Below are 136573 nucleotides of genomic sequence, written 5' to 3'. Positions count from 1 at the left end.
TGTATCAGTTGCGTACTTACTTAGTTACAGAGTTAGGCTTGGGCCAACTACGCGGGGGCTGTATCAAGTTGCGTACTTACTTAGTTACAGAGTTAGGCTGGGGGAAACTACGCGGGGGCCTGTATGAAGTTGCGTACTTACTTAGTTACAGAGTTAGGCTGGGCAACTACGCGGGGCCTGTATCAAGTTGCGTACTTACTTAGTTACAGAGTTAGGCTGGGCAACTACGCGGGGGCCTGTATCAAGTTGCGTACTTACTTAGTTACAGAGTTAGGCTGGGCAACTACGCGGGGGCCTGTATCAAGTTGCGTACTTACTTAGTTACAGAGTTAGGCTGGGGAACTACGCGGGGGCCTGTATCAAGTTGCGTACTTACTTAGTTACAGAGTTAGGCTGGGCAAACTACGCGGGGGCTTGTATCAAGTTGCGTACTTACTTAGTTACAGAGTTAGGCTGGGCCAACTACGCGGGGGCCTGTATCAAGTTGCGTACTTACTTAGTTACAGAGTTAGGCTGGGGGAACTACGCGGGGGCCTGTATCAAGTTGCGTACTTACTTAGTTACAGAGTTAGGCTTGGGAACTACGCGGGGGCCTGTATCAAGTTGCGTACTTACTTAGTTACAGAGTTAGGCTTGGGCAACTACGCGGGGGCCTGTATCAAGTTGCGTACTTACTTAGTTACAGAGTTAGGCTGGGGAACTACGCGGGGGCCTGTATCAAGTTGCGTACTTACTTAGTTACAGAGTTAGGCTGGGAACTACGCGGGGGCCTGTATCAAGTTGCGTACTTACTTAGTTACAGAGTTAGGCTGGGGAACTACGCGGGGGCCTGTATAAGTTGCGTACTTACTTAGTTACAGAGTTAGGCTGGGGAACTACGCGGGGGCCTGTATCAAGTTGCGTACTTACTTAGTTACAGAGTTAGGCTGGGCCAACTACGCGGGGGCCTGTATCAAGTTGCGTACTTACTTAGTTACAGAGTTAGGCTGGGGAACTACGCGGGGCCTGTATCAAGTTGCGTACTTACTTAGTTACAGAGTTAGGCTGGGCAACTACGCGGGGGCCTGTATCAAGTTGCGTACTTACTTAGTTACAGAGTTAGGCTGGGGGAACTACGCGGGGGCCTGTATCAAGTTGCGTACTTACTTAGTTACAGAGTTAGGCTTGGGAACTACGCGGGGGCCTGTATCAAGTTGCGTACTTACTTAGTTACAGAGTTAGGCTGGGGAACTACGCGGGGGCCTGTATCAAGTTGCGTACTTACTTAGTTACAGAGTTAGGCTGGGGCAACTACGCGGGGGCCTGTATCAAGTTGCGTACTTACTTAGTTACAGAGTTAGGCTGGGGAACTACGCGGGGGCCTGTATCAAGTTGGTACTTACTTAGTTACAGAGTTAGGCTGGGCAACTACGCGGGGCCTGTATCAAGTTGCGTACTTACTTAGTTACAGAGTTAGGCTGGGCCACTACGCGGGGGCCTGTATCAAGTTGCGTACTTACTTAGTTACAGAGTTAGGCTGGGGGAACTACGCGGGGGCCTGTATCAAGTTGCGTACTTACTTAGTTACAGAGTTAGGCTGGGCCAACTACGCGGGGGCCTGTATCAAGTTGCGTACTTACTTAGTTACAGAGTTAGGCTGGGCAACTACGCGGGGGCCTGTATCAAGTTGCGTACTTACTAGTTACAGAGTTAGGCTGGGGGACTACGCGGGGGCCTGTATCAAGTTGCGTACTTACTTAGTTACAGAGTTAGGCTGGGGAACTACGCGGGGGCCTGTATCAAGTTGCGTACTTACTTAGTTACAGAGTTAGGCTGGGGCAACTACGCGGGGCTTGTATCAAGTTGCGTACTTACTTAGTTACAGAGTTAGGCTGGCCAACTACGCGGGGGCCTGTATCAAGTTGCGTACTTACTTAGTTACAGAGTTAGGCTGGGGCAACTACGCGGGGGCCTGTATCAAGTTGCGTACTTACTTAGTTACAGAGTTAGGCTGGGGAACTACGCGGGGGCCTGTATGAAGTTGCGTACTTACTTAGTTACAGAGTTAGGCTGGGCCAACTACGCGGGGGCCTGTATCAAGTTGCGTACTTACTTAGTTACAGAGTTAGGCTGGGGAACTACGCGGGGGCCTGTATCAAGTTGCGTACTTACTTAGTTACAGAGTTAGGCTGGGCAACTACGCGGGGGCTTGTATCAAGTTGCGTACTACTTAGTTCAGAGAGTTAGGCTTGGGGAACTACGCGGGGGCCTGTATCAAGTTGCGTACTTACTTAGTTACAGAGTTAGGCTGGGCAACTACGCGGGGGCCTGTATCAAGTTGCGTACTTACTTAGTTACAGAGTTAGGCTGGGGAACTACGCGGGGCCTGTATCAAGTTGCGTACTTACTTAGTTACAGAGTTAGGCTGGGCAACTACGCGGGGGCCTGTATCAAGTTGCGTACTTACTTAGTTACAGAGTTAGGCTGGGCAACTACGCGGGGGCCTGTATCAAGTTGCGTACTTACTTAGTTACAGAGTTAGGCTTGGGGAACTACGCGGGGGCCTGTATCAAGTTGCGTACTTACTTAGTTACAGAGTTAGGCTGGGGAACTACGCGGGGGCCTGTATCAAGTTGCGTACTTACTTAGTTACAGAGTTAGGCTGGGCCAACTACGCGGGGGCTTGTATCAAGTTGCGTACTTACTTAGTTACAGAGTTAGGCTGGGGAACTACGCGGGGGCCTGTATCAAGTTGCGTACTTACTTAGTTACAGAGTTAGGCTGGGCAACTACGCGGGGGCTGTATCAAGTTGCGTACTTACTAGTTACAGAGTTAGGCTTGGGGAACTACGCGGGGGCCTGTATGAAGTTGCGTACTTACTTAGTTACAGAGTTAGGCTTGGGGAACTACGCGGGGGCTTGTATCAAGTTGCGTACTTACTTAGTTACAGAGTTAGGCTGGGGCAACTACGCGGGGGCTGTATCAAGTTGCGTACTTACTTAGTTACAGAGTTAGGCTGGGCCAACTACGCGGGGGCCTGTATCAAGTTGCGTACTTACTTAGTTACAGAGTTAGGCTGGGGGAACTACGCGGGGGCCTGTATCAAGTTGCGTACTTACTTAGTTACAGAGTTAGGCTGGGCAACTACGCGGGGCCTGTATCAAGTTGCGTACTTACTAGTTACAGAGTTAGGCTTGGGGAACTACGCGGGGGCCTGTATCAAGTTGCGTACTTACTTAGTTACAGAGTTAGGGGGGGAACTACGCGGGGGCCTGTATCAAGTTGCGTACTTACTTAGTTACAGAGTTAGGCTTGGGGAACTACGCGGGGCCTGTATCAAGTTGCGTACTTACTTAGTTACAGAGTTAGGCTTGGGGAACTACGCGGGGGCCTGTATCAAGTTGCGTACTTACTTAGTTACAGAGTTAGGCTGGGAACTACGCGGGGGCCTGTATCAAGTTGCGTACTTACTTAGTTACAGAGTTAGGCTTGGGGGAACTACGCGGGGGCCTGTATCAAGTTGCGTACTTACTTAGTTACAGAGTTAGGCTGGGCAACTACGCGGGGGCCTGTATCAAGTTGCGTACTTACTTAGTTACAGAGTTAGGCTGGGGGAACTACGCGGGGCCTGTATCAAGTTGCGTACTTACTTAGTTACAGAGTTAGGCTGGGCAACTACGCGGGGGCCTGTATCAAGTTGCGTACTTACTTAGTTACAGAGTTAGGCTGGGGAACTACGCGGGGGCCTGTATCAAGTTGCGTACTTACTTAGTTACAGAGTTAGGCTGGGGACAACTACGCGGGGGCCTGTATCAAGTTGCGTACTTACTTAGTTACAGAGTTAGGCTTGGGGAACTACGCGGGGGCCTGTATCAAGTTGCGTACTTACTTAGTTACAGAGTTAGGCTGGGGAACTACGCGGGGGCCTGTATCAAGTTGCGTACTTACTTAGTTACAGAGTTAGGCTGGGCCAACTACGCGGGGGCTTGTATCAAGTTGCGTACTTACTTAGTTACAGAGTTAGGCTGGGGAACTACGCGGGGGCCTGTATCAAGTTGCGTACTTACTTAGTTACAGAGTTAGGCTGGGCCAACTACGCGGGGGCTGTATCAAGTTGCGTACTTACTTAGTTACAGAGTTAGGCTTGGGGAACTACGCGGGGGCCTGTATCAAGTTGCGTACTTACTTAGTTACAGAGTTAGGCTGGGAACTACGCGGGGGCCTGTATCAAGTTGCGTACTTACTTAGTTACAGAGTTAGGCTGGGAACTACGCGGGGCTGTATCAAGTTGCGTACTTACTTAGTTACAGAGTTAGGCTTGGGGAACTACGCGGGGGCCTGTATCAAGTTGCGTACTTACTTACAGAGTTAGGCTGGGGAAACTACGCGGGGGCCTGTATCAAGTTGCGTACTTACTTAGTTACAGAGTTAGGCTGGGCAACTACGCGGGGGCCTGTATCAAGTTGCGTACTTACTTAGTTACAGAGTTAGGCTTGGGGAACTACGCGGGGCCTGTATCAAGTTGCGTACTTACTTAGTTACAGAGTTAGGCTGGGCAACTACGCGGGGGCCTGTATCAAGTTGCGTACTTACTTAGTTACAGAGTTAGGCTGGGCAACTACGCGGGGGCCTGTATCAAGTTGCGTACTTACTTAGTTACAGAGTTAGGCTTGGGGAACTACGCGGGGGCCTGTATCAAGTTGCGTACTTACTTAGTTACAGAGTTAGGCTGGGCCAACTACGCGGGGGCCTGTATCAAGTTGCGTACTTACTTAGTTACAGAGTTAGGCTGGTGGAACTACGCGGGGGCCTGTATCAAGTTGCGTACTTACTTAGTTACAGAGTTAGGCTGGGCAACTACGCGGGGGCCTGTATCAAGTTGCGTACTTACTTAGTTACAGAGTTAGGCTGGGGAACTACGCGGGGGCCTGTATGAAGTTGCGTACTTACTTAGTTACAGAGTTAGGCTGGGGCAACTACGCGGGGGCTGTATCAAGTTGCGTACTTACTTAGTTACAGAGTTAGGCTGGGGAACTACGCGGGGGCCTGTATGAAGTTGCGTACTTACTTAGTTACAGAGTTAGGCCTGGGCAACTACGCGGGGGCCTGTATCAAGTTGCGTACTTACTAGTTACAGAGTTAGGCTTGGGGAACTACGCGGGGGCCTGTATCAAGTTGCGTACTTACTTAGTTACAGAGTTAGGCTGGGCCAACTACGCGGGGGCCTGTATCAAGTTGCGTACTTACTTAGTTACAGAGTTAGGCTTGGGGAACTACGCGGGGGCCTGTATGAAGTTGCGTACTTACTTAGTTACAGAGTTAGGCTGGGGTAACTACGCGGGGGCTTGTATCAAGTTGCGTACTTACTTAGTTACAGAGTTAGGCTTGGGGAACTACGCGGGGGCCTGTATCAAGTTGCGTACTTACTTAGTTACAGAGTTAGGCTTGGGGAACTACGCGGGGGCCTGTATCAAGTTGCGTACTTACTTAGTTACAGAGTTAGGCTGGGGAACTACGCGGGGGCCTGTATCAAGTTGCGTACTTACTTAGTTACAGAGTTAGGCTGGGCAACTACGCGGGGGCTTGTATCAAGTTGCGTACTTACTTAGTTACAGAGTTAGGCTTGGGGAACTACGCGGGGGCCTGTATGAAGTTGCGTACTTACTTAGTTACAGAGTTAGGCTGGGCAACTACGCGGGGGCCTGTATCAAGTTGCGTACTTACTTAGTTACAGAGTTAGGCTGGGGAACTACGCGGGGGCCTGTATGAAGTTGCGTACTTACTTAGTTACAGAGTTAGGCTTGGGGAACTACGCGGGGGCCTGTATCAAGTTGCGTACTTACTTAGTTACAGAGTTAGGCTGGGCCAACTACGCGGGGCCTGTATCAAGTTGCGTACTTACTTAGTTACAGAGTTAGGCTGGGGGAACTACGCGGGGGCCTGTATCAAGTTGCGTACTTACTTAGTTACAGAGTTAGGCTGGGGAACTACGCGGGGGCTGTATCAAGTTGCGTACTTACTTAGTAACAGAGTTAGGCTGGGGGAACTATGCGGGGGGGCTGTATCAAGTTGCGTACTTACTAAGTTACAGAGTTAGGCTGGGGGAACTACGCGGGGGCCTGTATCAAGTTGCGTACTACTTAGTTACAGAGTTAGGCTGGGGCAACTACGCGGGGGCCTGTATCAAGTTGCGTACTTACTTAGTTACAGAGTTAGGCTTGGGGAACTACGCGGGGCCTGTATCAAGTTGCGTACTTACTTAGTTACAGAGTTAGGCTGGGCAACTACGCGGGGGCCTGTATCAAGTTGCGTACTTACTTAGTTACAGAGTTAGGCTGGGGAACTACGCGGGGGCCTGTATCAAGTTGCGTACTTACTTAGTTACAGAGTTAGGCTTGGGCAACTCGCGGGGGCCTGTATCAAGTTGCGTACTTACTTAGTTACAGAGTTAGGCTGGGGAACTACGCGGGGGCCTGTATCAAGTTGCGTACTTACTTAGTTACAGAGTTAGGCTTGGGGAACTAGCGGGGGGCCTGTATCAAGTTGCGTACTTACTTAGTTACAGAGTTAGGCTTGGGGAACTACGCGGGGGCCTGTATCAAGTTGCGTACTTACTTAGTTACAGAGTTAGGCTGGGCCACTACGCGGGGGCCTGTATCAAGTTGCGTACTTACTTAGTTACAGAGTTAGGCTGGGGAACTACGCGGGGGCCTGTATCAAGTTGCGTACTTACTTAGTTACAGAGTTAGGCTTGGGGAACTACGCGGGGGCCTGTATCAAGTTGCGTACTTACTTAGTTACAGAGTTAGGCTGGGGAACTACGCGGGGGCCTGTATCAAGTTGCGTACTTACTTAGTTACAGAGTTAGGCTGGGGAACTACGCGGGGGCCTGTATCAAGTTGCGTACTTACTTAGTTACAGAGTTAGGCTGGGGGAACTACGCGGGGGCCTGTATCAAGTTGCGTACTTACTTAGTTACAGAGTTAGGCTGGGCCAACTACGCGGGGGCTGTATGAAGTTGCGTACTTACTTAGTTACAGAGTTAGGCTGGGGAACTACGCGGGGGCCTGTATAAGTTGCGTACTTACTTAGTTACAGAGTTAGGCTTGGGGAACTACGCGGGGGCTGTATAAGTTGCGTACTTACTTAGTTACAGAGTTAGGCTGGGCCAACTACGCGGGGGCCTGTATCAAGTTGCGTACTTACTTAGTTACAGAGTTAGGCTGGGGGAACTACGCGGGGGCTGTATGAAGTTGCGTACTTACTTAGTTACAGAGTTAGGCTGGGGAAACTACGCGGGGGCCTGTATCAAGTTGCGTACTTACTTAGTTACAGAGTTAGGCTTGGGGAACTACGCGGGGGCCTGTATCAAGTTGCGTACTTACTTAGTTACAGAGTTAGGCTGGGCCAACTACGCGGGGCTTGTATCAAGTTGCGTACTTACTTAGTTACAGAGTTAGGCTTGGGGAACTACGCGGGGGCCTGTATCAAGTTGCGTACTTACTTAGTTACAGAGTTAGGCTGGGCAACTACGCGGGGGCCTGTATCAAGTTGCGTACTTACTTAGTTACAGAGTTAGGCTGGGGAACTACGCGGGGGCCTGTATCAAGTTGCGTACTTACTTAGTTACAGAGTTAGGCTGGGCAACTACGCGGGGGCCTGTATCAAGTTGCGTACTTACTTAGTTACAGAGTTAGGCTTGGGAAACTACGCGGGGCCTGTATCAAGTTGCGTACTTACTTAGTTACAGAGTTAGGCTGGGGCAACTACGCGGGGGCCTGTATCAAGTTGCGTACTTACTTAGTTACAGAGTTAGGCTGGGGAACTACGCGGGGGCCTGTATCAAGTTGCGTACTTACTAGTTACAGAGTTAGGCTGGGCCAACTACGCGGGGGCCTGTATCAAGTTGCGTACTTACTTAGTTACAGAGTTAGGCTGGGGAACTACGCGGGGGCCTGTATCAAGTTGCGTACTTACTTAGTTACAGAGTTAGGCTGGGCAACTACGCGGGGGCTGTATCAAGTTGCGTACTTACTTAGTTACAGAGTTAGGCTGGGGGAACTACGCGGGGGCCTGTATCAAGTTGCGTACTTACTTAGTTACAGAGTTAGGCTTGGGGAACTACGCGGGGGCCTGTATCAAGTTGCGTACTTACTTAGTTACAGAGTTAGGCTGGGGCAACTACGCGGGGGCCTGTATCAAGTTGCGTACTTACTTAGTTACAGAGTTAGGCTGGGGAACTACGCGGGGGCCTGTATGAAGTTGCGTACTTACTTAGTTACAGAGTTAGGCTGGGGAACTACGCGGGGGCCTGTATCAAGTTGCGTACTTACTTAGTTACAGAGTTAGGCTTGGGGAACTACGCGGGGGCCTGTATCAAGTTGCGTACTTACTTAGTTACAGAGTTAGGCTGGGCAACTACGCGGGGGCCTGTATGAAGTTGCGTACTTACTTAGTTACAGAGTTAGGCTGGGGGAACTACGCGGGGGCCTGTATCAAGTTGCGTACTTACTTAGTTACAGAGTTAGGCTGGGCCAACTACGCGGGGGCCTGTATCAAGTTGCGTACTTACTTAGTTACAGAGTTAGGCTGGGTGAACTGTGCGGGGGCGTGTATCAAGTTGCGTACTTACTTAGTTACAGAGTTAGGCTGGGCCAACTACGCGGGGGCCTGTATCAAGTTGCGTACTTACTTAGTTACAGAGTTAGGCTTGGGGAACTACGCGGGGGCTTGTATCAAGTTGCGTACTTACTTAGTTACAGAGTTAGGCTGGGGCCAACTACGCGGGGGCCTGTATCAAGTTGCGTACTTACTTAGTTACAGAGTTAGGCTGGGCCAACTACGCGGGGGCCTGTATCAAGTTGCGTACTTACTTAGTTACAGAGTTAGGCTGGGGAACTACGCGGGGCCTGTATCAAGTTGCGTACTTACTTAGTACAGAGTTAGGCTTGGGGAACTACGCGGGGGCCTGTATCAAGTTGCGTACTTACTTAGTTACAGAGTTAGGCTGGGCCACTACGCGGGGGCCTGTATCAAGTTGCGTACTTACTTAGTTACAGAGTTAGGCTGGGGGAACTACGCGGGGGCCTGTATCAAGTTGCGTACTTACTTAGTTACAGAGTTAGGCTGGGCCACTACGCGGGGGCCTGTATCAAGTTGCGTACTTACTTAGTTACAGAGTTAGGCTGGGGAACTACGCGGGGGCCTGTATGAAGTTGCGTACTTACTTAGTTACAGAGTTAGGCTTGGGGAACTACGCGGGGGCTGTATCAAGTTGCTACTTACTTAGTTACAGAGTTAGGCTGGGCAACTACGCGGGGGCCTGTATCAAGTTGCGTACTTACTTAGTTACAGAGTTAGGCTGGGGGAACTACGCGGGGGCCTGTATCAAGTTGCGTACTTACTTAGTTACAGAGTTAGGCTGGGCCAACTACGCGGGGGCCTGTATCAAGTTGCGTACTTACTTAGTTACAGAGTTAGGCTGGGGGAACTACGCGGGGGCCTGTATCAAGTTGCGTACTTACTTAGTTACAGAGTTAGGCTTGGGGAACTGCGCGGGGGCCTGTATCAAGTTGCGTACTTACTTAGTTACAGAGTTAGGCTGGGCCAACTACGCGGGGGCCTGTATCAAGTTGCGTACTTACTTAGTTACAGAGTTAGGCTGGGGGAACTACGCGGGGGCCTGTATCAAGTTGCGTACTTACTTAGTTACAGAGTTAGGCTGGGCCAACTACGCTGGGGCCTGTATCAAGTTGCGTACTTACTTAGTTACAGAGTTAGGCTGGGGGAACTACGCGGGGGCCTGTATCAAGTTGCGTACTTACTTAGTTACAGAGTTAGGCTGGGCAAACTACGCGGGGGCCTGTATCAAGTTGCGTACTTACTTAGTTACAGAGTTAGGCTTGGGGAACTACGCGGGGGCCTGTATCAAGTTGCGTACTTACTTAGTTACAGAGTTAGGCTGGGGGAACTACGCGGGGGCTTGTATCAAGTTGCGTACTAACTTAGTTACAGAGTTAGGCTGGGGAACTACGCGGGGGCCTGTATCAAGTTGCGTACTTACTTAGTTACAGAGTTAGGCTGGGCCAACTACGCGGGGGCTTGTATCAAGTTGCGTACTTACTTAGTTACAGAGTTAGGCTGGGGGAACTACGCGGGGGCTGTATCAAGTTGCGTACTTACTTAGTTACAGAGTTAGGCTTGGGGAACTACGCGGGGCCTGTATCAAGTTGCGTACTTACTTAGTTACAGAGTTAGGCTGGGGAACTACGCGGGGGCTGTATCAAGTTGCGTACTTACTTAGTTACAGAGTTAGGCTGGGCAACTACGCGGGGGCTGTATCAAGTTGCGTACTTACTTAGTTACAGAGTTAGGCTGGGGAACTACGCGGGGGCCTGTATCAAGTTGCGTACTTACTTAGTTACAGAGTTAGGCTGGGGAACTACGCGGGGGCCTGTATGAAGTTGCGTACTTACTTAGTTACAGAGTTAGGCTGGGGAACTACGCGGGGGCTGTATCAAGTTGCTACTACTTAGTTACAGAGTTAGGCTTGGGGCAACTACGCGGGGCTGTATGAAGTTGCGTACTTACTTAGTTACAGAGTTAGGCTGGGCAACTACGCGGGGGCTTGTATCAAGTTGCGTACTTACTTAGTTACAGAGTTAGGCTGGGGGAACTACGGGGGCCTGTATGAAGTTGCGTACTTACTTAGTTACAGAGTTAGGCTGGGCCAACTACGCGGGGGCCTGTATCAAGTTGCGTACTTACTTAGTTACAGAGTTAGGCTGGGGGAACTACGCGGGGGCCTGTATCAAGTTGCGTACTTACTTAGTTACAGAGTTAGGCTGGGGCAACTACGCGGGGGCCTGTATCAAGTTGCGTACTTACTTAGTTACAGAGTTAGGCTTGGGGAACTACGCGGGGCCTGTATCAAGTTGCGTACTTACTTAGTTACAGAGTTAGGCTTGGGGAACTACGCGGGGGCCTGTATCAAGTTGCGTACTTACTTAGTTACAGAGTTAGGCTGGGCAACTACGCGGGGGCCTGTATCAAGTTGCGTACTTACTTAGTTACAGAGTTAGGCTGGGGGAACTACGCGGGGGCCTGTATGAAGTTGCGTACTTACTTAGTTACAGAGTTAGGCTTGGGCAACTACGCGGGGGCCTGTATCAAGTTGCGTACTTACTTAGTTACAGAGTTAGGCTGGGGAACTACGCGGGGCCTGTATGAAGTTGCGTACTTACTTAGTTACAGAGTTAGGCTGGGCAACTACGCGGGGGCCTGTATCAAGTTGCGTACTTACTTAGTTACAGAGTTAGGCTGGGCAACTACGCGGGGGCCTGTATCAAGTTGCGTACTTACTTAGTTACAGAGTTAGGCTTGGGGAACTACGCGGGGGCCTGTATCAAGTTGCGTACTTACTTAGTTACAGAGTTAGGCTGGGGGAACTACGCGGGGGCTTGTATCAAGTTGCGTACTTACTTAGTTACAGAGTTAGGCTGGGCCAACTACGCGGGGGCCTGTATCAAGTTGCGTACTTACTTAGTTACAGAGTTAGGCTGGGGAAGAACTACGCGGGGCCTGTATCAAGTTGCGTACTTACTTAGTTACAGAGTTAGGCTGGGCCAACTACGCGGGGGCTGTATCAAGTTGCGTACTTACTTAGTTCAGAGTTAGGCTGGGGAACTACGCGGGGGCTGTATCAAGTTGCGTACTTACTTAGTTACAGAGTTAGGCTTGGGGAACTGCGCGGGGGCTGTATAAGTTGCGTACTTACTTAGTTACAGAGTTAGGCTGGGCCACTACGCGGGGGCCTGTATCAAGTTGCGTACTTACTTAGTTACAGAGTTAGGCTTGGGGAACTACGCGGGGGCCTGTATCAAGTTGCGTACTTACTTAGTTACAGAGTTAGGCTGGGCAACTACGCGGGGGCCTGTATCAAGTTGCGTACTTACTTAGTTACAGAGTTAGGCTTGGGGAACTACGCGGGGGTCTGTATCAAGTTGCGTACTTACTTAGTTACAGAGTTAGGCTGGGCGAACTACGCGGGGGCCTGTATCAAGTTGCGTACTTACTTAGTACAGAGTTAGGCTGGGGCAACTACGCGGGGGCTGTATCAAGTTGCGTACTTACTTAGTTACAGAGTTAGGCTGGGGAAACTACGCGGGGGCCTGTATCAAGTTGCGTACTTACTTAGTTACAGAGTTAGGCTGGGGAACTACGCGGGGGCTGTATCAAGTTGCGTACTTACTTAGTTACAGAGTTAGGCTTGGCCAACTACGCGGGGGCCTGTATCAAGTTGCGTACTTACTTAGTTACAGAGTTAGGCTGGGGGAACTACGCGGGGGCTGTATCAAGTTGCGTACTTACTTAGTTACAGAGTTAGGCTGGGCAACTACGCGGGGGCCTGTATCAAGTTGCGTAACTTACTTAGTTACAGAGTTAGGCTGGGGGAACTACGCGGGGGCCTGTATGAAGTTGCGTACTTACTTAGTTACAGAGTTAGGCTTGGGGAACTACGCGGGGGCCTGTATGAAGTTGCGTACTTACTTAGTTACAGAGTTAGGCTGGGCCAACTACGCGGGGGCCTGTATCAAGTTGCGTACTTACTTAGTTACAGAGTTAGGCTGGGCCAACTACGCGGGGGCCTGTATCAAGTTGCGTACTTACTTAGTTACAGAGTTAGGCTTGGGGAACTACGCGGGGGCCTGTATCAAGTTGCGTACTTACTTAGTTACAGAGTTAGGCTTGGGGAACTACGCGGGGGCCTGTATCAAGTTGCGTACTACTTAGTTACAGAGTTAGGCTGGGGAACTACGCGGGGGCCTGTATCAAGTTGCGTACTTACTTAGTTACAGAGTTAGGCTGGGGGAACTACGCGGGGGCCTGTATCAAGTTGCGTACTTACTTAGTTACAGAGTTAGGCTGGGGGAACTACGCGGGGGCCTGTATCAAGTTGCGTACTTACTTAGTTACAGAGTTAGGCTTGGGGAACTACGCGGGGGCCTGTATCAAGTTGCGTACTACTTAGTTACAGAGTTAGGCTGGGCAACTACGCGGGGGCCTGTATCAAGTTGCGTACTTACTTAGTTACAGAGTTAGGCTGGGGGAACTACGCGGGGGCCTGTATCAAGTTGCGTACTTACTTAGTTACAGAGTTAGGCTGGGCCAACTACGCGGGGGCCTGTATCAAGTTGCGTACTTACTTAGTTACAGAGTTAGGCTGGGGAACTACGCGGGGGCTGTATGAAGTTGCGTACTTACTTAGTTACAGAGTTAGGCTTGGCCAACTACGCGGGGGCCTGTATCAAGTTGCGTACTTACTTAGTTACAGAGTTAGGCTGGGGAACTACGCGGGGGCCTGTATCAAGTTGCGTACTTACTTAGTTACAGAGTTAGGCTGGGCCAACTACGCGGGGGCCTGTATCAAGTTGCGTACTTACTTAGTTACAGAGTTAGGCTGTGGGAACTACGCGGGGGCCTGTATCAAGTTGCGTACTTACTTAGTTACAGAGTTAGGCTGGGCAACTACGCGGGGGCCTGTATGAAGTTGCGTACTTACTTAGTTACAGAGTTAGGCTGGGCAACTACGCGGGGGCCTGTATCAAGTTGCGTACTTACTTAGTTACAGAGTTAGGCTTGGGGAACTACGCGGGGGCCTGTATGAAGTTGCGTACTTACTTAGTTACAGAGTTAGGCTGGGCAACTACGCGGGGGCCTGTATCAAGTTGCGTACTTACTTAGTTACAGAGTTAGGCTGGGGAACTACGCGGGGGCCTGTATGAAGTTGCGTACTTACTTAGTTACAGAGTTAGGCTGGGCAACTAGCGCGGGGCCTGTATCAAGTTGCGTACTTACTTAGTTACAGAGTTAGGCTGGGAACTACGCGGGGGCCTGTATCAAGTTGCGTACTACTTAGTTACAGAGTTAGGCTGGGGGAACTACGCGGGGGCCTGTATCAAGTTGCGTACTTACTTAGTTACAGAGTTAGGCTGGGGAACTACGCGGGGGCTTGTATCAAGTTGCGTACTTACTTAGTTACAGAGTTAGGCTGGGCAACTACGCGGGGGCCTGTATCAAGTTGCGTACTTACTTAGTTACAGAGTTAGGCTGGGGGAACTACGCGGGGGCCTGTATCAAGTTGCGTACTTACTTAGTTACAGAGTTAGGCTGGGCAACTACGCGGGGGCCTGTATCAAGTTGCGTACTTACTTAGTTACAGAGTTAGGCTGGGGGAACTACGCGGGGGCCTGTATCAAGTTGCGTACTTACTTAGTTACAGAGTTAGGCTTGGGGAACTACGCGGGGGCCTGTATAAGTTGCGTACTTACTTAGTTACAGAGTTAGGCTGGGCAACTACGCGGGGGCTTGTATCAAGTTGCGTACTTACTTAGTTACAGAGTTAGGCTGGGGGAACTACGCGGGGGCCTGTATCAAGTTGCGTACTACTTAGTTACAGAGTTAGGCTGGGGAACTACGCGGGGGCCTGTATCAAGTTGCGTACTTACTTAGTTACAGAGTTAGGCTTGGGGAACTACGCGGGGGCCTGTATCAAGTTGCGTACTTACTTAGTTACAGAGTTAGGCTGGGCAACTACGCGGGGGCTGTATCAAGTTGCGTACTTACTTAGTTACAGAGTTAGGCTGGGGAACTACGCGGGGGCCTGTATGAAGTTGCGTACTTACTTAGTTACAGAGTTAGGCTGGGCAACTACGCGGGGGCCTGTATCAAGTTGCGTACTTACTTAGTTACAGAGTTAGGCTGGGGGAACTACGCGGGGGCCTGTATCAAGTTGCGTACTTACTTAGTTACAGAGTTAGGCTGGGGCAACTACGCGGGGGCCTGTATCAAGTTGCGTACTTACTTAGTTACAGAGTTAGGCTGGGGAACTACGCGGGGGCCTGTATCAAGTTGCGTACTTACTTAGTTACAGAGTTAGGCTGGGAACTACGCGGGGGCCTGTATCAAGTTGCGTACTTACTTAGTTACAGAGTTAGGCTGGGGCAACTACGCGGGGGCCTGTATCAAGTTGCGTACTTACTTAGTTACAGAGTTAGGCTGGGGGAACTACGCGGGGGCCTGTATCAAGTTGCGTACTTACTTAGTTACAGAGTTAGGCTGGGGCAACTACGCGGGGCCTGTATCAAGTTGCGTACTTACTTAGTTACAGAGTTAGGCTGGGCCAATTACGCGGGGGCCTGTATCAAGTTGCGTACTTACTTAGTTACAGAGTTAGGCTGGGGAACTACGCGGGGGCCTGTATCAAGTTGCGTACTTACTTAGTTACAGAGTTAGGCTGGGCAACTACGCGGGGGCCTGTATCAAGTTGCGTACTACTTAGTTACAGAGTTAGGCTGGGGAACTACGCGGGGGCCTGTATCAAGTTGCGTACTTACTTAGTTACAGAGTTAGGCTGGGAACTACGCGGGGGCTTGTATCAAGTTGCGTACTTACTTAGTTACAGAGTTAGGCTGGGAACTACGCGGGGCTTGTATCAAGTTGCGTACTTACTTAGTTACAGAGTTAGGCTGGGGAACTACGCGGGGGCCTGTATCAAGTTGCGTACTTACTTAGTTACAGAGTTAGGCTGGGGCAACTACGCGGGGGCCTGTATCAAGTTGCGTACTTACTTAGTTACAGAGTTAGGCTGGGGGAACTACGCGGGGGCCTGTATCAAGTTGCGTACTTACTTAGTTACAGAGTTAGGCTGGGGAACTACGCGGGGGCCTGTATCAAGTTGCGTACTTACTTAGTTACAGAGTTAGGCTGGGGAACTACGCGGGGCCTGTATCAAGTTGCGTACTTACTTAGTTACAGAGTTAGGCTGGGAACTACGCGGGGGCCTGTATCAAGTTGCGTACTTACTTAGTTACAGAGTTAGGCTGGGCAACTGCGGGGGCCTGTATCAAGTTGCGTACTTACTTAGTTACAGAGTTAGGCTGGGGAAACTACGCGGGGGCCTGTATCAAGTTGCGTACTTACTTAGTTACAGAGTTAGGCTGGGGAACTACGCGGGGGCCTGTATCAAGTTGCGTACTTACTTAGTTACAGAGTTAGGCTGGGGGAACTACGCGGGGGCCTGTATCAAGTTGCGTACTTACTTAGTTACAGAGTTAGGCTGGGCAACTACGCGGGGGCTGTATCAAGTTGCGTACTTACTTAGTTACAGAGTTAGGCTTGGGGAACTACGCGGGGGCCTGTATCAAGTTGCGTACTTACTTAGTTACAGAGTTAGGCTGGCGAACTACGCGGGGGCCTGTATCAAGTTGCGTACTTACTTAGTTACAGAGTTAGGCTGGGCAACTACGCGGGGGCCTGTATCAAGTTGCGTACTTACTTAGTTACAGAGTTAGGCTAGGGGAACTACGCGGGGGCCTGTATCAAGTTGCGTACTTACTTAGTTACAGAGTTAGGCTGGGCCAACTACGCGGGGGCCTGTATCAAGTTGCGTACTTACTTAGTTACAGAGTTAGGCTGGGGAACTACGCGGGGGCCTGTATCAAGTTGCGTACTTACTTAGTTACAGAGTTAGGCTGGGCCAACTACGCGGGGGCTGTATCAAGTTGCGTACTTACTTAGTTACAGAGTTAGGCTTGGGCCAACTACGCGGGGGCTGTATCAAGTTGCGTACTTACTTAGTTACAGAGTTAGGCTGGGGAACTACGCGGGGGCCTGTATCAAGTTGCGTACTTACTTAGTTACAGAGTTAGGCTGGGGGAACTACGCGGGGGCTGTATCAAGTTGCGTACTTACTTAGTTACAGAGTTAGGCTGGGCAACTACGCGGGGGCCTGTATCAAGTTGCGTACTTACTTAGTTACAGAGTTAGGCTGGGGAACTACGCGGGGGCCTGTATCAAGTTGCGTACTTACTTAGTTACAGAGTTAGGCTGGGAACTACGCGGGGGCTGTATCAAGTTGCGTACTTACTTAGTTACAGAGTTAGGCTGGGGAACTACGCGGGGGCCTGTATGAAGTTGCGTACTTACTTAGTTACAGAGTTAGGCTGGGGAACTACGCGGGGGCCTGTATCAGTTGCGTACTTACTTAGTTACAGAGTTAGGCTGGGCAACTACGCGGGGGCCTGTATCAAGTTGCGTACTTACTTAGTTACAGAGTTAGGCTGGGGAACTACGCGGGGGCTGTATCAAGTTGCGTACTTACTTAGTTACAGAGTTAGGCTGGGGCAACTACGCGGGGGCCTGTATCAAGTTGCGTACTTACTTAGTTACAGAGTTAGGCTGGGGAACTACGCGGGGGCCTGTATCAAGTTGCGTACTTACTTAGTTACAGAGTTAGGCTTGGGGAACTACGCGGGGGCCTGTATCAAGTTGCGTACTTACTTAGTTACAGAGTTAGGCTTGGGGAACTACGCGGGGGCCTGTATCAAGTTGCGTACTTACTTAGTTACAGAGTTAGGCTGGGGAACTACGCGGGGGCCTGTATCAAGTTGCGTACTTACTTAGTTACAGAGTTAGGCTGGGGCAACTACGCGGGGGCCTGTATCAAGTTGCGTACTTACTTAGTTACAGAGTTAGGCTGGGGGAACTACGCGGGGGCCTGTATGAAGTTGCGTACTTACTTAGTTACAGAGTTAGGCTGGGCCAACTACGCGGGGGCCTGTATCAAGTTGCGTACTTACTTAGTTACAGAGTTAGGCTGGGGGAACTACGCGGGGGCCTGTATCAAGTTGCGTACTTACTTAGTTACAGAGTTAGGCTGGGCCAACTACGCGGGGGCCTGTATCAAGTTGCGTACTTACTTAGTTACAGAGTTAGGCTTGGGGAACTACGCGGGGCCTGTATCAAGTTGCGTACTTACTTAGTTACAGAGTTAGGCTGGGCAACTACGCGGGGGCCTGTATCAAGTTGCGTACTTACTTAGTTACAGAGTTAGGCTGGGGCAACTACGCGGGGGCCTGTATCAAGTTGCGTACTTACTTAGTTACAGAGTTAGGCTGGGGGAACTACGCGGGGGCTGTATCAAGTTGCGTACTTACTTAGTTACAGAGTTAGGCTGGGCAACTACGCGGGGGCCTGTATCAAGTTGCGTACTTACTTAGTTACAGAGTTAGGCTTGGGGAACTACGCGGGGCCTGTATCAAGTTGCGTACTTACTTAGTTACAGAGTTAGGCTGGGCAACTACGCGGGGGCTGTATCAAGTTGCGTACTTACTTAGTTACAGAGTTAGGCTGGGGAACTACGCGGGGGCCTGTATCAAGTTGCGTACTTACTTAGTTACAGAGTTAGGCTTGGGGAACTACGCGGGGGCCTGTATCAAGTTGCGTACTTACTTAGTACAGAGTTAGGCTGGGGAACTACGCGGGGGCTGTATCAAGTTGCGTACTTACTTAGTTACAGAGTTAGGCTGGGCCAACTACGCGGGGGCTGTATCAAGTTGCGTACTTACTTAGTTACAGAGTTAGGCTGGGGAACTACGCGGGGCCTGTATAAGTTGCGTACTTACTTAGTTACAGAGTTAGGCTGGGGCAACTACGCGGGGCTTGTATCAAGTTGCGTACTTACTTAGTTACAGAGTTAGGCTTGGGGAACTACGCGGGGGCCTGTATGAAGTTGCGTACTTACTTAGTTACAGAGTTAGGCTGGGCCAACTACGCGGGGGCTGTATCAAGTTGCGTACTTACTTAGTTACAGAGTTAGGCTGGGGAACTACGCGGGGGCCTGTATCAAGTTGCGTACTTACTTAGTTACAGAGTTAGGCTGGGGAACTACGCGGGGGCCTGTATCAAGTTGCGTACTTACTTAGTTACAGAGTTAGGCTGGGGAAACTACGCGGGGCCTGTATCAAGTTGCGTACTTACTTAGTTACAGAGTTAGGCTTGGGGAACTACGCGGGGGCCTGTATCAAGTTGCGTACTTACTTAGTTACAGAGTTAGGCTGGGCAACTACGCGGGGCCTGTATCAAGTTGCGTACTTACTTAGTTACAGAGTTAGGCTGGGGGAACTACGCGGGGGCCTGTATCAAGTTGCGTACTTACTTAGTTACAGAGTTAGGCTTGGGGAACTACGCGGGGGCCTGTATCAAGTTGCGTACTTACTTAGTTACAGAGTTAGGCTGGGCAACTACGCGGGGCCTGTATCAAGTTGCGTACTTACTTAGTTACAGAGTTAGGCTGGGGAACTACGCGGGGGCCTGTATCAAGTTGCGTACTTACTTAGTTACAGAGTTAGGCTGGGCAACTACGCGGGGGCCTGTATCAAGTTGCGTACTTACTTAGTTACAGAGTTAGGCTGGGGAACTACGCGGGGGCCTGTATCAAGTTGCGTACTTACTTAGTTACAGAGTTAGGCTGGGCCAACTACGCGGGGGCCTGTATCAAGTTGCGTACTTACTTAGTTACAGAGTTAGGCTTGGGGAACTACGCGGGGGCCTGTATCAAGTTGCGTACTTACTTAGTTACAGAGTTAGGCTGGGGAACTACGCGGGGGCCTGTATCAAGTTGCGTACTTACTTAGTTACAGAGTTAGGCTGGGGGAACTACGCGGGGGCCTGTATCAAGTTGCGTACTTACTTAGTTACAGAGTTAGGCTTGGGGAACTTCGCGGGGGCCTGTATCAAGTTGCGTACTTACTTAGTTACAGAGTTAGGCTGGGGGAACTACGCGGGGGCCTGTATCAAGTTGCGTACTTACTTAGTTACAGAGTTAGGCTGGGCCAACTACGCGGGGGCCTGTATCAAGTTGCGTACTTACTTAGTTACAGAGTTAGGCTTGGGCAACTACGCGGGGGCCTGTATCAAGTTGCGTACTTACTTAGTTACAGAGTTAGGCTGGGGAACTACGCGGGGGCCTGTATCAAGTTGCGTACTTACTTAGTTACAGAGTTAGGCTGGGCAACTACGCGGGGGCCTGTATAAGTTGCGTACTTACTTAGTTACAGAGTTAGGCTGGGGAACTACGCGGGGGCCTGTATCAAGTTGCGTACTTACTTAGTTACAGAGTTAGGCTGGGCCAACTACGCGGGGGCTTGTATCAAGTTGCGTACTTACTTAGTTACAGAGTTAGGCTTGGGGAACTACGCGGGGCCTGTATCAAGTTGCGTACTTACTTAGTTACAGAGTTAGGCTGGGCCAACTACGCGGGGCCTGTATCAAGTTGCGTACTTACTTAGTTACAGAGTTAGGCTGGGCAACTACGCGGGGGCCTGTATCAAGTTGCGTACTTACTTAGTTACAGAGTTAGGCTTGGGGAACTACGCGGGGCCTGTATCAAGTTGCGTACTTACTTAGTTACAGAGTTAGGCTGGGGGAACTACGCGGGGGCCTGTATGAAGTTGCGTACTTACTTAGTTACAGAGTTAGGCTGGGGAACTACGCGGGGGCCTGTATCAAGTTGCGTACTTACTTAGTTACAGAGTTAGGCTGGGGAACTACGCGGGGGCCTGTATCAAGTTGCGTACTTACTTAGTTACAGAGTTAGGCTGGGGAACTACGCGGGGCCTGTATCAAGTTGCGTACTTACTTAGTTACAGAGTTAGGCTGGGCAACTACGCGGGGGCCTGTATCAAGTTGCGTACTTACTTAGTTACAGAGTTAGGCTGGGAACTACGCGGGGCCTGTATCAAGTTGCGTACTTACTTAGTTACAGAGTTAGGCTGGGCAACTACGCGGGGCCTGTATGAAGTTGCGTACTTACTTAGTTACAGAGTTAGGCTTGGGGAACTACGCGGGGGCTGTATCAAGTTGCGTACTTACTTAGTTACAGAGTTAGGCTTGGGCAACTACGCGGGGGCCTGTATCAAGTTGCGTACTTACTTAGTTACAGAGTTAGGCTGGGGAACTACGCGGGGGCCTGTATCAAGTTGCGTACTTACTTAGTTACAGAGTTAGGCTTGGGGAACTACGCGGGGGCCTGTATCAAGTTGCGTACTTACTTAGTTACAGAGTTAGGCTGGGGAACTACGCGGGGGCCTGTATCAAGTTGCGTACTTACTTAGTTACAGAGTTAGGCTGGGCCAACTACGCGGGGGCCTGTATCAAGTTGCGTACTTACTTAGTTACAGAGTTAGGCTTGGGGAACTACGCGGGGGCCTGTATCAAGTTGCGTACTTACTTAGTTACAGAGTTAGGCTGGGGAACTCGCGGGGGCCTGTATCAAGTTGCGTACTTACTTAGTTACAGAGTTAGGCTGGGGCAACTACGCGGGGGCCTGTATCAAGTTGCGTACTTACTTAGTTACAGAGTTAGGCTTGGGGAACTACGCGGGGGCCTGTATCAAGTTGCGTACTTACTTAGTTACAGAGTTAGGCTGGGCCAACTACGCGGGGGCCTGTATCAAGTTGCGTACTTACTTAGTTACAGAGTTAGGCTGGGGAACTACGCGGGGGCCTGTATGAAGTTGCGTACTTACTTAGTTACAGAGTTAGGCTGGGGAACTACGCGGGGGCTGTATCAAGTTGCGTACTTACTTAGTTACAGAGTTAGGCTTGGGGAACTACGCGGGGGCCTGTATGAAGTTGCGTACTTACTTAGTTACAGAGTTAGGCTGGGCCAACTACGCGGGGGCCTGTATCAAGTTGCGTACTTACTTAGTTACAGAGTTAGGCTGGGGAACTACGCGGGGGCCTGTATCAAGTTGCGTACTTACTTAGTTACAGAGTTAGGCTGGGGGAACTACGCGGGGGCCTGTATCAAGTTGCGTACTTACTTAGTTACAGAGTTAGGCTGGGGCCAACTACGCGGGGGCCTGTATCAAGTTGCGTACTTACTTAGTTACAGAGTTAGGCTGGGGAACTACGCGGGGGCCTGTATCAAGTTGCGTACTTACTTAGTTACAGAGTTAGGCTGGGCCAACTACGCGGGGGCCTGTATCAAGTTGCGTACTTACTTAGTTACAGAGTTAGGCTGGGGAACTACGCGGGGCCTGTATCAAGTTGCGTACTTACTAGTTACAGAGTTAGGCTGGGCCAACTACGCGGGGGCTGTATCAAGTTGCGTACTTACTTAGTTACAGAGTTAGGCTTGGGAAACTACGCGGGGGCCTGTATCAAGTTGCGTACTTACTTAGTTACAGAGTTAGGCTTGGGGAACTACGCGGGGGCCTGTATCAAGTTGCGTACTTACTTAGTTACAGAGTTAGGCTGGGGAACTACGCGGGGGCCTGTATCAAGTTGCGTACTTACTTAGTTACAGAGTTAGGCTGGGCCAACTACGCGGGGGCCTGTATCAAGTTGCGTACTTACTTAGTTACAGAGTTAGGCTTGGGGAACTACGCGGGGGCCTGTATCAAGTTGCGTACTTACTTAGTTACAGAGTTAGGCTTGGGAACTACGCGGGGGCTTGTATCAAGTTGCGTACTTACTTAGTTACAGAGTTAGGCTGGGGGAACTACGCGGGGGCCTGTATGAAGTTGCGTACTTACTTAGTTACAGAGTTAGGCTGGGCCAACTACGCGGGGGCCTGTATCAAGTTGCGTACTTACTTAGTTACAGAGTTAGGCTGGGGAACTACGCGGGGGCCTGTATCAAGTTGCGTACTTACTTAGTTACAGAGTTAGCTTGGGGAACTACGCGGGGGCCTGTATCAAGTTGCGTACTTACTTAGTTACAGAGTTAGGCTGGGCAACTACGCGGGGGCCTGTATCAAGTTGCGTACTTACTTAGTTACAGAGTTAGGCTGGGGGAACTACGCGGGGGCCTGTATCAAGTTGCGTACTTACTAGTTACAGAGTTAGGCTGGGGCAACTACGCGGGGGCCTGTATCAAGTTGCGTACTTACTTAGTTACAGAGTTAGGCTTGGGGAACTACGCGGGGGCCTGTATCAAGTTGCGTACTTACTTAGTTACAGAGTTAGGCTGGGCAACTACGCGGGGGCCTGTATCAAGTTGCGTACTTACTTAGTTACAGAGTTAGGCTTGGGGAACTACGCGGGGGCCTGTATCAAGTTGCGTACTTACTTAGTTACAGAGTTAGGCTGGGGAACTACGCGGGGCCTGTATCAAGTTGCGTACTTACTTAGTTACAGAGTTAGGCTGGGAACTACGCGGGGGCTGTATCAAGTTGCGTACTTACTTAGTTACAGAGTTAGGCTGGGGAACTACGCGGGGGCCTGTATCAAGTTGCGTACTTACTTAGTTACAGAGTTAGGCTGGGGAACTACGCGGGGGCCTGTATCAAGTTGCGTACTTACTTAGTTACAGAGTTAGGCTGGGCCAACTACGCGGGGGCCTGTATCAAGTTGCGTACTTACTTAGTTACAGAGTTAGGCTGGGCCAACTACGCGGGGGCTTGTATCAAGTTGCGTACTTACTTAGTTACAGAGTTAGGCTTGGGGAACTACGCGGGGGCCTGTATCAAGTTGCGTACTTACTTAGTTACAGAGTTAGGCTTGGGGAACTACGCGGGGGCCTGTATCAAGTTGCGTACTTACTTAGTTACAGAGTTAGGCTGGGCCAACTACGCGGGGGCCTGTATCAAGTTGCGTACTTACTTAGTTACAGAGTTAGGCTAGGGGAACTACGCGGGGGCCTGTATCAAGTTGCGTACTTACTTAGTTACAGAGTTGGCTGGGGAACTACGCGGGGGCCTGTATCAAGTTGCGTACTTACTTAGTTACAGAGTTAGGCTGGGCCAACTACGCGGGGGCCTGTATCAAGTTGCGTACTTACTTAGTTACAGAGTTAGGCTGGGCAACTACGCGGGGGCCTGTATCAAGTTGCGTACTTACTTAGTTACAGAGTTAGGCTGGGCCAACTACGCGGGGGCCTGTATCAAGTTGCGTACTTACTTAGTTACAGAGTTAGGCTGGGCCAACTACGCGGGGGCCTGTATCAAGTTGCGTACTTACTTAGTTACAGAGTTAGGCTGGGGAACTACGCGGGGCCTGTATCAAGTTGCGTACTTACTTAGTTACAGAGTTAGGCTGGGCCAACTACGCGGGGGCCTGTATCAAGTTGCGTACTTACTTAGTTACAGAGTTAGGCTGGGGAACTACGCGGGGGCCTGTATCAAGTTGCGTACTTACTTAGTTACAGAGTTAGGCTGGGGGAACTACGCGGGGGCCTGTATCAAGTTGCGTACTTACTTAGTTACAGAGTTAGGCTGGGGCAACTACGCGGGGGCCTGTATCAAGTTGCGTACTTACTTAGTTACAGAGTTAGGCTGGGGAACTACGCGGGGGCCTGTATCAAGTTGCGTACTTACTTAGTTACAGAGTTAGGCTTGGGGAACTACGCGGGGGCCTGTATCAAGTTGCGTACTTACTTAGTTACAGAGTTAGGCTGGGCCACTACGCGGGGGCCTGTATCAAGTTGCGTACTTACTTAGTTACAGAGTTAGGCTGGGGAACTACGCGGGGGCTGTATCAAGTTGCGTACTTACTTAGTTACAGAGTTAGGCTGGGCGAACTACGCGGGGGCCTGTATCAAGTTGCGTACTTACTTAGTTACAGAGTTAGGCTGGGGAACTACGCGGGGGCCTGTATCAAGTTGCGTACTTACTTAGTTACAGAGTTAGGCTGGGGAACTACTCGGGGGCATGTATCAAGTTGCGTACTTACTTAGTTACAGAGTTAGGCTTGGGGAACTACGCGGGGGCCTGTATCAAGTTGCGTACTTACTTAGTTACAGAGTTAGGCTGTGGGAACTACGCGGGGGCCTGTATGAAGTTGCGTACTTACTTAGTTACAGAGTTAGGCTTGGGGAACTACGGGGGGCCTGTATCAAGTTGTGTACTTACTTAGTTACAGAATTAGGCTGGGAACTACGCGTGGGCCTGTATCAAGTTGCGTACTTACTTAGTTACAGAGTTAGGCTGGGGGAACTACGCGGGGGGCTGTATCAAGTTGCGTACTTACTTAGTTACAGAGTTAGGCTGGGGAACTACGCGGGGGCCTGTATCAAGTTGCGTACTTACTTAGTTACAGAGTTAGGCTGGGCCAACTACGCGGGGGCTGTATCAAGTTGCGTACTTACTTAGTTACAGAGTTAGGCTGGGGGAACTACGCGGGGGCCTGTATCAAGTTGCGTACTTACTTAGTTACAGAGTTAGGCTGGGGAACTACGCGGGGGCCTGTATCAAGTTGCGTACTTACTTAGTTACAGAGTTAGGCTGGGGGAACTACGCGGGGGCCTGTATCAAGTTGCGTACTTACTTAGTTACAGAGTTAGGCTGGGGGAACTACGCGGGGGCCTGTATCAAGTTGCGTACTTACTTAGTTACAGAGTTAGGCTGGGGAACTACGCGGGGGCCTGTATCAAGTTGCGTACTTACTTAGTTACAGAGTTAGGCTGGGGAACTCGCGGGGGCCTGTATCAAGTTGCGTACTTACTTAGTTACAGAGTTAGGCTGGGGCAACTACGCGGGGGCCTGTATCAAGTTGCGTACTTACTTAGTGTAGCTGGCACTGCAGGGGGCCTGTATCAAGTTGCGTACTTACTTAGTTACAGAGTTAGGCTGGGCCAACTACGCGGGGGCCTGTATCAAGTTGCGTACTTACTTAGTTACAGAGTTAGGCTGGGGAACTACGCGGGGGCTGTATCAAGTTGCGTACTTACTTAGTTACAGAGTTAGGCTGGGGACACTACGCGGGGGCTTGTATCAAGTTGCGTACTTACTTAGTTACAGAGTTAGGCTGGGGAACTACGCGGGGGCTGTATAAGTTGCGTACTTACTTAGTTACAGAGTTAGGCTGGGCCACTACGCGGGGGCTGTATCAAGTTGCGTACTTACTTAGTTACAGAGTTAGGCTTGGGAACTACGCGGGGGCCTGTATCAAGTTGCGTACTTACTTAGTTACAGAGTTAGGCTGGGGAACTACGCGGGGGCCTGTATCAAGTTGCGTACTTACTTAGTTACAGAGTTAGGCTGGGGCAACTACGCGGGGGCCTGTATCAAGTTGCGTACTTACTTAGTTACAGAGTTAGCTTGGGGAACTACGCGGGGGCCTGTATGAAGTTGCGTACTTACTTAGTTACAGAGTAGTTGGCTGGGCCAACTACGCGGGGGCCTGTATGAAGTTGCGTACTTACTTAGTTACAGAGTTAGGCTGGGCAACTACGCGGGGGCCTGTATGAAGTTGCGTACTTACTTAGTTACAGAGTTAGGCTGGCGAACTACGCGGGGGCCTGTATGAAGTTGCGTACTTACTTAGTTACAGAGTTAGGCTGGGCCAACTACGCGGGGGCCTTGTATCAAGTTGCGTACTTACTTAGTTACAGAGTTAGGCTGGGCCAACTACGCGGGGGCCTGTATCAAGTTGCGTACTTACTTAGTTACAGAGTTAGGCTGGGGGAACTACGCGGGGGCCTGTATGAAGTTGCGTACTTACTTAGTTACAGAGTTAGGCTTGGGGACTACGCGGGGGCCTTGTATCAAGTTGCGTACTTACTTAGTTACAGAGTTAGGCTGGGGGAACTACGCGGGGGCCTGTATGAAGTTGCGTACTTACTTAGTTACAGAGTTAGGCTGGGCAACTACGCGGGGGCCTGTATCAAGTTGCGTACTTACTTAGTTACAGAGTTAGGCTGGGGAACTATGCGGGGGCCTGTATCAAGTTGCGTACTTACTTAGTTACAGAGTTAGGCTGGGCCAACTACGCGGGGGCTTGTATCAAGTTGCGTACTTACTTATTTACAGAGTTAGGCTGGGCCAACTACGCGGGGGCTGTATCAAGTTGCGTACTTACTTAGTTACAGAGTTAGGCTGGGGCAACTACGCGGGGGCCTGTATCAAGTTGCGTACTTACTTAGTTACAGAGTTAGGCTGGGCCAACTACGCGGGGGCCTGTATCAAGTTGCGTACTTACTTAGTTACAGAGTTAGGCTGGGCCAACTACGCGGGGCCTGTATCAAGTTGCGTACTTACTTAGTTACAGAGTTAGGCTGGGGAACTACGCGGGGGCCTGTATGAAGTTGCGTACTTACTTAGTTACAGAGTTAGGCTTGGGGAACTACGCGGGGGCCTGTATCAAGTTGCGTACTTACTTAGTTACAGAGTTAGGCTGGGCAACTACGCGGGGGCCTGTATCAAGTTGCGTACTTACTTAGTTACAGAGTTAGGCTGGGGCAACTACGCGGGGGCCTGTATCAAGTTGCGTACTTACTTAGTTACAGAGTTAGGCTGGGGGAACTACGCGGGGGCCTGTATGAAGTTGCGTACTTACTTAGTTACAGAGTTAGGCTGGGCCAACTACGCGGGGGCTGGTATCAAGTTGCGTACTTACTTAGTTACAGAGTTAGGCTGGGCAATACGCGGGGGCCTGTATGAAGTTGCGTACTTACTTAGTTACAGAGTTAGGCTGGGCCAACTACGCGGGGGCCTGTATCAAGTTGCGTACTTACTTAGTTACAGAGTTAGGCTGGGGAACTACGCGGGGGCCTGTATGAAGTTGCGTACTTACTTAGTTACAGAGTTAGGCTGGGCCAACTACGCGGGGGCCTGTATCAAGTTGCGTACTTACTTAGTTACAGAGTTAGGCTGGGCCAACTACGCGGGGGCCTGTATGAAGTTGCGTACTTACTTAGTTACAGAGTTAGGCTGGGCCAACTACGCGGGGGCCTGTATGAAGTTGCGTACTTACTTAGTTACAGAGTTAGGCTGGGCCAACTACGCGGGGGCCTGTATCAAGTTGCGTACTTACTTAGTTACAGAGTTAGGTTAGGGACTCGGGGGCCTGTATGCGTGCGTACTTACTTAGTTACAGAGTTAGGCTGGGCCAACTACGCGGGGGCCTGTATCAAGTTGCGTACTTACTTAGTTACAGAGTTAGGCTGGGCCAACTACGCGGGGGCCTGTATCAAGTTGCGTACTTACTTAGTTACAGAGTTAGGCTGGGCCAACTACGCGGGGGCCTGTATGAAGTTGCGTACTTACTTAGTTACAGAGTTAGGCTGGGGGAACTACGCGGGGGCCTGTATGAAGTTGCGTACTTACTTAGTTACAGAGTTAGGCTGGGCCAACTACGCGGGGGCTTGTATCAAGTTGCGTACTTACTTAGTTACAGAGTTAGGCTGGGCCAACTACGCGGGGGCTTGTATCAAGTTGCGTACTTACTTAGTTACAGAGTTAGGCTGGGGGAACTACGCGGGGGCCTGTATGAAGTTGCGTACTTACTTAGTTACAGAGTTAGGCTGGGCTAACTACGCGGGGGCCTGTATCAAGTTGCGTACTTACTTAGTTACAGAGTTAGGCTGGGGGAACTACGCGGGGGCCTGTATCAAGTTGCGTACTTACTTAGTTACAGAGTTAGGCTTGGGGAACTACGCGGGGGCCTGTATGAAGTTGCGTACTTACTTAGTTACAGAGTTAGGCTGGGCCAACTACGCGGGGGCCTGTATCAAGTTGCGTACTTACTTAGTTACAGAGTTAGGCTGGGGGAACTACGCGGGGGCCTGTATGAAGTTGCGTACTTACTTAGTTACAGAGTTAGGCTGGGGCAACTACGCGGGGGCCTGTATCAAGTTGCGTACTTACTTAGTTACAGAGTTAGGCTGGGCCAACTACGCGGGGGCCTGTATCAAGTTGCGTACTTACTTAGTTACAGAGTTAGGCTGGGCAAACTACGCGGGGGCCTGTATCAAGTTGCGTACTTACTTAGTTACAGAGTTAGGCTGGGCTAACTACGCGGGGGCTTGTATCAAGTTGCGTACTTACTTAGTTACAGAGTTAGGCTGGGCCAACTACGCGGGGGCCTGTATGAAGTTGCGTACTTACTTAGTTACAGAGTTAGGCTGGGGAACTACGCGGGGGCCTGTATGAAGTTGCGTACTTACTTAGTTACAGAGTTAGGCTGGGCCAACTACGCGGGGGCTTGTATCAAGTTGCGTACTTACTTAGTTACAGAGTTAGGCTGGGCCAACTACGCGGGGGCCTGTATCAAGTTGCGTACTTACTTAGTTACAGAGTTAGGCTGGGAACTACGCGGGGGCCTGTATCAAGTTGCGTACTTACTTAGTTACAGAGTTAGGCTGGGCCAACTACGCGGGGGCCTGTATCAAGTTGCGTACTTACTTAGTTACAGAGTTAGGCTGGGGGAACTACGCGGGGGCCTGTATCAAGTTGCGTACTTACTTAGTTACAGAGTTAGGCTGGGCTAACTACGGGGGGGCCTGTATCAAGTTGCGTACTTACTTAGTTACAGAGTTAGGCTGGGGCAACTACGCGGGGGCCTGTATCAAGTTGCGTACTTACTTAGTTACAGAGTTAGGCTGGGCAACTACGCGGGGGCCTGTATCAAGTTGCGTACTTACTTAGTTACAGAGTTAGGCTGGGCCAACTACGCGGGGGCCTGTATGAAGTTGCGTACTTACTTAGTTACAGAGTTAGGCTGGGCCAACTACGCGGGGGCCTGTATGAAGTTGCGTACTTACTTAGTTACAGAGTTAGGCTGGGGAACTACGCGGGGGCCTGTATGAAGTTGCGTACTTACTTAGTTACAGAGTTAGGCTGGGCCAACTACGCGGGGGCCTGTATGAAGTTGCGTACTTACTTAGTTACAGAGTTAGGCTGGGCCAACTACGCGGGGCCTGTATCAAGTTGCGTACTTACTTAGTTACAGAGTTAGGCTGGGGAACTACGCGGGGGCCTGTATCAAGTTGCGTACTTACTTAGTTACAGAGTTAGGCTTGGGGAACTACGCGGGGGCCTGTATGAAGTTGCGTACTTACTTAGTTACAGAGTTAGGCTGGGGCAACTACGCGGGGGCCTGTATCAAGTTGCGTACTTACTTAGTTACAGAGTTAGGCTGGGGAAACTATGCGGGGGCCTGTATGAAGTTGCGTACTTACTTAGTTACAGAGTTAGGCTGGGCCAACTACGCGGGGGCCTGTATCAAGTTGCGTACTTACTTAGTTACAGAGTTAGGCTGGGCAACTACGCGGGGGCTTGTATCAAGTTGCGTACTTACTTAGTTACAGAGTTAGGCTGGGCCAACTACGCGGGGGCTTGTATCAAGTTGCGTACTTACTTAGTTACAGAGTTAGGCTTGGCGAACTACGCGGGGGCCTGTATCGAGTTGCGTACTTACTTAGTTACAGAGTTAGGCTGGGGGAACTACGCGGGGGCCTGTATGAAGTTGCGTACTTACTTAGTTACAGAGTTAGGCTGGCCAACTACGCGGGGGCCTGTATCAAGTTGCGTACTTACTTAGTTACAGAGTTAGGCTGGGCCAACTACGCGGGGCTGTATCAAGTTGCGTACTTACTTAGTTACAGAGTTAGGCTGGGGAACTACGCGGGGGCCTGTATCAAGTTGCGTACTTACTTAGTTACAGAGTTAGGCTGGGCAACTACGCGGGGGCCTGTATCAAGTTGCGTACTTACTTAGTTACAGAGTTAGGCTGGGGAACTACGCGGGGGCCTGTATCAAGTTGCGTACTTACTTAGTTACAGAGTTAGGCTGGGCCAACTACGCGGGGGCCTGTATCAAGTTGCGTACTTACTTAGTTACAGAGTTAGGCTGGGCCAACTACGCGGGGGCCTGTATCAAGTTGCGTACTTACTTAGTTACAGAGTTAGGCTAGGGGAACTACGCGGGGGCTTGTATCAAGTTGCGTACTTACTTAGTTACAGAGTTAGGCTGGGCCAACTACGCGGGGGCCTGTATGAAGTTGCGTACTTACTTAGTTACAGAGTTAGGCTAGGTGAACTACGCGGGGGCCTGTATCAAGTTGCGTACTTACTTAGTTACAGAGTTAGGCTGGGTGAACTACCTGGGGCCTGTATGAAGTGCGTACTTACTAGTTACAGAGTTAGGCTGGGCAACTACGCGGGGGGGGCCTGTATCAAGTTGCGTACTTACTTAGTTACAGAGTTAGGCTGGGCCAACTAGCGGGGGCCTGTATCAAGTTGCGTACTTACTTAGTTACAGAGTTAGGCTGGGCCAACTACGCGGGGGCTTGTATCAAGTTGCGTACTTACTTAGTTACAGAGTTAGGCTGGGCCAACTATGCGGGGGCCTGTATCAAGTTGGGTAATTACTTAGTTACAGAGTTAGGCTGGCCAAGTTGCGTACTTACTTAGTTACAGAGTTAGGCTAAGCCAACTACGCGGGGGCCTGTATCAAGTTGCGTACTTACTTAGTTACAGAGTTAGGCTGGGCCAACTACGCGGGGGCCTGTATCAAGTTGCGTACTTACTTAGTTACAGAGTTAGGCTGGGCCAACTACGCGGGGGCTGTATCAAGTTGCGTACTTACTTAGTTACAGAGTTAGGCTGGGGAACTACGGGGGGGGGGGGGGGCCTGTATCAAGTTGCGTACTTACTTAGTTACAGAGTTAGGCTGGGCCAACTACGCGGGGGCTTGTATGAAGTTGCGTACTTATATAGTTACAGAGTTAGGCTTAGCCAACTACGCGGGGGCCTGAATCAAGTTGCGTACTTACTTAGTTACAGAGTTAGGCTGGGGGAACTACGCGGGGGCTTGTATGAAGTTGCGTACTTACTTAGTTACAGAGTTAGGGTGAGCCAACTACGCGGGGGCCTGTATCAAGTTGCGTACTTACTTAGTTACAGAGTTAGGCTGAGCCAACTACGCGGGGGCCTGTATGAAGTTGCGTACTTACTTAGTTACAGAGTTAGGCTGGGGGAACTACGCGGGGGCCTGTATGAAGTTGCGTACTTACTTAGTTACAGAGATAGGCTGGGCCAACTACGCAGGGGCCTGTATCAAGTTGCGTACTTACTTAGTTACAGAGTTAGGCTAGGGGAACTACGTGGGGGCCTGTGTGAAGTTGCGTACTTACTTAGTTACAGAGTTAGGCTGGGCTAACTACGGGGGGCCTGTATCAAGTTGCGTACTTACTTAGTTACAGAGTTAGGCTGGGGGAACTATGCGGGGGCTTGTATGAAGTTGCGTACTTACTTAGTTACAGAGTTAGGCTGGGTGAACTACGCGGGGGCCTGTACGAAGTTGCGTACTTACTTAGTTACAGAGTTAGGCTATGGGAACTACGCGGGGGTCTGTACGAAGTTGCGTACTTACTTAGTTACAGAGTTAGGCTGGGTGAACTGTGCGGGGGCATGTATCAAGTTGCGTACTTACTTAGTTACAGAGTTAGGCTGGGTGAACTACGCAGGGGCGTGTACGAAGTTGCGTACTTACTTAGTTACAAGAGTTAGGCTGGGTGAACTACGCGGGGGCATGTACGAAGTTGCGTACTTACTCAGTTACAGAGTTTTGCTGGGGGAGTACGCGATTGCTTGTATGGTGACCTTATCATCGACCATAAAACCCTTCGACAAGGTTTGGGGCATAGTCATTTTGAACACAAAAGATTACGAACACAAAGGGGAAAGGCAATTACGCAACACTCAGTTTTATAGCCTGATTCTGTCAAAATGTTTACCCAGCAGTTGATGTGTTTGAGGATTAAAACTGTTGCTCAGGACGACTTATCAGGTGTGGCTGGGTTTTTGCGTGATTAAGTGATTAACTACTGAAAGAAAACTTGGAAGCGGGTGATAAATGATTAAGTACTGAAAGAAAACCACAGAGGTGTTAATGCGAAAGACGACCTGAAAAAATACACACGACCTAATATCAATTGAGATTATATAAATTAGTGCTAGGATGTGCGTCGCCGACAGTAAGGGTGTTAGAAAAACGCAAGATGAACACGTGATTTTCATTCAAGCTCCTTAATGTGTAGCGAGTAACATCTCAAAGGTTTGCCTCCAAAGAAGACTCATTTGAAGACCACGATGGCTGCAGCACGTAATCGCTTCCATGTCATGTCTGAAGACGATATTAAGGAAAAAGTGTGTGGAAGAGCGCCGCAAAACACCAGAAGAACCACAAGCTGGAGTCTCCGCGTGAGGAATGAGTGGGCCGAGGCGAGAAATGCTACAGAGGTTTTGGGGAAGCAGCTACAAATTCCCATGGCAGACAATCTGGCAGAGTTTGGCGTTGATGATTTAGATGTGTTCCTGAGCCACTTTGTAATGGAGGTAAGAAAGAAAGAAAGTGAACCGTATGCTCCCGACTGTCTCAACTACCTATGCGCAGGAACCGCAACTGTAACGCCAAGCAGACTTTGGGTAGTGCAAACTACTCGAAGAAGTTCAAGAAACCTCGCGATTCACACTACCGTCATAAGAACTTCCAGTACAAGGACGTGATATTATCATCAGATTCGGATGTAAATTTTGAACTAAACTTTGATTTTTCAGAGTTAGATGATTGATGATATATGGGTTACAAAAGGATTTCTTGACTCATTGACTGTCAGAGACTCAATTGCATGTTAACTGGACGGCTATAAGTCGGTCATCACCGGCTTGAAACACATTAGTATTTTGTTCGCAATTTATCCATAGACCGTACGCTCTACGATTTATTGATAATAAAGAATGAAGATAACTTGATAACCTCCAAAAGTTGTTATTTTTCATGTGTAGGTGTGTGAGTGGTTTATTCATGGTAAATTTTTCCCTGATTTCAAACGTGTCAATGTCATTGTGGTCTGATGGGCAAGTTACGTGGCCCGAAAACAAAACATTTAAAATCGTAAGCAGTGTGACACGAGTGATAAACGCAAGTTTTGATAAGTTGATGTCATGCGGTCTGATGGGAAAAATTAGGTTGCCTGAAAACAAAACATTTTAATCGTAAGCACTGTCTGACAGGAGTGATAAATACTAATCCTGGGTTCCCTGTTAGCTCGACGGCTATAAGTAGGTTATCGCCCGCTTGAAACGTAAAACAGCTCGGCTCCGCCTCGTTGTTTACGTTTCAATCGGGCGATAACCTACACTTATACACAACTTGGCGGTGACGACTCAGAACAAACAGTAAAAAATAGTACACAAACTATTAAACGAAATGTACGAGAACAAACACATCGACCATGATACTTATAAGTATCTTGATCCAAAACATAAATGTCCGTACTCCACAGTGGTGCTCATTGCCTACAATTCACAAACTGCCGCCTGAAAACTCAAAATTTGCAGGCAGACCAATAATCAGTGGCTACTCCAGTCCCATTTACAGAATTACAGAATTCCTGGATTACTTCATAAAACCACAAGTTCAGCAACAACCAACATATATAAAAGATACAACAAATTTCATACCAGAAATAGAAAAGACAAATGTCCCTTAACAAGCATTTCTCTTAACACTCGACGTGGTGTCAATGTACACAAAGACAATTCACAACGAAACAATTCGGCTAGTCAGTGAAACACTAAACTCACAAACCTCGCATGAAACAAAATACAGCTTCAAAAATGATCCACGGAAGAATTAATGGAAATGCTATCATTAATTCTCAAACACAACAGTTTTGAATTTAACAGGCAATTAATATTTCTGCCAAACCCGAGACTGCAGCATGGGATCAAACGCCTCACCGGAAATAGCCAACATGACTTTTCATAATCGTAAATAACCACAACAACATTCATTTCTGGAAAAGATTCAGAGATGATACTTTGCTATCTTTCTCGGAACACAAACCGAACTCACAAACTTCATCCAAAAAATCAACACAATGCACCCAACATTTAAGTTGTCATTCGAAAGCTCAACACAAGAAATAACATTTATTGATGTAGTTGTTTTCAAAGGTGCAAGATACTACAAAGAAAATATCCTCGACATCTAAACACATACAAAACCAACACACACATTCAATTTGTACATAGAGAATCGTGTCACCCGACAGCAACTGTTAATGGCTTTATCAAACTTAAGGCAAAATCCTTAGATACGCTCGCACTTGTAACAACAATGACGACTTTACTAGAAAAGTCGCTTTCTTTACAAACAAACTACTCGATAGAGAATACAAAAACAACGAAATGACGAAAATAACAGCAAAAATAGACCAGATTATCCAAAATACACTAACAAACCGCACACTTACACGTAAAGAAACAACAAACAAACTCATGTTCAGCACAACATACAGCCCACACATCAAAACAAAATATCTTAGGGGAAGTCATTTGAAAGATTGGGCTGAACTGGAGAAGGATTCAACACTAAGGAATGTATTCCCAGAATCACCAATCATTGCTTACAAGATAAACAAAAATCTAAAAGACACACTAGTCAAAACAAAATTTAGTTAGAAGTAAAAAAATAGAACAAACAAACCGGACCACCAAACAGACTCACAACAAGACCCAAACATTGATATACTTGCCTCGCTACTCGAAGAGCAAGAACACTAAAATGCATTAAAATAAATTTTAACAAGCACAAACTGAGGAAAGAATCTACACTGCGACTGATGAGAGACCACACTCGGGTTTCAAAACGCAAGCATCAAAGGGCCACTCTATGAAATAAGCTTTCCCCACACAAACAAAACATTACTGTACACACTAATGCAAATCCCTACATATATCCGAAGCTAAACAAACATTATATGAACACAAACAATCGGATAAGAATGTAGGAACACATATCGAAAACGAATCAAACACAAATTCAAAAAAAACATTTTGGATAGTAAGGGGGCAGCCTCTTTCACATTTTTTTTGAAAACAAATTCGGGCAAAGGCTAGTTGTAATGGCGGCAGAAAGTGAACCAAAGAACGTAGAAACGCAAAAGAATGGTCGTACTAAAGCAAGTATATGGTCTTGAGTATATGTGCGATTCCGATGAAATAGTTAACAGGGGAAAATGGAAAATCGAATAAACGCTGGTAATGGAGTGCATTCACAGGAGAGTTAGCGCCAAATCGGAAATGAATGAAGAGGAAGTTGTAACACTTTATAACACAGTAGCTGAAAGTGACATTGCACGTAACGAGGGTGTAATAATATCGCAGAAATCCGAACCTTCTATCATGGGTAAATGAAGAGAAGTTAGTAATAGAGGGAAATATCCCCACATTTTGATATAAAGGGCGACGATGAAAATCTAGAATGTTTAATGAAAGTCATGCCTGTAGACCTAGCAAACTTTGTAAGTAAATGCTTTTTGTAAGAGAATGTTTAAGTATGTTTACGCTTATTTATTCATAACTTAAAGAACTGTATTACTCCAGTGTCTTGTAAGCCGTTGGGGCTGGGTGTGGCATTATATAAGTCCACACATGACACTTTAATAAATAAAGATAACATTAGATAACATAACAATAGAGAACGAAGTTTGCTCCGCATATTCGCCCGCCAATTAGCAGTTTCCATCGATGGTCAAAGGAAGGACACCTGATAAAAATGAGCCGGCATATTGCTAACACGAACACAGACACACATAGTGCTAACACGAACACACACACACACACACACACACACACATGATACATAACATAACTTACAAACCCTGCCTGTGGCATGTATCTTGACATGCAGGGTGGTAGGGCAACTAGTTAATAGACAACAAGAAACACTTACAAATGCGTAAACAGAAAAGTAGACTATGAATCAGACAAAACCATGGCAGTGAAAAGAAGATGAAATTTATGACAAAAAGAATGAAGTGAGTGTGTTTCGTGGACGCAGATTTTCAATGAAAATATTATCCTAAAATCGGGGTTTCACATCTAACATATATTTGAAGAAATGCGATTTGTTATGACATTGTAACATTATACCTTCGTATGTGTTTAGAAGTCAAGAAATTGTGATGTTAAGGTTTTCAAATGCTACATTGTTCCCCAGCCTAACTCTGTAACTAAGTAAGTACGCAACTTGGTAGAGGGCCCGGCATAGTTCCCCTAGCCTAACTCTCTAACCATGTAACTACGCAACTTGATACGGGCCCCCGTGTAGTTCACCCAGCCCCCGAGTAGTTCACCCAGCCTAAGTTTATAACTAAGTAAGTCCGCAACTTGATACAGGCCCCCGCGTAGCTCACCCAGCCTAACTCTGTAACTAAGTATGCAACTTGATACAGGCCCCACGTAGTTCACCATACCTAACTCTGTAACTAAGTAAGTACGCAACTTCGTACAGGCCCCCGCGTAGTTCCCCTAGCCTAACTCTGTAACTAAGTAAGTACGCAACTTCATACAGGCCCCCACGTAGTTCACCCAGCCTAACTCTGTAACTAAGTAAGTACGCAACTTGATACAGGCCCCAGTGTAGTCACCCAGCCTAACTCTGTAACTAAGTAAGTACGCAACTTGATACAGGCCCCGCGTAGTTTCCCTAGCCTAACTCTGTAACTAAGTAAGTACGCAACTTGATACAGGCCCCCGCGTAGTTCCCCCAGCCTAACTCTGTAACTAAGTAAGTACGCAACTTGATACAGGCCCCCGCGTAGTTCCCCCAGCCTAACTCTGTAAATAAGTAAGTACGCAACTTGATACAGGTCCCCGCGTAGTTCACCCAGCCTAACTCTGTAACTAAGTAAGTACGCAACTTGATACAGGCCCCTGCGTAGTTCACCCAGCCTAACTCTGTAACTATGTAAGTACGCAACTTGGTACAGGCCCCAGAGTACCTCTCCAACCTAACTCTGTAAATATGTAACTACGCAACTTGGTACAGGCCTCCACATAGTTCCATTACTGTAACTCTGTAACTTTATGTAAGTGCCCCGACGTACACATTTGAATGTGTAGGACGCCCTCAACCAGTCGTATCTAACTTCATAAGTTAGTACGCAACTTCGTACGGAGGACAGGTTAATCAGACGTAGGTAAGGTAGTAATATAGGTGTAACAACAATCTCGCTTCTACTGTGTAATAGTGTAACTTTAGTTGATACTTGACACAGATATACTGGAACTCCGCAAGGCCAACTTGTAACTCCGTACACATGCATCTAATTAGCATGTCATTATCGGCTACATGGACTGTCTGCCCGAAAATTGGATTTAAACCAGGTTTAGCAAAGATGTGGTTGCGGTTTTAAATTGCCGTCTCCGGTATAGAAATAAATACACGCATGCACCACGGTGTTTGGGTCAAGTAGGGGTAACTTTATTACTACTAGTACTAGTCAAAAAGTCTATATTCCACAGAGTGCCGTGACCACCTGCAAAAATGCTAGCAAGTGGCGAGATTACAGAGTTGTGGCTGCCGGGGTGGCCACTGGCACTACCACTATGTTTCTAATGTTTCTAATAACTATATTGCTGAAAACGTCACGGTGATCTTCCATTCCGACGTCTTGTGCCCCACTTGCCAAAAACTTTGAAAACGGTTGTTCACTCGAATTTAGGCTATCGCTGGGCAGATCGTCCATGTAGCCGACACGAACACGAAGTGTCTGTTAGCGGCTACCAAAAACTATGAAAAATAGTAAAGAATGAGCTACAAAATCACTATCAGTTTCGCTGGGAACATATTCGATGGCTTGTTACACAACTGTTACCAGATTTCAGGTAACACTGTTTACCACACGATGGATCTTTATTTAATAAAGTAACCATAAAGACAGCTGATTGATATTGTAAATGAGACAGGTGCCTCTACGGCGGTAAAACTAATAGTTTATCCCTATTGTAAATCCGGTCCCCGAGAGTTGAAATGTCCGACTTCTGCATGGTCACCGCGCCGTGCAGTGTTGCGACAATGATATGAATGCAATTTCGTTTGAGGTTCGTTTACATGTATGTTAACGCAAATAAGGTGAAAAATATCAATGTTAGCCAGTATCTTGTTATACGGGACGAGATCGTGCTGCTCTTGTACTGCATGAACTTTGATCGAAGTGCGTTGACTCGTTGGCCGTCTTTGATTTTGAATGTCGAAAATTGCATATGTAACCTCTCCTAAAGCCTTGTGAACTGCGATTTGTTTGCATTTTTCACGATTATACTTTCTAACAAAAATAAGTTCACGTAAAATGTACTGATAGATGCGTAGGGAAGTTTTATTACTCACAAAATTTGAACTGTGTGTACAAGTTTGAACAATTAAATAATGAACGGTTGCCGCTCTCATAAAATTGCCGCTGCATGGACGTGCATCTATGTGTCATAACCTTCCAAGAAACAAACATGATGTAATATACTGATATGAGTAACACTGGATTCCCTTGTAGTTGATTTCCTTGATGTTCTGGTTGTAAGCTTTATTCTCTCCCTTACAAGGCTAGTTTTTGAAAATGTCAGGAAATCAAAGACGATGTAAAAACTGCTCAATTCACTTGCTCATTCCGACACAAACAACAGTGTACTAGTTTATCAACATATCATGTAGTGAGTAGAATTCAAAGAATATCCAAATGTTGAAACATTAAAATGAACACAATATGAGAAGATTCCTTTCACAAAAAGATCAACTTCAAGTGATACTTTTGAAGATTTGAAACCGAGTACGTATACCCTACTTCACACCTCGTCAGTCGTACGTCATCGACAAGTCACCCACCGCGTCGGCAGGCTTGACGTCATGGACGTAGACTTGTCAATCATCACGGAAGTCGCGAACATGTATGATCTGTCGGGTTCAAACGTTTCTGTGAACATGAACAGAAATTCTCAGTATCGACAAAGAAATCGTCATAAAGAAGTTGAAAATCGTGATGCTAACGTAAACATAATTTTGTATCCACTTGTGCCATTCCATGTTCATTGCAGGGTTGCGTCGCTAGCCCTGCCACTCACTCTGCTGTGCATTGTTGGACTCGGGGAAATAGTCGCCGTCGACTAGCAGCAACGTCTAACCATGGGGATACTAACATAATTTTAGTCAGAACTTGACTTTGAGCTTTAAACTACTTGATCACTTCCCGACCTCCTTATACGAGAAAGAAAATCATCTAATTTTTACTATAGTACTTCACATATCTTTTGTGTCGGATCCACTGTCCACAGAATGTATGTATGTCGTGATTGTACCGGAAATAAATTCGATCTTACGTTACTCATAACCAGTCGTCCTGACAACCCTACGGAAAATTGAGATCTACATCTAGTCCACATTAGATCTACAGTAGACTTTATTTTAATTGGGCAGTAGATGAACTGCTTCATCTACTTTTGTGCATACTAATGAGGTCATAGTTCAGAGAGTAGATGAAATGTAGACAAAATGTGGATGAAAAATTAGATGAAATGTAGATCTCAGGTAGATGACATGTAGACAAGATGTAGATCTATTGCCTTGTCTACTTTTGTGCATATTAATCATCAGGTCATAGTTTAGAGAGTAGATAAAATGTAGATGAAAGGCAGACAAGATGTAGATGGAATAAATTACGTATAAGATGTAGCTAAGACAAAGAACAAGAAATTAGTGAGGCATGGAGATCTTGCAAAAGTGTTGAAAATGAAAATGTAAGTATGTTAACATGTCAATCAATTTTTAGACTCTAAAAATTGACCGATGGCCATGGTGTAGCACAGGCTAGGGCTGCAGTTCATGATGAGTATCACAATATTGCATATCACAACAACATCCGTTTGATGTAATTTGGTGGCAACTTCACTGAGCACCATGGTATCGATGGACCTTTGCATAAGATATCTCACGCTGGAAAAATCAATCATTCAATGACCGATCATGAGTGGTATTCAGGTCGAAATAGAGAGTAGAACATTGTGCATGCTTAGGCCTACTCAAATTTTTCAAAATCTTTCTCAACTGTACATACATCATTACATGATTAACAGAATAAACTGCATACAAAGCATTTCAGTACATTCAACGACGCTTTATTAAAAAATTTAGAACTGAAATATTCTACATGTTACACAATCAAAATTCATATGGTCGTGGTATTAAAACAGGCGATCAACAAACCTTGCCTACCTCAAGCTCACGGGCCTACCTTACAAGTTGCATTACAATTACCGCAGTACCAGTACAGCTGTATACTGGCAGTGTAGAGGCACTGCCATCGTCAAGTTATCGATGCCAACCTATGTCTCAACCCGATGTAATTCTCGATCGGAACACTTTCTATGCATATCAGAATTGATGTCACATTGTTTCCAAGGTGTACAGATGACGAAAATGTGCTTGAAAAATAAGATTTGTTGAAGTACGAATATTGAGCAGGCTGGCTTCTCTCCCCGATATGCATTGATATGATGAACCGTTGAAAACATGGCGCCTTCTGATTGCGCATGCGCATAAGGTCAACTCTCACAGTTGACCCGGAAATCGAAGCCAGTTACAAGGTCATTTGCTCTGAAAGAGCAAGAGGTGGAGGCTGAAAGGTGGTGGGGAGATCAGTCCATGCGCGAACTCTTCATGAAAATGCAAGAAAATACGTCGCTCAGGTGAAGAAATTACTTAAAGCAGTACTGGTAATTTTAAGCTGACTCGTGTTATGCATGTGTACTGAAATGCCATTGCCAAAATAACACTGTAACGTAGTCTTATCTGTTACGTGGCAATGATAACAATGTCAATACAATTATTTGTAAGTTGACGAGAGATAGGGCCGTGGCTGCTGATTTCACACGATTCAGAAGTGACTCAATGATACTCAGAAAGTTTTATACGAGGATAGTTTTGATTTTATTTATTACAATTAAAAGCAGCTGGGATATCAAACAGCAGGTTCGTTTGATTGTTTGTTGGATATGAAGCCGAGGAAATAAAGTTGCAGTTAACAAATAGCTCACTTGCATATATATGAAGTTTTGTAATAGTCACATAACTAAAAAAAACCAACTTATGAATTAGATCAGGGTCCGGCCCGTGGTTAGATGCTACTGTATTGACCAATCTGAAGAAAGTATCAATGAAAACATTGATTTTTTTTATTCTTTTTATTGTGATTCACTTTAAAGTCACTTTTCAAAATTAATTACTGGATAATCTTTACATTTTTAACTTTACCACAAAATTGTAGTTTGATCCCGTGATATTTTGCATTTGTGTTTCTCGAGTTAAACAGGAGTGCCTTAGGATGAAATGAAAATTAATTCACTAATTTCTTCTCTCTATTGTTGTACAGTATATATTCAAATGTAAGTAAAATTGTCTTTTACTCATGCCTTCTCGCATGGAGCCTGCAGTTTGCCAATCATAGAATTTGAAGAGATTGGATTGTTGGACATGGTATACAGCAAGAAACAATACATTAGATTAAATGTAGACAAGATGGTGATTTTTGAATTAGAAGTAGATGAGTCTTTGTTTGCCTAAGTGAATTTTGTAGATGAAACTCCCTTAGATTGGATGGTAGATCAGTGTAGATCAAGCGTAGACGAAGTTAGTGTGAAATGTAGACATAGTCATGTCTGGTGTGGACAATATCTGTAGACAAAGCTTCATGTAGACTAACTGCTGTGGCTGTTCATCTACAAAACCCTGATGTAGATCTACATAAAGTCTACTGCAGACGTCGTAGATCTACTCTCATCTACTGTGGACATAGGTTTTCCGTAAGGGAATCCTGACATACGTCGAAGTTTTTAAAAATACATGACGAAAATACTGAAAAGTTTTCTAATATTATGAAAAATAGTGTTGTTGCAAAGTGTTGGCAATGGCATGATGGTGGGAGGCAACCGACAGCTATAAAGTTACAAGTAAATACAAATATATTTCGACACTGATATGTCCTACGATCTGGCTGGCAGCTTTATCAATCTGTGGCAAAGTACCACGGATTTATATCGCGTTAGTTTCGTAAATGTCGCAGCTTCAAAATAAACTTACAACATTCCATAGATAGCGCAGATCGATAGCGCAGAATGGGGGCCCAGATCGATAGCGCAGAATTGGGGTGCAGTTTGACAGCGCAGAATAGGAGCGCAGTTTGATAGCGCAAATTGAAATGCGCTAGCGCAGTTTAGGGGCGCAGACTGCCGATTTCAGACCTCTCACATACATGCTATCAGTGACCCACAGCTACAGAAAGATAGGACTGAAAATATTGTATGCATGTTTGTGTTGTAAGATTTCATGTAGAACTTCAATGAAATATCGTAAATCAATCATTTCGCCTTACAATATGCCAGCAAAATATTTACGGGTTGGAAAGGCTATTTTTGCACCAATTCTTTTCTCAGAGTTAATGTCAAGTTTCAAGTGTTAGAATCAAGATATTTAGTTCAAATTTTCAGGATAACTTTTTTAGTTAATACTTTCTCCAAAGAATATAAAAATTGTATATTTGCAGCCATGATTTTGAAATATGACACCAGTAAATATTACAATTTAATTTTTCATATTTTCTTTACATATTTGAATTTAATAATAATTGGATAGTATTAATATTACCACATATCTTATCTGTAACCTTGTTAATAGGCTGTAAATATTCCATGTCCATATCTCATTTCAAAGGTTGGATTAAATTGGTATATAATTATGTAGGAAAACTGTTATTCTGTCAAAAATGTTGAAAACAAGCCATATTTGCACCCCTCTTTTGAAGTCACAGAGCAGTCTTTTTGGTAAATCTCACTTTTGACACCTCTTTGACACTCAAAGAATCTAAAAATGCATTTACAATATCAGTTACTCTGAATGCAAGCATCGCCTTGTCAAACTTTCCTGAAAAACAGCAAATAATTACTTCCCCTTTTTAAACATTTTATTAAAAGCTAGGGGACCTCTTCCATAGTTAATACACTAAGGACTCCCCAACTTCTTCTTATTTGGTCAGTTTTTCAGAAGTTTCAACAGGCTGTAACTCTGCAATGCCTATGTGCCCAAATGTCTAGTTTTTTTTATTCCACAAAGAATGTTGACTTCTTTTATATTTTAATAGTTTTGTTGAAGTTTATAACTGACGCTCTAGCCTTTCCAACCACCTTAAAACCCCTGGACAGACAGCTTTCATATTTCGTACACAGACGTACAGAGATGACAATAGTTAGATATGTGGAAATTGTCCTGAAATATAAAAAATTGTATTTTTAAGACAATATTGTCATTTTTGGTCAAGAAAACTTTATCTCAACATTACTTGTTTGATAGCTTTGTAATTTGGTATAAAGTCCCTTGTTTGATAGCTTTGTAATTTGGTATAAAGTCCCGAAAGATGTTATTAGATAAATTTTCTGCTCAAAGTGTTGGGAAACCCTAAAATTTGTATATTTTAGGTACTTTTCTCAGTTTGTGACCTTAAATGACCTATACTAACCCAGGATATGTTGTGAGACAATTTTGAAGGCTGTGAACATAATTTTGTCATATTTGATACCAATTTGTAGGAAAATTTGATCCAGAAAACAAAGCTGAGGTGATTTTTTCATTTTGGACCAATTTTTGCAACTTTTCTATGTAAGACATACAAAAACTGATGAGAAATTTGGATCCAGGATAATTCCAGATGTTGTAATCACCACCCACAGTGGAAGGCATTTCACTATCTGTAACTAACTTAAGTGCTGTTTACATTAGAATGATAACACTCATGGCATTAATTAAAAATCTCCAAGGTTGTAAATGTACTTCCTGTCATTTGGTCTTATGTAATACCAAGGGGTGGAACATTTGATTCGCAGGAGGGGGTAGGGTTTAGAAGATCAATGATGTAGCATTACTTTTTTACCAGATCCCTTGTGCATTTTTTGCCCACTCCCACCTTTTCTTTTTATCAAGCCTTCTCTGTTTTTTGTTGTTGACATTTGCTTATGTATTTAGGATCTGCTTCTCCCATTGCTATAGAAGTTGATATGCATGTTCCTAAAGATGACCTCCAGTACCTAAGTTGGAGACCTTATTTGCTTTTGTCATTCTTGTTTTTCCTGATTTAAATATTTCTCGAATGGACTAATTCAAACCGAATGTGAGCACATAGTGTCCTTGACGGTATTTTTTCATGTCCTGAACTACAACTCAGACATGTATCAAGCGAATTTATTCAAAAGTATTTTTATCATAGACCTAATGAAAAGGACTCTATCCTCTCTGAGGACTTGAAATCAAAGTACCCATTAACAATTGGGAACTGTGTCATCAACGATGACTTGTTTAAAATAAACCAATAAAACTTATGAAAACAAAAGTTTAGCGGATTTACAAGCAGAATGCAAGCATGTGAATCAATCATGCAGGCTGCAAATGTAATTCTCATCGATCTTGCAAATCTTGCGAGTTTGTGATGTCATTCGAGATCATAAGCCCATGTGCAAATTCCTCAATGGCAGCCATGTTTGCATGACATCAACACAAGCCTAACGTTTGCTAAGCTACTTGGCTGAGTAAACATGCCAAGGAGCGTGAGGGTCATAACCTAGGACAGTGGAGTATACTGAAGTTTTTCTAGGAGGTTAGAATTTCGCTTGGAGAATTCCCTCCCAAAGCTAAAACAACCTATTATAAGGGCTTGGCCCGGACGGACGTGTATTAGGCTGAGAACATGTAAGTGTTTATGTATTTCAACATAGGTGAATATGTCTGTCGCTATTTTTTTGTTTTCAAAAAATGTAATCTTCATTGAAATCATTGAACTGGAATGAAAGTCTTTGAATACTGTCTCAGATTTCTTTTTCTTTGAGTTTTTTATACGAAAAAATCTGCCAAAAAATCAGAAAAAATACTCCCCAGGTGCCACCAAATAACACCATTTTAATTGCTATTTTTCGAAGCTCCAACGGCTTTGAAATTAGTGTGCAAGTACCTTAGGAGGACCTTATACAGATATATGTATATTGTGAAGATATCTTGAATTTTATATTTTTGCTGATTTTTATTTTTAGCTCACATTTGGTATACCAATGTGAGGTTATCGTATAAGCTGAAGTTGGTGGCGTCTGTATGTGTGTATGTACCTGGTATGTATGTACCGGAATGTATGTATGTATGTATGTATGTATGTACATATGTATGTATGTATGTATGTATGTATGTATGTATGTGTGTTTATATTTATATATGTGTGTGCATTTTTTATATCTGTCCAACTCAATAACTTGACCTACTTCCGTCGACCTACCTCTATTTGCATTTGCTGAAATTTCAGATGTGGCTCCATTAGTATGCTTCAGCCCAACAAATATCCAGCTACTAATTATTGCTGGGTGATCCAGTGTTCTTGCTTAGTTTTTTGGTCCCACACTAACCCATATAACACACCACATTCATACACCAAACCACAATCCATAATGGTTGACCTAGGTATGGATGTGTGCATAGTTTGCTGATTGTCTGTTTGTTGATTTTCGAAAGACAGACAACATGATTTTCACATTATTAATTCCGTAAAGTCATATAACCATTTCCAATTTTTAGACATTTTCTTGGGTTTTTACCAAGTGAACTACATGCAACATTTCTTATGAAATTGCTAATTTCATTAGAATTTTCGAAAAGTGGTAACCAAATTCAATACATTCCCCACTGATCTCAAACTCACAACGTACATCACCCTATCACTTAGCATATATAGAGATCAAAGTCAAACCACTCTGCTGAAGCTCACTAAGTAGTTCACTGAGCATCCTATAATTGTTACAGTTACATTTTTTCTGACTCTGCCAATGTACCAGTAGTGTAGAGCCCATGACACATCCACACACACACACCAGACATTGCTGACAAACTTCTCACTCCCTTGATACTCGTGTTACAATCCATATGGGAGTGACAGTGTCATTGACGCTTATTTATAAATGATGTTATGGCAGTTGAAACCTAATGTTGACTGCATGTTACATTGAAATATGTGATCAGCTCTGAAGAATATGCTTCTGTGTTTGAGGGGAACACACTGGCCATACTCATTAACATTATAAACCAAGTTACATTGTAAACAGGGCGAATAGATTTCACCAATAAATACATGTACCTAGCCTGTCATAACATCGCACAAATCTGATTTTGGATCAGTCATTGAAATATGGAATCAAAACAGATAGATATTCCAAATATACTTGCTGATTTCACATCCTATGAAGTCGTCAGAGTCAATCAGCTACACAGATTCTGAACTGAGTATTTTGTACACCCTGTCAGGGTTAAACTTGGCACAAAGACATGGTGCTGTACATAAAAGTCACACATTCTTAGTGCCACATCATTTATTCAATTGTATCTTATCAAATCACCTACATTACAGGCAGGGACATTTACAATGACTTGTTTTTTGGTTTTTTCTTTCCAGTTTGACGCTGCAACATCTGCTTCACATGTGAGACTTGTGATCAAATCTGGGTATGACCATTTTATCTCAGTTCATAAAGTGTACGTCAATGGTACTGCTGTCAGATAGATGCCCAAGATGTGAAGATATATTTAGTATTATGAAAATAGACATGTCATCGTTCCAAACAGTAGTAAAAGGAAAAGGCAATGAAGAAATGTAACCATAAGTTACCCTCAACATTCTCTGTTCTCCTCATTTTCATTTGTATTGTCTTGTTGCAAATTAATAACATTCAAGACATTGACATAAGAATGTACGACTGGCTTTATACTTGTGCAGTATCTTTCACAGAACAAATATTGCTTCCTATTAACTTTTTACTATAAGTCAACTGCCATTATTATGCAGCTTGTTATGAACAGTGTCATGGTTGCCATTGCTTGTTCATTAATTTGCATCTTCTTCTCGCTATACTGTTCGTTCAAATTCTTTCACGCTCGTAACACATTCCACCATCACATATATAGTGAGAAATTACATGTTACATACCAGTAGTATTTTATGCAAAGTATGACCTGTCCTTGTTTTGCCCTCTTGGGCAGATGCCCAGGGGGGCCTGTGTGATCACTCTGTTAGTCTATGTATGTGTCAGTCTGTCTGTCCATTTGTCTGTCCTGTTAACCAAATTTGTGGACCTCATAACAAAAACAACTTCACATCAAATAAAATGAATTTTGGAATATGGAATCTTTGAGTGAATATTTTGAAGTGAGTGGAATCTGGTAGGTGTAGCTTTCATTATAAATAAAAAAATTGCATGATTATTTTTTTTAATAAATACCATACCGGCACATACCCTGTAATAATGGAGTCCTTTATACTTTATAGAAATAATGTATTCATGAAATGTGAGAATAATTTAGCAAGAAAAACATATAAAAGATGTAAAATTAATGTATGAAGTTATGTTCATCGTGATGATATACAGGGCAATGATTGCCAGACAGTTGGTTTTACTAATTTTGTGACGGGGAATGTTTCCATGTGCTGTAGTGAAGATGACCAACTATGGCTATGTCATGTCAAGACCTTGAGACCTTTGTACACTTAAGATTCCAGAAGTCTGTCATGTAGTATAATACTGCAAAGATTTGCAGATTCAGTGCATTGATGAAATAAAGATGTATCTTAGCATCTACACAAAAATGTGCTGTTGCTCATTTATTAGTCCTTTGGACAGGAGTTCAAACAGACTATGTGATGGCTTTGCATGTGCCTCCCTTAGGTGGTTAAATCTCCGATATACATTGGATATTTACCCACGATTTGACAAAGTATCGTCTAGTATCAGAGTTAAAGTCAGAAATCGCCTATATTTATCGGGTTAATATTGGTGATTTTGAAGACTCGGCGTGTCAAGACACAGTGCAAGGAAATCTAGTATGATCGTTTGGTATCGATATTAGAGTCTCGGAATTGCCAATATTTATAGGGTAAATATCAGCTATTTCTCAGCGTGCCAAGAAACGATAGGCAAGAGGTCATTCTAGGCTGAGGTATAGTCCCGAAATTACCCATATTTATCGGTTTATATCGGCGATTTCGCAGACCTTTGAAAGGTGCAGAACAAAACTTAGTATCTTGACAGTTTTTAACATTTTAGGCCCTATTACCTCCGACTTGCTGGACTTTCTTTAGCCACTGTCTTCGAAGGAGCTGCTCTGTGGGAAAACGGTAAAAACTAACACCGTTTTTGTTCTTCTTTTAGTCGTTTTTGCACCCAACTGCACTTAATTCATTCTTCATTCTACTGAGCATTAAAAAGTTGTAACATGCAGAACTATACTAGACAGTCATAGACTCCAATGCTACGGTAAGCTGTCACACACGATAAAAATTACAAACGACCTCAAAAGAGGGCTAAAACTGCAGCAAGTGAAAAATAATACAGTAAAAATTTAGGTCGACCAGCGAGAGATAATACTTGCTAAAACGCAGAGGATAAAAACTGCAACAAGTTAAAACAAATACAGTAAAATACTGACCGACCAGCGGGAAATAAAACACTTGCAAAGCACAGAGAATAAAAACGAAGACGTTTCGGGTGCGACCCTTCGTCAGTGTCGCACTCGAAACGTCTGCGTTTTTATTCTCTGTGCTTTGCAAGTGTTTTATTTACTGTATTTATTTTAACTTGTTGCAGTTTTTATCCTCTGTTTTTTTACTGTCACACACGCTCATGTATCGCCGATGACATCACGCACGCTCCTCCCATGAGCCCTTTCGCGCCCATGGGATTTCGAGTTTACCGGGTATTTTCGTAAATGTCGTCTACTTCAACGTCTCCTTCGTCGCGCCGCAGTCGCTGGCGGGTGCAAACATGTGGCAAATTTGAGCTGCATTTTATTCAAGGTGGATTTTAGAAGGGATAAATGGTGACACTCCCTAGACTTAGGTTTCCCTTTATCGGTTTTCCCTCCACCGGGGAGATTACACAGCACGCAGATAAATTTCCCACAGCGCGGAGATTTTTACACAGCGCGAAGATATTGACACAGCGCGGAGAATTGTCGTCTTCGTCCACGGTACAAGAAAAATTAAACAATCTCACTCTCTAGCAAAACCTTTTTAGCAATGATGATTGCCCTGTATATTCTGCCCCGTTTCCATCAAACTAACGATAGAGGGCGCTTTTGGTCAAACTCTGGGTCAAACTCACATGCAAGAAGTGTACCTTATCAAATATTAAATTTGTATAGGCCAGAAAGAATAAAAGCAATGTGCCCAATGATATAGTTGGCACGATGATAGCCCAGAACAGCTGAAAGATGACACATCACCTGGACGTGATTGGTCACGCTAAAAAGACGTTTTGACTTATTTGATTTAAAGTCTGGTGCCGTTGTATTTATATATATAAAAAGAAGGATGTCTTGCATCTGCCTTCTGTTTTATTCACTGTGAACGTTTGAGGACTGGGGCATCGTCACGACTTAGATTATCGAAATTTCAAATCGAAAATGTCAAAACAAGTGTTTTAGAATATGATATATCAAGAATCACGACATCAGAAGGAGTGGACGTAATTTGTCACGGATTATTTACGTTTATAACAACTTAATGACTTAGTCATAAGAAAGGTGGTGTTGAAAACATATTTCAACTGAAGGCAGTGGCTACGATTTCCCAGTAAAATACGTAACTTTCACAAACTCTCTCTCTCTCTGTCTCTCTCTCTCTCTCTCTCTCTCTCTCTCTCTCTCGTCAATATCGGATGTGGTCTCTCAGCATACCGTCATTCTAATTTGTGTTAGGTGGAAATGATCATTGCAGTTTAGTGTTGAAATTGGCCAAACGTCATAACTAGAGACTTGTCATGGTCTGGAGCAAGTTATCAGCTTGTATAAGAGTCGGACGTTTTTGCTTCCGAAGGGGCGCACGCGTAAAATATTGAACATGTTACTAAAACTCATCGTTGAGAAATTTCTGACTTCCAAAATTAAGCTGGTTGTACTGTCAATAATATAAAGACAGAGCAATACTGCCGACTTCAAAAACTCCGCGTATTTTTTCAACCTTACCAATGCAGCAATGGCGAGAGTAAGCTTATGAGTCTAAAATATGTATTTGGCTTGAATATGCCATCAACCCGATGAAACGTTAAATTCGGACACCTGAACCCTAACGCTACTAGCTATGCAGCTAGACAATATATTATCGTTCTAGACGGGATATTATACGGTATGGTAACCATGGACACCAGCAATCTTCTTTCCGAGAAGAGCATGCGATGTGCTGCATGCTGCTCATCGTCCCCTTGCACAGGTCGTAACAGTTCGACTACAGTCTCCTGTATTTCGGGGAGCATCAGGCTGACTGGACAAGAGACATAGGTCAGCGTAAATGTACATTGCAAAATGGAATGATTTACATTGTGTTTACGTCTAGCCCAAAAAGGTCAAATTATCTACCAATCACAAGATTGTAAATTTGTAAATGATGATAAATTCTCCAATATCTCTGTATACTAAAATACTATATGTAAACAAAAACAAGGGTCGTGGTTATGGATTCAAGGACTTGCCGTACATGAGGAGACACTGCTCGGTTGTTATGGAATTTTTTTTTTAAATTCTGCAACTTAACATAAAGATCCATTGGTTACTTTGCATACCAGCAGACAGGAATAATTCGGAGATTTCTCAGATTCAGTTCTTTGTCTTGCTCTAAAAAAAACAGACTAATTAATTTTTTAGGGTCTACGGTTAAAATAAGTGTCACCAGTGTGATGTTGAACGAATCGAGAAGTATTATACAATCAACTCCAAAGTTTACTGCGATTGTTACTCAAAAATACGGTTTAAATTTGAAGAAAGTAGACACGCAGGAGAAAGGCAACGTAACAGATCGATGTCTTATAATGATTTTCATGAAATTCTTTTCACGAACTCTAGACCGAGTATCCTATCTCTTCATTATTTTCAAGCGGACACAGTTATTATGCCACTGTATGGCAGCACTTTAATATCCCGGCATCATACCGCGCAGTAGCGAAAGAAATTATATTCCGAATATATGGCCAATGCCATCGTCCGCTCGCACGGCTCGTTAGCGTGACAGGAGTATTCCACTAATCTGATTTCGGGAAGCATCCAGCTGCCCAGAGAGGAGACCTTGGCAAGCGAAGATGTGCCGATGCACACACATCTCTGAGAAAGATTCCACTTCTTATGCTCAATCGAGTAACTTGTCAAATCGATGTGAAACTGAGTTCCGCGTCGCTAGCAATGGCGAAGCTGGGCCCCGATACTTATGGACGAGTACTTCATTTACACGTAGGGAAACTTTAGAACACAGTCTATAGAAGGAAGGACTATGTTCAGATAGAGTTCAGAGTAATTACATGTACAGTCATTCGGTGCGTTGTGGCTATCGACACGATGATCGTGTCGATAAGCAAGAATAAAAAGCAACTTAGCGACACGATCATGATAATTGGCGATCAAATGCAAATTGTACACTTCTGTCACCATTTTGCTTTATCAAGTGGTCTCCAATGTACGGCTTTCGAGTTGAATTAAAGTTTCCTCGTGTGACAAAAAGTGTGTTTCCATAATTTAGCCTTAGGTCCACGTGTTCAATTGACAATCTCCTCTGAAACCGCAAGTCCAATTACTTTGAAATTTTATATGCAGTTCACTTGGGGTGACCTCACTTAAGTTTGTTCAAATCGTGGTGAAATTTGCATATTTGTATTTTTGGGTCATTTTTTTGTGTTTTTGGTAAAAAAATCTTCTCTGAAACCGCTTGTCCGATTGCTTTGAAATGTGATATGCAGTTTACTTAGGGTGACTTCAGTCAGATTTGTTCAAATCGTGGTGAAATTCGCATATTTGTATTTTTAAGGCAATTTTTGTCATTTTTGGTAAAAAAATCTTTAAAAATCTTCTTCTTCAAAACTACTGGTCAGATAGCTTTTATATTTGGTACATATGTCCCTAGGGATGATCTATTTCAGATTTGTTCAAATTGTGCAGAAATATGCAAATTTGCATTTTTAAGGCAATTTTTGCCATTTTTGGTCAAAAAATGTCTTTCTCAAAAAGTACTGGTCTGATAGTTTTGAAATTTGGTATACAGATTTCTATAGATGAACTAAGTAATATATATTGAATTTCTGATGAAATCTGTAATTTTGTATTTTGGGGGCAATTTTTGCCATTTTTGGTAAAAAAAAGTGTATTTTCTAAAACTACTCATCTGATAGCTTTGAAATTTGGTATACAGGTTCCAATAGATGATCTAAATGATATTTATGGAAATAATGATGAAATCTGCAATTTTGTAATTTTGGGGCAATTTTTGCCATATTTGGTAAAAAAATGTGTATTTCCAAAACTACTCATCTGATAGCTTTGAAATTTGGTATTCAGGTTTCTACAGATGAGCTAAGTAATATATATTGAATTTCTGATGAAATCTGTAATTTTTGTATTTTGGGGGCAATTTCTGCCATTTTTGGTCAAAAAATGTGTATTTCCAAAACTACTCATCTGATAACTTTGAAATTTGGTATACAGGTTTATATAGATGAACTAAATGATATTTATTGAAATTATGATGAAATCCGCAATTTTGAATTTTTTGAGCAATTTTTGCCATTTTTGCTCAAAAAAATATGTTTCTCAAAAGTACTGGTCTAACAGCTTTGAAATTTGGTATACAGGTTTCTATTGATAAACTTAGTAAGATATATTTAATTTCTGATGAAATATGTAATTTTGTATTTTGGGGGCAATTTTTGCCATTTTTGGTAAAAAAAAGTGTATTTTCTAAAACTACTCATCTGATAGCTTTGAAATTTGGTATACAGGTTCCAATAGATGATCTAAATGATATTTATTGAAACAATGAGGAAATCTGCAATTTCGTATTTTTTGCAATTGGGGCAATTTTTCCATTTTTGGTCAAAAAATGTGTTTCTAGAAAAGTACTGGTCTGATAACTTTGAAATTCGATATGCAGGTTCCTACAGATGAACTAAATTTGATCTTTTGAAATTATGATGAAATCTGCAATTTTTATTTTTGGGGGCAATTGTTGCTATTTTTGGTCAGAAAATTTTATTCTCAAAAAACTGCTCATCAGATAGCTTTGGTTGACATGTTCTTAGGGATGATCCAATGTGATATATTCAAAGTATGATGAAATCTTCAATTGTGTATTTTTGCAGCTATTTTAGCCACTTTTTTTCTGACCACTGCATTGAGCTATCAAAGATTTCCACCTTCTTCATCAACATGTGTCAAAACTAGTTATTCTCTACATAAACACAGCGGAGCTATATCGGCCGCTAGGTCGCTTGTTTTCTATTTTCTCGCTAAATTCATTGCATTTGACATTCTCCGCCGATCCACTGCCAGGGCCGGAGGGGGGAGGGCGCCAGTGTGTTGTGGCTGGTGTAAGCTGAAGTTTGGGCGTGGCCGCCTCCCCCTTGAAATGTGCCCTGCAGTTTTTATTTAAACAAAACTCGCGAAACAATTCGAAAGGTTAGGAATTGTCTTCGCTTTGAATACATTTTGGGACATCACGTCTACCTAGCTAGGTCAACGGTGTTTTTTGCCTTCTTCTGGTAAGTTCTGGACATTTTGCTCAGACGATTTGCTATTGATGATGCATACTTTTAGGACTCTGATGAAAATTAGTTTGTTAATCAAATTACCCTTCTTAGATAGTGCATAAATAAAATAAAATAACTATAATAACTTGTTAGGCAAAGACTTACTTAGTTGCAACTTCAATCATATATCAACAGCCATAAGGAATACATTAGCAGGGCAACATATTTATTTGATTTTAATGACGCAAACCCATGACATTTCATAAACTCAATCTTCATACCTAAAATGGTAAGAAAGTAAACCCATGATGGCCTTTGATGGAGATTCACAACTTTAAAATTACAAATCACCGTGCCTTAGGCTGTAAGGACGACAATTGCGCCGATACACATTGACAAAATATATTTGCTGGCCCGCTGAGGCATTAACATTACGGTTATTTGCTGTGTTTGATGAATGTAAAAATACAAAGCCTCAAGATCGTGTCGATTATGAGATTTTTTCGCTTATTTGCACGGTGATCGTGCAAATAAGTGGAAAATGCCTCTGAAAGACACGATCATCTTGCAAATAAGTAAGAAAAACTGCGTATCTGCACGATCATCGTGCAAATTAGCGAAAAATGCTTCTTATAGACACGATCATCGTGTGGATTATCCGTTTATTTTTCTTATGTACACGATGATCGTGTCGGTATGTGTTGTTCTTTATCAAAACGATACAATAAGAAGCATTTTCCGCTTATTTGCACGATCATCGTGTAAATAAGCGGAAAATGCGTCTTATAGACATGATCATCGTGCAAATAAGTAAGAAAAAATGCGTATTCGCACGATCATCGTGCAAATAAGCGGAAAATGCATCTTATTGACACGACCATCGTGTGGATAGGTAAGAAAAACCACGTTATCCACACGATCATCGTGCACTAGTACAGAAATTTGCGAGAAATTTGCTAGAAATGGACACTTTCTCGCTGTATTGCGAGAAGTAAGCGAGAACCGTGCTTTCTCGCATGCATCTGCGAGAAACTGAATTCTCGCAATCAATCAGCGAGAACTATGTTTTCTCGCTCTGTATCTGCGAGAAATTGTGAAATATGTGTGAAATGCTTACACAGAAGAATACAATTTCTCGCAAATGCAAGGCGAGAAAACAAATTTCTCGCTGACTGATTGCAAGAATTCAGTTTCTCGCAGATGCGGAGCGAGAAAACACAGTTCTCGCCAGCTGTTTGCGAGAAAATTAAATTCTCGCTAAGTTATTGCGAGAAAGTTATGTATTCTCGCTTACTTCTCGCAAAAAGCGAGAAAGTGTCCATTTCTCGTAAATTTCTCGCAAATTTCTGTACTAGTGGTGTCGGTAAGCATTTTTTTAGGTCTATTCACACGATCATCGTGTCGGTAAGCATTTTTTTTTGTTTATTCATACGATGATCGTGTCGATAGGCGCCACCCATTCGGTGACCCCTAGCCCTGCGTACGATGCTGTGTGTTGTGGTGAGCGGGGCGATTAGCTGTAGCGGAACACACAGCATCGTACGCAGGGCTAGGTGACCCCGTGATGAAAAGACTGCTTTCCCTTACCAATGTAAACTTGGCTCGGAACAACATTAATATTTATTCAAATTCCCAAAATAATGCTCTCTGGTTTAGGTATTTTAATTGTTGCTTACTTGAACATGCAACGTACAGAAGAACGATCCACACTGCATTAGCCTACTTCTGCGTTACGGGAGTTCGCTTCTCAAGTGAATTCCCGCGCGCGACTACAGTTTTTCTCGAGGGTCTATGGTTCAGTGTAGCGTAATGATGCACATGTAACATGCGCAGCTCATGAACTCTACTGTTCTCCCGCTCTGATCATTTCACCGTGTGTCTCAACAACAAGAACAGAAAAAATAATTAAAATACAAATGTACATTCGTAATACTGACACGGAGATTTCATGTAGACTAACCGTCATCAGGTATAATCACCTTATAAACCTTTTTTGAGGGTCGCAATTTTGACTGATAGCTTTGATCACCGGCATTTTCACGGCTTCACCCCATGCCAATTGATTAATCTAAAGTCGTCAATCAACAAGAAAAAGTCTATTCGGGACTAAAAACTATGTTGATAAGGCTATTTTTGGCTGATGTCCCATGCCAATGAATATACACTGAGCTGTCAAGCGGGGCTGTCAATCAAGGGTGTCGAGGGAAAATCTGAAAAGTCACGGAATTGTAGCAAGCGTCACAGCGATCAAGGCAAGCGTCACGGAGATGTGATGCTTGAAGGGCCTAGGGAGAACACTGCGATACCATTTCTCTCGCTGTTCCCTTGAACTAGGCGTAAATAATGAAGAAAGTCAGCGTAGAACTTAGATTGTAAACCTGAGCTCTAAAAATTATGAGCGCTGAAAGTTCAAAGTGTCCGCTTTACACAACCCTGCACGCATTTATACCATCATTTTGAACAAAAAAGGGTAACAAACAATATACGATGCGCACTGTACACTCACAAACATTTGACTTCAACTCTTTAGAATATTTAGAATTTCTGAAAATGAAAATGAACGAGAACTTTATTCATTGAATAAAATGAAGGTTTATTTTTTTCCCATGGCATTGATACATAATCTTTATTTCTTATATAGCGCATTACATATTTAAATATCTCAATGCGCTTTACATTAAGAACAAATAAATAAGTGACAAATAAAAACAGTAAATTTTAAATGTTCAATAAAAGTAACAGCTGGTAAAACTAAAGAAATGGTTAAAATAGATCAACAAATAAATCTCAGGTATAAAATGATATAAAAGGGTATAAAACTCATGTATAAAATGACTTAAAAAGATAAGTTTTTAACCCGACTTTAAAATTATCGAGTGACTGAGATGCACGAAGGTGCGACGGCAAAGAATTCCACAGACGAGGCGCACATATTGAAAACGCCCTATCACCATAGTAAGCTGTGCGGCCGATGGGTTGGTGTAACTTAATTTCCCCATTTGAAAATGAACGCAATGTATGACTAGTACTACGTCTAATCAAAAGCTCATGAAGGTAAGATGGTACATGACTACAGAGAACTTTGAAAGTAATACAAAGAATTTTAAATTGGATACGTTGTTCAACAGGGAGCCAATGAAGGTCACGAAAAATGGGAGTATATGATCACATTTTCTCTTCTTGGTAACAAGACGAGCTGCCGAATTTTGAATCGTTTGCAGTTTGCGTATTTCAAATGAAGGGAGGCCGAAAAGTAAACTGTTGCAATAATCCAGGCGAGATGTGATAAAAGCATGAATGAGTTTCTCAGTTGAAGGCTGATCAAGTATATTACGGATTTTACCAATCTTCCAAAGAGCATGAGAGGCCGATTTACACACATTGACAACATGTTCTGACATACTGCCACTAGAATCCATTGTGACACCAAGATTGCAAACAGTGTCAGATGGGTGAACAATGACATCACCTATTCTAATATCACAACGAGGAACCGGACCTACACCTGTAAATTTAGAAGAAAAATGAATGACCTCAGTTTTACAATCATTTAGAGCAAGCATATTGTCTCGCATCCATCCCCTGATTTCATTAACACATAGCTCAATTGAAGTTGTCGGAACTTGATCTGCTTCGCAAGTGATATACGATTGCGTGTCATCAGCGTACATCATGTAATGTAACTTATGCTTGAAAATGATATCCTCTAAGGGTGTAGTCTCGCATGCCAGACCTCTAACCTGCGACTGCGGTCGGCGCACGAAGTGCGCCACGAGCGGCGAAGCCGCGAGCAGCGAGTAACCGCAGGTTACGAGGTCTGGCTAGAACCAGCGTGCTATAATATACTGTCCAATAGAATGCTTCGAAAATCGGAGAGATGAAAGAGTATATTTATTAATTATTCATGTCTGTAGGCGGGGCGTCTAAAAATAGCCTTTTGAACTCGACTGAATGACGATGTCATTCATCCAGAAAAGTTTCACCGGAAGTAAACTATCCTCCGCTCCGTTGACCTCAGACAGAACGACAACATGGAAAATATACTCAATTCAATCGAGTATGGACTGAACAAATTGTCGATTGACAGCCTGAAACCGATGCAGGAGAAAGCAATAACAGCTTTTCTGGAAGGGCAAGACGTATTCGTGAATTTGCCGACAGGTTATGGCAAGTGTCTCATTTACCAGATTGCCCCGTTTTGCTCAGACCATTTATCAGACAAAATCGGAGTAGAGGGAAAAAGTAACCTGCAAGTCGCAATTGTTGTTTCGCCTTTAGTAGCATTGATGAGGGATCAAGTGGAATCTCTGAGAGAAAAAGGCATCAACGCCATATATTTAGGAGAATGCAGGCTGGAGGACTTGAAACGAGAGCTGAACGGCGGTGACTGTCGCTTCATCTTTGCCAGTCCAGAGTCATTACTGGAAAGGAAAGATACAAGACAACTTTTGCAGACGAAACCTTACCGAGATATGATTTGCGGATTATTCGTAGATGAAGTTCACTGTGTTGCCAAATGGTAAGCATTACATCACTTTAGTGGTCCCCATTGTAGAAAAACTTCCGTTCAACTAACTTTGAATCGTATTGTAGCGGTCCCCCCTTGGAGTCACACTTCCGTTTCAAACACCGTTACATGCATGGCCCTGCACCAAAGCCATATCTCATCTGTCACATAACTGTATAAATAAGAAATTAGATTATAAGAGTTTGAGACCAGACTTTGAAAAAAGTAAGCATCGGCAGTTTGTTACAAGTGCTACGTTGTTTCATACTAAGTTCTCCAACTAATTCTTTTTGAGGCAAGTGCTTTGACATTGGAAGTACATGTTAATAATTATGAATTGCATTTTAATTATACAGGCATTAGCAAAATTGTTAGAGTTGTTCACCGTGTCGGGGTTTTTTCTATGTATTTCTATATACTACTGATGTAAAAAAGTAAAATCAAGAAGGTAATTACCTATGATACTGTTCCCAGTTGTTGATTTTTTTTTACATTTTAGGGGCATGAACTCTCATGGCACCAAAAAGGCATTTCGGAAATGGTATGGGAGACTTTCTGAATTGAGGTCGCTGCTTAATAGTACAGTACCACTTGTTGCTCTTACTGCTACTGCTAGTTTTGCAGTTCAAAGGTCTGTCATTGAAGAACTCTGTATGAAAAACTGCAGAATTGTTAGCCTGTCACCAGACAGGAACAATATTCGCTACTGTGTTATCAATAAAGTGAACAACGATTTAGAAAGAAACTTTTCCTGGCTTATAATGGACTTGATGGATAAGGGTGTCAATGCAGAACGTGTGTAGATCACTGAGATACTGTAGAGCACTTTACTTTCTATTCAGAAAAAAATTGGGTGATCATGGATTTGACACCAGTAAAAATCAAAAGATTAATGATGACAGAAATCGTCTGTTTGCAATGTTCCATGCTCAAACCCCTAAAACAGTGAAAGAATCTGTTTTAGAATCTTTCAGAAAAGCAGATGGTTCTGTTAGAGTTGTCTTTGCATTTGGATGGGAGTTGATGTAAAAAGTGTATATACTGTAATACATTATGGCCCTTCAAACTCAATTGATGACTACTTTCAGGAAAGCGGGAGAGTTGGTCGTGATGGAAAAGAGAGTAATGCAGTTTTGTTAGTTTACAAGCAATCATTATCTAAGTGTGTGAGTAAAGAAATGAAACTATATGCCCACTCCAGCTCTTAATTGTCGCAGGAAAATACTTCTGTCTCATTTTTCCACAGAGGCTGACACACCACCTGCAGCACTACATATGTGCTGTGACATTTGTACCAAGGTTTGTCAATGTAATAATTGTAAAGTCCATGACAAACCTGTAAGTCATGCAGAGTCTAGTATCCTTTGTAGTTATCAGTCTAAAGATCCTTTGCACAACGAGAATAACAAATCGAATCTGTCAAGGGCCCAGGTAAAAGAATTGAGATCTAAATTGTTGAAACTACGCCATGAAAGGTTACATGGGGCCACTGATACACAAGGAAATCTGCGCCCCTTGTATTCTGGCCCTGATTTCACTAGTGGTATTTCTCTCAAAATGATTGACTATCATCAGCAGTGTATGAAATGGTGACAACTTATCATCTTCATTAACAGAAACTGTAGGTGTTCATGACGTGGATGATATTTTGCAGCTTATAAATAATATAGCAGATGATGCTGATGATGCTGATGATGATAGTGGGGAATTTGATCTCTATTGTACGCTAGACCGGGGGTGGGGGGAGCTGACAATGTCGCAACATAATAATTTTTTGTCTTGCGACTTTTTACATTTAAGAAGAGTCTAATCCCTCCGATCGACGCGCATAGCACGGTGCAGCTGATTACTTTCAGATCAGTATGAATTACGTCCGTGCATGCAGATTCTAGCAATGATGGATTGATTTTGGTGCAACAATGTAACACAATATTATAATAATACTCGTCTAGTGAGTGTAACCCTGGTAATGTTAGCATATCTGTGTCATATGATAACAACACCCAGTATGATCACTAGTTCCACACTTTAAGTGTTCGGAATTTACATGTACACAAATGTACATAATACAGCCCTTCATTTTATCAAACTGACTCCGTTTTCTTTGCTTTGATTTTCCATTGAAGCGTTAAAAACATAGCCTAAACGGTTCATAGAAGAGTTTAAGACAAAAAACTACTACGAGAATAGTGTTTTTGACTAAACATATTTGGTTTTGAACCTGGAGGTATTTTTTTACCTCTATGGTTTTGAACTACACCCGACACAGGGACCAGATGTTACACGACAGCCCAATTGTGCTACCTGCAGTCGACAGTCAAGTTCAAGTTTCGCTGCGTTTGTTTGTGGACCGCTAGAACATCTTGCTTGCTCGTTGGTCTTTAACCAAATTTCACGAGGCCGACTGTTACCACGATATATCATGATAACAAGTGTACATTTTATAGAACAGAGCGGCCTAATATCATCAACAGTTTTGTTGAGTTGCATGATCCGTCGTGTATACTCTCAGAGGCCGAGAGTAGGGCTTCAAATTGTTGCGATGTATACCGTTTTACGACAGGCAGGCAAAACTCACCGTCATCCTGGACCGTACGCCTAAATGTCGCAAAAAAATTACGTCTTTTAAAATTTTACGGTATCATTAACTGATCTTGTCGATGGTTTTCAGCAGTATCGAGAGTCTGTCAAACTTTTCAGAGTCATTTTAATAACTAAGCTTTCAAAGGGCGATGAGACCCAGCAATCGCTCAGGCAAAACTTTTCGATCAGAAAATATGCATTCATTTCCGCGAGTGGCAACGTGTGCCATTCATGTTGTCTGCAATTTCTATAATCGAGAAAAAGTTACGATACTTGTCCTTTTTATTAAAAGTACAACTTCATCTGTTTCTTTATGAATGCAACAGAGGCCACATTTAAATTTATTTATTTTTTGAAAAAAAATTTAAAGTAATCCATACGTCATATCAAAATACATACCAAGTATTTTCTCCCTTCTGTTTTACATTACAATAAAAAGTCGTAGTGATCAATGTTTGCATAAAAAATTTATTCATACACTCCCCTTACTCATGACTGTTTTCAGGGTACTAAGCTATTCACTCACTCTTCTACCACTTGCTTTGGCTAATTTCAGAAGTGATTTTCAGCTCTCCAACCATTTTCAAATCACAATATCACATGCCCTGGTGTAGTGTACGATATCACAGTTTACGTCACTGTTCTCTCATTGATATGCAAAAATAAATATTTTTCTGCATTTTTAGATATTACGCTTTTGAAAATTGCGCACGCAAAATCGACGAAAAAGAATCTTTGTAGGCAACTGCTAGTGTAACAATGAATACTAAAAGGCATATTCACGATTCAGAGTACAAGCTGAAAAAATGGCCGTGTATGCAACATTGATAAAATTTGTCCGCATTTCAAGCTGCGTGTCCGATGTCGCGCTCGTACAGCTATATTTAGTAACAAACCTGTAACCGTGAACAGCGCTATTGTACACAGCAATGTAGAGAACACCATCCCAATAGAAAGTCATGAGAGACAAACTTTCTCGCTTTCATTAGCCACATGTAGCCAGTGCATGAGCCTGTATTCCCCGGCCCCTGGGTGTTTGACATCATTTTATAGTCCGAGAGTGGGGGATTTGACATGGCTAGAAAAAATGTCGAATTCTCCTGTTAGTCCCATAGTCCCCCCTCCTGTGGTGGAAAACATTGATAAATGTGCGCGCATGACAGTGAGGAAGATGAGGGCTGTGATCTTTTTCAGATTCCAGATCATGTAGATGAATGATTCATTCACTCACACTATTCTGCAATCTATGTGAACAATAGTCCTTTTGAGTTAATACTTACTGACTCTATTGATAAAAGGACATGAAAAATAAAATATTACAACATTCAAAAGCATAGTATTGGTGGAGAAGTTGACTTTCATGGTCTTTAACAACTGCCTTTATCGAGGACCGGCAGTTTTCTGTAAGGACCTGAAGCTTTGGATTGGTGCAGGTCCTTATGACCTGAAGCTATTTTCTCTTAATTTCGCACACTGATTGTGCATGACACAAATTCTTTATTGTGATGTTTTGCACCAGGAAATAAAGTTTCTGTAATTTGAAAACAACAACTGAAGTGTCAGTGTATCTTTAATAGAAAGCTGCCTTTTTCTTGTAGGAAAACCTACTATATTTAGAACAGATTTCTCATAAGATTCACACACATTGTATGGTGCACAGTAAGTGAGGCTACCCACAATTCTCCATGATCCGTACACTTGGAGATCACTCGCTGCACCGCGGTAGTAATTTCTTCTGTACACAGAACAACTCGGTCCATATTTCAAAATTCTGGCAACATAGTTCTGATAATCATAATTTTCTGATTTCTCACTGTGAATAATGAGAAAATCAACCCCTTGTCCACGTAGGAGATAGCAATTTTGTAATTTTGTCGACATAGATTTTTGACAGCCATACACAATATTTTCAAGGAAACGAAGGGAATAAGTTGCATCTGTGTTGGTAAGGGTATTGATTTTTTTTAATGTTTGTAACGAAGGAAATTTGCAAGTCTGACAGGTGGTATGATGAGACAATTTTAGTTGCTGATAACTTTACCTTGACAAGTGCAATTTTTAGCACTCCAAACATCGACTTCTCATTCAATTTACTCTTGAATTTTAAACATAATCAATAATTTTGGAACATAGTTTTAACAAATAATCCTGAACTTAAATTGTAAGTTAAAAATTGTTAAGAAATTGATAAAACTGAAAAAGCCTTTAGCAAAAAATGTCTGACTGAACAAATCAAGGGGAATTGTGGGTAGCCTCACTTACTGTGTGGTGATGTATTGTCAATCTTTATGTCACACCGTGAATTAGCCTTAGCAACATATCTGGACATCATTTCCTTCTGTGGATGTTAGAATTTTGTTTTCAGTTTGCTCTCAAGGCTTCTCCAAGTCTTTGATTTCATTAAAATAAAATACAATGTAAGCATGACAAATTAACAATTGGCATAAATTGCCATGTAGCATTCTCTTTATTCTGAAATGCTGTCCATATCAAAGTCACTGTATAGTACATGTACATGATGAATATTAAATGTTTTCTTTAAATTCTTTAATTAAAACAAACATGTTCAGTACTGTTATGACACAAGTGATTCATCTCAATTTATGAGTTTGATAAAGTTAATTTGATTCATTTGAACTATAAGTTGTTTGATGATGAAATATTGTTATTTCCTAGATTATTTTGTGTTACAGAGATGTCAATTATGCAAATGAAAAGCATCTCTCATAACAAATAGTTAACAGTTTCTTTACAAAGTGAAATGACTCAGTCTCTCTATGACAGGATGTGCCTTGCATTGCAGAAATGCACAGTGGAGTCACTTCTGTATGACTTCAAAGTTACAAATAGGAGTATTTTTCTTCAAAATTTAAAAGATGTTTTGATATCCACTTTTTGATCTTGCTTACATCCAATCCATTGAATGGATCTCTCGTAAAACTCGGAAAAGATGGATGAAAACGTCCAGGGGTGAAGTTGAAAACTCTGCCATTATTATGCAAATTATCAACTATCATACTCAGATCTTTTTCGTTTGATGCCACAGTGTGATGGCCACTTGGTCTATCCAATTTTATCTCTAAATCAAGATTCTTTAGGATTTTCTCTGTAGAATGAGCAGCCCTGCTAACCCTATTTACAGCTTTTTCTGTCAACTTGCCCCCAAAACTCTTTACATCCTCTTTAAAGTACTTATTTTGATGTTCCAAATGCAAATCAAGTGAAATGTTTCTACCCTGCCCTCCATTCACATTCACAAATCTTTCCCATTTCAGAAGATGAGCATCTCTTGGTGGCAGTATTGCTGCAATCTGTACTAATAGATACAGAGACTCTAAAGCATACTTATGCCTGCCATCAGACTTGTAATGCAACATCAAGAATTTATACATTCTAATGACCCTATCCCCATCACCTTCCTTCACAGCATCCTGGAAGTTTCTTGCAAATAAACCTAAACTTAAGCTAGTGCATGCATAATTGAACACACCATCTTGACTCTGATCGATAGGGGACTGTGTTGTTGCCTCACTATAGAAGCTGTCTCCATGTTTCTCTTTTTCATATTTTGTAAGAAAGCTTTCCCTCTTGTATTTCTTGCCACAAAATCGACATTTCAGTAAATCTGCTGCACTTTCATCCTCATTTTGTGACTCAATCACTGGAATTTGCCCCATCACAAATTTATCAACAAATGCACCTAATGCATCATACAGAGATTTCTTTTTATCAATTACACTGCCATTCATCTGAACAAAAGATTCAGAGCCCAACTCAGCATCTACCGATTCCATGCCAAAATAACTGAGTAATGCCGAAATGATATGAGCTTCTGTGTAGATTTCAAGAAAGTCCTTGGAGGAATTAAAATTGACACTTGGATCATTGCACACATTTCTCCGGTTGACTGCATTTCTTATTTGATGCATTGTTCCAGTATCCCGTGATGACTTTGTTGAATACAATCTATTCCACAGCACCTGGTGAAATATAAATGTATATTTACTTCAGAAAACATTTTTACACTGGCTAAATATTGCAATGTGGATACATCAAAATAATAAATAAAAAATATATTGCTGATCACAAGAAATGGGAAACACAACCTTCAATATGCATTTTTGTGTCTTGTTCTAAATGAAATAAAATTGCAGGTTCATCTTTTATCTTGTTTCTCCTAATTTTGTAAACTTCAATTGTGACTTCAGATGTATAAGCAAACTCATTGTCAATGGTTCCCTTCAAATTATGTCACCAAAAGCAAAACACTAAATGAATTCAGTAAAGAGTATGTGTACATATTCATTCTATAGTAGTCATAAATATACTCTTGATACACATATTTATATTTGTATGGTAAATTTGAATTATTTTGTTAAACAGCTAACCTTGTAGAAACAAACCAAAGCATGCCAGTCTGCTAACTTTGGATAGAGTCCCTCTAATCTCTCATCAGGAGTTCTTCCATCACACACAGAGTCAAGGGCTTCACGTAGTCTCTCAACTGTCAACTGATCACCAGTTAAGGGAATTGAGGATCTTGAACCTTTCTTTTGTTCTCCATACTTGAAGCAGCCTATGATAGAAGGATATACGATTTAACATTAGTCAAAAATTACCGCAAAGCAAACTTAAGAACACCCCACACACACACATATATATATCGTATATATATATATATATATATATATATATATATATATATATATATATATATATATAGTATATATATATATATATATATATATATATATATATATCCCATGATTAATATATGACCATAAAATTTCCCTGCATTGTGTCTGGGGTCAGTGGAATTAGCTGACACTGCACCTCTAAGTGGTAGAAATCTATATTAAGGATAAAATTCAATTGTTGATACCTGGAACATACTGATGAGCATACCGGGCAATTTCAATCATTTGTTCAGCATACTGCTCATTCTTCTGCAACACTCCCAACATGACCTTGAAAATGACAAAAATAGACAAACTTTTAACAACACCAAAAGAACCAAACAATTATCATATGTAGCAGTGAGTGTATATGTATATACACATACAAATATTTACACTCACAGACAGACACAGAGACAGAGACAGACAGACATATATATATATATATATATATATATATATATATATATATATATGTGTGTGTGTGTGTGTGTGTGTGTGTGTGTGTATAGATATCAATTACTTACACATTCAGATGGTTTCTTTGCCTCATTCTCATACTGATGGGGGATATGCACAGGAAAGCAGCTCTTCATATCCTTAAACAGAACAAATCTGTTGGTTAAAACTCGCCCAACAAGGATTATTAACTCTTCTCTCAAGGCCAGGTTATCTTCAACTGTTGGCAATATTTCTGTTATGGGTATTTCTCGCAGTGACAAATGTTCATGCTGATCAGGAATATTACGAGGTACTATTCTATTTTTTACTGCCATAAGTTGAAACATGTGGTGATCACGATTTTGATTATCAATGGTCATATGTCTTACGTTTTCTCTGATGTCTACATTATCACCGACTAGTTGGTAACTGGCGATGGGAGTATTTTTCAATTCATACAGTTTATCCTGCACTGACTGTCCATGTTGTATGATGTGTGCTGTTGGGCACTGTACAGAAAAATTTACAAGTCTGTCATTACTGCTTGGCATGTCCGCTGGTTTGCTTTCATCATTTAGCTCGTCTCTATGCAGTTTTCGTAGCAGTTTCTGTTTCAGGGCATAAAGTGTTTTATGTCTTGCGGGGATATTGCCAAAACGACCATGAGTAGTACTTGCATCTACTGTAGATGAAGAGGCAATGCCAGGTGGAGGGTCACTGCTGCTGCTGCTGCTGCTTGAAGTGGGTTGATCAGTCACTGATGTAGCTGCTGCTGGTGCAGTGGTTACTTCAGAATGGTCATCACTTGATTTCACTTCTAGACACTTATCTACAGCAATGATTTCATTCTCAAGTTTCTCCTTTGTCTCTTCCTGACCTTCTATGCTTTTCTTCCATTCTTTTATACTCTTGTCGAAATTAGCACCAATCTCATTTTGCTCCTCAACTATAGTTGCATCTGATACGCAAATGTGTAATTTGTTAAGCCGTCGGAAAGCCTGAATAAAAATATCAATTGGGATTTATTATAGGTTAGCTTTATTTAAAAGCATAATATACAGTAATATTGATGATTATTATGGGTTTCATTGATTTATTAATAGTTTTTGCAAAGTCATCAAAATCAAAATTAATTTGACGAAAATGTTCAATCATTTTTTAATATGGACTAAAATTTTTACATACAGAATATTTTATTGTAGATGTTTCTTTTTCAGTTTATTTTAACTGTGAGTGGCTCAGCTAAACTATGGTTTATGTTAGTGTTATCCAAGTAAAAATGTCAGAGTTACGTATGCAAAACAATATGTCAGATTTTGATATCATATGTAAAGGTCCCATCTTGTCTAAATGAACCTAAAGTGTCTCGTTTGGTTGACCACAAACTTACAATTCTGACAGGAATGCAATATTGTTGCTGTCCCTGACAAAAAAACATTGATCATACTCAAATCAAACTTCAAACAACCAGAGAACAGCTTCTACTTAAGTACTGTGCCTTAGCTAGATATTTTACATTTATTTCAAATCTTCAAGACACATACGTACACAAACTAGGATTCAAACTAGAAGTACCCTCCCCAAAATCAATATTAAGTCGACATTAACAGGGCCTGATAATTTCCCTTTTTTTTCCGCTGGTTGCAGGACCAGTGAACTGTTTTTTTCACTGGTCCCAAGGTAAATTCCACTGGTCCACAAAAATTTGCAAAACAATACAAAAATGATTCATTTCTCTTACTCATGTTAAATATGCATTTATTTCTATCAGATTTGCTTGGGCTGCACAATTGTCTATTTTTGTAATACAGAGAGATTGCATATAAATTTACTTGGCAGATTTCTCAAGTGCTTGCTCAATAGTTTCATCTGTCTATTTTTACTGGTTTGTAGACTTTTGAGGGGTAATTTATACTGGTCCTTGATAAACAGTCTTGCTTCTTCCAGACTTAATACAGACTATCCTCTCCACTTCCTACATGGAGGAACAACAACCCACGACTACACCATGGTGGCTGGCAAAATAGCAGAATATCTGGTCCAGCTATTCAAGAGTGTTGCTGAGAATTGTGGACAGTCAACTCTTGTCAGTCAATTTACGGCTGCAAGGCGAAAATACCAAATACGAACTTTGAAGGTTGAAATAACGAATAAGTGCTTCCCACTTGGTTTCAGCAAATATTCCAAATCAAAGCCTGAGATGTGATTTTCCTGCATGTTTAGTGGCTGCGGGCACAGCTGTCATCAAGAGTGCCTATCTCTTTCTGGTGAGAAGTGTTTGGTGTGCACCCCTTTACTGTTAGAAAATGTCCAGAAACTCTGTGAAAATTTTAACCAAGGTCTTCTGCCACCAACAAAACATCAGCCACAGTCATCAAATACCCATGACCCTGACATAACAGATGAAGACCCCACATTTCCTACACTAGACAAAACATACTATGATTCATCACACTTCGAAGAAAATCTCAAAAGACAAGTAGACCACTGTACAACAACCACAACAAACAAGAGAACAAGTTCACTGCACACAACAACATACACAGTACCAAACAACTAACAAGCAATGTACTCATTGTATGCAGAGAGGGCATACAAAGACAACCAGAGGTAGAATTTCATGTCCACAGCTCTTACAGGACAGAGCTGAACACAACCAACAGCAAAGTAACAATATGGCTACCAATAAGGGAATTACAACATACACCCAAGTCTTCTTTATACCCTGAAGAAGGGGAAGTCAAACTGTGGGCATATCACAATCAACTATTGACAGTCCCATGGCAAGCAATGCATGCACATTGATTTGTTTGATACAAGGCAACTCAATCTGGCATCACATAAACAATCAGACATTCCATGACTACTTACCAACAACAATGGATGGATACCATCCTAACATCACTACAAGAAGGAAACAGGGTGTATGATTTGTATGTTACTGAACAGGGCAGAAACCTTTCAGTTGCAGATGCAGCAAATATACTTGCATATCTCAGTATACAAAACATAGGGCCAGAAATTGCTGTTGACATTGTCAATCCAGATAATTGCAACACTCTATCTACCAGCGTTCTTCTTTTTTGACAGCATACATATACAATAGCATCAACATTTCCATGTGTGGCTATCAAAAAGGACAATATGATCATCTGGGCTTGCTAATAGTAAAGTGGACTTTCCTTGTAAAATAAAGGTACCAGCTGAATTGGTTGTCAAGGTCAATTAATTATTAATTTTCATGTACATCTGTATTTATACTTTTCTCATAATTATTGACATCTAAAGTGTGGGACCAAGGAATATTAAAATCTCATTTGATTATTTATTTTTCCATAAGATGGTGTCAAGTCTCTTTGTTACCACGCAACTGATTACTAACAATCAGAATACTGAAATTCTACAGTTATGCTTGTTACATCTATTTAGGTATCCTACCTGCTACACACTGCATAACCCATTTATCAGTTTGTATGCAAAGAACTGAAAATTTATTTAGAAATGAATTGATTTTAAAATTAATACAAACATAATTCAAATTGTAAATTCATATAGCAAACAATGATAAAATCTACTTACCAATTAGTGCAAATGGGAATACTTCACCTATTAATTTTGTAGGATCTTCCTCACATCAATGATTAGCAAATCCTTTTTAAAGTAAAAACAAAATACATCTAAATGGACGTCTGTCTGTCATGCGTTCACATCTAGAACATTCAAATATGGCACCCTAATTAACTACACGATTGGACCATTGCAGTCAAAACAAATAGTGTCTTAGAAACTTTTGGTGGTTAAAAACTTCGCATTCTTAAATCATAGGCATGCAAAATTATGTCCATGCTTGGACTCACGCCTACACTGTACTCTCATTAATCTATATAAACATATACATAATTATAGGGAGGAATCTTAGATATATAATTTTACAAGGTATTAAATAACAAGGTTTACAAATAAGTATTAATATGAACTTACATGCATCATCCTTGGGTACTTATATTCATCCAATAGATATGTACAATAAAGATAAGTGACAGGTATCAAAGCAACCAACTACCAAGTAGTCAGACATACACCCTGCAAGATTAATACCCATAGTAATAATAACTCGCAAGTGAATAAATACATACAGTTCAACAAATTCATGGTAATGTGTTGTCAGGGTTGGCCATGTATACTAAAACATGACAATCATTTCTTTGATCTCACTTGTTAATTACATATAAGTAAAAACAGATCTTGCTTATTGGAAAAGTAAATAAAAGCTGGTATCCTTCGTGAAGAGAATGGGAAAAATAAAAATAGCGTCAATGACACTGTAGCTCCCATCCTGGACTATTTAGTGTTTGTTCTCTGGTCAGATATTTGAACATGTGTGAAAGGGATAAAGTGCATGAAGTGAAAATACTTAAATGTAATGTACTGGAGACAGTGAAATATGTTTAATGTATTTATTCAGAATATAGAATGGAAAAAATACAGAATTAGATATATCGAATACTGTGATACAACAATTAACTCAACAAGTCATTTACAATGACATAGTCCCCACTTGTAATAGGAGTATTAGTCTTGATGGGGCAGGAAAATGTGGTCATTAAGAAGTATCACTGGAGTGTACCGGATTTTTCTGAGAGTACGCCCACTCGAAAAACCGCCCATGGGCGGTTATTTGGGGGGTGGGCCGTTATTAAGAATTTTCAATTTCATCAACCTTTGTCTTTCAACTTGACTCCCCTTGAAAAAAATTACCTACGCAAAGGTCAAAAAGTTTTATATAGCGTACAAAATAAAATAAGTTACACTTCTAAGATAATTACTTCGGCTATAAGTCCGTATCCCCCTATTTACGCTACTAAAATGCAGGTGGAATGATCCAGAAGAACGCAAAGTCAACGTTAGAGTTTGCCACGCAATGCCGACAATGATTGACAGATGAAGCAGGAGCCAGGAATTTTCCATTCTGCACGATGGGGATCATGAAATAAATAAAATGACTATCATAAAAAATAACTCTGTTTCATTATTTTTATATTTAATGTACATCATTATTTTTCAGGTTTTTTTCGCTTTGATACAAAAATCTGATGATTTTCTTCGCGTAAATTTGTTGCATTCACAAACGTAACAGTAGTAGTAATCCCTAGTAGAAATGGTATGATCCACAATTGTTTACGATTATTGACCTCTTTGCGTGCAACGAATGTGAAACACTGTATCTATTTTCACAAGTTCGACTACTTTGATTACTTGTCACACTTACAAACTAGGTTAGCCCTGCGTACGATGCTGTGTGTTCCGCTACAGCTAATAGCCCCGCTCACCACAGCCCTGCAAAGACCCGTACGTAGGGTCGGTGACTTCAAGTCCATTTTTGGACTTGACGTAAAAAGCCAAATTACTGCCGAAATTCAGCGTTCTTGGGCCCAAGTCGTATCCCTGCCTACCTCAGCTACTCGATCGCTTCCAAAAATGCCAGTCTTTTATTCATTTCTCGTAAATAACCGTCGATGTCGGCAACTCTCTCGCTAGCCCTGCATACGTACGCAGTGTACGCTGTGTGTAATACCCGGGGTGTAATAGGAACGCACACAGGGAATGCACTGCGTACACTGCGTACGTACGCAGGGCTAGCGTAAAACTGTTGGTCGAGGATCCCTGCAGTACGTCACTACAGTGACGTAGGCGGTGACCTCTCAACTTCTGAACACGAACCAAGAGATTACGGCCAGCATCCGCGCGCCACGAATAATCATAGATCCTAGGACTGAACTTTCCCCCACCCCCCAAGTAAAAGTTTGGTTTCAGTTTTGTGAGACTGGGAATGTCCATAAGACGAACGATGGTCATCGATATCACACGAAGAATCTCTCAGTTTGTGTTTAGAAGTTGAGAGGTCACCGCTACGTCACTGTAGTGGCGTACTGCAGGGATCCTCGACCAACAGTTTTACGCTAGCAAAATGGCGGTCTCCGTGTAGTCATGTCGGGCAAACTTAGAAAAAAGGCGATATTTCAGTGAATTTTGAGCGGACTTCTGGTCTGGTTAGTCCCTAATAACCAAGCTGTCGATGAGTGTTGGCAATTTATAATTTGGATGGAAAATATTTCGAAATATCGTCGAGCAAACTTCCGCAAAGGGTGCTTGCGGCGGAACATGGACGCTAGCTAGTCTATGGAATGTTCCATAGCTGTGGTGGCGGGGTTAAAATCGTAAAAGTCAAAACCAGCCCGTAAAAGGCATGAATCCCGTCTGAAAACACCACAGCTATGGACCCACAGCTAAATGGGACCTTGTGTTGTCACGGTTGTGCGTTGATTATCCATGCGTTATTTTTACCTGACTCGTAATTTATTTTTCCATGTGTGATTTTCCAAAGAGATGTGTATAATTATTATTGCAATTTGTGTTGATATACAAATAAAAGAAATCTTGATCGTATCTTGGGTTCAGTTTAGTTTTATGCGTGCGTGAATGAGTGTCAGTTTATGTTATTGTATGATGCATCAGAAAATTGCAACATTGTGTCCTTCTTGTTGAAGATGGATCTGTTAGAATTTGTAGCGCACAATGACGAAAAAGAAAACAAAACTCTCGAGAAAAAAATGAGTGATGTTTTGCAGCGTTCTACCGTCATTTATTTTTGGTTTTGTGATCAACAGTGATAAAATAACTCCTTTATTTTTTAGTTAAAGCCCCAGTATTTGTAACTGTTAACAATTTTTTTCATATTTTTGATTAAAATGACATCCTCAGTATGTGAAAGTAGACCATAATTAATACTGAATCGCATGGTTTGCATGCCCAGCCCGCCTCACGATTAACAGTAAAAGGAGTGAAAAATGACTTCTTGTCCGGACCAGAAGTCAGCTTTGTTGACACACGAAACGAAACGTAATCACACCACCGCGCATGCTCAACCACATCTACGCAAGTTTTACTGTGGCGTCCGTAGAAACCATACGCTCTTCGAAAAGGTCTGGTCCATCGAAACTGGAGACTCAGCTAAAAACGGGCGAAAGTTGGGTGAAATACCGGAAAGATATAAATATGTAGGTGTTTACAGATTGTTCCGACTATAATGAGCCGTGCAAACAAACGTCTTGAACAGCTAACGACGGAGGCAGTCGATTGTAAGCTTCATGCAAGGCACTGCACGTTGTGACCGATGGTACGGAGATCAAGTTTGCTGAATGAATTGAGAGAGAAAAACATATATGAATAAAAATTCAACACTTCACCATTGTAATCATTGAACTAGTCGTTTCTTCCATTATGGAGTATAATGAAAATTTCGTTGAAAATAAATGACGGGACTGATTCTGCTCCGTCTACTCAAACGAAGTTTTGTGTACGGCCAGGCTACGCTGCAGGCAACACAGCCTATCAACTTCGCATATCGTTGCCGTAATTGAAAACGCTCAGAAAGGAAAATTATATCTTGAATGCAGTACAAAAGTCTTACTTATTAAATTTAAAAGTATTTCAAAATAATATCGAACGTAACGGGTATCTAATCCTCACAAGGACTACAGTAGTACAACAAGTATCGGCTAGCTGCGATGCGATGGAAGTTCGAACACAAGAGAGATCCCGGCCTCACTGCAAAGTCGTCCCCTGCGCACCCGGCCCGACAGCAAACTAACCTCTTGGTTTGATTCTGTTGTTTATATTTTTGTATAAAATTCATGATACATATCTGACTTTCACAACTGTACAATATGCTCAGGCTGTAGTCTACAGACGATCGGAGGGAGCTAAGGCAGGCCCCAAATTTACATGGACAATGCCCGGGACAATTATGGACGCAGCTCGATGTGAAAGTCATTCACATAAACCTAAATGAAGCGATCAATACAAAACTTTTAAACAGCACTGGTTCTGAAAATTTATGATCAACGGTTCTGACCTGCGGAATTTACACTGCGAGGTTGTTTTTTGTGTGTTTGGCATGATACTAGACCTGTAAAGGCTGTACTACATGGAGGTAGTAGACTGTGCAAGTGCAGCGGGGCCGGGCCGAGATTGGTGTGGGGCCTGCAGCAAGGTAAATTGACAGCGTCCTTGCAGAATGCCCGCGTGTTTATCCTTTGTCGTTTTGGAGGAAATTTACCGCTGTATTCAGAATGCCTTTTTACCAATATAAAGCTCAGTAACTGATGCATCAAGAGCCACGAGTCTGTAAATTTCTTAGCAGTAGCTCCATTGTTTTTTCTAAATTTTCGCTGAGATACAGCAGTGCGTATACTGGTCCCGATCGTTCTGACTCAGGCGTTCACAGCTGTTTAGGGAGCCGTCATTATTTACGATCTGGGGGTCGGAGGAATTGCATTAGAAACTCCGAAATTTTGAGTCGCACCCCAGCCAACCATGATGACTTTGAGTAACCCCCTCTCTAACAGAAAGTTTGGCTTACCTGAGCCCATTTAATAATATGTAGATATAAAAGCTCACCTAATAAGCAGTCTCCGACCATATAGTATTGTTAAATTTGGATGGGTAGAGTGGGTAGCATGTCATTATGGTATGGTTAAATGTCCAAATGGTTGTTGAACTCAAGTAAAATAAAATATATATTTCTATGATAATGTAAAGGATGAATTCACAACAGTTCAGTTTTGTCCTAGATCCTGTGCACTTATAGAGATATCTGTCGAGAACATTTCTCCATGACCCAGCCTCTCCTTCCAACCCTGGTAACGACTGCAGAAAACTACTGTTTGACATCATCATCACCACTGTTGATCCTCATCTTTAATGTCGCTGGTGCCATTGCGTACATGAACAACGATATCATTCTCATCGTCACTATCTTCTCTTTCATAATAAGTATTTAGCACCTACTTGTAGTTTTTTGCCTTGCTTCATCTAGTTGATATTTATTTGTACTGTTAGAGTATTTATTTTCTTTTTATTTAATATGTATCAGAATAAAATATATATAATCAACTAATCATTATGTCATTGAGGACATAGTAAGACAAAGAAAAAACATTTTGAGCACCCCCTTATAAACTTTCAATTTTTGAATGACCCCCAGGTCGTAAATACTGACGGTTCCCTTACTTGCTGCCAAAGGCCATCGCATCGCGTTCACTGCATTCGACAGCCTACCATACATTGCCAAACTATGTTGCTTCGATTTCGCAATCACCTTGCCGCTAAAGCAACAATCAGCTGAAATTTATTACTTCAAGTTACTCAATTTTGATAGCTATTTGCCTAAAGAAGAAAGCCAAGTGTATATAGTGTCGTCTTGATTTTACATCGGTACCCCGAGTTCTAATTGTCCAACTGCAGGGTGCGCATCGGTGCACTGCCGACTGCAGTTTGAATAATCCGTATATAACACACACGGTACCAGAATATAATGTTAGCCTCCTCTGCCAAAGTTCTGTATCCTCTGAAACACAGTAGCACTACGTATTTGAGCGGAGAAGAACAGAATAAAACCCTTCGCAGGTCATTCAGCCGGCGACCATGGGCGATTACCCGGGCCGTGTGGCGTGGCATGGCAAGGCCCCACGAATGTTGCAGGCTCGATGATGTCATCAGTATCGGCGTTCTCGATCACGTGCACAGCCTACAAATTGTCAACAAACCCGCGCGGCAATCCAACTCGATCGGGCAATATTTAGCGTTTGTATGTCACTACTGGAGCACAAATTTGGCTTATTTCTTTACTGAACAACATTTCACGATGGATGTAAGAGAATAATATGTAATTTCGAACATAAAAAAAGGTTAAAAGTTACAAATACTGGGGCTTTAATTGGCGGTAAATTTTTACCGAATTACAGCCACGGGCCGTTATTTAGCTACAGGTGTGAAGCAGACAATGTAGCCATTTTCTGTTTAACGGCCCTGGGCGTACTCTCAGAAAAATCCGGTATATGTTGAGATCTATGGGCACATAGGTCTATGTCGTTGTTCCCAATTTGAAACACATGAGGCATGTCTAAGTTATGGTTCTAAATCGGGAAAAAAGATCAGACCTCTAGCAGTATTGGCCAGCCAAGAAATACATATGCGCATTATAAATGACGTACAAGATGTGACATCTTAAGGTCTAATATCCTATCAAAATTGGAGGGTATAGAACTTGTGGTTACTGAGATATGCATATATATGTATAATCAAGGTCAAAGGTCATCGAGGTCACATGACATTTTGAAAAAAAAAATTATATTGCTAATTTATCGCTATATGCCAAAAATCAGATCTCTAGCTCTATTCGCTTGCCCAGAATTAGATGTGTACATAATTAATGAGGTAAAGCGTGTGTTGTCATAAGGTCTCCCATCCTACTAAATACAAAGGACATAGCACTTGTGGTTACTTATTTATTGACATAAACATATATTTTAGGTAAAAGGTCATCGAGGTCACATGACATTTGGTCAAAAAATTTCTCTCCTATAGTTATCCCTATATACCAAAAATCAGACATCCAGCTCTATTGGCTTGCTCAGAATGAGATATGTGCATAATTGTTGAGGTACAGTATGTGGTGTCATACGGTGTCCAATCATACCAAATATGAAGGGTGTACCACTTGTGGTTACTGAGTTATGGACAAATATGTATATTTGAGGTCAATGGTCACCGAGGTCACGTGACATTTTGTCAAAAAAATTGTATTGCTAAGTTATCCCTATATACCAAAAATCCGACCTCTAGCTCTATTGGCTCGCTCAAAATTAGATATGCACATAATTAATGAGGTACAATATGTGGCGTCATAAGGTGTCCCATCATACCATACATGAAGGGTGTAGCACTTGTGGTTACTGAGTTATGTATATTTGAGGTCAAAGGTCACCGAGGTCACGTGACATTCTGTCAAAAAAATTGTATTGCTAAGTTATCCCTATATACCAAAAATCAGACCTCTAGCTCTCTTGGCTCGCTCAAAATTAGATATGCGCATAATAAATGAAGTACAATATGTGGCGTCATAAGGTGTCCAATCATACCATACATGAAGGCTGTAGCACTTTTGGTTACTGAGTTATGGACAAATATGTATATTTGAGGTCAAAGGTCACCAAGGTCATGTGACATTTTGTCAAAATAAATTGTATTGTGTTACGTGCAGAGAAAACGAACAAAAGGGTGAACTCAGCAAATAACGTTTTAAACAAATTTATTACAAAAATAAAACTAATTGCTAAGTCAGGGATAGAGTACAAGCTTTAAAGTGTACAGACTACTTATCTCAGCTGGGACGGCAAAGCTCCAGTCTCAGAGTTGTAACAGTCAGTCGAATGAATGAACAGTCCTTTGGCTTGCAGGCTTGAAGCTGTACAAAGTCCACAGTATAAATCCAGCGTTGGCAGTGAAGGTCTTGAAAAGTCTTGAGAATGACTACTGCTGGAGTTTAGTAACACACAAGAGACACGATCCCAAAAGTCTGACTGGAAGCTGTGCACGTCCCTTTTATAAAGGCATGTAAGAACAATCTAGAACTTTTATTGACATGCTAATTACTGTTCTAAAATTATCTCCCTTACACAACTAATCAACTTTCCAGAACATTCCAAACATGACTAATTGAATTCAAGGTTGTGAGGTCATCAAGGGCAGTGACCTTGGGAATGTTCTAGACTAATTGAACTCAGGTCATGATGAGTGTGGGGGAAATGACCTACATAACACACCCCCTCTTCAAAAAAAAGAAAATTTTTCAAAGAAAAATCTTTCTTTTACAAATGTAATCTTGAAAAGGATTTAAGTACTCAAATTTTGTTTTACTCTAAAGTAAAATTTCTTGAAAGTGAACAACAATAAAATTTCTTGAAAGTGAACAACATAATTTCTAAATACGAGAGAGACAGTCTGCAATTAAATTGTCTCTGCCTTTGATATGTCTAATGTCAAGATTAAACTCCTGTAACATTAAACTCCATCTTAGCAATCTCTGATTTTTGCCTTTAAATTTCTGCAGAAAAACAAGAGGGTTGTGATCAATATAACCACTATTGGCTGATTTGAAGAAGTAACATAAACTTCAAAATGCTGTAAAGCTAATATCAAAGATAAACACTCTTTTTCGATTGTAGAGTAGTTTCTCTGGGATTTGTTAAATTTGCGTGAAAAATAGCAAACAGGATGATCTATACCATGACTATCCTCTTGCAATAAAACAGCACCAGCAGCCGTATCACTAGCATCTACAGCTAATTTGAATGGCAAAATGAAATCTGGTGCAGACAACACTGGGGCACTTTGCAGTATGGCTTTAAGTGTATCAAATGCCTGTTGGCATTGCTCTGACCAAACAAACTTTACTTTCTTTTTAAGTAAGTTAGTCAAAGGCTCAGTAATTGTGGAGAAATTTGGACAGAATTTTCTGTAGTAACCAGCCATACCGAGAAAGCGCATCAGTTGTCGTTTGCAGTTTGGTATGGGAAAACTTGAAATGGCACTGATTTTGGCATCAACAGGTTTTACCTCACCCTGTCCTACAGTATGTCCGAGGTAAGTTACCCTTGCCCAACCAAACTCAGATTTGGCAAGGTTGACAGTCAACATTGCTTTGCTCAGTCTCTCAAAGAACTTCCGCATGAGCTTGATGTGTTCCTCCCAGGTGCACTATACAGGACGACGTCGTCAACGTAGGCTGCACACCCGTCTAGCCCGGATATGACGTCGTTGATCATCCGTTGGAACGTTGCCGGAGAGTTCTTCATTCCGAATGGCATCACCTTGTACTGGAACAATCCGTCTGGTGTAACAAAGGCGGATATTTCACGAGCACGAACAGTCAGAGTGACTTGCCAAAATCCCTTCAGTAGGTCAAATTTTGTCACATACTTGGCTTTTCCCACTCGGTCGATGCAGTCATCAATCCTCGGGATTGGGAAAGTGTCTGTCTTTGTTAAGGTGTTGACCTTCCTAAAGTCCGTGCACATACGATAACTGTGGTCTGATTTGGGAACAAGTATGCACGGCGAACTCCAGTTACTTTTACTGGGTTCAATAAAGTCATTGTCCAGCAGGTATTTGACTTCTTCCTGGAGATATTTTGCTTTTGTTGGATTCAGTCTGTATGGATGTTGTTTTACAGGCTTACTGTCCCCAACATCAACGTCGTGATAGATGACGTTTGTCCTCGTTGGAACATCTTGAAACAGGTGTTTATATTCGTGGAGCAGTTCTTTCACCTGTTGTTGTTGTTCTGGCTGGAGGTGTGCCAACTTTGTAGACTCCAGCTTCTCCAGGATTTCTGAGTTCTGAAGCTTGACCGAGCCCAGCTTTGAGTTTAGAGTATTTTCACTCAAGTCAGTTTCAGTATCACTATCTTCATAATGGCTTGAACTGACTGCACTGACAGGCTGAGTTATAGTAGGATTATCCCTATCCAAATATGGCTTAAGCATATTTATGTGACATAGCTGTTTTTGTTTACGCCTGTCAGGTGTTATTATGATGTAATTTAAATCACTCAATTTCTTATCAATTAGATATGGCCCAAAGTAACGAGCATGGAGTGGTTTTCCAGGAATTGGAAGTAGAACAAGAACTTTTTGACCTGGTTCAAACTTCCGTTTTGAGGTGTTTTTATCATATTTGGTTTTCATTGACTGCTGAGATGACTCAAGATTTTCTCTGGCTAATTCACATGCTTTAGAGAGTTTCGTACGAAAATCTGACACATATTGCAAAATATTCAGACAATCATCATCGTCTGATAGGAATTTCTCTTTAACGAGCTTAAGTGGGCCACGGACTGTATGTCCAAATACAAGCTCAAATGGGCTAAAACCAAGAGACTCTTGAATTGACTCTCTAACAGCAAAGAGCAAAAAATGAATTCCTTCATCCCACTGCTTCTCTGTGTCAAAACAGTAGGTCCTAATCATGTTTTTCAAAGTTTGATGAAATCGCTCAAGAGCACCCTGACTTTCTGGATGATAGGCGGATGACCTATACTGTTTAATGCCTAGCTGATCCATTACTTGTTGAAAAATTCCAGACATAAAGTTGGAGCCTTGATCAGACTGGACACATTTAGGGAGGCCGAATAAAGTGAAAAATTTGACTAAAGCTCTCACTATAGTCTTTGTCTTTATGTTCTCAGTGGTATGGCTTCTGGGAACCGAGTTGATGTACACATAATTGTCAACATGTACTCATTTCCTGATCTTGTTTTTGGTAGGGGCCCAACACAGTCTATTAGTATCCTACTAAATGGTTCTTGAAATGCAGGAATTGGCTGTAAAGGGGCCTTTGGAATAGTCTGATTTGGCTTTCCTACCACTTGACATGTGTGACAAGTTTTACAGAAATGTGCTACATCCTGCCTGAGATTAGGCCAATAAAAGTGACTGAGAATTTTATGATAAGTTTTCCTGACTCCTAAGTGACCAGCCCAGGGGGTTTCATGGGCCAGGCGCAATATTTCAGCACGGTAGGGCTTTGGAACCACAATTTGATGTTTTATAGCCCAATCGTCATCAACCAAAACATCTGGAGGTCTCCATTTACGCATGAGAATACCAGACTTTGTATAATAGGAAACAGAGCTATCTGAAGTTTTACCTTCATCATCTACCCTGTCAAACAAAGACAAAATATCTGGGTCTTTGTGTTGTTCTGCAATGAGATTTGATCTAGAAAATGTCTGACTTTGGTCAGCAGAAGTTTTACTGGAAGTTTCAAATCCACGAGGGATAACGGAATGATCCGTGTCAAACACCTGACTGAGAAAGGTGTCATTTAAGTCAACATCTGTGACATTATTTTTGAGAGTATTTTGATTCTCGGAAGTTTTCTTTGACATGGCTCGAGTAATAGCACATGAAGGAAATAAATCGGGTATCTCTTGTTCAATTGGCTCTGGATCCTGATCTAAAGTAGGATTATCAGTCACAAGTGGATTAGTAATGACCTTGTCCCCAGCAAGGTCGTTTCCAAGAAGAAGGTGAATCCCTTCAAAAGGCAAAAAGGGCCTAATACCTAAAGTCACAGGTCCAGAAACAAAGTCCGAAGACAAATAGACATTATGGAGAGGAACAGGAATGTAGTCATTACAATCTACCCCCTTAATAAGAACTTTAGAACCTGAAAATGACTTTTCAGAAACGGCAGGGTATCTGCCAACAAAAGAGACTGGGAAGCCCCGGTATCTCTTAAAATTTTGACAGGGGTAGCGGAAGAGAAATCACTAGAAAGTGATATAAAACCATTATGAATAAATGGCTCGAAAATACCCATAATGCTATCTTGAGAAGAATTGACCTTGACCTCATTAATTGGGGATAAGAGGGGTTTAACCTCAGAAAATGTGTTGCACACATTATTAGACTCTAATTGAGTTGATGAAGAAATAAAGCCGGTGGGCTTAGATCCACTTTGACCACTTTGACCTTCACGTTTTCTTTTCAATTTGAAACACTCTGACATTAAATGGCCGTCTTTCTTACAATAATTACAAGAAAGTGTACCGAACTGTTTGTCAGAAGGAGATTGAGACTTGGGATCTGATGATGTGTGAGTGTTACTTAAATTTTGTGAACTGTTGTCATTTGATTTCCTACTTTCCTTTGAGAAATTCTTGGATGAAAAGGAGGAGTTAAATTTACCTGCATTGTTTCTGTATGAAAAGGACTGGGATGGTTTGCTGAGAAATGAAGATTTGTGGGTCAATGAATAATCATCGGCCAAACGTGCAGCAACCTCCAATGTATCTGCCTTTTGTTCATTGATAAATGTCTTGATGTCACTCGGATGCACCTTTTAAATTCCTCAATCAAAACGAGCTGTCGTAATTTGTCATAATTCTGACTGACCTTTTCAGAAGAGCACCAACGATCAAAACAGTTGTTCTTTTGTTCGAGCAAATTCAACATAAGTTTGATCCTTCACCTTCTCACAATCCCTAAATTTCTGACGGTAAGCTTCAGGCACCAACTCATAGCCCTTGAGAATTAATTCCTTCACAGAATCATAATCTGAAGCCTGCTCTACTGACAACTGAATGTAAATTTCTCTGGCTTTACCCACCAAAGCACTCTGCAAAAGCATAGACCAGGACTCCTTAGGCCAATTCAGACTCTGAGCAATTTTCTCAAAATGGAGGAAATATTTATCAACATCCTTTTCTTGGAAAGGGGGAACTAACCTGAAATGCTTAGTGATGTCAAACTTGTCTGAAGGGAAGAATTTTCCTGACTGTCCAAGCTCTAAACGTCTCATTTCTAACTGTAGTCGATGTTCTTCCAATTCTCTCTCCTTTTCTCTCTGTCTTTCTTCCATTTGTAATTCTTTCTCTCTCATTTGTAATTCTAGTTTCTTGATCTCCAAATTTGTCTGCATTTCTAATTCTAATTTTCTGAGTTCAGAGGTAGACTCGGGCTCATAATCTTTCAGGGTGGATTCCTCAAATTGGCCTAAATCAACTAGATGTTTGGCAATACGGTACTGTATTTCCCTCTTGCGCATAGATCTTTTGACTTCTACTTTAAGGAAATTGGCCAGTGTTATGAGGTTGTCTTTTCTGAGGGAATTAAATGTGTCCTGATCAAGGTCATCCATAAATTCGTCTGGTTTAAATTCCGCCATGATTAAATTTCGCTGAGTTCACAGTATACAGAAGTTTTGAACAAGGCTGGCAAAATGTTGTCAAACGGCTCAAAATATTCATCTCCCGGACGAGCCCCCAATTTTGTTACGTGCAGAGAAAACGAACAAAAGGGTGAACTCAGCAAATAACGTTTAAACAAAATTTATTACGAAAATAAAACTAATTGCTAAGTCAGGGATAGAGTACAAGCTTTAAAAGTGTACAGACTACTTATCTCAGCTGGGACGGCAAAGCTCCAGTCTCAGAGTTGTAACAGTCAGTCGAATGAATGAACAGCATCCTTTGGCTTGCAGGCTTGAAGCTGTACAAAGTCCACAGTATAAATCCAGCGTTGGCAGTGAAGGTCTTGAAAAGTCTTGAGAATGACTACTGCTGGAGTTTAGTAACACACAAGAGACACGATCCCAAAAGTCTGACTGGAAGCTGTGCACGTCCCTTTTATAAAGGCATGTAAGAACAATCTAGAACTTTTATTGACATGCTAATTACTGTTCTAAAATTATCTCCCTTACACAACTAATCAACTTTCCAGAACATTCCAAACATGACTAATTGAATTCAAGGTTGTGAGGTCATCAAGGGCAGTGACCTTGGGAATGTTCTAGACTATTGAACTCAGGTCATGATGAGTGTGGGGGAAATGACCTACATAACAATTGCTAAGTTATCCCTATATACCAAAAATCAGACCTCTATTGGCTTGCTCAAAATTAGATATGCACATAATTAATGGGGTACAATATGTGGCGTCATAAGGTGTCCCATCATACCATACATGAAGGCTGTAGCACTTGTGGTTACTGAGTTATGGACAAATATTTTTATTTGAGGTCAAAGGTCACCGAGGTCACATGACATTTTGTCAAAAAAATTGTTTTGCTAAGTTATCCCTATATACCAAAAATCAGACCTCTAGCTCTCTTGGCTTGCTCAAAATTAGATATGTGCATAATAAATGAAGTACAATATGTGGCGTCATAAGGTGTCCCATCATACCATACATGATGGGTGTAGCACTTGTGGTTACTGAGTTATGGACAAATATGTATATCTGAGGTCAAAGGTCACCGAGGTCACGTGACATTTTGTCAAAAAAATTGTTTTGCCAAGTTATCCCTATATACCAAAAATCAGACCTCTAGCTCTATTGGCTCGCTCAAAATTAGATATGTGCATAATTAATGAGATACAATATGTGGCGTCATAAAGGTGTCCCATTATACCATATATGAAGGGTGGTAGCACTCGTGGTTACTGAGTTATGGACAAATATGTATATTTGAGATCAAAGGTCATCAAGGTCACATGACATTTTGTCAAAATATCCGAGATGTCTGCGTGAACGGATGGACTCACGGATGGACGAACAGACGGACATGACCCAATCCATAAGCCCACTGGACTTCATCCATGGGGACTAAAAATTGTGTCACTGCATCCTTTTTGCAATATGAATACAATGAGAAACTAAATTTTTATTTTTCGTGGCCTTATACATGGGAGTCTATGGAGATCTGCCTAATACATGGGAGTCTATGGACGTGTAAACTAAAAATATGCAAATTTCACCACGATTTGCCCAAATTTGGGAAAGGTCATTCCTATGCACTTCCATACCAAGTTTCAAATCAATCGGACTTGTGGTTTCAGAGAAGAAGATTTTTTGACCAAAAATGGGAGAAAATTACAAAAAAATTCATGAAAAATAGCAAGTCCAAGATACTGACCCAAGATGTGCACAATCATTTCATGTCAGCCCAAAGTACTTACATGCCAATTTTTCATGTAATCTGCTCAGTGGTTATTGAGTTTTTTCAATTTTGACTGTTTTTACATTTTTTCACTTAATTTGCATATTTTTGGCAATGACAACTTCATTTGAACAAAATCTCATCTACAGCCCATCATCCATGTACACACTGCTGGAAATTGAATCGTGCGAACATGAATCAATTTGTAAAATCAGCCTTTATATACTAGGCTTCGTTGAGAAGCATATTGATACTGAAAATCCAGGACATTATCCAAGGTATGGAATAGAATAAGATTCTGCAGTTTATACACAAAACAAATACATTGAAAATATATCTTTTGACAGTGAGACAGTGTATCTCAAAACGGATAGTATTTGGCAACTGAAATCCAACTCACCCAGCTGGCAGCTGGGCCTGCATGGGCTTGCTGCAGTTTCGTAGTCCACAACTTTCCTAGACGAGTTGTGTGTGTGCATCCGCGCCGAGCCATTGACTTTAGGGTCATCAATGATGAGCCCGAGGCATTCTGATGCAAAACATGGAATTCAAGACCACTGTCGAAATCTTAAAATCGTAAGGAAACCTCTCACTGCATGACGTTGTCAACTACAAGCAATCACCTTCGCTGCAAACCGTAGTAGTAGCTGAACGTGCTTCCGCATTCATTCCAAATGTAAATACTCACACGTGTGTTTGTTTCAGCGCTTCTCAAGTAATTTCGCACATGCGCAGTACGTTTTGAAGCGGTGTTTGTCGCGACGCAGCTCCAAGATTCCTGTAGACCAGTACGCGCGCACCCGGAGTATGTCATGTGGTTGCATGCCTGTCACACGAGTACCAGTAGGACGTACGCCCTCTATGGTCACCTCTCTCGTCCGAACATGTTATGCAGAGTTGCATTGAACTTACAAGTATTACTGGTGAGACGTCGCGTGTTTTGCCTGAAAAATGTCAATAATTTTTCTGTTTTGGTAGAGCAATGGGGTGTGAATTTATTAGAATCTTTTTTTTTCTCTGATGGTGAAACAAGACAGGAACAACAGTGACACAGGATCATGTTTTACTTTCCAAGATTTTATTCATTTCAACAATTCAAGATTACAACAAGTAACAACACAATTTTACATGATCAAACTTTCTAAGGTTAACAAAGGATGAAGAGTGAATAAAATTAACGTTTTCCTGTGGTAAAAATCTTACTTAGGGAGTCGTCATTATTTACGACCTTGGGGAGAAGTCTGGGGAATTTCATGGTATTCTGAAATTTGGAGTAAACCCCCTGCCAACCCCGATGCATTTGAGTAACCCAGTCATTAACACAGAAATTTTGACTGATCCCTCCCTCCCCCACTCAGACCAGTTAAATACCAAGACATGTATTTGTAACATTTACAAAACTACAGCAATAGTACAGACCTTTCATATCCTGCTAGAATATCATTGGTTACCTCATGACAGTTGAAAAAGATGAAACCGGCAAAAGGAAATTCAAAGTCACAATAAAATGTAGATACAAAAGCTCATGCTGTAACCACTATCCAACCATATAGTATTGTTTACTTTGAATGGGTATCATGACAAGGTTTTCACGAAGATATCTGACAGGGCAGAATTTGAAAGTACAGGAGAACAGTCAGGAGGCTGGGGGGGGGGCAGTGTCAGAGGAGTTGTACCCTCTCGTGTTGAAAATTTGAGAGATTGATGTGTGCAATAATGCAGTTTGGTGCAATATGAGAGATGTTATCAATTTGTGTAAAACTGTTAGAACACCCCACAGGGGAAAAGTGTGAGAGGCGTGTCCCCTCTTGAGAAATTAATGAGTTCAATGATGCAGTCTGGCGCAATATTAGGTGTTTTCTATTTGTTTTTACTAAGTAAAACTGTTAGAACACCCCAGGGGGAGAGGAAGCGACAGGGGGTCGCATTAAAAAATTTGAGAAATTGATGAAATGGTGCAATCTGAGAGGTATTTCAATTCATTTTGTACCAAAAATTGAGCAACCCCCTTCTTTCTCTCCAATTTTGAACAAGCGACCTAGCGGCTGATATAGCTCCGCTGTGTTCATGTAGAGAATAACTATTTTTGACACATGTTGATGAAGAAGGTGGAAATCTTTGATAGCTCAATGCAGTGGCCAGAAAAAAGTCGCTAAAATAGCTCCAAAAATACGCAATTGAAGATTTCATCATACTTTGAATATATCACATCGGATCATCCCTAAAGAACATGTCAACCAAAGCTATCTGATGAGTAGTTTTTTGAGAATAAAATTTTCTGACCAAAAATGGCAACAATTGCGCCAAAAATAAACATTGCAGATTTCATCATAATTTCAAAAAGACCAAATTTAGTTCATCTATAGAAACCTGTATACCAAATTTCAAAGCTATCTGACCAGTTCTTTTTGAGAAATACATTTTTTACCAAAAATGGCCAAAATTGCCTTTAAAATGCAAATTTGCATATTTCTGCACAATGTGAACAAATCTGAAAAAGATCATCCCTAGGGACATATGTACCAAATATCAAAGCTATCTGACGGGTAATTTTGAAGATTTTTAAAGATTTTTTTACCAAAAATGACAAAAATTGCCTTAAAAATACAAATATGCAAATATAACCATGATTTGAACAAACGTTAGTGAGATCACCCCAAGTGAACATCATATAAAATTTCAAAGCAATTGGACTTGCGGTTTCAGAGGAGAAGGCTATTGTTGATGCACAACGGACGACGAACGATGACGGAAAATCAACCTATTTGATAAGCTCTGCGTCGCTGACAGCGGAGCTAACAACCCCCTTGTAGCTTTCAATTTTTTGAGTGACTACCCTCACATTCATCTGACCCCAAAGGCCCTTATGTTAAATTACTCCAAAGACCCATAAAAATATTCTTGATGGCCTTAGAACTAAATTTGTGAACAACATGTACAGTAAAAGTGGTCAACTTTGATGCAGTCTTGCTGATGCATTTTTATGGGGCTTGAACTCACAATATCTACAATACTAATTCGCCTAGCTTTGCAGTCAGTTAAAACCCCTACCAATAGGCGTTTCAACTAGCAGCGGCTTGGTGGCTCATGTAGCTGTACTGTGATAATATTCAAGAGAATCCATAGGATAGCTACTAGGTGTGTGCCTCAATCAGGCAAAACAACAATTAGCAATAATAGCAATAATAATAAATATCAATTTCTGCAAGTCATTTAAAAATATACCACCAAGGGCACAGTATTGCTCCTATCTGACAAACAAAAAGAGGTATTCCTATTTCCACTTATTCACTCAAAATGCTATTGTGTTTGCAAAGAGTTTGAACTTTCAATTTTCAAAGGCAGAATTCCGTTTTAACAGCCACTTTTCAATTTGTAAATCAACAGTAAAAATTTGATGGTCCTTGCTTGAAATGTTAAGATTTACTCAGAGTTAAGTTATACACAGATGAGCCAAGAATACAATGTGCAATATACACACCAAATAAACTGGTGAGAAGGAAACTTACAACAGCTCAATTAACTTTCAAATGTTGGACGCCAGAGAAAAATTGAAAAATTTGAATAACTTCCTAGTTGTACGAGTAGTATGTGTAACATTAAATGTGAAAACTTCTTGGTTTCAGATAAAAATGTGCAACTATATTTTGACAATTACTGCAAGCAAAATATATTGTAAGTCAACATTGTCTACTGCAAGTTCAAAGTTGTAATCAAAAGCATGCAACCACTGGTAATTGGTCAATTACTGATAAATTCGAACCTTGGAAGGAATAAATATATGCAGTGTACTGATCAAAAAACAATATGATGTCAGAGGGATAGGTCGTCAACATTAATATCGTTGTTTATTCTGTTTGTGTGGTGAAGTGACCTGATATTATCATTCATCACTCATCTTATTCAATCTACACATGATTTCACTTGGCTGCCTTCATCTTTGTTAAGATTTACTTAATTAAGTGATACCATGACAGGTTTTTTTGTTTAGGTAACAAAATGATTGGAACTGATACAAATAAACTGGAGTCTGTTTTAATGGTATGGTGCATCTTGCCATATGCCTTCTTGTGGATTGAAATCCCTCATCAGTGTATGGGGTTTCCTCCATGAAATATTTGCTAAAGTTGATCCACTACATAAAACATAGCCTCACAACTTTTTTCTAGATCATATTTCACTACAAATTGGCACCAAATAAAACTACATTATTTTCAGTGTCTTCAAAATTGATTTACAAGGTATTCGGGGTTGGAATAGGTCATTCAAGCTTGCAGACTAATATATTGGCTCCAAAAATAAAAAATCATGGGTTCCCCCAGTTTGAAAAATGATTTGGCTTAGGTAGTCTCCAGGGATTTTTATAAGAAAATGCAAAGCTATCAGATAAACACCAATTAGACAAAAGCACTTTTTGACCAAAATTGACAAAAATTGCTCCAAAAATACAAAATTTTGCATTTTCTCACTGTATAAAAATATCTGACTTAAGTCATCCTAAGGACCTGTATACTGAATATCAAAAAGTCTGACAAGGAGTTTTGAAGAAAAAAATAGATCTACAATGACAAAAATAATCTCAAAAATACAAAGTTGCATATCTTGAATGATATTTTTGGTTAAATATAACAATAATTGCCTTAAAATTTAAGTTTTAAAATATTTCATAACAATATGGACAAATGTCAATAAGGTTATCCCTGCAGAACAGTATATTTAGATTTCTGTGGCAATACTAGAGTTTATTTGCTTCTTCAAGCATAACCATTCTTTTCTTTGACATAAGGTAAACTTCAGCCTCCTCCAACAACACAATTGCAATGTAGTCTACAACAAACCTGAGTGAGAAAAATAGAAATATAGATATACTATACTATTAATACATTTTTGTATATTTCTTTCACCCATGAAAACCTGCGGTAGATAATGTCATAAAATGTATGATATCATGATAGGGCAAGCCCATAGACTTGTGCACAGTAACATTGGAAATGTAATTCAATAGAATGTAATAGTTCAATAATTATATGAGTTCTGTGTGCAATAAAAACTATTTGTTAAAATACTCTTATTTAGCACTGGTGTTGATGACCTCCACTGCTTATGCATGTGGCTCCTTGTTGGGTCTGATTACCCAGTATACTGTGCACCAGGATGCTGATGTTTAAAACAAGTCCTTACGGCTGGTCTCCAATACCAGTGCAATCACACTAAAAATGCTATGCTGACAAGCTAAATATTGATTTTTAGCAATCTTTTTCTAGTAAAATAACAACTTACAGTGGACAAATATAAATAATGAAAAAAATATCAAAAGTAAGCATTACAGGCCCTCTAAATTTTTGAGAGTTGTAATATAATAACTTACACAATTATCCCAAAACCATTCACAGGATACAGCTCAAGTTGTAACTACAAAATGGTACACCAATGTGAGAAGCAACATATGAACATAATACCCTACTTACATTCACGTTTCTTTCACATTACTCTTCCAAAACAAACTTTTTACCATCTGTTGTTAAGGCAGTGTCATAGCATTCAAAGATACTGTCAAAACAAACAAAAATCCATTATTACATCAGAATGAATAGACACTGTTCACAGACGTTTCATATTAAAAATTAGTCTTTTTTAATACTCTCTGTTTTCAACAGACATGCCATAACCCTTCAAAAGACACAGTTTATGTTTCACTTTGCATATAAAAAATGATATCAGTCTTGCAATGGTTATATATAAGTGGAGCTGACAACAGTTGCCCTAAATGGGCAGTGACACATATGATTTGAATAAAATATCACTTTTAACATGGTCGTCATTTCCTTCTTTTGGCAGGTTACATCTGAACATATTTTACAGTACATGATCCTCATACAAATTAAAATGCCTCTTATTCAAAATGTAAGAACTTTATTGCCAATCAAAAAAAGTTTTGTTTAACAACATTTAAAAAAAAATAATGTGAAAATTTAAGAAAGTTTGACAAAGTTAGTATGGTGTTAAATTGTTTGGAAATCTTGAAATTGGAAGAATAGTGAAGCCAGGAAATTGGGTGATTTGCAAACATTTGCAAAAATTAACACTTCTTTATCAAGCAACCTACGACTGCTTGACAACCTTGAAGATGAACCCAAATAATAATGTTTTAATCTTGGGTTAACAATTTCATTAAATTAAATGAATGTCTACAAAAAAGTGATTTTGGTGCAAAATACCCTGTGTTGGGTGCAGCGCCCCTTAATTAGCAAGTTTTATACCACTGCAAAGTCTCTGTGCAACCAGGTGACACATTCTGACTCAGCATGATCTAACAGCAGATTCCTGCATAAAATTTTTATTTCAAAAACTTGAATCACTTTTTAATAGCATAAAAAGAGAAAAACCAAGGAGAAACTTAGATGACAAAGCCTTATAAAGGAAAGAGAGATGTACCACATGACTCCGTGCAACAAGGTGACACATTGTGACTCAGCATACTAAAAATGCAGTTCCTGCAAAAAATTTAGATTAGACAACTTAAATCAGTTGGCGATAGCATAGAAAGATGAAAACCAATGAGAAAACTTAGCAGTCACAGCCTTAGCACAGTAAGAGAGATGCACCAGTCTGTCCGTGCAACCAGGTGACACATGGTGACTCAGTATACTAAAAATGCAGTTCCTGCAAAAAAATTAGATTAGACAACTTAAATCAATTAGTGATAGCATAAAAAGATGAAAACCAATGAGAAAACTTAGCAGTCACAGCCTTAGCACAGTAAGAGAGATGCACCAGTCTGTCCGTGCAACCAGGTGACACATGGTGACTCAGCATACTAAAAATGCAGTTCCTGCAAAAAATTTAGATTAGACAACTTAAATCAGTTGGCGATAGCATAGAAAGATGAAAACCAAAGAGAAAACTTAGCAGTCACAGCCTTAGCACAGTAAGAGAGATGCACCATTCTGTCCGTGCAACCAGGTGACACACGGTGACTCAGCATACTAAAAATGCAGTTCCTGCAAAAAAATTAGATTAGACAACTTAAATCAGTTGGCGATAGCATGGAAAGATGAAAACCAATGAGATACCTTAGCAGTCACAGCCTTGTCAGTGTAAGAGAGATGCACCGGAGTCTCCGTGCAACCAGGTGACACATTGTGACTCAGCATGATCCAAATGCAGATTCTGCAAAAATATTTGATTAGACAACTTAAATCAGTTTGTGATAACATAGAAAGTTGAAAACCAAGAGATACACAGGAGTTATACAGGATACATATGAATGAATTTATAAAAGCTTATACAGCAGAACACATTTGCAATAAAGACAAACAAATTTAGCTGCCTACCTCCACAAGGTACTAAGGATTTTATGTGGGCCTTAATGTGTCGTTTCAGTCTCCACTTATATTTTGTGGGACTAAACATCCTCACTGGTCCTTCGAAGTGGTTTTTAAATTGGAAAAGTCAAACCTCCATTGGTTTCAATACGGATAAAAAATGTTGCCAAGAGATTTGCTATTGATATTTAGCAGTGCCATGAATACAAAAGCAAGCACAGTAGCTTTGTACGGCTTTGGACCATAACAATCGAACACTAAAGTGCTGAATCTGTCGAGGTCGATCATGATGACTGATGTATGTAGACACAGTCAGAGGCGGACTGTCATGTAGACCTGGTTTCGTCTGACATCTGAATTTTAAAGGCCTCTGAATTTTAAAATCGCCTGCATGCTAACACCAGAGATATATGAGAAATCGTATCCTTGTGTTACAAGCCTACGATCAAGAATCGAACAGACTACTATACTTGTACTCACTTGCTTCAAAATGGCACAAATGAAAACGTGCTTTTACAACCAGAGCTTATCAGTAATGCAAGGAATTACCCATGCTTGGACTTTCAACTCTGATCTTTGACATCGAAACATAACCAAATATGGGTGTGTCATAGCCAACAACCACATGACATCTTTACAACCAGATGACAGGACTCCGTAACGCGCGTACTCCCTCTATCCAAGATTTGGCGGTTAATTTGAACTGCGCACTTTTTCTGCACAGGTTGCCAGGATTGCTCATGGCGGATTGAGCTGTACGATCATACAAGTGGTATGAGTTAGGAATCGTTGGGATTCTCGAACATCTGTTAATCTGTCTGTCTAATTCAGGCAGTATGTATTAAAGGAAGACGTTGCCTTTGTGTGGACGATTGCATGATATTTGTACATACGACATCGACCTATTTTATATGTCTACGAATGTAATACGTTGATTTCCAGCGGTCCTACTAATTACTGCCCGTGACTGCCCGTAGCTGCCTGAGGACTGCCCGAGAACTGCCCGAGGAAAAAGTGGGCCAAATTTCGCCCATTTTAACACTAAGCCAATAGGTTGAACTTAAATCATGCCCAGCCAACCAAAAATATCATTGATTTGGCGTTAACCTGATGTTTTCTCCGGCAGTTTTGGAACACGGAAAACGCCGGGCTTGAAGGACGTCGCACGCTCGATAGTGAGATCATACCATTCAGTTCGAGAGGTGGCACAATAACCTCGCCGAGCGCGTACAGCCTGACAGCCTACCACCCCTTGCACTGAATGGTATGATCTCAACAAGCAAGATGGGGACGTCTTTCTAGTCGAAAGCCCGGCGTGTTTCGGGTTCTAAAACCGCTACAGAGAACACCAAATCAATGATATTTTTGGTTGGCTGGGCATGATTTAAGTTCAACCTATTGGCTTAGTGTTAAAATGGGCGAAATTTGGCCCACTTTTTCCTCGGGCAGTCCTCGGGCAGTGCTCGGGCAGTTCTCGGGCAGTCCTCGGGCAGCTACGGGCAGTCACGGGCAGTAATTAGTAGGACCCGATTTCCAGCTACTCGTTACGTACCGATTCTTTTCGAAATTGGCAAAACCGTCCTAGACAGCGATTTACCTAACCATTAACAGAAATGTATTTTATCATCCTTGTGCTACGAAATTGTGGAATATGGAACCGGTACATCCATTAAGACTTGTAAAATTTTGCAGTAAAACTCTGCCTGTACGGTGACTGTTTTCGGATGCGCTATTTTGGGGGTTGCGGGCTGCGGGCTGCGGGTTGCGGGCATAAAAAAATGCGTGATTTTCGGTATCATTTTCGCTAGTAGTTAGAATGAATGCTAAAAGAGTATCTAGATGTATTTGTTTATGGAATAAAAGCCGTGAACTTCTTGAATAATGCCGTTATTTCAGCTTACATCTGGTAAAGCGCCACCAACGTCAGAATAGTCCATTTCCCATCCAACATTCGCCGTTGCACAGCGCACTGCAGATCGAAGCTTTCGAAATGATATGACTGAACACGGATGAGTTATAATATGAACACAAGACAGATTTCACAACAACTCGCTATATTAACTTTTTATGTTATGATTAGGATGGATAGTTTAAAAGTAAGTTTCGGATCGTTGACAGCACAGATGAACTGGGCGATGAACTTCAGTTCGTTGAAACTCGACACGCCTAATAATTTGTTACTTTTTCATAGAATGCCATGCCCTTCTCACACTTCAGATTAGTTCAACCGCCGATAAAAGCACAATTTTCAGAATCGTTTTCAATGCCGTTTAAAATTATTTTATTGTGGTGAACACGATAATAGTCCTAGGAAACTTTTCATAGTCACGCTGGATCAAATGCATATGGAGCGACTATCATGCTGCAGGTGCAAGTCATAGAATATGTTCATGATATTAGGAGATACACAATTATTGAAAGCTGCAGAACACAAACTCATCCAAAAATATTCCTATAGATCGATTCCTGAAAATAAGTCAACGCACCGACGTGTTTTTCCCGCTGAAATTCTCGCGTAAAATGTTAGCGGAATGTCGTTCTCTGTGGTCGTGACCTCGGTTGAACCGAAACGGCAAAGTAAGCTAAGTCATTGTCGTATGTCTTTTTCTTTTAAAGATTTCATGAAAAATACACGGCATTTAAATACACAAGACTTCTACGCTTTTTGAAGTCAAATCTTTCCTTACACATTGCATTTAACTAGGCATTGTTTAATTTTCTGTATGTGTTGCCCTAGAACCGAATTGTGAATAGATGCATTACAAAGAATTTACTTCCTATGGCCTGATACTAGAATGTAACAATTTTCATTCCGCGATAAGTGGCGACATTTCCGAGGCGCGAATTTTTTTGTCAGTCTGGTATTATTTCTCACTCACATCCATGGCAAGAAAGAAAAGTGATTTCAGATCCCAAATTATTTGTAATGGCCAGGCTTCTCGGAACAAATAAATTGGTCCTCGGAATCGCCGCTTTTAGTTTAGCAGATTTTGATTTTTTTCAGAAACATGACGTATTTTCACCCACTTAGTTTGGTCTGTTATAGCATCTTTAGTCCAAAAAATCATTTTTACAGCATATATGTTTTCAACAGCCTTCAAATGAACAGTATTATGTTGAAATACACAATATGGAATATGTTGTGTTTCATTAATTTTAACCATCTTGACCTGATGTTGAAATATGGACTTGGCAGGAAAAGGGATACTGTACGATAGACCTGATCATGATTATTGATAATAGACACCTTCTAAAGGTTTTATTTCTTATATACTAAATGCCATATTACATATATTAGAAATCTAGCCATAATTCTAAAAACCCGCAGCCCGCAGCCCGCAACCCGCAACCCGCAGCCCGCAACCCGCAACCCGCAGATACCGACTGTTTTCACCTATAGAGCTGCTGGGCGTGTACGCGCGTGTGGACGGAAATGTTGGGCGACAGTTGATTTAGCGCCAGCGCTCCGTTTTCCATATCGGCGATTGTTCCTCTTTAGGCCCCTAAATTCCAAAGTTTTCTTGCCAGACCGGGTTCGGACCTTATTTAGCACCTACTCGCCAAAGGATGTCCCGATGTTTGTTATTTTCGCTGATAAAACTCGTATTTCGATTGACATGTGGTAGTATCAGCCGTGTTCAGCCGTGTTGCCACGTCCATGCCTAATATTGTCTTTTTTATGAGCCACAAAGGTGAAAAAATCTTGTAATTGTTAGATTCAGATCATAAAGCAGATCATAAAGCAGCACGATTTCAAAAATAGTGTTCGACCTTCATCTGAGTTTGTTCAGCACAAATCCGAAGTAAGGTTAGATTTGATCTTGTGACCATTGAGGGCGCTTCTTGGCTGCATCGGTAGGTGAACTGAGTGCGGGAACTGTTTTGACGAATTGGCATAGCCGTCCTAGAAAAAGAATGCGGTAAGGAAGTGGATTATTTGGTCAAAACATAATCTGTTATGGGTTCAGTGCATTTTCGACTCTGGACACAATCGTTTTGCCGCTTTTTACGGTCGATGAATAGATCATATCGCATCGATACGATCGCGAGTTGTCTCCCATGCCTACCGATTTTGGGGGGTTCTTGATGAGGTAACCATTTATTTGACAAATGTAATTATTTATAATGTTCTGTTTTCGGACTGTGTTGATTTAGAACGCGAAATGAAATCATTTAAGGTGAAAAATTCCACGACAAACGAGGGAGGAATGGAAGCTTACAAAAAAAATACAAAAAGCACGATTAGAAGCAGCAAAGTGTGCGCATGCGTGCATCCTCGTACGCGGATGTCATTTGAAAGATCAAAGCAACGTGCTTCTTGAGATACTTGTTTTGTACCTCTAGAACCACAATCGTAGTGAAATCCACATGTGATCGTATCGTCCGTGCTCTCTGTTTCCAAATACGACTGGTGCTTCTTGCGAGACATATTTCGTATCCTTGGAAGCACACTGTAAAAAGACATGAAAATAAAGAAATTGCACCATTTTAACCACTTTACTCAAAACCCCTTTTTTCCCCATTAAATTATGACTGGTGCTTCTTGCGAGACATATTTTGTGCCTTAGAAGCACACGATTAAATACATGAAAATATAAAGAAATTGCACTATTTTAACTTAACTTACTGATGAATTTATTTCACGTTTTATGAAACAATTGTGACTTATCTTCTACCGACCACTTTCAATTGAAAAAAAAACTTTTTCCTTTGATATTATTACTGGTGCTTCTTGCGAGACATATTTTGTATCCTTAGAAGCACATTGTTAAAAATCATGAAAATATAAAGAAATTGCACCATTTTACCGTAACTTATTGATGAAATTATTTCACGTTTTATGAAGCAATTGTGACTTATCTTCTACGAAGACCACTTTCAATAGAATAAAAAAAATTTCCTTTGATGTTATGGCTGGTGCTTCTTGCAAGACATGTTTTGTTTCCTCAGAAGCACACTATTAAAAACATGAAAATATAAAGAATTCGCACCATTTTTACCGTAACTTATTGATGAAATTATTTCATGTTTTATGAAGCAATTGTGACTTATCTTCCAAAGAACAATTTTAATGATTCAAATAAAAAACCACACTTTCCTATTGAATTATGACCGGTGCTTCTTGCGAGACATATTTTGTATCCTTAGAAGCACATTGTTAAAAAACATGAAAATATAAAGATATTGCACCGTTTTAACGTAACTCATTGATTAAATTCTTTCACAGTTTATGAAGGAATTGTGACTTACCTTCTACCGACCACTTTCAATTGAAAAAAAAACTTTTTCCTTTGATATTATAACTGGTGCTTCTTGCAAAACATATTTTGTGTCCTTAGAAGCACACTATTAAAAAGATGAAAATATAAATAAATTACACCATTTTAACTTAAGTTACTGATGAATTTCTTTCATATTTTATTAAGCGATTGTGACTTATCTTCTACAGACCATCTTTAATTTAAAAAAACTTTTTCTTTTTATATTCCAATTTGTGCTTCTTGCAAAAACATATTTTGTGTCCTTAGAAGCACACAATTAAAAACATGAAAATATTAAGAAATTGAACCATTTTACCATAACTTAGTGAAGAAATTATTTCATGTTTTATGAAACAATTGTGACTTATCTTCTACAGACCACTTTCAATTGAAAAAAAAACCTATTCCTTTGATATTATGACTGGTGCTTCTTGCGAGACATATTTTGTATCCTAAGAAGCACACTATGAAAAACATGAAAATATAAATAAATTACACCATTTTAACTTAACTTACTGATGAATTTCTTTCATATTTTATTAAGCGATTGTGACTTATCTTCTACTGACCATCTTTTATTTAAAAAAAAACACTTTTTCCTTTTATCTTCCAATTTGTGCTTCTTGCAAAACATATTTTGTGTCCTTAGAAGCACACTATTAAAAACATGAAAATATTAAGAAATTGAACCATTTTACCATAACTTATTGATGAAATTATTTCATGTTTTATGAAGGAATTGTGACTTATCTTCTACCGACCACTTTCAATTGAAAAAAAAACTTTTTCCTTTGATATTATGACTGGTGCTTCTTGCGAGACATATTTTGTATCCTTAGAAGCACACTGTTAAAAAACATGAAAATATAAAGAAATTGCACCATTTTACCGTAACTTATTGATGAAATTATTTCATGTTTTATGAAGATATTGTGACTTATCTTCCACAGACCAATTTTAATAATTCAAATAAAAAAACCACACTTTCCTATTGAATTATGACTGGTGCTTCTTGCAAGACATATTTTGTGTCCTTAGAAGCACACTATTAAAAACAGGAAAATATAAAGAAATTACACCATTTTAACATAACTAAGTGATGAAATTATTTCACGTTATATGAAGCAATTCGACTTATCTTCTACAAACTGATTTTAATCATTCAAAAAACAAAACAAAACCCACTTTTTCCTATTGAATTATGACTGATGCTTCTTGCAAGACATATTTTGTGTCCTTAGAAGCACACTATTAAAAACAGGAAAATATAAAGAAATTACTCCATTTTAACTTACCTTACTGATGAATATCTTTCATATTTTATCAAACAAATGTGTTTCATCTTTTACACACCAATTTTAATTCAAAAAACATTTTTTCCTCTTATCTTCCGATTTGTGCTTCTTGCAAGACATATTTTGTGTCCTTAGAAGCACACTATTAAAAACAGGAAAATACAAAGAAATTACACCATTCTACCATAACTTAGTGATGAAATTATTTCATGTTTTATGAAGCAATTGTGACTTATCTTCAAATGTCCATCTTTAATTTAAAAAAAAACACTTTTTCCTTTTATCTTCCAATTTGTGCTTCTTGCGAGACATATTTTGTGTCCTTAGAAGCACACTATTGAAAACATGAAAATATAAAGAAATTGCACCATTTTACCGTAACTTATTGATGAAATTATTTCATGTTTTATGAAGCAATTGTGACTTATCTTCCACAGAACAATTTTAATAATTCAAATAAAAAACCACACTTTCCTATTGAATTATGACTTGTGCTTCTTGCGAGACATATTTTGTATCCTTAGAAGCACATTGTTAAAAAAACGTGAAAATATAAAGAAATTGCACCGTTTTAACGTAGCTCATTGATTAAATTCTTTCACAGTTTATTAAGCAATTGTGACTTATCTTCTACCGACCACTTTCAATTGAAAAAAAAACACTTTTTCCTTTGATATATGACTGGTGCTTCTTGCGAGATATATTTTGTGTCCCACACTATGAAAAACATGAAAATGTAAAGAAATTACACCATTTTAACTTAACTAACTCATGAATTTCTTTCATATTTTATTAAGCAATTGTGACTTATCTTCTACTGTCTATCTTTAATTTAAAAAAAAATTTTTCCTTTTATCTTCCAATTTGTGCTTCTTGCGAGACATATTTTGTGTCCTTAGAAGCACACTATTAAAAACATGAAAATATAAAGAAATTGCACCATTTTACCGTAACTTATTGATGAAATTATTTCACGTTTTTTGAAGCAATTGTGACTTATCGACGAAATTCTTTCATGGTTTATGAAGTCATTAATATTGTGACTAATCTTCTACAGACCATTTTAATTTTCAAAAGCTAAAGATAAAATCTAGGTAGACATCCTGAAACATACTGAAAACTGACTATAAAAAGTTGAGATGTGTAACAGCGAACACAAATGAAGGATTATCCAGACCTAAATACATATTTTTTTTGAAGATATTTTCACCTAAAAGCTTTCAAACGTGAAAAGATATCGATAAGCTTTTGCCCTCCTAATTTCAATGGAGCAAAAACTGATTGATTTGATACCCAAAGTTTTCCTTGCCAGAGGAAATCAAGAAAATTATGTTGAATTTCATCGATGATAAAAGCAGGAGGACAGAGGCAAATCAAAAGATGGAAGAGTTTGGTTACAGCAAGGGAATTATTACATGACGCGGCCTTGGAATGGCATAGCTGGAGCATATCTATCCCGCCATTATTAACACAGTCAATCCAGTTTTTTTTTAATACTCACTACTGTTACCCAAATAAGTACCAAGGACTGTGAGACCAATACTATTCCAAAAAAAAATTCAAGCAGGTGATCAGTACGCCCACGCCAAGGGCCAACCAAAAGACCCGAGAGACTTACAATAGATAATTTTTGCTGGCAAGCTTGTAAACAGAAAACCAATATTTTAACCCTAAATTCGGTTTTACGAGTAACAAGAGTATTTATATCATGAGCATTAGTTGAAAGTATACGTTTATGTGCCGTGGGTTAGAGGGGCTACATGCACCCCCCCCCCCCCCCGGATAACAAACCTGTATTTTTCAGAAGCCTTGTTAAAACCGATAACTTTGTTACTAACCAATAACGTATCAAACCCGATAACGTAGTAATTTTTCCTAACCGATAACGTATCAACAAATTTACCGATAACGTATCAATGAACCAACAACGGATTAAATCAACTGATAACGTAGAAAAGTCAACCAATACTGCATCAAAACAACCAATACTGTATCAATTAACTGATAACATCTGATTCAGTGATTAATTGGGAGCGATAGATCGATCGATTTATAGATAGATAGATATTAGATAGATAGATAGATGGATAGATAGATAGATAGGTCGATCAATGTATCGCTAGATAAATCGATCACTCAATCGATAGATCGATCGATCTATATATTGATGTTTGATAGATGGACGTCGATCGATCAATTGATCGATAGATAAATTGATGGGCAGATCGATCGATAGAACGAAGGATCTATCAATTCGATAGAAAAATAGATCAATTAATCGATAGATCGATTTATCGATCGATAAATTCGTCATCAGATAGATGGATAGATATATCTATTGATCGATTTGTAATCACATTGTCTCGTACTCAATTTTCTTTTCTTCAATTTATTTTTTCCGTTTAGCGTAAATTGTTACAAATTTGTTTCCCATACTAGACATATTCCAAAAGTGATGCGGTGACGCGGTTTTTTAAATTTCTCCTCACTTTTTTACTCTTTAACCAACAAGAATGCGCAAAAAACATGAAAACGACATAGCAATGCACGCAGAGATTAATGCACAGTAGTGTTGTTTTAGTATTTTTGTATAGCAACAGTTCTGTGGTTTGACTTTTAGTGCAGCAACGCACAGTTTTGCCAGCTTAATATAACAGTGAAATATATGTACAGTTCTGAACGGAATGTTAGCGTCACTTATTTCCGTGAATAACGACAGAAAGGATAAAAAGGAAAGAAAAAAGCAATTATGTTGTCTGCAAAATCTGTTAGCTTGCTTATACAGGAGTGAATTTTGATTATAAGGAATTCAATTGAGCAATGAGTCCAGATTTACCTAATTCAGCCCTAGAATGAGAGTTACATGAGTGTGTACGGGTACTTTACTATCTGCTCTGTTCTGTCAAGAGTCTATGTTTTATAACTTGTGTATTACGAATTTTGACCTAGTGTTATCGGATCATGGATTGGTATGATTACGATTATTTCACAAATATGAAATAAGTTTTAACAGGAATATGATATGATTTAGTAGCCATTTGGATCATATTTGGAAGGGTACCCACGTATCACGGCAAATTTGCTGAAACACATACATGTGCCCACTGCGGCCATATCTGGGTGCCCTACCAAAATGATCAAAATGGCTACTAAATCATATTATCTTCCCATTAAAAGTTTATTTCATATTTGTGACATACTTTTGAAACAAACAAACAAATCAGATTTTATATAAACGTTGCCTTTTGTATCATGTGTAGCAAAAGTATGGCAATTTTTTTGCTATTAAAAGTCTTGATATATTTATGACATTTCCCTGCAGCAAATAAAGCAGATTTCATACGAAGTATTGTCTTTGTAATATATCTAAGTAAAACTTTGGTAAAATTTGAGATTAGCTGTAACAGTAATTTCCGATACAAACTTTAGGGTATCGGGTAAATGTTTGTCTTATTTCAGAAACAAAGATAGACAATATTGAACATTACAATATGTCATTTTGAAGACTAATAAATTGCCTTTCTAATACTAAACAAGCCAGGTTAAGCTCATTAGATGACTCACAAGAATAATTTAACAATTTGAAAAAAGGTGCCAGTCTGCAGAACTGTGATAATGCATTACTCTTCAAAATATGGCCATTACAGCTATACAATCCAAATATTTTTTTCTATTAAAGTCAATTTATATTTCTGGTATGTTTTCTGTAGCAAATAAAACAGATTTCATACAAAGCATTGCATTTCTTATTATGTCTAGCAAATAATTGGTAGAATTTGCGATCCACTGTAATTTGCGATGTTAAACTTTAGGGTATGGGTAAGTTTTAGTCATATTTCATGAATCTGTACGAAGCCTTTGAAAGAAAATGCAACGACCATCTCCATTGGTAGGAGCAAAAACATTGAGCAAATGATAGGAAGTATCATCCATTTTAACATGCAAATGCAGTAAACGACCTTGAATGATACTTTTGACAGAAACAACATCAACATTTTTGTTTCGCGGAAACAGCACCGCAACACCAGCAAAATTGCTCGTTCCATAAAAGAAGTAAATAGGCGCACGCCAAACAACTTTCCAATGTGCCTGATTTGCCATTGTAGAATGGGTTTCTTGTAGAAAATTAAAGTCAGCGCAATGGTTACACTTTAGTTAAGACAGAAAGTTGTACCGTTATAAAGAGCGTGACATCCATTCACATTCCAAGAAATGACTGAAATACTTGTCATCACCAGAAAAGCAAAAACAAGAGAGAATATACATTCAATGTTTACTAATTGCCACATTTTTACACTATCAGATTTTTGTAATTAAGTCAAAAATGTTTGAATATATTAACAGATGGATTGTCTTTTGTTCACTTTATACTTACCTGTCATAAACCTCGAAATTAGCGCTTAAAAATCTTCAAGATGTGTTTAAAGACGCGATGATAACCAGCAGAATATTGCTATGTTTCAACATCAAACAATGGTTGTTATTTGATACACATGAAGATAATTTTTAAACCGAAGATTGGTCCTCAGATACACGGAATTATAATAAGAAGAGGGATTTTTTGAATAAAAGGAGGTCTGTAGAAGATAAATCACGATGCTGTGGAAGGATTTCATCAAAGAGCTACCATAAAATGGTGTAACTTCTATATTTTTATGTCTTTTAACAGTGTGCTTTTCAGGATATATAATATGTCTCGCAGGAATCACAAGTCAGAATATAAACGGAGAAGTGTTTTTACGAATAAAATCGGTTCTGAACAACATAAGTCACAATCGCTTTGTTAAATATGAACGAATTTCATTATTGGGTTACGTTAAAATGGTGCAATTTCTTGATTTTCATGTCTTTTAACACGATGTGCTTCTAAGGACACAAAATATGTCTCGCAAGAAGCACCAGTTATAATATAAAGGAAAAAGTTTTTTTTTCAATTAAAAGTGGTCGGTAGAAGATAAGTCACAATTGCTTAATAAACTTTGAAAGAATTTAATCAATGAGTTACGTTAAAAATGTGCAAGTTCTTTATATTTTCATGTTTTTTAACAGTGTGCTTCTAAGGATACAAAATATGTCTCGCAAGAAGCACAAGTCATAATTCGATAGGAAAGTGTGTTTTTTTTTGAATTATTAAAATTGGTCTGTGGAAGATAAAACACTATTGCTTTATAGAACGTGAATAATTCCATCGACAAGTTATAATTTCTTTTTATTTTCATGTTTTTTAATAATGTGCTTCTAAGGACACAAAATATATGTCTTGCAAGAAGCACCAGTCTTAATATAACAAGAATGTTTTTTAAATGGTCTGTGGAAGATTAGTCACAATTTTCATTGCTTCATAACCCATGGAAGAATTTCGTCGATAACTTACGTTACAATAATGAATTTTCTTTATTTTCATGTCTTCTTATAGTGTGCTTCTGAGGACACAAAATATGTCTCGCAAGAAGCACCAGTCATAATTCAACAGGAAAAAGTGTTTGTTTAATTAATAAAATTGGTCTATAGAAGATAAGTCACAATTGCTTCATAAAACATGAAAGAATTTAATCAATGAATTACGTTACAATGATGAAATTTCTTATTTTCATGTCTTTTTACAGTGTGCTTCTAACAGGTTTGGCCATGCACTTTTCTACTTTCTTTCTGTGTTTCTGAGTGCAAATTATGTATCTCAAGAAGCACAAGTGATAATAGAGAAGAGAAGACATATATTCTTATGTTTGTACTGCATCCACAAAAGTAATATAGTATCCCGGATATGTTTACGTACTATAAAATGACATAATTTGAGAAAAATGTTGGGTTAAAGCTCATAGAATTTTCTTTTTTCATTGTGCTTCTAAGAGTTACAAAAAACCCACGAGAAGCACAGTTACACATTATACAGGGGAGGGATTTTTCGTTTAAACTGTGACCCAACACTAAAGAATTTTGCTTTAACTAAATGGTAAAGGACATCATATTGCATACAAACTTGGTTTTAACATTCAATGTTCTGTATATTTGTCTCATTGTGCTTCATAGAGTACAAAATATGTATCTCAAGAAGCACAAGATATCATATTGTCTACAAAATTGGTTTTGATATTCCATTTTCCTATCTTTTTCTCATTGTGTTTCTTATAGTACAAAATATATATCTCAAGAAGCACAAGACATCATAATGTCTACAAAATTGGTTTTAACATTCAATGTTCTGTATATTTGTCTCTTGGTGCTTCTTAGAGTACAAAATACGTATCTCAAGAAGCACAATACATCATACAGGGGAGGAGGTTTCTAGGTTTGAACTATGACCAACGCTTTAGGCATTGTAAATTTAAAGCAGAAAAAGACATCATTTTGTCTAAAAAATTGGTTTTAACATTCACTGTTCTGTATATTTTTCTAATTGTGTTTCTTAGAGTACAAAAAATGTATCTCAAGAAGCACATGTAATTATAGAAGGTAGTTAGTAGATATCTTTATGGTTAAATGGTGACCCATACTTTTAGGCATTCTAAATTTAACTATGGAGCAGAAAAAGACATTGTATTTTCTAAAAAAAATTAGTTTCAACGTGCAATTGTCCTATCTTTTCTCATTGTGCTTCTTACAGTATAAAATATATCTCAAGAAGCACATGTAATTATAGAGGGGAGCTAGGAGAGATCTTTATGATAAAAATGTGACCCACACTTTAGGCATTCTAAATTTAACTTGGGCGAAAAAGACATCAAATCGTCTACAACGTTTGTTTAAACGTTAAATATTCTGTATATTTTTCTTATTGTGCTTCTTAGAGTACAAAAGATATATCTCAAGAAGCACATGTAATTATAGAGGGTTAGGAGAGATCTTTATGGTTAAATGGTGACCCACACTTTAGGTATTTTAATGTAAAAAAGCAGAAAAAGACATATTGTCTACAAATTGCTTTTAATATTCAAAGAGTACAAAATATATATCTCAAGAAGCACATGTATTAATAATGGGGCCTAGCGGAAATTTTAATAGTTAAGAAGGGATGTGACCCACACTTTAGCATTCTTAATTTAACTAATCAAAAAAATTTGTTTTAACATTAAATATTATGTATATCTTTCTAATTGTGATTCAAAGAGTAATATATATATATATCTCAAGAAGTAGATGTAATTATCATAAAAGAGCAGGAGCTAGGAAAGATTTTTATGTTTAAAAAGTTACACACACTTAACGCATAATATTCTTTTAATATTCACTGTTCTGTGTTTGTGTCATTGTGCTTCTTAGAGTCCAAAAATGTATCTCAAGAAGCACATGTAATTATAGAAGGTTGCTTGGAGAGATCTTTATGTTTCAAAAGAGACCCACACTTTAGGCATTCTAAATTTAACTAAACAGAGTACAAAATATATATCTCAAGAAGCACAAGACATCATACTGTCTATAAAATTGGTTTAAACATTCAATGTTCTGTATATTTTTCTCTTTGTGCTTCTTAGAGAACAATATGTATATATATATATATATATATATATATATATATATATATATATATATATATATATATATATTTATATCTTTATGAGATCTTTATGTTTCAAAAGAGTACCACACTTTAGGCATTCTAAATTTAACTAAACAGAGTACAAAATATATATCTCAAGAAGCACAAGACATCATACTGTCTATAAAATTGGTTTAAACATTCAATGTTCTGTATATTTTTCTCTTTGTGCTTCTTAGAGAACAATATCTCTCTCTCTCTCTCTCTCTCTCTCTCTCTCTCTCTCTCTCTATATATATATATATATATATACACTCACAACTGAGTTGATCAGGATAATCTAAAATATTACATTTCCACTACAAATTTGTTTCGTATAGGCTGCAGAGCCGCCTACACTCATCTGGTGGCTGTGATCGAAACAAATTTGTAGTGGAAATGTAATATTTTAGATTATCCTGATCAACTCAGTTGTGTATTTAGCTCTACTCTAGTATTGAGCACTCTACTCCAGCTGACCTTGAACTAAACAAGAAGTATATATATATATATATATATATATATATATATATATATATATATATATATATATATATATATATATATATATATATATATATATATATATCTTTATGAGATCTTTATGTTTCAAAAGAGACCCACACTTTAGGCATTCTAAATTTAACTAAACAGAGTACAAAATATATATCTCAAGAAGCACAAGACATCATTTTGTCTATAAAACTTGTTTTTAACATTCAATGTTCTGTATATTTGTCTCATTGTGCTTCTTAGAGTGCAAAATATATATCTCAAGAAGCACATGTATTCATAGAGGGTAGCTAGGTGAGATATTTATGTTTAAAAAGTGACACACACTTTAGACATTTTAAATTTAACTAAGCAGGAAAAGACATATTGTCGACAGAATTGGTTTTAATATTCAAATTTCATATTTTTTTCTCATTGTGCTTTTTAGAGTACAAAATATATATCTCAACAAGCACAAGACATCACACAGGGGAGGGATTTTGGTTTAAACTGTGACCTAAAATATGCATATTAATTTTAACTGAACACAAAATGGCATGATTGCTTAAAAATTAGTTTTAACATGCAATTTCCTAATTTTCTCATTGTGATTCTAATGGTACAAAATATGTATCTCAAGAAGCAAGAGCCATAACAGAGGGGAGGAAAAAGTTTTTTGTTTAAACTGTGATCCACACTTAGGCATTCTATATTTAACTATTATAGAATGACTGAATTTAACATAATAGGGTGTAATTGATGCGATTTTCCTATCTTTTTTCGGTGTGCTTCTAATAGTAAAAAATATGTATCTCAAGAAGCATTACATGTTAGTGATCCACACTAGGCATTCAAACTTTCACTACAATGAAATTAAATAATTTTCAAAAACAATGCAATTTTGCTATACTTTCTGACTGAGTGCTTCTAAGGACAAAAAGTATATATCTCAAGAAGCACATCATAATTAGATAAGGGGGTGGGGGATGGTGTGGAGAGAGTGAGAGACATTGTTATGTTTAAAAGTAGGCATATTACGTTTACCTTAATATAAACTGATAGCATTAAAAATGAGTTTGGCTGCATGCAATATTCCCATATTTTCTGATTGAGTGCTTCTAAAGATACAAAATATATCGCTCAAGAAGCAATGTGTCATAGAGGGAGGGGGAGAGATGTTGTTATGTAGAAAATGCAGGCATTCTACGTTTACCTTAATAGAAACTGACAGCATTAAAAATGAGTTTAACATGCAATTTTCCTATATTACTGATATTTACTGATTGTGCTTCTAAAGGTACAAAACAAGTATCTCAAGAAGCACGTTCATCTTTGAAATGACATCCGCGTATGAGGATGCCCTTACACGCATGCGCACACTTATGCTTTCCCCTGCTTCTAATCGTGCTTTTGTACTTTTTTTGTAAACTTCCATTCCTCAACGAGGACATGTTGAGTGCAAAAATGGCCGCCACATATTTGAATTTAATGTATGCAGACCCCCCACGAACGGCAAATGGATTCTATTGTTCTCGCGGAGCTGCGTCTCGACTGTTAGAGGTCTGGCATGCGAGACTAGGCTTTGGTCTGCTCGACGTGTTTGCCGTACCGATACATGCGGAGTTCAAAACGCTGAGCCTAACGTTGAAGCTAGCGCATGCGCACTATACCGCAAAGTCTATACATAATTTGAGGTATGATACCTACCATATTCCGGTCTGTCCACTCCGTTTAGAAACTCGCTCTGATTGGTTGAGGATATATTAAGAACCTCTAGCTCACTCAATAAATGACAGCTAACGTGTCATGTGACCATGCTGTGACTGATTCTACCAGGTCGATAAGCACAGAGGACAGTGTGAGCGGCCCATACACGGTAATATACCTCGCTTTTTGTTATCCAGATTGCCAATCACATACAGTCTTCTGTATTCGTATCACCAAGTATTAACGATATCATGATATTGACATTTTTTCTTTTTATACTATTGTCGTGTCGTACACAGATTCCTAAGACAACCATATAAACAACCAGTATTACTATTATCTTACTGATATCGAGGTTCGAAAGCTACAGATTTCAAGGTAATTAGTTTCAGTCAAATCAAAGTCATATTTACATTCAGTGTGCTAATAATCACTCATTATTAATTATGAATTATAATAGTTTATCTCCCTGATACTATCAAGGTTCTTAGGTACCTATTTCCAGACCAGAGATCAAGGTTCTTGTACAAAGTGAAATTAACTCAAGGTTCTAGGTTACAAAGTGGTCATATTTATATTCCAACATGAAAATAAGTCATTATTAATTATGAATTATCATATTTTACCTCCCTGATACTATCAAGGTTCTTAGGTACCTATTTCCAGACAAGATATCAAGGTTCTTATTTTCTCAGATACCAAATACCAAGGTTCTTATTTTCTCAGATACCAAATACCAAGGTTCTTATTTTTACAGACCTACAAAGTCAAATCAACTCTACTTTCTTAAACACAAATTCATGTTTGTATTCGGTGTGCTAATGATAAATTTTTATTAGTTATTAATGATCATATTTCATTTCCCTTACACCATCAAGGTTCTTAAGGTACTGATTTCCAGACCAAATATTAAGGTTCTTATTATTACAGACCTACAAAGTGAAATTCTTAAGGTTCTATGTTACAAAGAGGTCATATTTACATTTCGATATGATAATAACTCAATATTAATTATGAATTATCATATTTTGCCTCCCTGATACTGTCAAGGTTCTTATAGACCTATTTCCAGACCAGATATCAAGGTTCTATACAAAGAGAAATTAACTCAAGGTTCTAGGTTACAAAGAGGTCATATTTACATTTCAATATGATAATAACTCAATATTAATTATGAATTATCATATTTTGCCTCCCTGATACTGTCAAGGTTCTTATAGACCTTTTCCAGACCAGAGATCAAGGTTCTTATACAAAGTGAAATTAACTCAAGGTTCTAGGTTACAAAGTGGTCATATTTATATTCCAACATGAAAATAAGTCATTATTAATTATGAATTATCATATTTTGCCTCCCTGATACTTTCAAGGTTCTTATGTAACTATTTCCAGACCAGAGATCAAGGTTCCTATACAAAGTGAAATTAACTCAAGGTTCTAGGTTACAAAGTGGTCATATTTATATTCCAACATGAAAATAAGTCATTATTAATTATTAATTATCATATTTTACCTCCCTGATACTATCAAGGTTCTTAGGTACCTATTTCCAGATAAGATATCAAGGTTCTTATTTTCTCAGATACCAAATACTAAGGTTCTTATTTTTACAGACCTACAAAGTCAAATCAAGTCTTCTCCCTTAAACACAAATTCATATTTATATTCAGTGGGCTTACAATCAATTTTATTAATTATTAATGATCATATTTCATTTCCCTTACACCATCAAGGTTCTTAAGGTACTGATTTCCAGACCAAATATCAAGGTTCTTATTATTACAGACCTACAAAGTGAAATTCTCAAGGTTCTATGTTACAAAGAGGACATATTTACATTCCAATATGATAATAACTCAATATTAATTATGAATTATCATATTTTGCCTCCCTGATACTGTCAAGGTTCTTATAGACCTTTTCCAGACCAGAGATCAAGGTTCTTATATAAAGTGAAATTAACTCAAGGTTCTAGGTTACAAAGTAGTCATTATTTATTACGCATTATCATATTTTATCTCCCTGATACCATCAAGGTTCTTAAGGTACTGATTTCCAGACCATATATCTATCTTCTTATTTTTTACAGAACTACAAAGTCAAATCAACTCAAGGTTCTAGTTTACAAAGAAGTCATATTTATATCCAATTATGATACTAACTCGTTAATAATTATGAATTATCATATTTTACCTCCATGATACCATCAAGGTTCTTAGGTAACTATTTCAAGACCAGATATCAAGGTTCATATTTTCTCAGATACCGAATACCAAGGTTCTTATTTTTACAGAACTACAAAGTCAAATCAACTCTAGGTTCTAGGTTATGAAGAAGTATTATTTATATTTAATTATGATAATAACTCATTATTATTATGAATTATCATATTTTACCTCCCTGATATCATCAAGGTTCTTAGGTACCTACATGTATTTCCAGACCAGATATCAAGGTTCTTATTTTTTCAGATACCAAATACCAAGGTTCTTATTTTTACAGCCCTACAAAGTCAAATCAACTTTACTTTCTTAAACACAGATTCATCTTTACATTTCGATGTGCTAATAATTATAATTTTTATTAATTATTAATAATCATATTTCATTTCCCTTACATCATCAAGGTTCATAAGGTGCATTTTTATTAAAATATCAAGATTCTTAATTTAACAGACCAATAAAGTCAAATCAACTCAAGGTTTTCCGGTCAAAAAGTCATATCTATATTCAGTGTGTTACTGATTACGTATTATTTATTATGGATTATCAGATTTTATCTCCCTGATGCCATCAAGGTTCTTAGGTACCTATTTCCAGACCATATATCTAGATTCTTAATTTTACAGAACTGCAAAGTCAAATCAACTCAAGGTTCTAGTTTACAAAGAAGTCATATTTATATTCAATTATGATAATAACTCATTATTAACTATGAATTATCATATTTTATCCCTGATATCATAAAGGTTCTTAGGTACACATTTCCAGACCAGATATCAAGGTTCTTATTTTTACACCCCTACAATAGCATACAAAGTCAAATCAAGTCATGGTTGTGAGTTACAAACTCACATTTATATTCAATATGATGATAATTGCTCATTTTTTATTTTGAATTATCATATTTTATCTCGGCAATATCCTCAAGGTTCTTAATGTATCCTTTTTCAGACCAGATAAAGAGGTTGTAATTTGTAAAGATGGTCAAAGTCAAATCAACTCAAAGTTCTTGGTTGCAAAGTCATATTTAGTTTCAGTGTGATGATAATCACTCATTATTAATCATGAATTATCATATTTTATCTCCACAAAATCCTCAAGGTTCTTAGTGTACCTTTTTTCAGATCAGATATCAACGTTTTTATTTACAGGCCCACAAAGTCAAATCAACTCAAGATTCTAGGTTAACTACAAATTAAGTCACATTAACATTCAATGTGATGATAATTACTCATTATTAATTATGAATTATAATAATTTACCTCCCTGATCCCACTAAGGTTCTTGAGGTACCTGTTTTAATGCTAGATATCAAGAGTTTTACTTTACAGATCTACAAAGTCAAATAAATTTAAGTAAATATCTATTCATCTCTTAAAGTTTTTTCATCTGTAACATACGCTATTTTTTTCATTATTTCTGTATTGTGTGTTACCGGCACTTTCTTTTTCATTTCCCTGAGTCAGGATGAAATTCCCAGTATTTAGCTCTTCAATTGAGATGGCATTTGTACATATTTTTTGTGAAAAACTGTCCGGACTTTAACAATAATAACAATTACTGTTACAATGGTTATTACACATGTACGGGCAAACGGTATATTTGGAATTTTACTATTCTGTAGGGCACTGAAAGAGAAATTGCAGTTGAGGACACTAAAAAAAATAACCCAAAGTTACAAATAGTATCCTTTTAATATACATTGCTTTACTAATAGTTAGTTGATCCATAAAATTACTCCTTCATCATATCATCACATAAATGATAATTGTTGACTTGTACATCAAAGTTCCATTCCTAAGTTATGTATTCTTGGCAGAAATGTTGCAATCTCATTTTTCAGCAGAAGGTTCATGTATATTTTATAAATTAAACTACATAATGAGCACACTTTTTCAGGTACATGAATGTTTCCTAATTTTATTAACATAGTAATAAAAAGGACAAGGCGTGATCTGGTTTCAAGTTGTAGAAATTAAGTGCAGATTTGTAGACAAGCAGAATATGATATTAGTAAGTTGCCACAATTGGTCCAGCAGAACCGATTATGTCATCAGGTAAATAAGGCATTTTCTAATTTGTTTGGAACAAACACATTTACAGTAGGGGCTGTTGATAATAAAAGCTGACGCACGACAAGCGTAATTCTTTCGTTTAGGGGGGGGAGGGGGTAAAAGCTCATTTCGTTTTGTGTGCGTCAAAATGGCATAAGGATTTTCGTCTATTGTTTTTTGAAGTGTGACTTTGCGGCGAGAACACAATACTACCTTCGCGTTCATTGAGAACAGAATGAGCACAAAATACAGAGACAAAAAAGACAACGAAAAGACATAAATGTGAAATAAAAACTTGTACGCTTTTTCAAAGTGAAACAAGTACGTGAAACGTTTCCCTACGTACGAAATACATTGAAATATTCTGTCTCAAAAAGTGAAACACGTAAAGTGAAGGTTTATTAATTCATGTGCACTTCCGGTATTTTTTCAATGGCATGCAGTTCAGAGAGGTACTTGTGGGTTTGTCAGAATCGGCATCATAATACGAAATTTATTTTGCATAACTTCTTTCGTTTTAAGGGGGGAGGGAGAGGGTTTCAAGTAGAGTGAAGGAATTACGTTTCTTGTGTGTCAGCATTTATCATCGCTGGCCCCTTACATGAACTGGTGCTAGTCAAATATTGAACCATCTCTGTATTTGTGAATAAAATTATGACAACTTGAATTGATTTTTGATTCATAATTGATTTACATATATGGTAGATCAGCAGCATCTGTATATCTGTATGTACATCTGTCTGCCTGCCTGTCTGTACTGGTCACATGTATGTATGTACGTACGTACATACGTATGTACATATGTATGTATGTATGTCACCAATAATTTAGTGCCCTCAAAATGTGGCAACATTTTCATATATTTTGTATTTTGGGGAAACTTTTTAAAAAAAATGTTTTCTCCAAAACTGCTTTGAAACTTGGTCATCATTATCCAAGGTTTTACCTCTGTCAAATTTGTTCATCATGTGGTTATAATTCTTTGGGCAACCTTACTTCAGTATCTTTACATTGTCGTAAAAAAAATATATTTATGTATTTTGTTGGGCACCTTTCCCATTTGGATAAAAAAATCATCTTCTTTGAGATTGCGTATCAAATTGCTTTGAAATTTAATGAAAGTTGTTAAGGATGTTTAATTTTAATAAAACCTTTAATATTGTAATTTTTGGACATTTTTTGCTATTTTTTTCTGTCCAGCACAAAAACGGGAAAAAAATACCCAGTATTGCTTTCATTTATTAATTGATCCAGTGCAATATCGACATATGCATACTAAAATGTAGATGTTTTGGATTGATGAGGGATTAGCAGACAATAAAAAGATATTGAAAAAATCCCAAAGCTAGTGGTCCTCTAATGCACTAAGTTGAAGTGTTGATAGTTTTGCATTTACCTAGCATACTGATATCTTCTGACCATGAATTATATTTTTCTTCACAACAGTGTTTCTTTACAGGTGCTCTAACAAGGAATGTACTTTTGTGTCCAGTTATGATGGTATCAAGGATGGTATCATCAATATGGGACTTTATTTGATCCACATACCATTGCTTCGGAATTACATGTACCACTTCCTTATCCAAGGGTAAGATATATATATATATATATATATATATATATATATATATATATATATATATATATATATATATATATATATATATATATATATATATATATATATATATATATATATATATATATATATATATATATATATGTGTGTGTGTGTGTGTGTGTGTGTGCGTGTGTGCGTGTGTGTGTGTGTTTGTATGTGTGTATGATTATAAAGTATTTATAATCTGTGTTAATAAGCTGAAAGGCGCGGACACACCACACCTCATTCAATTTCCACCTGTAACTAAAATTTTCTGTGTGATTAGAAAATTATCTATATCTCTGGATAACAATAAACATAAATCCGTCTTGGTACAATTAGTGTATAAATTTCAATTAGTTTCATTAATCATATCTAAACTCATGTAACTTTTATTTGCTCAAAATAAAAATTACAGGGGCTCTTTTGTAATAAACTATCCATGTGGCATTGAAATAATTGGCATGTCTATGGAACTTTTTGTATTCATTGTTTTCAGGTTGTTCTAAGGCTTACAATTTGGATATTTACCCCCAATGGCGTCATCTCAACAGCCAAGCCAATTTTGAATATAAGGACTGCGCATGAACTGCTAGTATAAACTGATCGTCGGTGAACTTTTGAGGTTTATTTTCATAAGTGTTTAACCTTTTAGTATGCTTGTGGCTTGGTTTCAGACATACTCAACCCTTGACCTGTCCCACTAATACTTCTGTGAGGAATTGTTGTCATTCAGAATGAGTAGGTTTTTTTTTTGCCCAAGATTAGAAACAACTTTAAATATGTATGTACTCTGCAACGTTACAATATTGTGTCAATGAGAAATGATGGCATCAAGTTAACAACAGTTACTTTGACTTCTCTAAACATAAAGAGATTGAAAACAAGCTGTAGGACAAGTACACTACATCATTATTATTATATAGAGGTCAATTTATGTCAAGTTATAGTAATTTCACAAAATAAGACTATGAAATTTTGTACTCAAAATATGGAGTAATGGCTGTACAAAATTTTCAGTGTTGTAACCTATGGTGACTTTCATTTATTAAAAGCACCCAGCACAACATTTATTTGCGTGATAGTGTAGGAGTCATTTTATCAATTATTCTTTTTGTTTGAATGTGTGTGTTTGGCTTTTTAGCATCTGGAATTTCATTATGTTTTGCTTGTTTTAGAGATTAAGGATGTTAAATATTGAGAATGTGTTTACATTTGTTGATATTTTATTTGTATGTAACTGAATAATAAATGGCATCATGCAAAAATTAACTTGTCACAAAATTGTTTAATTATGTTATTTCAATCATCATCCATGATCAATCTAAAAAGTTGTCTAAATCTTTGTTTCAAATTAAATTTTTCAACGCCACAATCTTAGGATTGTCAATATCTCAAATGTTAGTTATTAAAAAGATATCACAACTATTTACTACAGCATTGGCACAAACTGGTATAGCCAAATGTAAATTTCTTGAAATGCATGAGCTTTTCATGGGAGTTCCCTCACATTTATACATATTTCTTTGATATTTCTTGAGCTTTTTGAATCACAATGAAGGCAGGAATTTACAGGTGATGCATTTGAAAGACATCTGATTTTGTTAAAAACGGCAAGTTATTTGTAATAAGGGCTGTCATGATAAAATTTTTCAAAGACAAGGTCATGGTTTACTCAAAAGTACTGCCATCTCCTGCATGGCTCATTTATTTTTAAAATTATCAGTCTTGCATCTATACAGCTTGCATCAACATATTTATGCATCAAAAATGTGAAAAATGAGTGAATCTGTTCCTTTAATGGTTGTTTTGTTTAGTACATTTACGGTTTAAATTATAACATTTATGGGTGGTATTACATTTATGGAGATCAGTACATTTATGGGGTTACACAGGACCACCTCAAAGAAAATAGGATGGTGAACCATCCTTTTGTTTTTGGCTGTTAAAATAAACCAAAGCACATCATTTGCAAAATTCATAAAAACTGAAATGTTCCCAACTTTTTTTTGGTATTGTATTTTATTTATTAACGTTGTGGACTGAAAGTATATATATATGAGCAGATTTAATACAAATGTTAGTGAACCTTGTCACATCCAGCCCCTTGGGCTTGAACCACAAAAAACAAATTCATTGTGAAATAAATAGATAAACAAATAAAATAACATTTTGTAAGTGCGAGGAGTTTATCTTACAAATTATACAATATATCCTTTGTTATAAGCAACAAGTCAGGTGTTTTGAGCATCAATAGTTCAACGTTATCAATGATATGAAGAGCAATGAATTCTGGGTATTAATCAGATACTTTTCCAAATAATGTATCTCTTTGGGAAATATACATACAGCAATCCAAAAGGAAATGTTTCTCAATTTCAATTTCTGACCCTTAACAAAAATTACAAGTTCTGTCTTTCACTGGTAACTGCTGAAGTCTGCCTCTTTCTACTTTCAAAGGTAAAATACCATTTTATAATTGAGCAATAGTTGCAGTGAATAACAATTCTCTGTTCCATATTTTTCCTACAATATACATATGTTCTTAACGTGGGTTTTCTACACACATCAGTAAACCACTTTTTTCACAATTCTCTTTTAACTTACAAAAGGCATCATCCAAATTTACAGTTTAAAGATTTAAAACAAGTTTTGGACATGCGTTTGCTGTAAAACACGATTGGAACTAATTTGGGATAATTGGATGGTGAAGTAATGCCGATTTAATCTACAACTGTAATCTCATCTGCTTTTCTTTTTGCATTACACACTTGTTTTTATGAGTAAAGCCAAATAATTAAATTTTTTGTTTTGCGTCCACTCTAAATGGGAAAAGGTACGCGTCTAAGCGGCTGAAAAACACACACAAGAAAATTAACACAATGTAATTTGATTGCAGGAAATAAAAACTGGTAACAAAATTTTAGTTCAGAAAAGCTAAGAGGTTAGGGTTAGGGGTTAGGGTTAGGGTTACGGGTTAGGGTTAGGGTTAGGGTTAGGGTGGGGTTGGGGTTGGGTTAGGGTTAGGGTTAGGGTAGGGTTAGGGTTAGGGTTAGGGTTAGGGTTAGGGTTAGAAGTCTGCGGTATTTTTTTTACCTGAGTGGTCCTTTATGTTACCTGATGGTCCCAAGTGTTACCCGAGTGGTCCCAAGTGTTACCCGACTGGTCCTAAGTGTTACTTGGAGTGGTCCTTAGTGTTACCTGAGGCTTTTTCAAAAACATGTTTTGCACTATTATTTTATTGTTTATTGATCTTTTAAACTGAGCATTTGCATAATAATAGAGTTTATTTTTCCGCACTCTGCAAAAGTAAAATTTGCTCGGAATTCGAACTAGAAGTACTTTTTTCGATTTTTTTTATTTTCTCATCGGTCCTTTTTGTTACTCAAAGATTCGACCCTATTTATGTTTTTTGGTCTATTTTGAGAACGATCAAAGAGTTTTCAATTTCCATACGTACGATTGTTAGGTTTTGTCTGCTCTATCCTAAAATACTTGATTTTTGCAAAACAACCTAAAATTACTAAAGTTGTTACAAATTTTCTCTGCAATAGGATTTGTGTGGGACATCGCCCCCACACGAAATTCTTTCGTTTTTATTTTTGTTTAAGCTAATAAAATCATAATGTACAAGTTTTTTTTCATTTTTTTTGCGGAAACATCCTAAACATCAAGTAATCTTCCTGCTTACAGAGACAGGCTGCAGAAAGACGCTTCCATCATAGAGATCTGAGTTTTTCACATTTTCGGTTTTATTGAAGACAAACTTTGACCTTTGCGTCCAAATTTTTTAGGATATCTTATGAATTGGTAGTTAAGGTGTTTTGTGGAATTTGAACAAGATACGAGTTCAAAAAAGTCATTTGAAACCCTACCCTAAATCCCTAAAATTAGGGTTAGGGTTTCTAACTTCCCGGTTTCCGATTGAACTCAAAATAACTTAATCAGATTGTCCTGACGCTAACTAACGTCAGTGGTGTAAAAAAACCATGGAATTCTGACGTTTAATACAAGTTTTTTGTAAAAATATATGAAAAAATGACTCATATTTAGCCTGCACCGGTTTCTGTGAACTTTGACCTTTGACCTCAGAATTTGCATATGTTGTACATAATTACCATAGCAACAAGTGCTGCAATTTTGGTTGACCTCCTAAGTCATTAAGGTTAACTTTGGACACAAACCTGAAAACACAACAAATTTGCCCGAAAATTCGTGCACTTGTTAGGACACCAAAATTCAAGGTTCTGAAAATTCAACTTTGCATGACGGGAATGACTCAAAATTTGCTCAGTGAACTTTAATTGATACATTTTAGAGACGACAATTAAAATTTTGACTAAAATCGATCTACAAATGTAGGTTTGGTAGTACTAATTTGACAAAGTTCCGTGTTCTTTACTTTTTTTGATCTTTGACCTTTGACCTCCAAATTTGCATATTGTAAACAACAATTACTAAGTTGACATTTTGTAAGTTTTCATTGAAATATCTTATCGTTCACGTGAACTGTGAACCTAACCCTAACAGGTAGTCAAATCACACTATCAAATTCGGGCATGTTTTCACATACATAAATCCAAGCGGCAGCCATTTTAACTTTGCATGATGGGAATGAGTTCTAACTTGTGCAGTGGCTTTATATGAATATGATATATTACATTTGTGTGAAAAAAATTTAAAAATCGATAGACAAATATAAGTTCTACACGTATAAATACCTGCATGTTTCACGTATGGCAGTTTCATTGACCTATGACCTTTGACCCAGATTTTTTAATATCACATGTGTAATTAATCTGGCTACTATGTATACAAGTTTTGTGGCGATACTACTCATATTTGATTTTTGGCAGCCATAAACTCAACACTATACCGAAATTTCAATGAAAGTCCCTTTACCTTCGAAAATTAAGGGTTAGGTGTTTCCACTTAATATTATGGGATATATCTGAAAATGACAGGAAATGTAAGTTTAGACGTCCGAAAGGTCATATTGGTGGAAAAAGTTCGAACTTGAACATTAAGGTTCTATAAAGTCCTCGCAAAGTCACATGTATGCTAGACTTGTTGACCTTTGACCTTTGACCTCCATTTTTTTTTGTAAGGTCGGTAGAATTTTTTTATATTTTTAGTGAAAGTTTTAAAGCTTTGGCATAACGCTAACATGAAAAACTAGGCCAAATTCAATTTTTGCCAAAGAGGTTAGGGTTATTATGCAAATTAGGTGATTCTTTCGTTTTTATCCTATGTTAACCTATGGAACATATATAGGTAAATTTGCGACCACTACAAACACACTAAATAGACTTCGATCTTCAAATTTCAACATGTTATGACAAGGCCAACATCTCTGCCTCAACATATTGAAGAACTGAGGTTATAGTTGTACAAACAAATAAACAGCAGTTGAACAAACAAAGCACTGTCAAAGCGATTTTCTCGTTTTTTCGCCGTGTTAACCTATGGGATAAAAATGTCGGATTTTAGCTAAGTTTGCGACTATTACAAACACTTCATATTTTCACTTTAAATGATGGGAGAGTGCTGAAAATGACAGGATCTGCTCATCTCTATGTAATTTAAAGAATACAAGTGCAAAAATCTAGAAATTCGAAGATTTTGTATAAGTCCGACATTACTATATTTTTTTGTCGGGTCAACCTGGTATGACCTTGAACTTTGACCTTTTTGCGTCGGACTTTTATTAATTATCAAGATCTGTATTCTCTCAACTTGTCATGAAAGTTTCGATGTCCTGCTATAAGGGGAAGGGTAAAAAATCTACTTGCAACCAATGCTATGTCACCCCACTTGTGATTCTTTCGTTTTTATCCTATGTTAACCTATGGGGCGAAAAGTCGGGTTTTAGGAAAGTTTAAGGCTAGAGGACGACCACCAAAAACCTACTAAATGGCGTTCAATCTTCAAAATGCAACCTGTTTTATAAAGACCAACATCTTTACTATAACATATGAAAGATTCAGGGTTATAAATAAACAAATAAACATACTAAAGGGGAACAAACAAAGCAATGTCCAAGTAATTTTTCCATTTTTTTGCCATGTAATCCTATGGGGGAAAAATGTCGGATTTTTAGATAAGTTTGGGACCATTATTTACGTACTTAAAGTGGTTCAATTTTATAAGTGCACCCTTTTTTGTATAGAACAAGATCTCTGTTATAACATATTGACGATTTAAAGTCAAATCTGTAAAAATAAACAAATGGGCGTGGCACAAACAAAGTCCAATGGAAATGGGCTACATGTGGTCCAATGCAATAAATAAGGTATTTTGCATATAAAGTTTGAAAAATCATTTGACACACTTAACATTGTCCAATTGTAAATGTGTTTTCAGTTTTACAAAGGATTTTATCCGTACTTTATTGTAAATAATTTTCAAGCTCACTAATAAACAAGTAAACAAACAGGCGTGGCATAAACAAAGTCAGATAAACAAAAAAAGTCGAATCTTAACCAAAGTTTGTACCAGTATTTGAAACACTTAACATAAAAATATTTCAAACGTGGTTCTTGTTTCACAAAGACCAACATCTCTGCTATAGCATGTTAAAATTACGAGATCCAAACTGTACACAATAGCAAACAGCGGTGTCGCAAAGTTTCTACTAAAATCGGTTGTGACTCGGCCTCAGGAAGCAAAAAATGGGTCAGGGTATGCTATCTTTAGGAGGTGAGGGTTAAAACTTGATGTACGTTAATTGAAAATTGGTAACCAACTTAAGAATTGCAATAGAAGGGTCTATAATTTGCTGAGATATCAAAGTCAAAACTGCACAAATACACAAACAGGAGTGGTCTAAAGAAAGGTGACTAAACAAAGTGTATTCTACGGTCAATGCAAAAATCTGTTTTTTTGAACAAAAGTTTGCAACATTAGTTGACATACTTACTATGCTTTAATTTCTTAAGTGTCTCCTGTTTTACAAAGACAAATGTCTTGGCTATAAAATATTGAAGAACCAAAATAAAATATGCAAAAACAAACAAATGGGCGTGGTCCAAACAAAGTGCAGTCAACACGGTTTAAGTGTCATCACGTTCCAAAAGCTGACGTTTTTCATGTAAAGTTTGTCACACTGTTTGACAAACTTAACATGTATTAATCTTAAAAATGTTTACTATTTTCAAAAGACCATAAACACACAAATATCATACCCGAGAGTCAAATTCAGAAATAAACAAACAAACAAACAGCAGCGTCTCAAACTTAGCCAAGAAAACGTGTTTTTTCGACTTTTCTTGCAAAAATCTTCTATTTGTTTCGAAACGATCTTATACGTACTTAAAATAGTCCGATTTCAAACATGTTTCCTGTTTTGAATAGCCCAATAAACGTGCTATAACCTGCAGAAAATATGAATAAAAAACTGTACAACAAAGGAAACAGTTGTGTCACAAAATATGTAGTTAAACCAATGGTGACTTAGACTCAGTGCATGAAAAAGTAGTGTTTGGGTATTCTATATTTAGGAGCTAAATGCACCCACTTCCGGTGCGATGATTTCAAAGCAGTAACCAATTTTAGAAAGATAAGTATCAATTTGATAATATACTAGAACATCAAAGACAAAACTCTACAAATAAACAAACAACACTGCCATAAACAACGCAAAATATGCTGAGCGTATTCCAATTGACATAGAAAGTCTTGACTATTTGACCCATTTACCATCGCTTGATTTAATGAGCGATACTTGTTTTGAACAAACCAATATCTCTGCTATATCACATAGAAGAACCGTTGTCATAACTGTGCAAATAAGTAAACAAGGGAGGCACAAACAAGGCACTGTTTTGCTTCAGATTTTAGCATGCAATGTCTATGGGTAACATAGAGGACCACTTCAGGTAACATAAAGGACCACTCAATGTAAGTCTATGGGTAACATAGAGGACCACTTCAGGTAACATAGAGGACCACTTGAGGTAACGTAAAGGACCACTCCAGGTAACATAAAGGACCACTTGGTCCTCTATGTTACCTGGAGTGGTCCTCTATGTTACCTAACTGGTCCTCTATGTTACCCATAGACTTACATTGAGTGGTCCTCTATGTTACCTAACTGGTCCTCTATGTTACCCATAGACTTACATTGAGTGGTCCTCTATGTTACCTGGAGTGGTCCTCTACGTTACTTCACTGGTCCCTTGTGTTACCCATAGACATTCATTGCAAAGTTTCAGTTTTTAACTTATATTTACCGTGGCGATTAAATATACTTAATATACTACAATCTTAAAAGTGCAACCTGTTTTGGAAAGAAGAACACCTTCGCTTTACAATAAAAAAATAACCGAAGTCAACGCTGTAAAGATAAGCGAACAGTAGTGCCTCAAAGTAAGCATAGTTAATATCGTGTTAGACAGAAAAAAGTTATGTTTCCGATGGCAATACTCAAGAGCTCACTGTACCACTTTAATGTACATCGATTTTAAAATAGTAACTAGTTTCAGAAAGGCTAATATCCCTAATATCTTACACTCAATCGCCATAGTCAACGCTGAGCAATTAAACAAACAAGAGCGGTACAAACAAACTAATGTCGGTTCGGTACTTATGACTTTGAGTGAAAAATACCGTTATTTTTTCTATGAGTTTACGACATTATTTGTCACACTTAACATCATTCAATTTTCATAGTTTTTCTTGATTTCGTAAGACCAATTAATAGGCTAAACTATATTGACGGCCCAAAGTGAAAGCTATAAAAATAAACAAACGGGACAGACTTTAGCAAGGCACTGTTCTGCTTAAGACTTTAGCATGCATTGTCTATGGGTAACATAGAGGACCACTTCAGGTAACATAGAGGACCAGTCTGGGTAACACATAGGACCAGTTGAGGTAACACATAGGACCAGTCAGGTAACACATAGGACCATTGGTCCTGCATTTTACCTGGAGTGGTCCTTTATGTTACCCATAGACTTACATGTAAACGATAAGGGAGAAAATGTTAGATTTTTGGTAAAGTTTGTGAGTACAAAAAACATACTTGCTAATGTTCGATTTTAAAAGTGCAACCTGTTTCTTAAAGCCCAACATCTCTGCTATAATATATTAAACAACCAAAGTCCACACCCAACAAATAAGCGATTGACAGTGGAACAAACAAAACATAGTAAACACCATTTTCGTGTTTTTACAAGCTTTTTCTTGCTTTTTTCACATAAAGTTTGAAACACCCTTTTACATACTTAATATCTTCTGATCTCAAAAATTATTTCAGTTTCACAAAGATAAACATCAATTATATATGGCATTAAACAATCAGATTTAGAGATGTACAAATAAACAAACAGCAGTGGCATAAACAAGGTATAGTAAACAAGGTGTCTGTGTGACCTTTATTTTTTTCTATGAGTTTACGACATTATTTGACACACTTACCATCATCTGATTTTCATAGTTTTTCTTGATTTGCAAAGAAGAATTATTGGGCTAAACTATATAGACGGCCCAAAGTGAAAGCTATAAAAATAAACAAACGGGACAGACTTTAGCAAGGCACTATTCTGCTTAAGACTTTAGCATGCATTGTCTATGGGTAACATAGAGGACCACTTCAGGTAACATAGAGGACCAGTCTGGGTAACGTATAGGACCAGTCAGGTAACACATAGGACCAGTCAGGTAACACATAGGACCATTGGTCCTGCATTTTACCTGGAGTGGTCCTTTATGTTACCCATAGACTTACATGTAAACGATAAGGGAGAAAATGGTAGATTTTTGGTAAAGTTCGTGAGTACAAAAAACATACTTGCTAATGTTCGATTTTAAAAGTGCAACCTGTTTCTTAAAGCCCAACATCTCTGCTATAATATATTATACAACCAAAGTCAACACATAACAAATAAGCGATTGGCAGTGAAACAAACAAAGCATAGTAAACACCATTTTCGTGTTTTTACAAGCTTTTTCTTGCTTTTTTTACATAAAGTTTGGAACACCCTTTTACATACTTAATATCTTCTGATCTCAAAAATTATTTCAGTTTCACAAAGATAAACATCAATTTATATGGCATTAAACAATCAGATTTAGAGATGTACAAATAAACAAACAGCAGTGGCATAAACAAGGTATAGTAAACAAGGTGTCTGTGTGACCTTTATTTTTTTCTATGAGTTTACGACATTATTTGACACACTTACCGTCATCTGATTTTCATAGTTTTTCTTGATTTGCAAAGAAGAATTATTGGGCTAAACTATATTGACGGCCCAAAGTGAAAGCTATAAAAATAAACAAACGGGACAGACTTTAGCAAGGCACTATTCTGCTTAAGACTTTAGCATGCATTGTCTATGGGTAACATAGAGGACCACTTCAGGTAACATAGAGGACCAGTCTGGGTAACACATAGGACCACTTGGGGTAACGTATAGGACCAGTCAGGTAACACATAGGACCATTGGTCCTGCATTTTACCTGGAGTGGTCCTTTATGTTACCCATAGACTTACATGTTAAAGTACTATGTTTCATCACATAACTTCCATGTCGATTTAATATACCTTGCTGTACAACAATCTTATAAGTGCAGTATGTTTTAGAAACAACAATTTCTGTGCTATATCATATATGAAAGCCAAGGTCAACTCTGCTCAAATAAGCGGCCAGCAGTGGCACAAACAAAACAATGTATGCCATGTAAACCCTATGGGAGAAAATGTTGGATTTTTGGTAAAGTTCGTGAGTACAAAAAACATACTTGCTAATGTTCGATTTTAAAAGTGCAACCTGTTTCTTAAAGCCCAACATCTCTGCTATAATATATTAAACAACCAAAGTCCACACCCAACAAATAAGCGATTGGCAGTGAAACAAACAAAACATAGTAAACACCATTTTCGTGTTTTTACAAGCTTTTTCTTGCTTTTTTCACATGAAGTTTGGAACACCATTTGACATACTTTATATCTTTCAATCTCAAAAATTATTTCAGTTTCACAAGGATAAACATCAATTATATATGCCATTAAACAATCAGATTCAGATATAAACAAATAAACAAACAGCAGTGGCATAAATAAGGTATAGTAAACGAGGTGTCTGTGTGACTTTCCATACAAAAATCGCACTTTCGTCATTTTTACTTTGCAACATTATTTGACACACTTATTGTGGTTTGATTTTCAAAGTGATTTCAGTTTTTCAAAGCTAAATAATGTGGCAATAATATACCGAAGATTTGAATGTATATCTGTACAAACAACGAAACACCAGTGTCACAAATTTCGTATAGAAAGTTGTAGTGGTAAGGGTTAAAAGCTTGCAAAATTGGGTAGTCGTATGCTAATTTGAAGAGCTAAGTATACAACATTGCCAAGCTTGAATTTTACAAACGCAACTTGTTTGAGATGGCAAATCATCATATCTGTAACATATCAAACAATGAAAGTGAAATATTCAGAACTAAAGAAGTGGCAGGGTCACAAAGTATACAAGAAAAATGTGTAGTACTCAAATTTTGTAAAGTGCAAGTTCGATATCCTAATTTTGCCGATTTTATCACCTCACTTTGCGACATCATTTGACACACTTAACATCAATCGATTTCAGAAGTGCAACCTGTTTTTGAAAGAACATCATATTCGCTATTATCAGCAGACGCCGTTAGGTAAAATATGTACGCATAAATTAACGGTAAGGTCACAAACATTTGACCAAATGTATTGGTTACATTCACTTGGTCCTTCAAAATTTTGGGTTATGGAGTGCTCTGTTTGAGACCTCACTGTACCCCTTTGTTGTGCTTCAATTTTAAAATAGTAACTAGTTTTAGAAAGAACGATATCTATAATATAATATGCCAAATTATTATTTACAACGCTTTGCAAATAAACAAACAGGAGTGGTACAAACAAACAAATGTCTGCACGGTACTTGTGATTTTGCGAGAAAAATAACATTATTTTTTCTATGAGTTTACGACATTATTTGACACACTTAACATCGTCTGATTTTCAAAGTTATTCTTGATTTCGAAAGAACAATTATTAGGCTAAATTATATTGAAAGCCCAAAGTGAAAGCTATAAAAATATACAAATGGAAGAGACTTAAACAAGGCACTGTTTTGCTTAAGATTTTAGCATGCATTGTCTATGGGTAACATAGAGGACCACTTCAGGTAACATAGAGGACCAGTCTGGGTAACATATAGGACCACTTGAGGTAACGTAAAGGACCAGTCAGGTAACACATAGGACCATGGTCCTGCATTTTACCTGGAGTGGTCCTTTATGTTACCCATAGACTTACATGTTAACGATAAGGGAGAAAATGCTAGATTTTGGTAAAGTTCGTGAGTACAAAAAACATACTTGCTAATGTTCGATTTTAAAAGTGCAACCTGTTCTTAAAGTCCAACATCTCTGCTATAATATATTAAACAAACAAAGTCCACACCCAACAAATAAGCGATTGGCAGTGGAACAAACAAAACATAGTAAACACCATTTTCGTGTTTTTACAAGCTTTTTTTTGCTTTTTTAAACATAAAGTTGGGAACACCATTTGACATACTTAATATCTTCCGAATTAAAAATTACTTCAGTTTCACAAAGATAAACATCAATTATATATGGCAATAAACAATCAGATTCAGAGATAAACAAATAAACAAACAGCAGTGGCATAAACAAGGTATAGTGAACAAGGTGTCTGTGTGACTTTCCATACAAAAATCGCACTTTCGTCATTTTTACTTTGCAACATTATTTGACACACTTATTGTGGTTTGATTTTCAAAGTGATTTCAGTTTTTAAAGCTAAATAATGTGGCAATAATATACTGAAGATTCGAACGTATATCTGTACAAACAACGAAACGCCAGTGTCACAAATTTCGTATACAAAGTTGCAGTGGTAAGTGTAAGAAGTTTGCAAAATTGGGTAGTCGTATGCTAATTTGAAGAGCTAAGTATACAACATTGCCAAGCTTGAATTTTACAAACGCAACTTGTTTGAGATGGCAAATCATCATATCTGTAACATATCAAACAATGAAAGTGAAATATTGAGAACTAAGGAAGTGGCAGCGTCACAAAGTATACAAGAAAAATGTGTAGTACTCAAATTCTGTAAAGTGCAAAGTTCGATATCCTAATTTTGCCGATTTAATCACCTCACTTTGCGACATCATTTGACACACTTAACATCAATCGATTTCAAAAGTGCAACCTGTTTTTCAAAGAACAACATGTCTGCTATTACCAGTAGACGCCGTTAAGTAAAATATGTACGCATAAATTAACAGTAAGGTCACAAACATTTGAACAAAGGCATTGGTTACATTTACTCGGTCGTTCAAAAAGTTTGGTTATGGAGTGCTATGTTTGAGACCTCACTGTACCCCTTTGTTGTGCTTTGATTTTAAAATGGTAACTAGTTTTAGAAAGACCAATATCTATAATATAACATACTAAATTATTATTTACAACGCTTTGCAAATAAACAAGCAGGAGCGGCAAAAGCAAAGTAACCTCGAATCAATTCTCTTGAGGTCGCGTAAAAATAAAACATGTATTTTTACGACATTATTTGACACACTTAATGTCGTCCAAATGTCAAAGTTTTTATTGTTTTAGAAAGAAGAAATATCATTTTATATCATATTGACGGCCCGTATTGAAAGACGTACAAATAAGCTGACAGCAGTGGCAAAATCAAGGCAATGTCTTTTGCAGATTTTGCTATGTAAGTCTAAAGGTAACATACGGGACCGATCGAGGTAACATAAAGGACCAAAATGAAGTAACGTATAGGACCACTTGAGGTAACGTAAAGGACCATTGAGGTAACATATAGGACCATTGGTCCTGCTGTTTACCTGGAGTGGTCCTTTATGTTACCCATAGACTTACATTGACTGGTCCTGAATGTTACCTCGACTGGTCCTCTATGTTACCTCAATGGTCCTAAATGTTACCCATAGACTTTACACAGACTGGTCCTAAATGTTACCTCGACTGGTCCTGTATGTTACCCAATCGGTCCTCCATGTTACCCATAGACTTTACTCGTAAAAGTGTAAGTTTTCAAAGTAAGAATACTTTGCTTATTTAACAACCTTCCCATACTCCGATCTTAAAAGTCCAACATGTTTTGAAAAGAGCAATACCTAAGGTACAACATATCAACTAATCAAAGCTAACCCCGCGCAAACAAAGTATTGGTAGTGTCCCAAAGTTTGGACAAAAATGGAAAAAAATGGAAAAAAAAGCAAAAAGTTCGGTAGGGGTATGGTATTTTCGGAGCTGAATTTTTATAGTTACCGTGCACTAATTTTAAAAATTTAACCAGTTTTGAGAAGATTATCATCATATTTATAACATATTATTCAACCAAAGCAAAATTATTACAAATAACAAAATGTCGGTTGCACAAAGAAGTCATGTCTTGAACTGCAAAAATCATAAACCGGTTAAGTGCAGTTTTCACTATGTACATGTACAAGCCTATTATACAACTTTGCTGTGCTGCAATCTTAAAAGTGCAACCTGTTTTGACAAGCCCATGATCAAGTCTTTATCATACTGAAACCTCAATGTCAAAACTACTCAAATAAGGAAACGGCGGTGTCCCAAATTCGTTGTAAAATCTGTAGTGTTTCCGACTTATGACACACTGAAACTTTGTATGGGTATGCTAAATTCAGGTGTAAGCTATACATACTTATTCTGCGTGGTTTTTCAAAAACTAACCTGTTTTGGAAAGAGCTTTATCATATCTATATTGTTGTAAAAAATCAGAGTGAAATTCCAAGAAATAAGGACACGGCAGTGTGTCAAAGGTCATCATGCAAAAATGACCGACTTTGACTCCAAAAATCGCGATTTTTGACTTATGTATATTGCATTAACGAGCTATTTTCTCAATTTTGCGTACTCCGATTTTCAAAGTGCAACCTGTTTTAGAAAGAGCAATTCAATATCTCCCATCTAACCCCTTTGGTCTTCAAAAATCTTAACAAATAACAAAATGGCAGCATCCACAACACAACATGTACGAAAATTTTTGAAAGACGAAAAAGTATGCTGACTTGTGACCTTCACTATATACACTTAATGACCTTGAATTTGAAAATGGCAAACAGTTTTAGAAACTAGAATGTTTAATCTATCATCTCAGTGAGTTTTGAGTTGAAATCTTAAAAAATAACAAAATGGCAGCTGTTGACAAAAGTCGCATTTTCGCCCATAGACTTTGTACAGGTAACATTTTTGTGGTCCTAAACAGGTTTTCCGGAAAAAACTTCATTTTTTTCAACCAATCTCAAAACTGTTTGTACCACGTGAAAGAGCATCAAAAATAACATAAATCTGCGTAGGGGTTTGTTGAAATTCACAAAAATAACGAAAATATCCAAAAATTTAAAATAGGGTAGAATTGAAAAATTTTCAAACGGCAGTCTGTTGTAAGTGTCCATAAACCATTACTACATTTTTTTGACAAAAAATTTTTGACTTTTAAACTAGACCTCCTACGCTAACCGGACCATAAAACATAGATAAAGCGTCAGGATAACCAACTAACCCTCTATAAAGGGTTAAAAACCACCAAGGTTAAGATACATTTTTTGGGTAGTGGTCCTTAGTGTTACCTGACCACTTTTCTCCGAAAACATGGCCCAAAGGAATGTCAGATTTCAATAATATAGAGATTATATCGTTTTCTAATACGTCTGTGAATTTAAAGCAAAACTAAAATAGGTAAGACACCAAAATTGTACCTTAAAAGTCAGGTAACAATGAGGACCGATGGCAACTAATTAGGGTTAGGGTTAGGGTTAGGGTTAGGGTTAGGGTTAGGGTTAGGGTTAGGGTTAGGGTTGGTTAGGGTTAGGGTTAGGGTTAGGGTTAGGGTTAGGGTTAGGGTTAGGGTTAGGGTTAGGGTTAGGGTTAGGGTTAGGGTTAGGGTTAGGGTTAGGGTTAGGGTTAGGGTTAGGGTTAGGGTTAGGGTTAGGGTTAGGGTTAGGGTTAGGGTTAGGGTTAGGGTTAGGGTTAGGGTTAGGGTTAGGGTTAGGGTTAGGGTTAGGGTTGGGTTAGGGTTAGGGGTTAGGGTTAGGGTTAGGGGGTTTAGGGTTAGGGTTAGGGTTAGGGTTAGGGTTAGGGTTAGGGTTAGGGTTAGGGTTAGGGTTAGGGTTAGGGTTAGGGTTAGGGTTAGGGTTAGGGTTAGGGTTAGGGTTAGGGTTAGGGTTAGGGTTAGGGTTAGGGTTAGGGTTAGGGTTAGGGTTAGGGTTAGGGTTAGGGTTAGGGTTAGGGTTAGGGTTAGGGTTAGGGTTAGGGTTAGGGTTAGGGTTAGGGTTAGGGTTAGGGTTAGGGTTAGGGTTAGGGTTAGGGTTAGGGTTAGGGTTAGGTTAGGGTTAGGGTTAGGGTTAGGGTTAGGGTTAGGGTTAGGGTTAGGGTTAGGGTTAGGGTTAGGGTTAGGGTTAGGGTTAGGGTTAGGGTTAGGGTTAGGGTTAGGGTTAGGGTTAGGGTTAGGGTTAGGGTTAGGGTTAGGGTTAGGGTTAGGGTTAGGGTTAGGGTTAGGGTTAGGGTTAGGGTTAGGGTTAGGGTTAGGGTTAGGGTTAGGGTTAGGGTTAGGGTTAGGGTAGGGTTAGGGTTAGGGTTAGGGTTAGGGTTAGGGTTAGGGTTAGGGTTAGGGTTAGGGTTAGGGTTAGGGTTAGGGTTAGGGTTAGGGTTAGGGTTAGGGTTAGGGTTAGGGTTAGGGTTAGGGTTAGGGTTAGGGTTAGGGTTAGGTTAGGGTTAGGGTTAGGGTTAGGGTTAGGGTTAGGGTTAGGGTTAGGGTTAGGGTTAGGGTTAGGGTTAGGGTTAGGGTTAGGGTTAGGGTTAGGGTTAGGGTTAGGGTTAGGGTTAGGGTTAGGGTTAGGGTTAGGGTTAGGGTTAGGGTTAGGGTTAGGGTTAGGGTTAGGGTTAGGGTTAGGGTTAGGGTTAGGGTTAGGGTTAGGGTTAGGGTTAGGGTTAGGGTTAGGGTTAGGGTTAGGGTTAGGGTTAGGGTTAGGGTTAGGGTTAGGGTTAGGGTTAGGGTTAGGGTTAGGGTTAGGGTTAGGGTTAGGGTTAGGGTTAGGGTTAGGGTTAGGGTTAGGGTTAGGGTTAGGGTTAGGGTTAGGGTTAGGGTTAGGGTTAGGGTTAGGGTTAGGGTTAGGGTTAGGGTTAGGGTTAGGGTTAGGGTTAGGGTTAGGGTTAGGGTTAGGGTTAGGGTTAGGGTTAGGGTTAGGGTTAGGGTTAGGGTTAGGGTTAGGGTTAGGGTTAGGGTTAGGGTTAGGGTTAGGGTTAGGGTTAGGGTTAGGGTTAGGGTTAGGGTTAGGGTTAGGGTTAGGGTTAGGGTTAGGGTTAGGGTTAGGGTTAGGGTTAGGGTTAGGGTTAGGGTTAGGGTTAGGGTTAGGGTTAGGGTTTTAGGGTTAGGGTTAGGGTTAGGGTTAGGGTTAGGGTTAGGGTTAGGGTTAGGGTTAGGGTTAGGGTTAGGGTTAGGGTTAGGGTTAGGGTTAGGGTTAGGGTTAGGGTTAGGGTTAGGGTTAGGGTTAGGGTTAGGGTTAGGGTTAGGGTTAGGGTTAGGGTAGGGTTAGGGTTAGGGTTAGGGTTAGGGTTAGGGTTAGGTTAGGGTTAGGGTTAGGGTTAGGGTTAGGGTTAGGGTTAGGGTTAGGGTTAGGGTTAGGGTTAGGGTTAGGGTTAGGGTTAGGGTTAGGGTTAGGGTTAGGGTTAGGGTTAGGGTTAGGGTTAGGTTAGGGTTAGGGTTAGGGTTAGGGTTAGGGTTAGGGTTAGGTTAGGGTTAGGGTTAGGGTTAGGGTTAGGGTTAGGGTTAGGGTTAGGGTTAGGGTTAGGGTTAGGGTTAGGGTTAGGGTTAGGGTTAGGGTTAGGGTTAGGGTTAGGGTTAGGGTTAGGGTTAGGGTTAGGGTTAGGGTTAGGGTTAGGGTTAGGGTTAGGGTTAGGGTTAGGGTTAGGGTTAGGGTTAGGGTTAGGGTTAGGGTTAGGGTTAGGGTTAGGGTTAGGGTTAGGGTTAGGGTTAGGGTTAGGGTTAGGGTTAGGGTTAGGGTTAGGGTTAGGGTTAGGGTTAGGGTTAGGGTTAGGGTTAGGGTTAGGGTTAGGGTTAGGGTTAGGGTTAGGGTTAGGGTTAGGGTTAGGGTTAGGGTTAGGGTTAGGGTTAGGGTTAGGGTTAGGGTTAGGGTTAGGGTTAGGGTTAGGGTTAGGGTTAGGGTTAGGGTTAGGGTTAGGGTTAGGGTTAGGGTTAGGGTTAGGGTTAGGGTTAGGGTTAGGGTTAGGGTTAGGGTTAGGGTTAGGGTTAGGGTTAGGGTTAGGGTTAGGGTTAGGGTTAGGGTTAGGGTTAGGGTTAGGGTTAGGGTTAGGGTTAGGGTTAGGGTTAGGGTTAGGGTTAGGGTTAGGGTTAGGGTTAGGGTTAGGGTTAGGGTTAGGGTTAGGGTTAGGGTTAGGGTTAGGTTAGGGTTAGGGTTAGGGTTAGGGTTAGGGTTAGGGTTAGGGTTAGGGTTAGGGTTAGGGTTAGGGTTAGGGTTAGGGTTAGGGTTGGGGTTAGGGTTAGGGTTAGGGTTAGGGTTTGGGTTAGGGTTAGGGTTTAGGGTTAGGGTTAGGGTTAGGGTTAGGGTTAGGGTTAGGGTTAGGGTTAGGGTTAGGGTTAGGGTTAGGGTTAGGGTTAGGGTTAGGGGTTAGGGTTAGGGTTAGGGTTTAGGGTTAGGGTTAGGGTTAGGGTTAGGGTTAGGGTTAGGGTTAGGGTTAGGGTTAGGGTTAGGGTTAGGTTAGGGTTAGGGTTAGGGTTAGGGTTAGGGTTAGGGTTAGGTTAGGGTTAGGGTTAGGGTTAGGGTTAGGGTTAGGGTTAGGGTTAGGGTTAGGGTAGGGTTAGGGTTAGGGTTAGGGTTAGGGTTAGGGTTAGGGTTAGGGTTAGGGTTAGGGTTAGGGTTAGGGTTAGGGTTAGGGTTAGGGTTAGGGTTAGGGTTAGGGTTAGGGTTAGGGTTAGGGTTAGGGTTAGGGTTAGGGTTAGGGTTAGGGTTAGGGTTAGGGTTAGGGTTAGGGTTAGGGTTAGGGTTAGGGTTAGGGTTAGGGTTAGGGTTAGGGTTAGGGTTAGGGTTAGGGTTAGGGTTAGGGTTAGGGTTAGGGTTAGGGTTAGGGTTAGGGTTAGGGTTAGGGTTAGGGTTAGGGTTAGGGTTAGGGTTAGGGTTAGGGTTAGGGTTAGGGTTAGGGTTAGGGTTAGGGTTAGGGTTAGGGTTAGGGTTAGGGTTAGGGTTAGGGTTAGGGTTAGGGTTAGGGTTAGGGTTAGGGTTAGGGTTAGGGTTAGGGTTAGGGTTAGGGTTGGTTAGGGTTAGGGTTAGGTTTAGGTTAGGTTGTTAGGGTTAGGGTTAGGGTTAGGGTTAGGGTTAGGGTTAGGGTTAGGGTTAGGGTTAGGGTTAGGGTTAGGGTTAGGGTTAGGGTTAGGGTTAGGGTTAGGGTTAGGGTTAGGGTTAGGGTTAGGGTTAGGGTTAGGGTTAGGGTTAGGGTTAGGGTTAGGGTTAGGGTTAGGGTTAGGGTTAGGGTTAGGGTTAGGGTTAGGGTTAGGGTTAGGGTTAGGTTAGGGTTAGGGTTAGGGTTAGGGTTAGGGTTAGGGTTAGGGTTAGGGTTAGGGTTAGGGTTAGGGTTAGGGTTAGGGTTAGGGTTAGGGTTAGGGTTAGGGTTAGGGTTAGGGTTAGGGTTAGGGTTAGGGTTAGGGTTAGGGTTAGGGTTAGGGTTAGGGTTAGGGTTAGGGTTAGGGTTAGGGTTAGGGTTAGGGTTAGGGTTAGGGTTAGGGTTAGGGTTAGGGTTAGGGTTAGGGTTAGGGTTAGGGTTAGGGTTAGGGTTAGGGTTAGGGTTAGGGTTAGGGTTAGGGTTAGGGTTAGGGTTAGGGTTAGGGTTAGGGTTAGGGTTAGGGTTAGGGTTAGGGTTAGGGTTAGGGTTAGGGTTAGGGTTAGGGTTAGGGTTAGGGTTAGGGTTAGGGTTAGGGTTAGGGTTAGGGTTAGGGTTAGGGTTAGGGTTAGGGTTAGGGTTAGGGTTAGGGTTAGGGTTAGGGTTAGGGTTAGGGTTAGGGTTAGGGTTAGGGTTAGGGTTAGGGTTAGGGTTAGGGTTAGGGTTAGGGTTAGGGTTAGGGTTAGGGTTAGGGTTAGGGTTAGGGTTAGGGTTAGGGTTAGGGTTAGGGTTAGGGTTAGGGTTAGGGTTAGGGTTAGGGTTAGGGTTAGGGTTAGGGTTAGGGTTAGGGTTAGGGTTAGGGTTAGGGTTAGGGTTAGGGTTAGGGTTAGGGTTAGGGTTAGGGTTAGGGTTAGGGTTAGGGTTAGGGTTAGGGTTAGGGTTAGGGTTAGGGTTAGGGTTAGGGTTAGGGTTAGGGTTAGGGTTAGGGTTAGGTTAGGGTTAGGGTTAGGGTTAGGGTTAGGGTTAGGGTTAGGGTTAGGTTAGGGTTAGGGTTAGGGTTAGGGTTAGGGTTAGGGTTAGGGTTAGGGTTAGGGTTAGGGTTAGGGTTAGGGTTAGGGTAGGGTTAGGGTTAGGGTTAGGGTTAGGGTTAGGGTTAGGGTTAGGGTTAGGGTTAGGGTTAGGGTTAGGGTTAGGGTTAGGGTTAGGGTTAGGGTTAGGGTTAGGGTTAGGGTTAGGGTTAGGGTTAGGGTTAGGGTTAGGGTTAGGGTTAGGGTTAGGGTTAGGGTTAGGGTTAGGGTTAGGGTTAGGGTTAGGGTTAGGGTTAGGGTTAGGGTTAGGGTTAGGGTTAGGGTTAGGGTTAGGGTTAGGGTTAGGGTTAGGGTTAGGGTTAGGGTTAGGGTTAGGGTTAGGGTTAGGGTTAGGGTTAGGGTTAGGGTTAGGGTTAGGGTTAGGGTTAGGGTTAGGGTTAGGGTTAGGGTTAGGGTTAGGGTTAGGGTTAGGGTTAGGGTTAGGGTTAGGGTTAGGGTTAGGGTTAGGGTTAGGGTTAGGGTTAGGGTTAGGGTTAGGGTTAGGGTTAGGGTTAGGGTTAGGGTTAGGGTTAGGGTTAGGGTTAGGGTTAGGGTTAGGGTAGGGTTAGGGTTAGGGTTAGGGTTAGGGTTAGGGTTAGGGTTAGGGTTAGGGTTAGGGTTAGGGTTAGGGTTAGGGTTAGGGTTAGGGTTAGGGTTAGGGTTAGGGTTAGGGTTAGGGTTAGGGTTAGGGTTAGGGTTAGGGTTAGGGTTAGGGTTGGGTTAGGGTTAGGGTTAGGGTTAGGGTTAGGGTTAGGGTTAGGGTTAGGGTTAGGGTTAGGGTTAGGGTTAGGGTTAGGGTTAGGGTTAGGGTTAGGGTTAGGGTTAGGGTTAGGGTTAGGGTTAGGGTTAGGGTTAGGGTTAGGGTTAGGGTTAGGGTTAGGGTTAGGGTTAGGGTAGGTTAGGGTTAGGGTTAGGGTTAGGGTTAGGGTTAGGGTTAGGGTTAGGGTTAGGGTTAGGGTTAGGGTTAGGTTAGGGTTAGGGTTAGGGTTAGGGTTAGGGTTAGGGTTAGGGTTAGGGTTAGGGTTAGGGTTAGGGTTAGGGTTAGGGTTAGGGTTAGGGTTAGGGTTAGGGTTAGGGTTAGGGTTAGGGTTAGGGTTAGGGTTAGGGTTAGGGTTAGGGTTAGGGTTAGGGTTAGGGTTAGGGTTAGGGTTAGGGTTAGGGTTAGGGTTAGGGTTAGGGTTAGGGTTAGGGTTAGGGTTAGGGTTAGGGTTAGGGTTAGGGTTAGGGTTAGGGTTAGGGTTAGGGTTAGGGTTAGGGTTAGGGTTAGGGTTAGGGTTAGGGTTAGGGTTAGGGTTAGGGTTAGGGTTAGGGTTAGGGTTAGGGTTAGGGTTAGGGTTAGGGTTAGGGTTAGGGTTAGGGTTAGGGTTAGGGTTAGGGTTAGGGTTAGGGTTAGGGTTAGGGTTAGGGTTAGGGTTAGGGTTAGGGTTAGGGTTAGGGTTAGGGTTAGGGTTAGGGTTAGGGTTAGGGTTAGGGTTAGGGTTAGGGTTAGGGTTAGGGTTAGGGTTAGGGTTAGGGTTAGGGTTAGGGTTAGGGTTAGGGTTAGGGTTAGGGTTAGGGTTAGGGTTAGGGTTAGGGTTAGGGTTAGGGTTAGGGTTAGGGTTAGGGTTAGGGTTAGGGTTAGGGTTAGGGTTAGGGTTAGGGTTAGGGTTAGGGTTAGGGTTAGGGTTAGGGTTAGGGTTAGGGTTAGGGTTAGGGTTAGGGTTAGGGTTAGGGTTAGGGTTAGGGTTAGGGTTAGGGTTAGGGTTAGGGTTAGGGTTAGGGTTAGGGTTAGGGTTAGGGTTAGGGTTAGGGTTAGGGTTAGGGTTAGGGTTAGGGTTAGGGTTAGGGTTAGGGTTAGGGTTAGGGTTAGGGTTAGGGTTAGGGTTAGGGTTAGGGTTAGGGTTAGGGTTAGGGTTAGGGTTAGGGTTAGGGTTAGGGTTAGGGTTAGGGTTAGGGTTAGGGTTAGGGTTAGGGTTAGGGTTAGGGTTAGGGTTAGGGTTAGGGTTAGGGTTAGGGTTAGGGTTAGGGTTAGGGTTAGGGTTAGGGTTAGGGTTAGGGTTAGGGTTAGGGTTAGGGTTAGGGTTAGGGTTAGGGTTAGGGTTAGGGTTAGGGTTAGGGTTAGGGTTAGGGTTAGGGTTAGGGTT

At 40.2% G+C, this 136573-nt stretch overlaps 2 protein-coding genes and 2 long non-coding RNA genes across 10 annotated transcripts; 2 read left to right on the top strand and 2 right to left on the bottom strand.

Annotated features, from left to right (window-relative positions):
• Positions 1 to 57870: 57870 nt before the first annotated feature.
• Positions 57871 to 61779, top strand: LOC139126843 (ATP-dependent DNA helicase RecQ-like). The gene is made up of 2 exons (XM_070692777.1): positions 57871 to 58474; positions 58962 to 61779. The coding sequence occupies exons 1-2, from the start codon at positions 57987 to 57989 to the stop codon at positions 59263 to 59265; spliced, it is 792 nt and encodes a 263-aa protein (XP_070548878.1). The 5' UTR covers positions 57871 to 57986; the 3' UTR covers positions 59266 to 61779.
• Positions 61780 to 63476: 1697 nt separating this feature from the next.
• LOC139126841 (uncharacterized) lies at positions 63477 to 85214 on the bottom strand. 6 transcript variants are annotated; one of them, XM_070692773.1, is made up of 8 exons: positions 84908 to 85213; positions 70144 to 70245; positions 69742 to 69813; positions 66552 to 67160; positions 66249 to 66320; positions 65928 to 66012; positions 65434 to 65621; positions 63477 to 65025 (listed from the first exon to the last, which is right to left on the bottom strand). In XM_070692773.1, exons 4-8 carry the CDS (start codon positions 66711 to 66713, stop codon positions 63886 to 63888), a joined length of 1647 nt encoding a protein of 548 aa, XP_070548874.1. In that variant the 5' UTR covers positions 66714 to 67160; positions 69742 to 69813; positions 70144 to 70245; positions 84908 to 85213; the 3' UTR covers positions 63477 to 63885. The 6 variants fall into 6 exon arrangements, with proteins under 6 accessions (XP_070548874.1, XP_070548875.1, XP_070548876.1 ...); XM_070692774.1 differs by having other exon boundaries at positions 66704 to 67160; XM_070692775.1 differs by having other exon boundaries at positions 66836 to 67160.
• Positions 85215 to 85563: 349 nt separating this feature from the next.
• Positions 85564 to 92975, bottom strand: LOC139126844 (uncharacterized). Its single transcript, XR_011550822.1, has 4 exons — positions 92313 to 92975; positions 91581 to 91677; positions 89976 to 90057; positions 85564 to 89345 (listed from the first exon to the last, which is right to left on the bottom strand). It is a non-coding gene; the product is annotated as an uncharacterized lncRNA (long non-coding RNA).
• Positions 92976 to 95651: 2676 nt separating this feature from the next.
• Positions 95652 to 115251, top strand: LOC139126840 (uncharacterized). Of its 2 annotated transcripts, XR_011550820.1 has the most exons (4): positions 95652 to 95752; positions 108403 to 108481; positions 113826 to 113967; positions 114479 to 115251. It is a non-coding gene; the product is annotated as an uncharacterized lncRNA (long non-coding RNA). The 2 variants fall into 2 exon arrangements; XR_011550821.1 differs by lacking the exons at positions 95652 to 95752; positions 108403 to 108481 and adding an exon at positions 112240 to 112382.
• The last annotated feature ends 21322 nt before the right edge of the window (positions 115252 to 136573 follow it).

Source organism: Ptychodera flava, unplaced genomic scaffold (assembly GCF_041260155.1).
Source record: "Ptychodera flava strain L36383 unplaced genomic scaffold, AS_Pfla_20210202 Scaffold_135__1_contigs__length_138984_pilon, whole genome shotgun sequence".
Classification (NCBI taxonomy): domain Eukaryota; kingdom Metazoa; phylum Hemichordata; class Enteropneusta; family Ptychoderidae; genus Ptychodera; species Ptychodera flava.
The sequence above is the reverse complement of the archived record's forward strand: the minus strand, read 5'-3'. Positions and strand labels throughout refer to the sequence as shown.

Bases quoted from the DNA above. Each gene is read 5' to 3' on its own strand.
- LOC139126843 (XM_070692777.1), top strand. From the start codon at position 57,987: ATGGAAAATATACTCAATTCAATCGAGTATGGACTGAACAAATTGTCG. The intron at 58,475-58,961 runs GTAAGCATTACA...TTTACATTTTAG, and splicing joins GTTCACTGTGTTGCCAAATG to GGGCATGAACTCTCATGGCA.
- LOC139126841 (XM_070692771.1), bottom strand. From the start codon at position 66,713: ATGCCAAGCAGTAATGACAGACTTGTAAATTTTTCTGTACAGTGCCCA. The intron at 66,013-66,248 runs GTAAGTAATTGA...GTCATTTTCAAG, and splicing joins CAAAGAAACCATCTGAATGT to GTCATGTTGGGAGTGTTGCA. The intron at 65,026-65,433 runs GTTAGCTGTTTA...ATATTTCACCAG, and splicing joins CTTTGGTTTGTTTCTACAAG to GTGCTGTGGAATAGATTGTA.